General features: G+C 35.0%; 3 protein-coding genes across 15 annotated transcripts in view; 2 read left to right on the top strand and 1 right to left on the bottom strand.

The window, feature by feature from the left end:
- The first annotated feature begins 297 nt into the window (after window positions 1-297).
- Window positions 298-24,066, top strand: LOC143246567 (proteasomal ubiquitin receptor ADRM1-like). 2 transcript variants are annotated; one of them, XM_076493498.1, is made up of 9 exons: window positions 298-773; window positions 5,177-5,293; window positions 6,607-6,811; window positions 7,771-7,876; window positions 8,911-9,068; window positions 14,052-14,090; window positions 18,242-18,402; window positions 21,869-21,971; window positions 23,159-24,066. In XM_076493498.1, the coding sequence occupies exons 1-9, from the start codon at window positions 570-572 to the stop codon at window positions 23,293-23,295; spliced, it is 1,230 nt and encodes a 409-aa protein (XP_076349613.1). In that variant the 5' UTR covers window positions 298-569; the 3' UTR covers window positions 23,296-24,066. The 2 variants fall into 2 exon arrangements, with proteins under 2 accessions (XP_076349613.1, XP_076349614.1); XM_076493499.1 differs by lacking the exon at window positions 14,052-14,090 and having other exon boundaries at window positions 312-773.
- Window positions 24,067-27,332: 3,266 nt separating this feature from the next.
- Window positions 27,333-106,320, bottom strand: LOC143246566 (MFS-type transporter SLC18B1-like). Of its 8 annotated transcripts, none has more exons than XM_076493491.1 (14): window positions 106,171-106,320; window positions 77,578-77,828; window positions 67,127-67,222; window positions 66,787-66,860; window positions 64,986-65,133; window positions 61,487-61,555; window positions 60,112-60,199; window positions 58,681-58,820; window positions 46,159-46,257; window positions 45,237-45,328; window positions 43,648-43,743; window positions 36,972-37,046; window positions 30,660-30,753; window positions 27,333-28,145 (listed from the first exon to the last, which is right to left on the bottom strand). In XM_076493491.1, exons 2-14 carry the CDS (start codon window positions 77,740-77,742, stop codon window positions 27,984-27,986), a joined length of 1,398 nt encoding a protein of 465 aa, XP_076349606.1. In that variant the 5' UTR covers window positions 77,743-77,828; window positions 106,171-106,320; the 3' UTR covers window positions 27,333-27,983. The 8 variants fall into 8 exon arrangements, with proteins under 8 accessions (XP_076349606.1, XP_076349605.1, XP_076349607.1 ...); XM_076493490.1 differs by lacking the exon at window positions 106,171-106,320 and adding an exon at window positions 84,686-84,998; XM_076493492.1 differs by lacking the exons at window positions 43,648-43,743; window positions 106,171-106,320 and adding an exon at window positions 84,686-84,998.
- Window positions 106,321-129,206: 22,886 nt separating this feature from the next.
- Window positions 129,207-144,179, top strand: part of LOC143246565 (uncharacterized) — a 23,194-nt gene continuing 8,221 nt past the window's right edge. Inside the window, exons 1-2 of one of the 5 annotated variants that reach the window (XM_076493488.1) lie at window positions 129,207-129,256; window positions 132,768-132,891. The gene's annotated coding sequence lies outside the window, so the exon portion shown is untranslated. Of the gene's footprint in view, window positions 130,876-132,767; window positions 132,892-144,179 lie in introns of all 5 variants that reach the window. The other 4 variants (XM_076493487.1, XM_076493484.1, XM_076493486.1 and 1 more) reach the window with 4 other exon arrangements.

Genomic DNA, 144,179 nt, shown 5'->3' with positions numbered 1-144,179 from the left:
ACTAAAAATTATACGAAAAGCTTCAATGTGAATTTAAAATGCTGGTAAACCTATCTGAAATATTTGTTTATTAAGAAAAATAAATAATTTTCGAAATATATCAAGACTCTCTTGTAGTCATTAAGAATGCTAGGACTTATAAAATTTAAAAATATACTGAAATATTATTTTCAATCTTATGTTAAAACACTGTAACAAGAAGAATGAAAAAAATAAACGGACATCTCTCATTTATAGTTGTGAGATAAATTTCAATTATTAATAATTTTTAATGTGTTTATATACAATTCTTGTTCAGAGGGCGAAACGTTTAAGATTACTTCATGAATATTGTGGCTAAAGATAAATGTGGCGATGTCGAGATTTTTACCGAGGGGTGTGGTAAAATAGCCTAATTAAAGTAGTGTGTTTCTGTTCTAATTTCAATCAAATTTTATTATTACAATTTTGAATTAATAGTATTTCCCGTAAACACTAGCACAGTTTTGTTATTTAGTGGTTAACTGTTTTGTTTTCAATAGTATTAGTGTTGCTATAAATTTACAAGTTACATATAAAAAAAAAGTGTCATGGCTAGACCGTTGTTATTTGGAAACAGTGGAACCAGCCAGGGACAAAGCAAATATCTCGTAGAGTTTAAGGCTGGAAAGATGACATTGAAAGGCAACATGGTACATCCAGATAAGAGAAAAGGCCTGGTGTATGTGTACCAAGCAGACGATTCCCTGATGCATTTTTGTTGGAAAGACCGAAGTTCTGGGATAATTCACGATGTAACTAATATATTGGTTTTATTGAACCGTAACTTACGGCATGGCAAGGATATTATTTTGAGTTTTGTATTTTTTGGAGGGCTTGTTGAAGTGTTATTATGTTTTACTTGTTATAGAAATAATGTGTTAAAACTAAATCTGCATTATCTAGACTGTACTAATGGTACAGTTCGTGAATTCCTTCCAAGTTGCAGTTTTTAATAATGTGTTTGAAGAGACAGAATAAACGAAAAAACTCAGTTCTAGAGATCTATTATTTTTAAACAATTGAGTTGTGAATAGAAACCTAAAAACGTTATTCCCAGGAATTGGTATGATGTTAATAATAGCTAATAAGCTGAGGTAGATGGTAGTGATATGACTTTTATTTTGACTTTTAACAACTCCAGTTTATAAACTATTGATATAGAATATAAAAAATATATATCATCATAATATTTTCTGAATAAAAATTCTTTGCATTACAATACTGTATGTCCTTATACCAAAATCCTATGACACCTTATTATCAGGATAAAATAATTTTAGATCATTCACTCCATTTGTAAAAGACATGAAGTTAAAGTGCTACAAGTACTTATATATTGCTTTTAAATAAGGCATAACAGAGGTAGCAAATGGGAATGTGTAATAAACTGATCAAAATGGAGTTAATTAATGTCTGGTTATCTTTATAGAGAATTTATCATAACTTGCAAAATATATACAGATGTCATTAAAACTAACATGCAGAGTGTGTTAGCAATATTTTAATATTTAGATTTTGTGGTATTTGTAATTTATGTTTATATAATATGGTAACTGAAAGTCCAATAATTTGAATTGTGTGCAGTGAGTGGTGGTAAAACCATGATAAATAGACTGTGGCTAAAACATTGTAGATTTCTTGCAGAAAACAAGTTCAATTTTGCAAGAAGGTGCAGTAGGACTTTTATTAGGAACTTATAATGTTTGCACTTCAAAAGTCCATTAATGTTCAGCATAAGAACAATAAAACAAGAAAGAAGAGTACATAAATATTTATAATAGTAGCCAGTGTTTTTTCTTTTGGTTCATTAATGTCTTTGCAAAACTTTAAGCATGATGGACTGAATAACCTTTTGCATGTAAAGTTTCTTAAACTCTTATTTGATATGCACCAATATATTATTTCAACAAACATTTGAGTTAAGCATGCCTAAAATAAAATTCTGTTCTAACAACATCTCTAGGTCTAGGATGGCCATGTGGTTGGGGTGATCAACATGTAACCTGAGGGTCATGTGTTCAAATCCATTTTCCATCACACACCCTTGCTTTTTTAGCTGTGGGAGCATTATGTGGTGGTCAATCCCACTGTTCCTTGGTAAAAAGAGTTGTCAGAGTGTGGGTGGTGATGAGTAGGTTCCTTCCCTTGAGTTTTTCATTACTAAATTAGAAAAGGCTAAGGTAGATAACCCTTGTGTAGCTGTTTGCAAAATTCCAAACAAATAACACCTCTAAGATAAATGCAACTGTAATAGCAGCCTGTTTGGTTTAGAAATATTGTATTTAGAATAATGTTGAACTTAAAAACATTTTACTATTGGATTATTTGTATTGGCAATGCTTCACCAACAATACTGTTTTGATCTGCTGAATTGAATGTTAATAGGGCCTGGCATGGCCTAGCTCGTAAGGCGTGCAACTCGTAATCCGAGGGTCGTGGGTTCGCGCCCGCGTCTCGCCAAACATGCTCACCCTCCCAGCCGTGGGGGCGTTATAATGTGACAGTCAATCCCACTATTCTTTGGTAAAAGAGTAGCCCAAGAGTTGGTGATGGGTGGTGATGACTAACTGCCTTCCCTCTAGTCTTACACTGCTAAATTAGGGACAGCTTGCACAGATAGCCCTCAAGTAGCTTTGTGCGAAATTCCAAAACAAACAAAACAATGTTAATAATTGTCTTTTTATGTGGCATAGCATCTTATAGCTCCATCTCCTAATAAATTTGAAATCTAAATACAGTTTTGGACTTGGGAGGTCAAATTCTTTCAATAGATATTTTTGAACATGCCCAAGGTCTGTAGGTTAATTTATTCTAATTCTGCCTAAAATAATTTAAGTATGAGGTAGACTGGTAGAGATTCTGATGAGTAATAAAATTGATATGAGTATAACAGTGTCCCATTCTTGGTATTTCTGGCACACACAAATATAGCTAATAACAAGGGAAAAAAGAGGTATTATAGATGAATGTATTCTAATCCTACTTGAAATAATTTCAAGTGTTGCAGCTATTAAGGTTTTATCACGTTTAAACTTCAAAACTCATTAAACCTTATTAAATTATTTGAAAATGATTATTCTAAAAATACATAACATTATAAAATTTTAGAATTAAATATAATGTGATTAAGGAATATACCATTTGTTAAATATCTAATGGAAGACAGCATGCATCGGTAGAACCTAACAGTTGGGTTAACTTTGCACCGTATTTCCTAGTATAACACATTTGTTTCAGTTTTGTTTTTTAAATAAGATATGATAGTGTTGAATATCGTTATCTTGTGCTGGATATTATATTGAAGAACTGTGAGATATCACAAAATGCTAAGTTAATAAATGTTTTATATTTCAATATAACCATAACACGATAAAGCTTCTGAGCCAGATGTTTGTCCAAGAATTTCGAAGGAGGTTAAAGACTGGATATGCGAACTACTTGCTACTATATTTTTCAAGCTCTTAAATAAAGAGCAGTTGTCCCATGATTGAAAGTTGACTAATGTAATGACAATTTTCAAGCGAGGTGATAAAAACTTTGTTCCACTACTTGCATACATTAGTCCTGTGTCAGTGGTGGGAAAAATTTATGAAAATCTGATAAAAGACACTTTTCTATATCATTTAATAAAGTTTTAGTTTGTTGGAGAGTTAGCATGGTTGCACTAGGGGGGGGGGTCTTGCTTTCTTATCTGTTAACAATCTTTGAAGAGGTTACTGTTTATGTAAGTGAGAAATATGGGTGTGGGTTTAGTGTATTTGAATTTTCAGAAAGCATTTTATAAGGTGCTACATAGATTGATTTTAAAAGAAACAACTGTAGGGGTGGTGGGTTGGTTCACTGGATATAAAAATAGCTGGTAAGAAAGCAGAGGACTTTTGTAAATGCAGTTTCAAACTGGATGAATGTTACAAGGGATTATTGTTAGGACTTTTGCCCTGTTTTCAATTATGTTGGTGAAATAGATATTAGAATGGTCAATAAGTTATTTAAATGTATTGATATTAAGATTGTGGATGTTTCTGGCTGCGAGGAGGATGCCACTGCTTTACAAAAGGTTTTTGATTATTTGGTGAATTAAGCAAGTAAAATGGAAGATGGCTTTTAATTTAATGAATGTGAGGTAATACATGTGGAATAGTAAAATTTGATTTATTAGTATAATTTTGATATGAATAATTTTACCAGTGGTGTTATGAAAGAAAAAGATCTTTTGGTGTTGTGGTTAATCAGTCACTTAAGACATCCAAACAGCAGTACATAGAGACATATTAAGTAAATGCCTTAAATTAATATTTCATTATAAAGACATGGTCAGGTTACACTTGGAGTGCTGTGTTCAGTGATGGACCTTTAACTTAGAAAGGACATTTAATTGTTGGAAAGTTTCAGAGGAGAGCTACAGGGATGATATGTAGAATGGATAAGTTGTAACATGGGGGTTGGTTAAGATCTCTAAAATTGTTTTCTATTGAAAAAAGAAAATTTAGAGAACTTAATTGAAGAGGTTAAGCCTAATGGTGTTGATGCATCATTTGTTTATTGTATTTCATGATGAGAATGGAAGAACTAGGAAAATCTAAATTTTTGGTTGACTAAAAGTTACCTTCATCTAAGAAGGTTTTTTTAACAGGGTGCTTGACCTTCCAAATGGATTGTTTTCAGATTTCATTGAAGGAGTTTTAAGGGAAAGCTTGATAAATATTTGAGAAGGGCTGGCTTCGAGTGTTTTATTTTAAAGTTTGGTTTAGTGGATGGTGCAGCTGATACTGACTGACAGATCGCTCGTTAGCCATAAATTATCTAGCTTGTGTTAATTTAATTTGGAAATTGTATTAATAAATTACCAACTAATGATCAGGATTCTTCAAAATATTTTTTAAAGCTATAACATTAAACTGATAGAAATGATATTACTGATGTAAATACTTATCTTAAATGCTCAGATAATAAATTTAGAGCTTTTTCATTTGTTGAAATGTTTTAAAATTTCCAATGTGATTATTAATGATATCTTAGAATAAACAAGTTAAAAAATATCAACTCTTTCTTGAATCTTAAGCATTTCTGCAATAAAATTATAACAAAGTAATATCTATAACTTGAATCTAGATGTACAAAAGAATCTGAATTTTCATTATTATTTTTTCATCAGGATCTAATAATATTCCCAGATGATGTGGAATTTAAGAAAGTGCAACAGTGTAACACAGGAAGGGTGTTTGTTTTGAAATTTAAATCGTCTAGCCGAAAATATTTTTACTGGATGCAGGTATGCTGTTTTTATTGTTGTACTTCGTATATTTGGTTCGTAAGAGTTCTACATAATTTTGTTGAGCCATGGTTAAAGTTAAAAAATGAAAAAATTGATTACTTATAAAGATCTTTGTTCAATATTTTTTTAAAGAAAGGGGTTTAGGTTATTAAAACAAAATCAACTAGGGTCTGAAAGGTTTTTAAGTTATTATCTGTATCATAATATTGGATTATGTATAGTTTTTTCTGAAAAATTACTTAAACACTGAATTTGAATTTAACAGTTTACATTTTGAGCTGACAGCTCTGAGAGGCAAGGGTTATTCAAGTAACTATTGGAAACTTAATAATCATTCTCAAAATGGAGTTATTAGGCTTCTTATGTTTGTAGGTGAACAAGAGAAATTTTTGCTTGAGAAGGCTTAGACAAAGGGAAGTATACTTGTCGCTAGACAACACCTGTTTGGGAATTTTAGACCACATTATGATAAACATCTGCACTGAAAGAGCTTAAAATGTTGTTTAGAACATTTCAGGTGTAGTCCATAAACAACACCTTTCAAATATCGAAGGATTTTTTAGCTATTTTATTGTTTCAAGTATTAAGTTGTTGATACAGCATATTGTAATATTGTACTATTATATACTTGTATAAAAGATTAAGAATTAGTATACTTATGTATACTACACCTGTATTTTTTGTTCTTAAATATATAGTATAATGACAAGTCTACTGAAAATAATAATTTTCATTCGAAGCAGAAGGAATATTACACACAATGTTGATGTCTCTAAGCAAATTTCACTTCATTAATGTCAGTTTACAATTATGTAAAATTTCATTTATGTTCTCTGACAATGTAATGCATTTGTGTGTTTAGTAATTATAGTTAGGGACACTTTTAGTGAGGTACAATACCTGATTGTAAATAATTCTGAAAACTTTGATGAAAAGCAATGAAAAAATTCCAACTTGAATAAATATTAACCTGAGGATGACCTAGAAAGGTTGAAATGTTCTCTCCTTGTCATTAAAAGTGTCAATACCCATACCAGCTGTTCTGAGATAGAAATATTTACTGTTTTTATTTAACATTGTTCTTGCCTGATACATCAAGATGGGTTTAGTTTTTGTTGTTTTTTTGTGCCAGCTGGTGTGACAAATTATATTTGAGCAACTGGCAACACCATATCTGTTTTTGGCCTTTGCACCTTATCCTTTCATTAAGCTAGTGGAGAATGAATGTTTTGATGTAAACATTTGAGATGTTTTTTTACAGTTAAATTTTCATGCATTTTAAAAGTGTTGCTAATTTCTTATTACAACAGGAACCAAAGACTGACAAGGATGATGAATATTGTGACAAAGTCAATGAGTATCTCAACCACCCCCCTGCCCCTGGTACCTCACGCTCAGGGTTGAGTGGCTCAAGTTCTTTTCAAGGACTCCACTCAGAATTGAGTAATCTTGGAGATGGAGACCTACATAATCTTCTAAATAATATAAGTCAGCAACAGCTGCTGCAACTTCTTGGTGAGCATTTGAGATGTGTATGTTCTAGTTATGTGTAACAGCATATGGAACTTGTGGTTATGTGTGAAAACACTATGCTAGGATATATCTTCCAATTTTGTAACATTGCCACTTGTATAAAACCATAATCATCCCTTTATGGATAGCAAAGTTTTTTTCATACAATTATCATTTTAACAGCTTTATTTATAAATAAGAACCAAATTATGTTACAGAATTTGTACTGCAGTTAATAGCATTTGGAGAAGCTTTTCTTCAATTCATTTTATAGAAACATGTTTATTAAACTTTTCACTAATGGCTGCATTGCAGGACAAGCTTTGTTGTCACAGATTAATAAAGGTAGCCTAACCCTTGCATGGTGGGAATGTTGTAGGTAGCAACATCAGTTGATGATAGCTGTTGTGTAAGGGTTAACATAAATACAGTTATCCATAGAAGTTTAAGAATCTATCGTAATGAATTCAGATTTCTATCAACTGGAATTGGAAATTTAGTTAACTTTTACCAATCGTGCAAGTTGGGTTTTTAAATTGAAATACTAGTGTACAATTTATAATATCGTTAAATCCGTGTTAAGTACCAAGTAAATAGTTTTTACTGACTTAGTCTTGTTTGGTAACAATAGTATCGTCAGACCACACAAGCATCTGTGCTCAGTCACTGCACTGTTTCTTCACTTATAAAATAAAAAAAAAACGATTGTTGAAGGACTTAATGTATAATACCCACTTTATGTGGTATTTTTAATCACCCAATAATCAACTCAGCTTGTAAACAGCCATTTTCTGTTTTGTGAGTACTGAATTATAGAACTGTGAATGAAATTAGTTATTTGTTTATTATATGTTCTTATAAACATGAAGCCAGAACTAACATGTTTTTGTTTCTCATTTGAAGTGTTCTATATATTTATTTGAAAAAAAAAGACCAACAAATCTTTGTTATATGCATAACAGGAGGTGTAGGTGGTGTTTCTGGAGTGGCCAATTTAAGTAGTCTTTTGGGAGTCAACCGTCCGTCGAGTAATCAGTCTACCACATCCACCCTTCCAGCATCTTCCCAGTAGGTTGAAGCTAATATTTTTCGATCATAATTCCAGGACCAAGTTTAAAGGATAGGAGAGAGGTTATAGAACCATAATATATGTTACAGCTGTACAATCTGTATTTACTTGTTAACAGAGGTGAATACTAACAGTATGATTTATTGTGAAGCACTGTACTGAAATGCATCATTATAGACAGTCTTCCTTCTACATTAATTTTACTTGTATTTCTGTGAATTGAAATGACTAGATGTGTTAAATGCATAACTTTTAAAAAAAGGCTAGAAAGTAAAATACTGTTTGTGTAAACTCAAGTTCCTACAGTATAAAAATGTATTAATGACAAAATAATTGTTATATTATAAAGTGATGTCATAGGAATTTAATAATGCCATTTCTTAGCTTTCTCGCTAGCTTACAGTATTACTGACTTTGAAATCTTAAATTCTTCTGAAACAAATTCTAATAATAGTTGCATACAAAAAACTGTAGCAACTATGTAATCAGATTTTGTGTCATTAAGATGTGTTTTGAGGTTTGAAATTTCATTTCATTTCATTTCCTATCCGAGAAAGAGAGAGTCTACTCATGTTTAATATTTATTCTTTTTTCTTATTTTTAGTGGATTAATTAAATGAAATTTCAAACCTCAAAACACATCTTAATGACACAAAACCTGATTACATAGTTGTTAGTTTTAAGAGGTTTCATTCTTTTTTGATTAGAAGAAACTTTAAGAATGGATAGCTTTCATTTGTACTAAAATAGGGTAGTTAGGGTGTGTGACTTGTAATATGTGGTGTCATAGGATTGAACCATATTTCTGAAAATGCTCACTGTTTGAGCCATGAGAGCTTTATTATGTAATATTCAGTCCTGTTATTTGTTGGAGTAGTCTGCATTGGTGATAAGTCATGTTGATTAGCTATCTTCAATTCTAGGTAGTTTAACACTTTAACTTGGGGATCGTTAGCACAGAGAGCCCATGTGTGTCGATTTTACTACAATTTGATGTTCATGATTTCCTCCATTTTAACTTATTTTTTTTTAGTTCAACTCGAACTCCTGCCACAGAAAATACGACTGCTTCAACATCAACACGCACCACTCCTGCTGCCAATAGTAGTGTTACTTCAAGCGCAGAAACTCTGCAACAAGCATCTCAGATTCAGATCCATGATGTACAGAGTATTTTATCTGGTCTCAGTGGTAAGATCATGCAGTAGTTGTATCAGTCATTAAAGATCTTTCTTGTGGCAGATATTTCTGTGATCTTTCCATAGGGGAGGAATCTTAAAAGCACCACTAGAACTGGGCACTTAACCCAGTTACTCGATGTAATCTGTTACCTGTGATCATTGATTACATCAGTTAGTATTATTTATAATTTCTATTAATCTGATTTATGATTAATATAATCAGTTAATTGAAATTAGTGTTGCCAATTGTTCCAACCATTCAAGTAATCAAAATATTTTCATTGTGACTTCTTGCTATTATTTTTGGCTAATTCAAGTTTGTTCAACCTAATTCACAAAGAGAATCGACTAATCAAATGTATTGTTTCTAATGGTATTATTACTACTATTTAAATAATTGAAATATTGCTATTTTGATTTATTATTTTATGTTAATTTAGGTTTGTTAAACTTCAAAATAAAGTGGCCCAGTGATGAGGGTGATTTTCTCATGATTTGACAGAAAATGGTTTAAATTTATTTTATACCAACCATTCTTGTCCTCTGAACCATGAGAGCGTATTTGTTTGTGTTTTTAAGTTATGGCAAACCTGGTTAGGCTACTGTCCTTAATTTTCATCTGCTAATTAGAGTGATGGCAACAAGTTGACAGAATTCATTGCCGACTTTACAGTCAATCTTTATAAACAAATAAAGTTTTTCAACTATAATGCACTAGTAGCTTTGACATAATTCAAGCTTATTTAGGTATACGAGGTCTGTTCAGAAAATACGCGGACTGTTTGAATTGCGCGGTTCCAGTTGGTTCCAGGGGAATCCGCTTGGTGTCGCTAGGTTCGCACAGATCAGCTGATTACGACGCCATTTCCCGATTGCAGACATCTTCATTTGTGTATTAGCTACGCAGTTTTAAGTGAAGTGTGATTTTTTCATTTGGCGGATTTCAGAATGAATGACCTGAAGGAGCAACGACTTGCTGTGAAATTTTGTGTTAAACTTGGAAAATCTGCGACTGAAACTTTTGCTATGCTTAACACAGCTTACAGTGATGTTGCTATGAAGCGTACGGCATGTCTCAAGTGGCATGAACGTTTTAAGGATGGTCGACAGTCCATTGAAGATGATGAGTGTTCTGGACGTCCTTCCATGTCGACAAAATCAACACCCTGGTGTGTGCAAATCGATGTCTGACTGTCAGGGAGCTTGCTGAAGAGTGTGGTATATCAGTTGGATCTTGTTACGAGATTTTGACCGAAAATTTGAAGATGCACCGCATTGCTGTGAAATTTGTGCCTCAGAACTCGTGTGTTTTTGGCCAAACACTCAATCACTGTTCTTCCCCACCCCCCCTACTCACCTGACCTTGCTCCTTGCAATTTTGTCTTGTTCCCCAAACTCAAAAGACCCTTGAAAGGAAGAAGACTTGAGATGATTCCCGAGATTAAGGCAAATGCGTCGAAGGAGCTGGAGGACATTACAAAATAAGCGTACCAGGACTGTTTCAACAAGTGGAAACACCGTTGGGATAAGTGTGTGTGTTGGGGAGGAGAGTACTTTGAAGGGATCCCAGACCTGTAACTTCTAAATAAAGTACATTTTGTTTTATGACGTCAGTCCACGAATTTTTTGAACAGCCCTCGTACATAAACTCAACTTTTAGACAACATAACAGCTAGTATTACTTCTGTTGGTAGAAGTGAGTACAGTAATGTGTATGGTTATATAATTAGCCACTGTGATGTTTGTTATTTGTGTTAACCTTGTTTAGACTAAACAATAGTGTAGTATTATTTCATTGTAAGGCTTACTTATTGCAACCTACAAATGCAATATGTAATGTAGGATAAGGTCATTTTAATATTAAAATAAAACAATACAGAACATTACCATTAGTTCTCTGTATTTGGAAAAAGTTATTTTTACTGACTTATTTGCATGATTCCTAGGACCTACAAAGTAAATATCAAAAGTTTGTTTTAATTTTTTAAATGTTTGTATATATGTTTTTACCTTTATGATATTGTTGTCTGTAGCTGTCATCCTAAACTTGTACTATAGTCTGTAGTAATTGCAATGAAATGTGTAAAATTGAAATACAAGAAAAATGTTCGAATCCTTTAATATTTTGGAAAGTAATCTTAAATTCTCTTTTGTTTGTGTCTCTTTATATTTTCACATATAATTTATTTTATAATTTATCTTTTTTGTTCTTTGATATTGTTATTTATTGTAACACACATCAGTAGGCATCCATGAACAATGTTACCGTACAGCAAGTAAAGAAAACATAATCCTTACTAGATAGAATATGGTGGTGGTTTGCATATTATGCTATCCTATGAATACTGAGCAGACATTGGCTTTCAGATATATATGCACACATACATACCTATGTGTGTGTTTGTGAGCCGATACCTGCTTGATAATATATATTTTAAAATGTTATTAAACCATTCAAATATGCATCTTAAAACATAACTAATACATAAGTCATGTATAAAACTAAGCCCTAAATGCAATGCAACTGTAATGTATTTTTAGATGTGAAGTAACATTAAAGTGGTACAGACAAAGCAGTAACAATGCTAAGAGCAGTTTGACTAGTTATCTTTATAATTCTTTCTGCTAATTTTAAAATGATAGTCAAAATAATGTACTTAAAAAAAGCACTTTCTATTGGTTATGAACAACTAAGAGTGACTAAGAAATTGTAACTCTGTAGGTACAAAGTGGGTGTAACACCTGTCGATAGTTCAAAGACACGTATTTCCCTCTTTCTGAAAGTGCCCTCTGGAACGTGAAAGAAAAATATGTAAACAGAGCAATTAATCTAAATTCTTTCTATATGTATATATGGAAGGTTGGTGTGAATTTCAGAACTGTTCCAGCTATAAACACACAAATTTAACATTTTGTGAACTTGCAGATCATTAGAGAATAAAGCAAAACTAAGAAATCTTTTTTTAAGGTTTTTTTTTAAAAATTAAAACTTGAAATTAAAACTTTGTGCTATAATGTAAATTGTAATGCTGATATCATTGATAAATATTGATCATAAAAATAGCTTAATTAGATTTTATATCTAACTTAAGTAAAATCTTGTGACATAAGTGTAGAAATGGTCATTGTAAGAAAGGAGTTAACTATGTATGCCAGAAATTAATAGGCATGTACTAATAATAGTCTAACTGTATATAACACTATCAAGTCATTAACCTATTTATATGAACATGACTCCTGTTTAATTATAATGAGCTCTAGCTACATAGGAAGCAGTGAAAAGGTAAAATGGAAGTCAATCTCTCATCACGTTTCTTCAACACTGCCTTCTTACGATAGTAGTTTTTAAGTTGTTTCATTTATTGACATCTCAGCACATGTATTTCTACCATTTCTTTCTTCCTGTACTGTAAAATATAAATATATTAATAATTGTAATGTGCTCTTTCTAAACTGACATTTGTATAACCATCTTCTCAGTTAAACACTCAATATTTCTGTGCTTGTAAGGTTCTTTTTAACACTGATTAAGAAATTAGAAACAAATTCTGAAAGGTGTTACTTCAGTTTTTAAATGTTTCTTATAAAACGTTTTTTACCTTATTTATGAAACATTATAACTTCTGCAAGCAGGTTACCAAGTGTAATTGTAAGTTTTCATACCAAATTATATCTGTTGTACTGTGTTTTCGTAGGACTGGAATGAATGTGTCTTCACTGAATTATGTATTATCCATCCAAACTGACAAAAATCTTTACTTTATTGTATATGAATTCTAAGGACAATAATGAAAAATTTGTTTATTTAATTTTAGTAAAGCCAGTGGAAATGGTATTAGTTTTACTTTCAACTACAACAGTTTAGTACATGAAAAGCAGTTTGTTCCTAAATTGTTTCAGCTGAAAATGTTTATAACGTTAAATAAAACATAATACAAAAATGTCCTTAAAAAACTCGAAACAAGTCGAGCATTATAAGATTTAGTTTCATGTGAGAACAATCAATAAGTTAAATGTAATCAAGTGATGAGCTCCAAACTTAATGCATTAGCAAATTCTACTAATCACCAAATCTTGCTTACTCTTAATAGCAAAGAAGAGAGAACAAATATTTTGTAGGTTTTTCCACTTATTTCTGAATATATTATACAACTTTGTTTTTCTTCCTAACATCTGTGCCCCATATCAAAGGTTGTTTTGGTCAATTCTTAGGCAATGGATCATGTTATTAAAAACCAGTTTCACAAATATATTGTTAAAATATCTTTAGAGTAACAATGAATTAGTTTCTTGTCTTTTTAACTGACTTGAATAATTTTATCTTTCACATTTTCTTTAGTTTATAGAACTGACCAATTTTGCTTTAATTTTGGGTCATAATACCTAAGCCAAATGTTTTTGTAAAATGTAGAAATTATAACCTATCGGAAATAAAATCAAACTGTACCTTTAGGGTAAATGTAGTAACAATTTTCGTGACTCATAAACATTGACTAAATTTTCAGTACTTGATCATTCAGATTGACTTTTGTTTTTTTTTTTAACTAAGTAAAACTTGAATGTCATTTTATTCCATGCTGAATTCCTGTCCTCTCCAGTATTAAACTTTTTACAAACAACAAGTTGAAAGAAATGCTAATGTCCCCTTTTAGTTTTTCAATCAAAGAATATTGAATAAAATGTGTACAAAGACAACTCATTGTTTGCAAGTAATTAATTACATTTGACATCAGAACTTTTGATTTAAAAAGTACAGCTAAAAATTTATATCATATATTTTAGATTCATATGGTTACTGTTTTACTTAAGAGTAAAGTTAGATAATATAGTATATTTTTTGCATCCTGGAAGGATATTGATAAGAAGAGGATATAATTTGCTGATGCCATTTCTTATTTTTGGACAATATACATATAAATTGTAAATTTACAAACAGTTTAAAATAGATTATAAAGTGTATGCACACATGTTGATGTTTGCTGCTTATTTCTAGTACCAGCAACTGGGGTTGGTGACTCCTCTGAGTCTTCAGGTAGGATTTGATGAAACTTTTTCACTACTGTATTCATTGTACATGTATAAAAATAATGTGCCAGATATTCAAAAATTGAGACATCTGATAAAAAGTCATGATAATCCAATAATTATAGAGAGTTTGGTTATTGTTAGCTTAAGGACAACTTTAATGTTGTGAAAGTGCTATTTACTGAAATGAAATTTCATCTTCAGTTTGTGGGTCTTCATTTTAAATATATTGTTATTTGTTTTAAATCTAACCACAAACAACTAGGGTAAAGAAAAAAAGGGGAATTCTTTTGATAGGTGGACCTGTCGTGATCAGGAGCTGGTTGAAATAAAGCTGGTTGGTTTTGTTCTCTTTACACACGTGTGTGTGTCTCCATACACCAATACATACAAGGACACACAAAATATACTCTTCAAAAAAAGAAACGCAAAAGGAATATTTTTGTTATTTTAAAAAGAAATATATGTAATAATATTACAAGCTCAGAGTATGTGATGTTACACGTGTTAAGGCACTGATTGTCAGATCAAAATGACAATAAAAGTTGTGCACTTTGAAAACGGAGGAAAACATCAGATTTTTCGCCAAAACGCATTCGTGTCCAATAAATTTGTTTGAGAGATCTGCATGTTCTGCAAATGCAACATGTGCAAAATCTCAATAAAAGTGACGGGTTCTCGGTTTCCATAGCTCAGTGTTAAGCCACCGATACGCAATACAGTTACGCCAAGACTAACAGAAGCACAATGCAACAATGCCATTGGTCGTTTGGAAGCAGGCGAATCTCGATCAGATGTTGCCAGAGCTGTGAATGTCCACCCAAGCACCATCACAAGGCTATGAAATCGTCACCAACAACATGGATCAACTCGTGACTGTCCACGATCTGGCAGACCTCGTGTGACTACGCCCGCACAAGATCGCTACCTCCGGTTACATCACCTTCGGGATAGGACCACCACTGCGACGTCTACTGCCTCAACCATACCAGGGCTGCGTGGGATTTCGATCAGACTGTGCGCAACCGCTCTACGAGATTCTTAGGCCCCATGTTGTCATGGTTAACGTCAACGATGTTTTTCAACATGACAACGCCTGTCCTCACACAGCCCGACTCACCACTGTGTTCTTGAGACACCACAACGTTCTTCCCTGGCCCTCCAGATCACCAAATTTAAACCCCATTGAACATCTTTGGGACGAGTTGGACCGACGTCTGCGACAGCGACAACCTCAACCGCAGACTCTACCTCAGCTTGCAGCAGCTTTGCAGGCTGAGTGGACAGCCATTCCACAGGATGTGATTCATCATCTCATCGCTTCCATGGGCAGAAGATGCCAAGCAGTTATTGATGCTTACGGGGGGCATACTCGTTATTGACGTTGAGTGACGTTAAACTTCACCTAGTGAGCGTGGACTTCGCCTTTGCAGACTTTGGATGTTCAGCAGTGAATGTGACATTTCACACATGTCATACAGAACTACTCGGAATAAACTTGTTAACAATTTGTCTCATATTTTGCCTTTTGAACGCATTTGCCTTTATATGTGCCCCCTTATATAATGTGTTAGGGGATCCATATGTTGTATATAAACCTCCCTGAATGAATACAAAAATTATTTTGTGCTGTTGTCGAAAGTTTCGCTAAATTAATTTCACTTCAGATACTCGTTGTTCTTTGTCATCCTCCAAGAGTAACACCTTTCGTTTTCTCGTAGGAAAGAGAGTTTCAGTGACACACATTATAATTTAAGTTAAACAGGTATAGGCCCGGCATGGCCAGGTAGGTGAGTTAAGGCATTCGACTCGTCATCTGAGGGTTATTTTTTTAAGAGTATAGTTATATCCTGTGATAAATAAGGTGTTACTGTGTGTAGGATGCATCAGTTAACTACAGAAACGTAACATTAGGTAAAATAATTCATATTGAAGATACTTGTGATATATACAAATATAGAAGAGTGCTTTAAAATTAATTTTCTTTCATTACTTCAATTTCTTATATTTAAATAAAACTTGTTTTTCTTTTAAGAAGGTATATTTTTGTTTTTAATAGCTTTTCTAAATGACTCACTAGTACCGCTGCAAGTTGTTATTTACGTGCATTCGTTTAAGTAAGGTGAAAAATGTTTGTTTTGTTGGGCTTTACTCTGTAACCGACTCGGTGAAACAAATTATGAAAATTGACATCCTTTAACTGTTTGCACCGAGATATGATCCTTTTGCATATATGGTGCTGTCTGCTTCTGAGTTTTGCCATCTTTAGTACACTTTTGTTCATTAGTTGGATACATATTATATAAGGGGAAATAATCTAATATTTGCATCAACACTTGCATTAAGCATCATCTGTAAAAGGTTGTGATTGTGAATTATTCAGCTATAAGTGTCTTTTATGCCAAGACAGTCTCTTAAATTGTTGGACTGCAGATACAGAATTGTTTGAGAAATAGTGTCCATGTTCATTCAGGATTTTTTCTGATTGGTATAACTGGCAGTTAAGTGATCTATTGTTACATTTTTAAAACATTTTGAGATCAATAACTTGCCTATTATAGCAGTAATAGTTTGTGTAATGTTGTCTTTTCTTTTTTTGCACAAATTAATGTCATCATCCTCTCTTTGTTGCTTTTATGACCAGGCGAACAAATTTCCTTGCCAAACCATATAATGTTTGCTGGCAGAAGTTTCCAGAACGGACCAATTTCCTTCATGGCAGTTGTAAACCTGTTTGTTCCCAAACTAGTTAAAGCTTGTTTATTAAATCCTTAAATTTACTTGCATAAAAAAAAAACAACAGCAGCACTGACCATTTCACCAACTGAACTTTCACCCTTCATAGAAAGTCGATGGATTTCATGCCCATTCTGGAACCCGTGTGCCAACTTTGGCATCCTTTAAAACCTTTCAGTGTATCAAGGTTTGTGTATTTGTTCTATGAATAAACCTAACACTGACATCCCTCTTGAATGCTCCTGAAAATTGCAAAATCCAACACTTTTTTTTTTTACTATTATTGCAGGACTTTTCTTGGTTTCTTATATGTTTGTTTGGTTTTGTAAACTTTCCCACAAAAATGTTTCAACTCATCATTTGTTCCTTTTACTTCTAGTGGTTGTATCTCCAGTTTTAACTTCCAGAGCAATTTTTTTTTTTTAAAGCTTTTTTGGCAATTGCTAATTTATATACAAAAGTTAGAAACACTCGTATTCACTTTAGTGCTGCTATTTCTGTAAAATGTACTATCCAAGTTGACAAGATTGTGAGTGCAATTCATTTTCAAGTGAAAGTTGTCTTTTATTCTGTATATGAAAATGATGTATGTTCACATGTTTACACCTGAGTTTACAATACATACAACAGCAACAAAACTCTGTAGGGGTGGGTGTAGATAACACTGCACAACAATTTTTTTGAAAAGTGTTTGCTGATTGTGACAGGTACCTGGTGGGTGTGCACAAATATAGTTTTGGTTTTGCTTCATCAAGTAGGAACTCTGAGAAATAGACAGTTACCTGTTTACCGGCAATAGCGTATTTAATTGCATTGATGTTTCTAATATGCTATTAAGTTTAACATAATTAAAGGTGTTTTGCTCATTATTTTCATTTGTATTCAATGTCCGGTGCATCACGTTGCAGTGTCCAATAGTAGTCAACAAGCACTGGCAGATTTCAGTTGCCCTGATACTATTTTTCCATTGTAGCAATGTCCTGGTGAAACTGAAGATTTCAATGAAACAGTACGTGATGAGCAAATTTGGATGTGATTTTCATGATCAGTAGCCAAAAATCTATAAGGAACACCCAACAATGTTCAAGAAGCAAAAACTTTGTTGTGCAGAGTAATTGAAGTCTTGGATGAATGTGACATGGCCAAATGAAGTTCTACTGTAATAAATAATGAATTTGTTTTTAAGTCTAAATTAGAAATAGAAATATTTACCTTCTTTGTTTTTGAGGTCTATGCTACTGACAACAAAAAATAAAAAAAGTAATTTTATTTTTTCCTGTGTGAGATGACATTCAAAAGACAAAAATCTGTTATTTGTTACATATTCTTAGTTAATATCAGTACACTACTCTGTTTTTAAAGTTACCAGTTACAAACATTTATTTTAAAACAATTCTGTACTCTTTCTGTTTTATCTGTTAGATTTGTCGTCTGCTCTGAATGCTGAAACTTTACAGCCACTTCTGTCAAATGAAGAGTTTATGGACAGAGCGTGTGAACTTCTTCCAACTCCAGATGACTCTGGGTCCTCTTCCCTTAGAGATAATTTGAAAATGACAGCTCAGTCTCCCCAGTTTCAGCAGGTTGGAGACATTTGTTTAAATTATTTTCTTAAAAGTTGCACTAATACTTGGCATTCACTTTCCATTGGTATATTTACCAGATATTAATTGAACAATACAAGTGTGGTTAAAATAGCGGTAGGAAAGTGGTTTCCATCTGTTTGTTATTCTAAGTTGCTAGGAGTCACAAACGTTTCTCCAAATGAATAATAATTTAGAACAAAATAATTGATTGCATGTGGCAGCAGGAGGGTCATCAGTGTAATTGGATTAGTGTGTCATTAGCAAAAAGTATATGGAAACCTCTATCTTAGATTACCATGTCTAATAGTACTTAATGCCATTAATAGTTTGATGTATTTTAAATGCTTAACACTATATTTTGGCTAATAACCTGCAGCAGTTCTGGTTTAATGGTTCTGAGAAAATGTTAATAGGATTCCGAACCTGAGCAGGAATAGCAGCTGTTGTTTATCAATTACAACTATGGATTTCTATTTGTGCTTTTCAGTAGTGCAAAACAGGCTTTGTTATCTTCAATGCTTAATTTGTTTGGTATATTGTTAGTTAGATGGATCTTGAAGGTTTATTTTAATCCTTTCACCCAGGGCTCTGTATAATATACACAAGTTTGTCTTCACATTTGCACACAAAATATTTACACTAACTTTTGATACAGCATGTGTTTCTTTATAAAATGTGGTAGGCTTTTAGTAAAGATTACAAGTTGTTTGTACACAAAAGATCAGGTTTTTCTAATGAAATATTTTTATTGAAAATTGTTTATGAAAATAGAATATGTTTTGTTACTTGTCTGAGTGCAAAGTGGATTCATGTTATGATTAAGAAAGCTATTCTTCATCCCAGTAATCTCAAATGTTATTTATGTAATCTCTAAAACATCTTAAATACACTTCAAACATTTGTTTTGGGTAATACTTTTATACTTTGTGTTATTTTCTGTATTCTGTGTTGGTCTGTCACTTGACCAACCCTGCAACCATCATAAAATAATTAGGAAATAAACAGAAATTATGCTCTTTTCATGCTAGAATGACTATATATTATAAAACGAAAATACAAATGCTTGGTCCAAGTAGCTTACGTCTCATAACACTATATAGTTATACATATATTTTTTTTTATACTGACTTTCCAGTCATGCCTAGCTAACATTACATAGCTTGTATTGACACAGCACATGTGTACTCATGTTACATATCCAGTAATATAAAACTGACCTTTAGTTTTCGCTGTGTTGGCTGTGTTTTAGTGGACTAGTATTTTGTAATGTACAGTCATGTTTCAATTATTATACATTATACAGGTTGTTACTATTTAGAAATAAATTATTAAACATGTTTTTCTTAAAATATAGAACAATAAATGTAGAAGTAAAGCAAACAATTATCTCTTCTCATTATGACCTTTGAACATGTGGAGGAAATCAAACAAAAATTTTTTTAGATTCAATATATACAGTTGAAGTTACTATGCCATGGAATTCCACAATAATTTATTAAGCCTAGTAGCCAAGATGTATTTAGGTTTTAAAAAAATATGAAACTTTGAGCAGGCTAAAGACACAACGTACCTTGATTAAAATATCTCCGAAAAACTACTCTGGGGGCATTCTAACTGTTGATTGGTTATTCACATGCCAGATATTGAAGTAAGTGCATATAACGGGCTTTCAAAAAAGTAGAAAGAATCTAATGGAACCACAGTGTATGATTCAGTACATAAACCACATCTCAGCAAAATAAAAAGATACAAGGTTCTTACTTTATATTACAGCTCAATAATATCAGTAATTTGAGTTCCTAATTTGTACAAAACTACAAACCAGTATTATGACATCACAAACATTTTAAATAATGCTGCATTCAACACACAGTGTGATTTACTAAAATCTATATTTAAACGTGTTATTTTAATATATACTTTTGAATAAGGAAATTAACTTGTATATAATAGTAATGTTTTAATTATAATCTACAATTTTATTCCAAACTTATTAACATAAATTTATAAAACAGTAGTTCATTAAAATTTCGAATGTAAGTCAACAAATATGATGACATGGCCTTTGACCTGGGGTTATCTGTTTCTCGTATCTTTTCAATGCAATTTTTGTCATTTAATGTAGTTACTAAGTTGTCAATATATTTATAATCTTATGTCATTGACATTCAGGGATGTTAACTTTTAAAAATGATCTCATTTTGCATCGGTGTATTTATTGCCAAGTTCACATGAAGTGCAGTGCATTACATTTACATGTTCTAATGAATTTTAAGGGGTTTTCTTTCTCTCTCATTTGTATCAGTTGGGATCTTGGGGTGTTTAGGCTATATACTGTATGCTGGTATTCTCAATTTACTCTGAAATATCTGTCAGATAGGGATGGATTACAGTGTCGGTACAGAAATATCTGTCGGATAGGGATGGATTACAGTGTCGGTACAGAAATATCTGTCGGATAGGGATGGATTACAGTGTCGGTACAGAAATATCTGTCGGATAGGGATGGATTACAGTGTCGGTACAGAAATATCTGTCGGATAGGGATGGATTACAGTTTCGGTACAGAAATATCTGTCGGATAGGGATGGATTACAGTGTCGGTACAGAAATATCTGTCGGATAGGGATGGATTACGGTGTCGGTACAAGTTTTTTTAATATTTGTTCTAACTATACAGCATTAACTTGTGACAATAATTATTATTTCTTTGTGATTTCAAATCTCCATTCTTTATGTTGTTAGTTACATATAGTCTGGTTTCTTATCACTATCAGTTGATATTTTATACTCTCCCAACAATTTTGAATTGGATTGGCTACCGTTATTATCAGCTTTGTATAGAATATTTAGGTACAAGTTTTTCAGTAGTATAGAACCTATATATGACTACTTTTCCAGTCATTTTTCTGATGGCGTAAGCTTTTTTAAACTTGTTGACGGAGAGGAAGTGTTGGTGCAGTATTGGTTTAAACCAGTAGCAGTCACTTTGGAAACCATTAAAAAGTGCAAACAAAGTCTAAAGGTAGTGAAAAAAGGTAGATAAATTTTGGGAAAACATTTTATTTTATGTATAATTCATAACTTTATTGTAGAACTGACCCACATTAATTGTGTATTTAAGACTTTTTAAGCACTAAAAGTGTTGTGGGGCATTACTGTCCCTGTATTGTCCACTATTACTACTTTCAGTAATTGATTTGTTCACTTGAACAGTATTAATAATCTTTATTCAATTCTATTTTAATTGGTTAAAAGAAATAATGAATTTTTAAGTTAATATGCCATTATTTTTTATTTACTTTTTTTTTTTGTGTGTAACAGCAAATTACAAACTCAAGTTATTTTTTTTATGCAAATTGTAGCTGACTGATACTATGCTGGTATTTTGTAACAGAGAACACTTCACAATCCTTACTGAACATAATTGTTGTTTCCCTATAATCCCTCTTGTGTTTTTCAGGCACTTGAAATATTTAGTGCTGCTTTACAGTCTGGACAACTGTGCCCTCTGATGGAACAGTTTGGCATGAATTCAGATGTCATCAGTGCAGCCAGTTTGGGAAGTAAGACTGATATTGAATAATTTTAATCAAGTAAAGTAAAATTATTAGTTTGTAGAATGAAAACGAGTGTGGAAATTGTGTTTAGAATGAAATTGTGTTAAAATTTATGTGCAGCTAATGGCACAAGCTACACATTACCCTGTTCAGTGCCGTAGACGAGATAACTCATCCAAGCCGATTGGTAACACAGTGCCACGGACGAGTTAATTCGTTCTCGATAATACCTAACTTCAACGCTAGATGTCAGCACCGTATATGCATTTGACCTACTTACAAATTGTTTCACTTTTGATCCAAAATGGCGTCACAAAAAAAGTTACAAAATGAAGAAGCATTAGAGTTGTATTGTAGCAGCTGAAATACTTGGCAGTCAACAGATTAATAAAAGGAGAGTTTTTAGTAAGTTTCTTTATTTTAAGCTTTCTCTCTTTTAGTATTTTACTTTTATAACAGGTTTTTATTCTTGTAATATCAGTACAGCAAACTTGAATGCAGAGTTTATTGGTGAAGATAGTGCAAACTATTTTGTAACTGTTGTTCCACGTTTAATTCAAATTACAGAATTTAGTTAAGAATTAGATGCAGGAAACTTTATAACTTTTTAAAAAAACAGCAACAGAAAACGGTTTCAAGATGGCTATTCATTTAGGCATATTCATAACTTTCATAACAAGGATTAAAGGTAATGCAGTGTGGTTACTAGTTTTTTATTCAAACAAAAACCTGAGGCTAGTCGAAAGTTACCTTAATTGACCTTAAAAAATAGCCTTGTTCAGTGCAGAAAAATCGGTACAGCTGTATTTTTGTTGATTTAAAAAAAAAAAAAAAAAAAACCCAGTTAAGTTGTGTCCTTTTATTTTTTTTTAAATCCAAGACGTTTTTAGAACTTTGTCCAACCAAATAAAACTAACTATTATAATAATTTATAAAAGTACTTCTGGCATTCTCTTATATTTAAGTTACAAGTAGTGTTACTTAATTATTCATTTTATGTTGCTGGTGTTTAGTCGTAATATGATTTATATCAACACATGTAAATCTTTTTCTCTAATATCACAAGCTATTGTAACAAATTTATTTTACAATAAAGAAAGGTGAAAACTGTATCAGTACTGTTTAACTGATTAAATATTTTGTGTTTCATTATGTGATCATTTACCTTCTTATACCTCTGCTGTGTTTAACAGATATGGAAGCCTTTGTTCGGCTGTTGCACAACGATCGTGGTAAAGACAGTTCAGCAACTGAAGAAACCTTGAACAGAACAGCAAAAGGAGGCAAGAAGAAGGAAGAAGATTCTGATGAAGAAATGGGTTTAGATTAAAATAAAACTGTTAATCAAGTAGAAATGTAGTAATATGAAGTTATGGTTAATATCAAAGCATTTTGCAACGGTTTGTTGGTTTTTTTTCACTCATTCTCATAGTTGTTAATTAGTATTTCTCTAAAAATAAATGCATAATACTTCAGTGTTGTAATAATGTTCACTCTTAACTTATCTAGGGGAAATGTTCATCAAAATACAAGTAGCATAATTAACCTATTACACAATGTGCATTAAAACACAAGAGGTGGGTCTTAAGTTTTTGAATGACTTTGTTATTAAGATGTTTCAGCCAGACACTTTTTTTTGTGGTGTCTTATCACTTCTCAAATATCATAGTTTTCTGGGTGTAGTAAATAACCTACATTATAATAAGCCTGTATCTTGTGTGGTGTTAATTAATGTTATTATCAGTAAAAGACAAGATAAAATTTCAAACCAAATGTCTTTTAGTAATGTTTTTCATCACTATCAGTAAGATGATTAATTTACCAAGCACAGATATAAAAGTGAGGTTTAAGAAAATGTATAGTTATTTAATCACACGTAATGTGTATAACAATTATTATTCAACGTATCGACACTTTTGCTTACTTTAAATATACATGTTAAGCCTTATTACAGCATAATTTAATGTTGAATTGAAATGTTTTCAATGCAAAAGAAGGGTTTAAGACTTACTTTTTAGTGCAAATTCTGTTGCTGTTCTATAGCTTTATTAATGAAAGAATTGTATGTGTATCGTGTTCCTTTAATAAACAGTTCTTCATATGTGGGTTTGTTTTTTGAAGTAATATTTTTGGAACTGTACACTGAATATGATACAGAAAACAGTTGTTCTTTTACCATGAATGATAATTATATAAAAATAGTTTTGTTTGTTCCTCAAGTCAAATGGAAGGAATATAGATATAAAATCTTTTAAGTCACAGAATTAATATTCTGGGGCTTGAAAGACAACTTGGGGCAGTCAGAAACCTTGTTTTTCTTTACTGTGCACATTGATAGATTAAGTGCCAAATGAACTTGTAGGGAGTCATAAGGCTTGCATTTAGAGAGGAATACCGATGGACACATGGAGTTAAAGAAGACACCGACACAGAGGCAAGCCGTGAAGATACGGTTTGTTTCATAGTAGATGCGGAACACGATAATAGTGAAGATGCTGCAGCAGAAGCACCAGAGAGATGCAGATAGAGTGAATGTGATCGTGTGTTGAGAAATTGTATAGAATGAATTTTTTGAAGTTAATAAATTTTGGTAGTAAACTATGACTAGTCGGTCATAGTGGTTGGTCTCATGGACTTGTTTGATTAATTGTTCTTTTGAGAAGGGCTGGGAGAGAATATCCTATGCCCTGTAAAGTTTTGTTGCAGGGGCAAACTAGAGTGACTGGAGCAAATCTGCCTCCATGGATCAGGAGATTATTACAGCTTCAGGTTGATTCCTTCTTTGAAATCTGTTTTATAAACTTCCAACAAAGTCCACTGACTGCCTAAATCCACTTTGAGAAAAGTATTTATGTACGTTTTGCAAATAATATTCTTAGCATGAATTCAAAGAAGATTATGTTGAAAAAAAGGAAGTGCAAGAAACCAATAATTTTGACAGAAAGAATTGCTAGGAGATATCACAGATTTCTAAATGTAACTCGTGTTTACATAAAACAGTAAGGCTGTAAATATTTTATTATATTAAAATATGTATGTTAGTTCATATTGTTTTGGAATTATTTACATTTGCCTTGAAGGTAATGTAGGTTTAAGCTGGCTGTATTAAAGAAAAAGCATTGAGCTTTCAGAGAACATAGAATTCCATTTCAGCATCAAATGATTAATATTAATTTATGATGCATGGAAATATTATGGAGCCAACACTGAAGTTATCCCTTTCAACATTTATTGTAGTTTTTTCAGTAAAATGATTTAGTGTTTAAAAATAAAAAGTTGAACAGGTCAAGGTTATATGCTGTAACATTGTTGTACACGTTTGCTTAAGTACGTTACTTCTATACCCGTCTTTCTTTGTTTCGTTAGACTATTTATATTTTCAGAATTGTGGCTCTTCATTTTGTTTTTGTCGAGTTTAGTAGCTGAAAACAACTATTGTTTAGAAAGTTCATATTGTATTAAAATAATACCGGATTACCTAATTGAGTGACTTACAAGAGTATGTGAAATAATATTCCCGTGTGCTTGTGGATGCAGACGGAAAAGACGTAGTATCGTTTTTCCCCTATAGGTGGCAATGCAATCAACTTGTGTATTAATTGACAATCTCGGAGAGAGAGAGACTGCTAAGATAATCCTTCGTTTGGAAGTTGTTTTTCATCTAAACAGTTGTTTGAAAATAATGAAGTTTAAATTGTTGTTAAAAGTTTCTTATTGAAGACTTAAATTGTCTTAAGGAAGGGTGGTCAAGAAAATTTATTAGTGATTCTATTATGCAATAATACTTCGTGAGGGAAAACAGAGTGTAATAAGTTAGATATGGTGAATGCCAGGAGTTCAGCCACTTCTACTGAACTTACTATTTAAACTGATGAAAAGAGACAAGAACTCCAACCATCTCACCAACATCTCTAGTGTTTTCATGGAGGGAATTGTGGGTAAAGCAAAGAAACAGTTATATGTATGGGAAATATGGCCTTTTTTATGTGAGGAATCAGTAGATGATGGTGATACGTTTTGTGCAGAAAAAGCAAAGTGACTCGAGAACACCATTTCACGCTTTTTTTGAATTTTGCGCAAAGCTACACGAGGGCTATCTGCGCTAGCCATTAATTTAGCAGCGTAAGACTAAAGAGAAGTCAGCTAGTCATCATCACCCACCGTCAACTCTTGGGCTACTCTTTTACCAACGAATAGTGGGATTGACTGTACATTATAACGTCCCCACGGCTGAAAGGGCGAGTATGTTTGTGACAGGGATTCGAACTTGCGACCCTCGGATTACTACCATTCATGTCATGCATTATTTTACCCAGGAATGACTTCAATTACCTCCTGATAAAATCAAAAGTTTCTGTGGTGTAATCGCTAATGGAACTGGATTTCAGTATGGTGATAGTGTCGCTGTGCAGGTCCTGCCACAATAGATGTCGATTTTGTTGTTCCGAGTTATTGAGCACAAAACTTCACAAAGGGCTATCTGTGCTCGACTTGCTATGGATATCGACACAAGTCTGCAGACATACCATTATGCCAGTAGGGGGCGCCACGATGGATAAGTTGTTTATATGCCGAATTTTGCACAAAGCTACTCACTAGCTACCCGTTCTTAACCATCCCCAATTTTGAAGTGACATGTTCGAGGGAAGGTAGCTAATCGACACCACCTGCTACCAATTTTTTTGGCTACTCTATTAAAATAGTAGAATTTAATGTTCACTTTTATAATGCATCTATGACCCAAAGGTACAGAGGATTTTTTTTTTTTTTTTTGTTAGTAAAAATGGCACATTAATCACTGGGCTGCAATCCCCAATAAAGGACGAACTCGGTATGTAGATGTTCGAAAGGACGATATATTATAGTGAACATAAATGATACAGCGAACAAAATCTAGAAAAACAGTTCAAGCTAAACGTCGTTCTCCGTGATAATATTTTAAAAAGTATGCTGATGAAAAGAAAAAAAAAACGACCGACGAGGTAGCTCCTTGGGTGACTTCTCCAGTGGAAAGAATTATGATTCTATATGAGCCAAGATATTTAACTGACGACTGCGTGATTGTAATTGTTTTGTAAATAACAGTTTCGGGCAAGTGTAAATAATTACATCATTAATTATACAAGTTTAATTTATTAGTTTAGGTGTGTGTTAGGATATTTCAAGAAACTTCTTCACCAGAGAAGCGGTAGTGTTAATGCTATACTTTTAATTCATATTTTGTTTACTACAGGAAGGTTTTGGTATGGTTTTTTAATGATGTGCGACATCTAGAAATATACTGAATATCTGGATCTGACATGAAAACTCATAAATTTTGTAATATATAAAAGTAAGAGTTAATCAGTGAATCAGACAGTCAGTCAATTTATTAATGGATTAGTTGCTTAATTTATTCTTGTAACATTATTGAATTTCTTAGTTACGATATCAAGTTTAACAAGTGTCCATTTTGTTTTATCTTACAGTTAAGCCTACCACAAAACGTAATTAGAACTGGAACGTTGTAGTTCAAGTAGTAATACAACACCTTTGCTGTTATCAAATGGACAGGACTTTGCCTTGTTTTCATCAAATCATAAAAAAAAACTCTTCTAGCGAAATAAATCATTACGAAGATAATATTCCTGTACAACTAGATAACGAAAACTGTAATATTTTACTAAAATACATATGAAATCCAATCTATCGTTCTGTTCACCACTTTCTATATTTCAACTCAAACAAAATACCACATATTTCTGGTGTTTTAACTTGTGTACTCTTAAAGGCCTAGAAGAGATGAAGTCCAGAATATGTCATTATTAATACTTACCATTAAAATACTCGTGGTAAGCAGTACCGCCAACTTCATTCAATATTTCTGATAAAGGCCACATTCACATCGACGTAAATTAAACCTTGTAATTGATTAATGTAATTTCATAAACAGCCGTAAAAAAAACTTTAATCCAGTGTTCCTAATGATATATTAGGTACAGTTTTAAAAACAATATAAAATTTGTACGATCATACGTATTAAAAGCATGTATATAACTCCGGAGTTTGCGTGAAAGTGGTACATTTGGACCGACTTAGCAAAGGTGTGACTTCAGTAGAATTGGATGGCGATATGTCTGCAGAATTTTCTTTCAGAGGTTTCACTTTTCGCCATATCATGTAAAGCATAAGAAGAATCATCTGAAAAAGAAAACGTCTATATGATTTAAATGTTAAAATACTATATAAATATAATAAAAAGTTGATTATGTTACATTTGATTAGGCCCGGCATGGCCAAGTGTGTTAAGGCGTGCGATTCGTAATCTGAGGGTCGTGGGTTCGCATCCCCGTCGCGCCAAACATGCTCGCCCTTTCAGCCGTGGGGGCGTTATAATGTTACAGTCAATCCCACTATTCGTTGGTAAAAGAGTTGGCGGTGGGTGGTGATGACTAGCTGCCTCCCCTCTAGTCTTACACTGCTAAATTAGGGACGGCTAGCACAGATAGCCCTCGAGTAGCTTTGTGCGAAATTCAAAAACAAACAAAATACATTTGATTATCAATGTACAATAAGCACAAATATAGATTTTCGTTTATTTGGAAGTTTGCGTAAAGCTACACGAGGGCTATCTGCGCTAGCCTACCTTAATTTTACTAGTAATACTAGTGGGAAGGCACTAGTTGCCACCACCCACCGTATACTCTTGGGCTACAGTTTTCACAACTAATAGTGGGATTGATCGAACATTATAATGCTCCTACGGGTGAAAGGTCGAGCATGTTTGGTGGGAGGGTGATTCGAATCCACTACCATCAGACTGCGAGTCGAGCGCCCTAACCACCTGGTCATGTCTGCCCCATAAAGGGAGAACTGTCAGTTACTATGCACACGTGAACATTTTCATATAATTTAGAAACCAGAGCTTACAGAGTAATCAGAAATGCAACAACAAACCCCAGTAAGTTTAACTATATGGAAAATATATTTAGAACGTCCATTTTGATCAACTTAAACACGTGTAATACATAAAACAAATTAACGACAGAGAGAGAGAGAGAGATAAGGAATGTCGTGACTGAAAACGTAAAACATATGTTATGATAAGTATCATAAAAAACACAACCTGACTTGAAACAATTATATTACTGATAAACGTTTAGAGCCTTGTCAATCACAGGCAGAGTGGTACAATTACTTGTTATCACCGCATTGCATTGTTATTAAAAGTTACACAATTAATAATAATAATTCTGTTTAGTACGTTACGTTATGATAGTTCACCATATTTGTTATGAACTTTCTAAATAGAAACATATCATCAGAGGAGGGGGGGGTGTACAATTTTTGCTAGATTGAAGTCATAAGTAAGAAACTTCTGCTACTAGTTTCTCCCACTTGCCAGAAGGTGTTGCTGCATTTCGCTCTCATCAGGCCTGCAAATTCCTTCGTAGCCATTAGCTCCATCCCACTGGCTTAACAAATTTCCCACTGTTTTACACTTTACAGAGTTACTGATAATGGCCTAACATTTCAACTTTTAAACTTCGTCATTTAGTAACCTGAAAGTGAAGTGGATTTTTGTATGGTTTTCAATAAAAGATGGCATAATTTATTGAAAGAAATGAAGTAAAAGTAAAACTGATGAAGTGTAGCGATATCTATATAGTTCACTAGCACGACTGAGTGACGTTTCACTTCTACATAAAAAAAAAAAAACATTTTCTGAAAATTTTTTTGGAAGTTCTTCATGGTAAAAAAGTGCTCTAATTACGCTTACAAAAATTGTAATAATTTTATATATTAAAATGGTGAGCTTTAAAGAAAAACTGAGTTTGTTTTTTTCTCTCTAAGAAATCAGTTTCTCAGTCCAACATTTAAGAATTACATCAATAAGGATATAACCAAACTCTCACGCACAGTCATACTGACAGTTGTGTTCTTGTTGTGAATAGAGTATTTTTATTTAAAATCTTGTTATGTGATAAAGAAATGGTTGTTGTATACACCACAGTTACTTTTCTGTGTGAATCTTGAATTCCCAAAATGTGAAAAGATTTATGGATTTTTGTCTGTAATTCTAATCAACAGATTGCACCGCATTGGATTTATTATTTCGGTCATACACTTGTATACACATAAAGGGGTGGGTAGATAGTCATGTAAGTTACGTTCAAGTTTTCAGGGGGAATAGAAATTATTACTACTCACTTTAAATTCGACGTAGCTGTTTGGATTTATATTTCACGAAGCCCTTTCATTTTCTCCAACACCGAATGACTTAAACAGTATTAACGTTAACAAATTTCTGTTACAACAGTATGAACTACACTTTCGTTCCAGAAAAAAATATCTTCAGTCAACGGCTCAATGGCAAATTTGAGTGCTTATAACGATAAACTTGAATGTTCGATCCCTCCACACACAACCCATTGTACGGCTTTACGTTCGACAACAAATAAAGAGTTTTTACATCAAAATTTTGATTATACAAACAGTGATACTTATTAGCTAAGCTTGTACATGCAGTTAGCAATAATAACAAAAAATAGTGGTATTACAAAACTGCACAATATATTTTCTAAATCTTAAATGAGAAAAAAAACCTACAAAGCTCTCCTACTGTAGCATTACTAAATTGTCTATTTAATTTTCAAACTATTTCAAATGCAATTTATATTTGAGTTACGAAGTTTTTATGTTGTTATTCCTTACCAAAGAAATTTCCATAATCAAAAGGCTGAACGTGGACTCACGATAGCCTAAATGTTCCAAAAGGTAGCCACCAAGGGTTGGTCCAATGAAAGCTCTGCACGACAAATAAAGTTTTTACTTGGAAATAAGCAAATTTTTTCTTAAAGAAAGAAATATTACAAATTTTAAAACACATTTGTGTTTAGTTCCTTTATGTTTTATAGTTCTATGACTACTATAATCTACAACACTGGGATTCAAGTTCAAAATGATTACAAAATGTACGAAATGTGTGAAGAACAAACCGAGATGTTATGGTAATACCTTAATATATTGCTAATCCTGCAACACGTAGCACCAGCATATATTTGTTCATACGTTTTTACTGCTACAGCATGTAAAAACCAACATATGCACGTTCTGCGTCGTTGATACTGCACTCTGCATCACGTACACGTATATGTTTTATTACTCAAATATTTCAGCCGGCAACAGTGGCGCTACAGCCAATCATGATACAGTACAGGTGCTTAGAAAACTGCAGCTTCTAATACTGATCTACAACCGGTTTCATCGTTTAAATATTACGTAATGATACACTGGAATGTAAGTGGCAGCAAACATTAAACACTGTAGCTTGTGCTACTGGTGTACAGTGAGCAGCAAACATTAAACACTGTAGCTTGTACTACTGGTGTACAGTTAGCAGCAAACATTAAACACTGTAGCTTGTACTACTGGTGTACAGTTAGCAGCAAACATTAAACACTGTAGCTTGTGCTACTGGTGTACAGTTAGCAGCAAACATTAAACACTGTAGCTTGTACTACTGGTGTACAGTTAGCAGCAAACATTAAACACTGTAGCTTGTGCTACTGGTGTACAGTTAGCAGCAAACATTAAACACTGTAGCTTGTGCTACTGGTGTACAGTTAGCAGCAAACATTAAACACTGTAGCTTGTGCTACTGGTGTACAGTTAGCAGCAAACATTAAACACTGTAGCTTGTACTACTGGTGTACAGTTAGCAGCAAACATTAAACACTGTAGCTTGTGCTACTGGTGTACAGTTAGCAGCAAACATTAAACACTGTAGCTTGTACTACTGGTGTACAGTTAGCAGCAAACATTAAACACTGTAGCTTGTGCTACTGGTGTACAGTTAGCAGCAAACATTAAACACTGTAGCTTGTGCTACTGGTGTACAGTTAGCAGCAAACATTAAACACTGTAGCTTGTACTACTGGTGTACAGTTAGCAGCAAACATTAAACACTGTAGCTTGTACTACTGGTGTACAGTTAGCAGCAAACATTAAACACTGTAGCTTGTACTACTGGTGTACAGTTAGCAGCAAACATTAAACACTGTAGCTTGTACTACTGGTGTACAGTTAGCAGCAAACATTAAACACTGTAGCTTGTACTACTGGTGTACAGTTAGCAGCAAACATTAAACACTGTAGCTTGTACTACTGGTGTACAGTGAGCAGCAAACAAAGCTGCGTGTCTCAAGAATTTTAACCCTACAGCTAAGCGTCCCTTTGAATGGAGAATAGTGATTGGGTTATAAATATTATGGAGAGTCGCTGGTTCAGTTTTAAATTCAACGGTCACAGTTGACATAGCTGATAAAGTTACTAAGATAGTTGGTGTTCTCCCCAACTGAAATATGTTCTGCCACCTACACCAACATTTAAATACTATATCTTGCTTATAGACCTAACAATATACTGTAATGCAGAAATTATTAATTAAGCATTGACATTATTTCGAATATGCCATACATATGTATTTAATATATTGCTGTATATTACACTGATCTTACTAACTAAACGTAATGCATTTTTCCTCGTTCTCATGGTTAGCAACTTATACATTCAGCTCAATGTTAATCTTTAATTAATCATAATTATATACTAGTTGCCTATTCATTGGACTTCAAGGATGTCCCGAGTGTTTTTCGAGTGGTCCAATAGTGCTGTAAACCAGTTACAAAATCTTAAACCAGTTTTTTTAGGCTTTTCATTTTTAGTTCAAGGACTTCCCACCCGTCACGATATAAAACCTCTGCCTTCATCATCACCCCACACCTCTTTTATTTTACTTCCCAGGAGAAGCGATGCTTAAGTTACATTAAAGACATGTTTGTGGTAACTTAATATAATAAGTGATTACTCAAATCAATGTTACATTATGAAGATATTAAGGTGATTCTGAAGAAAAACTAAATTTTGCAAAACTTAATTCTGAAAGATATTTCTTCCATATTGACATTTAAAATATTTTAAAGAGAAGTTACATAGACTATACTCCCATGCAACACTGGACATTAATGCCAGAAATACATAAACTTGTCAATGAAGGCAGGAAACTTAGACGACTTTAGGTGAAGAACAGAGATCAAACACTTAAAAAATAAATAAAACACATGCCTTAATTAAACACCACATAAGTATTTCGAAAAAAAAGAAAATTGGACCAAATGCTGTAGCATATTATACAATAGCAGTAACAACCCAATAGAATTTTGGAAAAAAATTTAAGTCACTAATAGGAGAAAAGAACAATAAACTATTCCAACACATTAAGTACAATGATGTAACCGCTAAAACTGACGTCGACAAAGCGGACTTATTTGCCGACTACTTCACCACTTCATTTGCAGATATCAATTCACCAACATTCAACCAATCACTGAAACTTAATACAAACAACCATGCGTCAAGTAAACCTAACTCGTACACTCCACTGTTTCTGGCCAATATCTCTGATAACAACACGACTCTACCAATGGTGACACGTTCGGCAGATTAATAACAATGGGAGAACTAAAAACTAAAATTTCAAAACTTAAAAACTCTTCTCCTGGAGATGATGCTATCACAAACAACATCTTAAAAAAGGCATCCATTAACCTTCTACATCATCTTCTTAATATAATGAACCTAATTCTAATAACTGGATATTTCTCCGACACTTGGAAAAAGGCGAAAATAACTGTAATCCCAAAAACAAATACAGGAAACTCTAACCCCGACAACTACAGACCAATACGTTTATTAAGCTGCATTGGAAAACTTCTGGAAAGAATATTTTCAAGAAGACTGGTTTTGTTTTGCGAGAATAATAACCTAATTCCCGAAATTTAAAACTCCTCACGTAAAGGAAGAGAAAGTACCGATCACTTGACGAGACTCACAGAATCAATGTACAAGTTTTTCAATAATAACCACTCAACTATCGCTGTTTTTCTTGGTGTTAAGAAAGCCTTCGATTCAGTATGACACAACGCCATTAGATATCGACTTTATTCTATAAACACTAACCAGAAAATCATCAGATAGATCTCGAACTTCCTAACTAACCGCACTGCAGTGATTAAGATAAACAATACAGTATCCAAGACATTTAGTATCACTGCCGGTGTACCCCAAAACTGTTCTATCTCCCCTATTATACATAAGTTTTGTGAACAATATACCTTTTCCAGACTTGACTTATACATGTTTTTCACAATATGCTGACGACATAGCCGTCTGGAGTGTATCGCGAAACTCAATAATTGCTAACAACAGAATACAAGAAACATTTATTGCTGTAATTAACTGGTGTAATGATTGGAGAGTCCTGCTAAATTCACACAAAACCACTGCTAGTGCATTTAGACACAGCCTCAATAAAATTCATAAAAACTTGAAAAAATAATTCAAAAACTACGAAAGAATAAAACTAAATTAAGTTCATATATCAAATTCCTAGGAATAACCTTTGACACACGACGCTCCTGGACACATTTCAAAACGGTCAACAAATCTATTAGTAATAGAATATATCATTTAAAACTTATAACAGGAAACAACAAATGATGTACACCTAACACTATTATTAAAATTTACAAAGCCTACATTTGTCCTCTAGTTGAGTACGGAGCTCAAATTACATACAACATGCAAAAAACCACAGCCAGATCACTTCAACAGAACAGAGTACTAAGAATGGCACTTAGATTACCCAAATGCACTCCTATAAAATACATGCACATTTGCAATATACCTCTTCTTACAGATGGCCTTACGACACTAGCCTACAAATACTATAAAAACTGCCAAATTACATACCATGACAAGCGTCCCACACAACGCTTATCTGACCTTCAAGACCTCAAAAAGTAACACTAAACACAATATATAAATTGAATGGACTAGTCACAATTCGATGTTTTTTGTTTATTTCAGCACTGGGCACATGACAGGTAGAATATTCGCCGCCTGTCTTGTGAAAGTGGGTTTTCTCGGGGTACTCCTGTTTTCCCCCCACAGTAAACTCTGAGGCATTTAGATTTATAGATCCCAGCCACCTTGTGGCCCTGAACAGGGGGCGTTTAATGTATTGTTGACCTGCTGCTTTTGTTCGTTCTTCTTCTTCAAGTCAAACCTGGACTGCTTTCGCTCTGCTGCCTTGAATCTACCGGACCTTTTTGTTGATTTTCTCTGAGGCTGCCTTTACTGTGTCAACTTCATAAACATCCAATATGTTACAATACTAAGAGAAATTAAATACAAACTCTCATACCTTTAAAATCTATGGCGAGCGCGGCGAAGGGGGATACGAGGGCTGTTCAAAAAATACGCGGACTGACGTCATAAAACAAAATGTACTTTATTTAGAAGTTACAGGTCTGTGACCCCTTCAAAGTACTCTCCTTCCCAACGCACACACTTATCCCAACGGTGTTTCCACTTGTTGAAACAGTCCTGGTACGCTTCTTTTGTAATGTCCTCCAGCTCCTTCGTCGCATTTGCCTTAATCTCGGGAATCGTCTCAAATCTTCTTCCTTTCAAGGGTCTTTTGAGTTTGGGGAACAAGAAAAAAATCGCAAGGAGCAAGGTCAGGTGAGTAGGGGGGTGGGAAAGAACAGTGATCGAGTGTTTGGCCAAAAACTCACGAGTTCTGAGGCACAAATTTCGCAGCAACGCGGTGCATCTTCAATTTTTCGGTCAAAATCTCGTAACAAGATCCAACTGATATCCCACACTCTTCAGCAAGCTCTCTGACAGTCAGACGTCGATTTGCCCGCACCAGGGTGTTGATTTTGTCGACGTGTGGGTCGTCAGTTGACGTGGAAGGACGTCCAGGACGCTCATCATCTTCAATGGACTGTCGACCATCCTTAAAACGTTCATGCCACTTGAAACATGCCGTACGCTTCATAGCAACATCACCGTAAGCCGTGTTAATTATAGCAAAAGTTTCAGTCGCAGATTTTCCAAGTTTAACACAAAATTTCACAGCAAGTCGTTGCTCCTTCAGGTCATTCATTCTGAAATCCGCCAAACGAAAAAATCACACTTCACTTAAAACCGCGTAGCTAATACACAAATGAAGATATCTGCAATCGGGAAATGGCGTCGTAATCAGCTGATCGGTGCGAACCTAGCGATACCAAGCGGATTCTCCTGGAACCAACTGGAGCCGCGCAATTCAAACAGTCCGCGTATTTTTTGAACAGACCTCGTATAAATATCCCTGAACACTCCAGTCAGAAAGTTCATCTTCCTTTAAAACTAAATACCTGTCATGGAATTTTCTTTCTTGTGTACAGCATACTTTATAGAACCACCAAAAACATTTATGACAAAAAACAAACAGTTATTTACAGAAATGAAAACAACTAACTGTCATTATAAAAACTTTGAGCTTTGTAGAAAAAGAAACATTAGGCCTAGTCATTATTTGATTTACGAACTGAGATTAATATCGTGAATCTGCAAAACGAAAAATTAAACTAGACTTCTACAGAAGCAAACTTTACACATAAAAAAAGGCACTTAAACAGTGGATCGCCTCCTACGGAAGTAAACTTTGCACATAAAAAAAGAAGTTACACAATGGCTCGCAGTAATTCTTTACAATAAAGAAAAATTTCCAATAATCATGAAGCACTAAATTCGGTCTCTCATTATTTTCCCGATATTAAGACAAAGGCCGTCTCGAGAGGTCACCTGTTTTAACCATTGTCGTCACAGTACAATAGCGGGTTGTCTCTCAGTCAGTCAGTAGACATTAATATGACGTAGTATAAGGGAAGCACAACGTTGCAACTTATACTATCGTGACGTCATTAAAACCTGCGCATGCCATGATTCACGAGAAGAAATAAGTATTCAGTGGGCTACATCACAGTACGACACATGAATTTCAAAACGAAGAAACAAATATTTTGTTTACTCTTAATTATGGTTTCACTTAGTTTTGAAACAGAACACTTTCGGGGACCCTGCGGAAGTACATTTAGTTTATAAACTCTATGAAACAATGAGGTTTATACTCACCCTGTGGACATGCAAATAGTGCACAGCGCTGATACAAGACCATGCGTTGACATATCATCAGGAAAACCACGTTTTCTGCACGTAATAGACACGTGACGATATTAAAAACATTTATGTTAATATTCAGCAAAAAGTTTAAATATTTCAATATGATAATGAGACAGTTTCATCCACCTCTAAGGAGATTTGCTTGAAGTTATAGCTGTTCTAACGAACTTTAGATTTTTCTTTTAGATTTCGCTACTTTTACGTAATCATGTTTTAAGAATCTAATTCTTTAATATCTCCAATAAATCACCAAATTTGATCCGAGAGTTAATTAAATGTCCTAAGACACAACCTTTGAATGGATTATAGTATTTTGGGGACTTTATACGTCAGGGGTGGTCAAACGTTGCTGAACGTGAGAGCCACATACGATAAACTTCAGATGTTTGAGAGCCGCAAGATATGAACAAGTATTACACACGTTTTTAATGTTACATGAACATTGTGTTATATAAATAACAAGTTATACGTGTACGTAATAATATTTATTCATGTATGTAGTTTTTAAACTGTTAATTTGTATTAGTTTCAATAATCACAAAGTACACATACACCGCTGGCCAAAATCTTAAGCCCAATGAACATGAAGAAAAATATGCATTTTGCGTTGTTAGACTCAACCACTTATTTGAGTAGAGCTTCGAAAGATGAAAATAAGAAAAGGGAAAATAAAAATAAAAACATTTTTTTTAGCATTTAATAGGAAAAATGTGAACACTATGAAATTAGCCTAAATACTAGCTGGTCACAAGTTTAAGACCATACCAAAAAGAAGTCCTAAACAGAGTAGGAAATGCCCAACAAGAGGTCTCAGTAGTGAGTTGCACGGCCGTCATTGCGAATAACTGCAAACATTCGCTTTGGCATGGTCGATATAAGCGTTTGCGGAAGGCTGGTGGAATGTTATTCCAAGTGGTGAAGATGGCTTCACGAAGATCATGCACTGTTTGGAATTGACGTCCATTTCTATAGACTTCCCTTGCCATCCGTCCCCAAATATTTTCAATGGGGATCAGTTCGGGCAAACACGCTGGATGGTCCAAAATAATCACGTTATTCGCCATGAAAAAGTCCTTTGTCCTGCGGGCATTGTGAATTGCAGCGCTGTCCTGTTGAAAGATCCAGTCATTTCCACAGAAGCGAGGGCCTTCAGTCAATAAGGATGCTCTCGCCAACATGCCAATATAGCCAGCTGCTGTTTGACGCCCCTGGATAACTTGAAGCTCCATTGTTCCATGGAAGGAGAAAGCACCCCAGATCATGATGGAACCTCCTTCATTGTGTCGTGTAACAAATGTCTCCGGTGGGATATCCTTATTGTGCCAGTAATGTTGGAAGCCATCTGGACCATCCAGGTTAAATTTTTTTCATTAGAGAACAAAACCTTCGTCCACTTTTCTACGTCCCATGCTTGGTGCTTCTCAACAAAATTTAACCGAGCTGTTTCGTGGTGTGGAAGGAGGCGTGGCCTTTTTAAGATGTTTACGGTTTATAAAGCCTTTCTCTCGTAGATGCCATCTTATTGTTCTTGAGCTGCATTCTGCGTCCGTAAGGGCCTTAATCTGGTTCGACGATCGGCTTGTGTCTTGCCGGACAACCCGTCGAATCCTCTTGCTCAACGCCGGCGAAATTTTCTTTGACCGATCGCTTGAAATTCTCGTTCCGTATCCATCAGGGTCTTTTAAGAAATTTGCAACAGCAGTTTTACTACGCTCAATCTCACCAGCAATGGCATGTTGAGAGAGACTTTGTTTTTGCAGCTCGAAAATCCTGCCACGTTCAAACTCTGTCAACTTTTTAGCCTTTGCCATGTTTTTACCCAATGTAACACAGGAGATATCAGTGGGAGATGTTGACAACGCTAATGCTTGAACACAAATGACTAAATTTCGTTATGTGTTTACCGATTAACACTTCGTTTCAGTATGGTCTTAAACTTTTGACTAGATAGCATTTAGGCTAATTTCGTAGTGTTCACATTTTCCCTGTTAAATTCTAAAAAAGTTTTTTTTTTATTTGTATTTACCCTTTCCTTATTTCCATCTTTCGAAGCTCTACTCAAATAAGTAGTTGAGTCTAACAACGCAAAATACATATTTTTTCTTTATGTTCATATATAATTATATACAAGGGCTGTTCAAAAAAAATACGCGGACTGACGTCATAAAACAAAATGTACTTTATTTAGAAGTTACAGGTCTGGGACCCCTTCAAAGTACTCTCCTCCCCTAAGCACACACTTTTCCCAACGGTGTTTCCACTTGTTGAAACAGTCCTGGTACGCTTCTTTTGTAATGTCCTCCAGCTCCTTCGTCGCATTTGCCTTAATCTCGGGAATCGTCTCAAGTCGTCTTCCTTTCAAGAGTCTTTTGAGTTTGGGGAACAAGAAAAAATCGCAAGGAGCAAGGTCAGGTGAGTAGGGGGGTGGGGAAGAACAGTGATCGAGTGTTTGGCCAAAAACTCACGAGTTCTGAGGCACAAATTTCGCAGCAACGCGGTGCATTTTTAATTTTTCGGTCAAAATCTCGTAACAAGATCCAACTGATATCCCACACTCTTCAGCAAGCTCCCTGACAGTCAGACGTCGATTTGCCCGCACCAGGGTGTTGATTTTGTCGACGTGTGGGTCGTCAGTTGACGTGGAAGGACGTCTAGGACGCTCATCATCTTCAATGGACTGTCGACCATCCTTAAAACGTTCATGCCACGTAGCTAATACACAAATAAAGATATCTGCAATCGGGAAATGGCGTCGTAATCAGCTTATCTGTGCAAACCTAGCGACACCAAGCGGATTCCCCTGGAACCAACTGGAGCCGCGCAATTCAAACAGTCCGCGTATTTTTTGAACAGACCTCGTATACACACACACACACACTACTGGCCAAAATCTTAAGCCCAATGAACATAAAGAAAAAAGTACGCATTTTGCGTTGTTAGAATAAACCACTTATTTGAGTAGAGCTTATATATATACCAAATGTTCTCAAAATCCTGGCTGATTATTGTTTAACTATGTTGAGCGTATTTAATACAGTAATGAACAACGGAAACATCAAAGGAAAATATGCAATTTTCTATTTAATTGACATTAAATGAGACTTCCAAAAATAACAATAAAAGGAGGAAAAACATATTTTTTAACTATATCTGTCTTAGTAAATATCTGGTGAAAGCAAGGAGGAAAATATTTTAATCAGATACCACCTTACAAAATTTTAGTCTTGTCATAATATTTTTCTGACACAAACAGACACTGATACAATTATCAGGCTATTTACTGCTAGTAGAAGTCTCGTGAGTTTCCACCTTGATTGTGACTCGTTGAAATTCCGACTGATATGTTGTCAAGGCCGTACGAATTAGCTCCATCAGGTGTCCATTTGTGAGGATTGCACGATTCTTCGACTTCACAAACATCATTACAGAGTACAGGGATTTACAGCAGTATATTGTGCTGAAAACTGAAATGAGTCACACACTGGTTTTCTTCAGTTTAGGATATTTTATTTCTGGAACTTGCTCCCAGAGCTCAGTTGTAGAATGGAATTTATTGATCATCTTTAGATCCCGGTCCTCCTGTAGTTTTATCAGTTCCATTTCCACAGCAGATGATTCTGTAACCAGAGGTTCGAGAATTGGACAATTGTCGTTGATCACATCAACCATGAATGGATTTACAAGAAAGGCCAAGCAAGCTTCTGCAAGTCCTCAAACCTGTTTAGGAAATTACCAAGTAGTCCTTGTAATTTATCTTTGTATTCTTCCAGTTTGTGATCTTTTATTTCAATATTAGGGAATGTATTTACTATGCTTTTGAGATTGGGAAAGTAACTGAAATTTCTTGACAAATGTCTCATTGAAAAAGTCTTCTTTTATTCTCAAAACTGAAAATTCTCTGAGTAAGATCAGAAATAATCTTATCCTTCCCCTGGAGCGCCAAGTTGAGAGATTGTAGATGATTCATTGTATCAGTAAGGAACATTAGATCTTGCATCCATTCATCATTTCCCAGTTGAAGATAGAATATTTTCTTTTCTTCAAGAAAAGCAATAATAGGCTCCAACAGATCCACAAACCTATTTAAGACATTGATGGTTGACAGCCACCTCGCAATGCAGTAGAAAAAGACATCAATAGGTTTATCTTCAAGCTCGAACTCTTTAATAAAATGTTTTAACTGTCGGTGGGTCTTCCCATTTAAGCGTATGAAATCGACAATTTCAAGAACAAATTTCATAACATCTTCATACTTGAAGTATCTGGCTGCCAGGTGTTCACGATGAATAATGCAATGAACAGGGAGAAACTCTGGAAAACTGGGATCAATTTTCATAAGTGCAATTATTCATGCATTTTTCCACACCATTGCAGGTGCTCCATCTGTTGCAACACTGACGAGTTTATCCAGTGGAATATCAGCATTTGTTTAAGCTCTGTCAAGCGCATTTGTAATGTCAACATCGAGTTGTTTGTTTTAGTGCCACTAAGTCCAACATCTCTTCTTTCACAGTTACATCAGAGCAAACATAACGAGCAAATACCGCCAGTTGTGGGTTGTCTTGTATGTCTGTAGATTCGTCAAGGGTTAAGCTGAATGCAAGGGAATTCTTTAAATCATTTTGCTTGCAACATCAGCACTGATCTGGTAGATACGTTTCTCTGTAGTGTGACGTGAAGCTGTTGTTTGTGTTATTAGCCGCTGAAGTTTTGTGTTATTTGGATCTAACACTGCAACAACTTCAGCTATATTCTTCTTAACAAATTAACCATCAGAATATGGGCGTTTAGCACGAGCAATATTCCATGATATAACAAAACTAGCTTCAGCTGTTGTATCAACTTCCTGACTGGACGTTGTCAACAATGCCTGCTTGTTAACTTGTTATTCCATAATTATGATTTAGGTGGAAGATCAGACGAAAAGTTTTTGTGATTTGTTTCATAGTGGCGTTTCAACTTACTGGGTTTTAAATGACTGTGTAACACATTGCAGATAAGACACAAAGGTTTACCTCCTTTAATGGTGAATGCAAAATCTTCCTCCTACTCTGGCTTAAAATTTCTGTTTTCATCTTCATACTTTCGCTTCTTATAATTTGATGACGCCATCTTCCTTCACTTTAATTTTCACAGAAACTTAAAGTGAAAAGAAACAATAAGCTCCAACACGCGCAACGCGACCAAACTCTACAATACCCAGTATCACACTAACACTCCGTTAATTTCTCTGCCCGCAACACAGCCATACACGCCACAATCACGCCCACTAAAACTAACATTGTCAGCACAATTCCTCTGTAATCCTTGCTGATCCGAAATTTCTTTAATCCCGACTCAAATCTTGAATTAAAATTAGGATTTAAATATATTTACTCACCATGAACATTAAACTTACGTTTTAATCCAGTGTACTCTCAGTTTTTACCCGGTAAATAATTATAAAGCTTGAACATTTTTTTATTTACCTTTTATAATAATTGTGATGCAAAAAGGAGTTCAGCCAACATACTTCCGCGAGCCGCACGTTATATTTCAAAGAGCCGCACGTGGCTCGCGAGTCGCGGTTTGGCCACCCTTGTTATATGTTGTTATTGTTGTTGTTTGTTATTAACCACAAAGCTACACAAAGGGCTATCTGTGCGCTACCTACCACGGGTATCGAACTCCGGTTTCTAGCAGTATAAGCCAGCAGACATACCACTGTTCCACTGGAGTTAGAGAGGGATATGTTAATAACATAGTTAAAACCTGCGTTTTAATTTAAATCAAGTTTTAGTTTACGAATACTCAACGCTTCTTTTAGTTTTATTCTATTAATATTGTTCTTTTGACGCAATATTCCAAAGTTGCTAACACTGATTGGTTTGGTTTGACTTTTGCGCAAAGCTACATGAGGGCCATCTGCGCTAGCTGTCCCAAATTTAGCAGTAAGACTAGAAGGAAGGCAGCTAGTCATCACCACTCACCACCAACTCTTGGGCTACTATTTTACCAACAAATAGTGGGATCGATCGTAACATAATAACAAAAGGGGTAAAACATATTTTTAATGATATCTGTTTGAACGCTGAAAGGGACAGCATGTTTGGTGTGACGGGGATTCGAACCCGCGACCCTCGGATTACGAGTCGAGTGCCCTAACCACCTGGCTATGCCGAGCCAACACTAACTCGATGTTGATTTGTTGTGCTGCGTTCGTGAATGTGTTATAGTGAGGTTGTTATATTCTTTTGTCTTAATGTTTGTGACGTCATGTTTCACCTGTTACCATATCGACACTTGTCGATTAAGTATTCTTAATAAACCTTCGTTAAATAATCTTTGATCTTAATATTCGATTTTGTTCAAAGTAAGATCACCGTTTATACTGTTTAGCAGCTGGTCAACAGCATCAGCTGGCAACTGTGTTTTTCTTCTCTGACCAAGTGGCCGAAGAGGGGATAACTGACCATCACCCCCATACCGTATCAAAGGTAAGGAACGTGATTTGATTTATTTATTATTTTTGGATAACAATATTATAGCTACCATATCAACATTACGGTACTTCCAGTTATCATTATATTATTCTAATTGTCTTTATAATTAAACAATAAATTAGTAAAAAGAAAATGGCATGACTTACAACGCATCCTTCAAAGCGGAAATAAAAGCACACACAAACTTTGCTGCTAGTCCAATTCCGCACAGAACTAAACTTATGTTCACCAACCAAAGTTCCCTGTAAAGTGAAAAGTAAATATTCCGATCTTTATTTTACAGTGAGTTTTCGTTTAGAAGTTTCTGTAGCCTAAAATCCAAACACAACAACTGAACAAATCACACAGAATTAATGTTACGTTAATAAGTAAAAGCTGCTCATGAACAAACAATGGCCCAGCATGGCCAGGTGGGTTAATGCGTTCGACTCGTAATCTTAGGGTCGTGGGTTCGAATCCCCGTCGCACCAAACATGCTCTCCCTTTCAGCCGTGGGAGCGTTATAATGTTATGGTCAATCCCACTATTCGTTGGTAAAAAGAGTAGCCCAACAGTTGGCGTTGGACGGTGATGAGTAGCTGCCTTCCCTCTGGTCTTACACTGCTAAACAGATTGAATAAACAGATACAATGGCGAATCCATATAGTATCTATCTGTCACAGAAGTTATTCTATTCAAAAAAGGTTTCCGATTTCATATAGCACTAATCTCACGTTCACAAATCATGATTGTTTCTCAGACGAAACAATCTCGGTTCCACTCCGCAAAAAGGGAATCTTACGTTTTATACCCTGAAGGCGAATAAAAACATGCTCATATCATAATCAGTGTAATTTATGAACGTACATTCGATAAACGCGCGCGACCCACGGCGAAAAGTATATTAAAGTTAAAAAATCATTTGTATGATACATTCATCAGTTTTTTTTTTTTTTAGAGATGGGTTATGTTTCGTTTTATCGAAGAGCAATACGTTCGTTTGTTTTGAGTTTCGCGCAAAGCTACACGATGGTACACGAGCCGTTCTTAATATAGCAGTGTAAGATTAGAGGGAAGACAGCCAGCCATCACCACCCAACTCTTGGGCTACTCTTTTACTAACGAATAGTGGGATTGACCGTAATATTATAACCCCCACGGCTGAAAGGGAGAACATGTTTTGTGTGAGGGGGATTCGAACCCGCGACCCTCAGGTTACGACTCGAGTGTCTTAACCACCTGCGATAAGTAACGCGTGCGTAAAAACATTTAAAATCAATATAAACATGCGTATTTTGAAAGCACGTATAAACAATTTGTGAGAAATTATAAATGGGATTTGGAAACGAAATGCAACTGTGGAATTAATGTTTTACCAGTTATAAATATAGACGGTATTTATGTTTCTTTCTCCTTAGTATTATAATAATAATTGAAACTACATAGAATGGATGTATACCCGTATGATGAAAGATCAACTGTAGATATCCCATCACTACCACTACTACTGACCACCCCTAAGGACTTGTTTATATTTAACCACCACTGGAGCTAAGAAATATATGCATACAAAAAAAACAAAAAAAAACACTTTCTTCTTGACACATTATGAATCATTTGTAGTTGATTAAACCATATTTGAGAAGTTGAAATGCATCAGCCTGGGACGAGTTAGAGGGCAAACATACAAACTACTTTAAAAGTATAGTAGGATTTTTAATTTAGGACCACATATTTCATAAATCCCACAACTTACGCTGTAAAGGGTAGGAACGGAGCTGGACCAAGGAAAATAAGGCTAACAATACACATGACTCCGCCGATGACCGCTAGTAGTTTGGGGTCAAGCTAAAAGTATAGCAAAAAAAAGTATGACAAAATTATAAACAGACAATATACGTTAAATATAACGATGAAACAGCTGCTGGAAAATAATACGAGTTTACAAACGGTTTCGAAGTTCATTTCGTAAACCGATTTATCATAAGAACAAAATTAATGTCATCCCGTTTCGGTTGTTTGTTCTCCATTATGATGGTTTTTCTTACAAATAGCTAATCATATCTCAAGAATTTAATAATGGATTCAGACTTCTGCCTTTGCTCACTGAATCAGTTTACATTTTATACATAGATGTACTATAGAGTTGGTTCTAAACTTTTATTCAGTATATTAATTTCTTAACCGTTAAATTTTCATGAAAACGAACAATAAACAAACATCATTTCACGTGGTTATTGTTATTTTACTGCTGGATCTATATAAATCCAGGTGCTCTAGTTGTACAAGGTGTTCGGAAAGTCACTGTGAACTTATATATTTATTAACAGACATGTTTCAATATAGAATACAGGAGGTAAATATGAATGACAATTATAAACAGTGTTGAAAGTGACCCCCATTGGCATCAATACAGGCCTGGATCCTTCTTATTTTGTTTCTAAACACCGCTACCAGTTGCTGGCTTGAAATAGACTGAATGCAATACGTTCACAAAACTGCATAGTGACTTTCCGAACACCCTGTACAAACGATTGAACAAGGTTGAAAAGAAGTCAAATCATAAGATATACGTTTTAATAAAAGCCTTAAGCGGCAATATCTCTTAATTTTAATACAATTCGCTTTTAAAATTATTCAGTCATTTTTATTATGTCAGACACCCTGAATTTACTTACACCTTTATCACATAGCCATCCCCACATTGGCGTGGTGATAACGTAGATAGTCGCGGTTATCATAAAAATAGTGCCCAGCAGAACCGGTTGCAAGTCAAACTATATAAGAAAAATAAAACAAAAACGTGTTTACGCAGGCGTAAAGATACACGCCCAGTTTCATTATCTCATTCATTATCTCAAGTTAGTTGAATTGTTTAAAAACAAAACAAATAAAACGTATCGTATAGCATAATTAACCAAAAAACTTCGAATTAAAACGCCCTCAAGCGAACATATTGGAAAACTGTATTATGTGGTAGCTTTCTTAAATGTTTAACTAGCATGTAAGCGGCGAAAAATAACAGGGCAAGTAGTACCACCTTACTCCATACTAAAGCCTAACCTCACATTTCTTAGTTAACTGAAAAAAAAAAAAAAAAAAACTTGTGAAATCAAGCTTGACCAACAAGAAGACAGAAAAGTAGAGTCGAGGCAGTCAAATATCGACAACTTCCTTCAAGAACCAATCAAAATTAAGATCATTCATGAAATGAATTCGTGACGTATTCATGGAATAATTACAAGTAAAAATCAGCTAGATTGACAAGTTCTAATATATATAACAGCCAGTGCGTTTAGGTAACACTGTGTTCCAACAATGGCTTTTATGTCATGTCGCTTAGCAACAAAAGTATTATCTAATATTGTTGTTAGTCTATGTACTGAAATGTATAGACAACAAAACTAGAAAAAAGTATTTGTTGAATACTCAACTTACAGTCTTCGTTAGTTAAAGAGGTTCGTTCGTTTTATTAAAACGTGAGTGATATAGCAGAAAATAGTTTGGTTCAGAAAAGAATTAGCTATTAAAGCTAATCGAATCGATATTTTTACTTTCATGGTATATTTTTTTGCACTAGGCTCGGTGATCCAACACAACGTCTTTGCCGCTTATTGCACCAACATCCAAATGCAACCCATTCCAAAGGCCAACCTCCTGTTAGAAAAATAAATTTGTATTAGCTGAAGATGACTCCTACCTTTCCAGAATCTATATTCGTGTTCCCAGTTCTACAATTCTCAATGTTAAATATGAAAAATGTTTATACATCAATGTTGTCAATTCCTTTTATAACCTTAATCACTTCAATCGGATCCTCTCTAAATTTTCTTTTTCAAGAGAAAACAATTTTAAGGTTCTAAATCTCTCTTCATATGACAATCCCTCCATCCCAGGTACCATTCTAGTAACCCTCCTCTGAACCCTTTCCAACAATTTAACGTCTTTCTTAAGGTAAGGATCCCAAGACTTAATTAACACAATACTCCAAATGTGGCCTAATCACCGGCCTACACAATGAAATTATAACCTCTGTAGGCTTGTATTTAATATTTCTGTAGATACAAGCTAAAAATCCTAATTACCATACCACTAGCATCAGCACACTGTTTGGATGGTTTAAAAGACTGATCAAATAATTACATAAAAATTCTTTTCTGTCATAACACTGTTGCACCTAGTGGCACAATAATATGTCTGCAGACTCGCATCGTTAGAAACTGGATTTCGATACTACTGGTGGGCAGAGCACAAATAGCCCATTGTGTAACTTTGTGCTTAATTCAAAACCAAACAAAAAACATAATACTGTTGAGGTAATTCTCAACCACTTTACACTTATAATTCAAATTATGATAACCCACATGTAATACCTTGCATTTATCATAATTAAAATCAATCTGCCACTGAATGATCCAAATTCTTATGTAAAGTAACAGCATACTCTTCACAGCCAGCAAAACACTCAAGACATTAATATCATTAGTAAATTTATGTAATTCATTAACCATCCCCTTCTCTATGTCACTGATGTAAATTAAAAAGAGCAACGGTTTCAAGACTGAGCCCTGAGGTACTCCTCTTGTAACATTAATCTAGTTTGGATGATCTCCGTTTATGGCAACCTTCTACTTTCTTCCATCAAGCCACTCTTGTATCCAGTTAGTTAACTTATCCCCCACACATAAAAGAGATAAGTTTATTTACAAGCATTTTGTGTAGCACTTTGTCAGACGCTTTCTGAAAATCCTGATGTACCAAATATTCGCCCACATCCTCATATGCATACGCAGTAACATTTTCAATGTCAAAACATTTGTAAGTCAATATTTTCCCTTAGTGAAACCATGTTCACCATCTGATAAAATTCTAAACATTGTTAAATAACTTTTTAAAGTATTTTTATCAGACTTTTTCAAAACTTTTCCAACAACTGATGCAAGACATAGGCCTATAATTACTGTGACAACTTCTGTTACCTCTCTTGATGATAGAAATGACATTATATAATTTCCAATTTGTTTGTACTTGTCCATTGTTCAAGAACTCTCATGAAATTCTGGCAAGTGGATCACATATTCAATCCTTAGCCTCCTTTAAAACCCTCAGGGAAATATTACTGGCACATTCTTTAAACTTCAATTTTTTTTTTTAGCAAGCTCAGAATTTATGCAGTTATCTTATTCAGTCTTGTATTCATCAACCAGTTGTTCAAGATAAGGTATACTGCTTAAGTATTCATTAGTAAAAACTGAAGAAAAAGTAGAATTTAATAACCTAGCCATTTCTTAATCATCAATTATAAAACTTATTTTATCATTCCTTGAGGTTCCTATTCCCATTCTAACACTTTAAAAATCACTAATGCTAGTTTTTATGTTTTCAGCAAAATATTTTCACACATCATTTTTGGTGTAATAACTTCATTTGTGACCAACTTTCTTTACATTCTACAGTCTTCTAAATCTTTTTCCTGAAAGAGCTCTTGACTCACAATCTGAAAGTTTGAAACCTCCTCCGATTATACATGTTCCTTCAGCCATTGTGACGTTATAATGTAACAGCCAATCCCACTATTCTTATGTAAAATAATAGCCAACGAGTTGGCGGTGGGCGGTGAGGAATAGCTGCCTTCCATCTAGCTTTTCACTGCTAAATTAGGGATAGCTGACGCAGATATCTCTCCTGCAACTTTTCATAAAATTCAAATGAAACCTGCACAAACATTCACTACACTTATAAGGTTGTATGGCACCCTTCTCTCACGGCCCCATTGCACCGTCACTAAAATCGTAATGGGCAAACAGACAAATTATTATTTCTGGATAAATGCATTTTGGCTTTTATGATTCCTCCTATTTAGAAGATATCAAGCATCACGTAACACGCACATTAGCTTTTATATAGGTTAAATTTTTTTACCTTTACGTTTGGTTGATTTCAGTTGTTTATATTTTAATTGCATCTGTTCGTATATTGCTTGCTTTCAGATATAAATATATGTGTGTGTGTGTGTGTGTGTGTGTGTGTGTTTAATTTTACAAGTTATAAATGTGTATCTCAGAACGACGGCTGATGTGGATATTAATACTTTTACTAATAAAGCAAATAACAATGTTTCGAGTTTCTTAGGTCATCTTCGGGACGAGAGTATAAACGAGTACAGGATTGTAGGGGGCGCTGTAGTTAGAAGTTAGGTTATTAAAATTAGTATAGGTATAAAGGTGTTCCTTTATAGTGGTTTAATTTTGGTTTTAGTTGCTGTATAAGTAGAACTTCTTTAATTTTACGTTTGCTTATATTTGTTTCCTTACTTAGTATCTGGGTGTTTTCTATGGTTATCTTGTGTTTATTTGAGTTGCAGTGTTCAAAAACGTGTGAAGGTGTTTTTTTCGTGTTCTTTGAATCTAGTTTCCATTTTTGTGCTTGTTTCTCCAAGTGGCAGTTGTTGAATTGTATAAATAGTGTAGTTTTTACATAGTGTGGACTTCAGTTTTGTATCTGGTTTTTGAATTAATTTAGTGTTTACTGGAATGTTGTGTTTTAAGTTTTTCCAAATATTGGTTATTTTTTCTGATGATTTCGGGAACATATGGTATGCAACAGGGTAAGGTTTTATAGTTTGTTGTATCTTGGAATTTATTATTGTTTGTTTGTTGTTTATTGTGTTGTTGATCTACAGGGTGGCCCGTAAGTCCCTACCCATCCATATGTTATTATGTTATATTCGATTACGCATGTATTACAAAATGTGTTTCTTTTTTTTTCAGAGAAATATGGTCGATGTGAGTCCATTTACACTTGTAGAGCGTATTGTGACAAGTACGTGGGTACATGAGGGCAGCGAGAATGAGGGACAGCAACAGATACACTGGATACACAAGATATATGGATGGGTAGGGACTTACGGGCCACCCTGTAAGTGTGTGCGTATAATTGTTTCAACGATTTTTGGAGGAAATTTGTTGACGTTGATGAAATGTTGTTTCATTTTGTCAATTTCATCGTTAATTTTTAGTTGAACATAGTTTTGTGGCTGTGTTTATTTGGTTTCTTAATATGTTGAGTTTTTGTTTTATGTGCTGAGTCTCAGGGAATGTATAGTTCAGTGTGGGTGATTTTTTTGTTGATTTTTGTTTTCAGTTGTGTATCGGTTCTTGTTATCTTGAGGTTGGGAAATGCTGCTTGGTTAGTTTTTTCCTGTTCACAAGTTAACTTAATGTTGGGGTGTATGGAGTTGACGTGGTTGAAAAAACTAAGTGTGTGTTCTGTAGATGTGAATCCAACAACTGTATCGTCAACATATCTGTACCAGTATAGTGGTGAGTGTAAGAGTGAATTGATAGCTTGAGATTCAATCTATGTCATAAAAATGTTGGCTAGAACTAATGACACGGGACTCCCCATACTTAGGCCATTTGTAGGTAGTTTTGGTGGTAGTGAATTCTATAAGTGTTGCTAGGGGTGTGTATCAATGGGTTGGGGTCTTGGATATAAAGTTCTAAAGCTATCTTGCAGGCGTCAGTCGTTGGGACTTCTGTGAAGAGGGAGATTATATTACATCAAAACTGTCCATTAAGGATTTATGATTTAGTTATTTAAGAATAGATTTAAAGTTAGAAGAGTCTGTGAAAAAGGATCCGGCTGATGTTACATACTTAGAAAATGCCCATGCTATATATTTACCGAGGTTGTAGTTAAACGATTCCTAGGTCGACATTATGGGTCCAGTGAACAATTGGGGTTGTGAGGTTTGGGGTGCCGTATAGTTGTGGTATGCATGAGTCTGTCCTTCGTAGGTAAGAATAAAGGTTTTCTGAGATTTTCATTAGTAGTTGTATTTTGTTTAATTGGTTTTAATATGTTTTTGTAGGATTTGTACGTATTAGTTTAAATTTGTTTGTATCTTATAAGATGTTGTTCATTTCTTGAATGTATTCATTATAACAACTATCACATTGCCTTTATCTTGTTTTAGAATTTTAATGTTTTGTTTTAGGTTGCTTATAGAATTTTATTATCTTTTCGTGTGACATTATTTTTTTTAGTTTTCTTTTTTGTGAAATTATGTTGATGGTTTTGTGTGAAAATTCTTTGAAAACGTTGTTCACAATACTGTTTTGAGATGTTCCGGAGAAATAGATGTTTTCAGTTTTACCTGGAAAGAAAAGTTGTTGGTTGTCGAAGTTGTCTTCTTTTTATGACAGATTGAATCTCAAGCGATCAATTCAGCCACAGCCATACTGGTATAGGTATGTTGATGATACAGTTGTTGCATTTATATGTACAGAACACACATTTAATATTTTTCAACCCCAACATTGAGTTCACTTACGAACAGGAAGCAACTAACCAAGTCGTATTTCTTAACTTCAAGATTACTGGAACCGATACGCAATTCAAAATAGAAATTCACAGAAAAATCACCCATACAAGAGTATACATTCCCTGAGACTCAGCACATGAAACAAAACAAAAACTCAACATATTAAGAAACCAAATAAACACAGCTATAAAACTATGTTTATCCGATAACGTTAACGATGAAATTGACAAAATGAAACATTTCATCAACGTCAAATTTCCTCCAAAAATCGTTGTAAACATTATACGCACACACCTAGACCAACAACAAACAAACAATAATAAATTACAAGAAATAACAAACTGTAAAAGCTTACCCTGTTGAATACCATATGTTCCCGAAATCATCAGCAAAAATAACCAATATTTGGAAAACCTACAACACAACATTCCAGTAAACACTAAATTAATTAAAAACCAGGTACAAAACTGAAATCCACACTATGTAAAAACTACACTGACAAACACAACACCAACATTATTTATAAAATACAATGTAACAACTTTTACGACTTCTGTATTGGAGACACAAGCAGAAAAATGGAAACCAGATTCAAGGAACATAAAACACCACTTTCACACGTTTTTGAACCCACTGCAAATCAAATAAGCACAACATAACCATAGAAAACACACGGAACTAAGTGGGGAAACACATATAAACAAACGCAAAATCAAAGCAGCCCTACTTATACAGCAACTAAGTCCAAAATTAAACCAATATAAAGGAACACCTTCATACCTATACAAATTAATAACCTAACATCTAACTACAACGCCTCCTACAATCCTGTATCCATTTATACTCTCGTCCCTAAGACATGCACCCAGCAACAGTCAGTTGTAAACTCTGTCTTTATTAACCTGAAGATGAACTAAAAAAGTCGAAACGTTGTTCTGTATTTTATTTTATTTAAAGTTTCGATACCCATACCAGCCGTTCTGAGACACATTTTTACTTCAAGTGGGTTTCTCGTCATCACGAAGTGTTAAATGTGTTACGTCTTTTATTTCACAGTACTATTTACTACTAGGTTATTCATACGAGGTTCTTGGGTGCAGCGGATTTATACTGACCTTAGGAATTTACTTACTAAAAACGTCATAATAACAAAGTATCACAAAAGCTACTACACATCATAAGTAATGTTCTAACTGTAAAATAAGTTAGAAACGAGGGAGTAGGTTTATAGAGCAGATAAAAGTGAGTAATGTTAGAAACAAGGAATGAGGGTAACAGAAAGTAAACAGCGAACGTTTAGACCAGAAGAAACCGACTAATGTTTGGAACAAAGAGCGAGCGAGAGAAACAGAAAACAAGCATTGTCTGTCCATACCAGCTGAAACCGACTGCTGTTAAAGTTTTGGTTTTTGTTTCTTCAATTTCGCGAAAAGCTACACGAGGGCTATCTACGCTAGCCGTCCCTAATTTAACAGTGTAAGACTAGAGGGAAGGCAGCTAGTCATCACCACCCACCGCCAACTCTTGGGCTATTCTTTTACCAACGAATAGTGGAATTGACCGTCACATTATAACGCCCCCACGGCTGAAAGGGCGAGCATGTTTGGTGCAACGGGGGCTCGAACCCGCAACCCTCGGAATACGAGTCGAACGCCTTAACCCACCTGGCCATGCCGGGCCTATTACTGTTAAGAACCACGAGGTGTAATTCCGGGTTATGCTGAAAACGTCAAAAAAATGAAACATGCATGTTGTCACATTACAGATCTCAGATTAAACTTCTACATGTTATGATAAGTAAAATAATCTTTTTTTTATTACTTCCATGTAATTTTTAGTGTTATTTTGAATATCTAATGGCGATATAACTAAACAGTTTCTTTTGACCAATGCAGTAGCTATGTAATTTGAATTAAAAGTTGCTCCACTCACTGGCTAAACTTCCAATTAGTACAAAAGGAAGGTCACTGTATTGGTAAGAAAGAAGTCCCGATTCATCACGGGTCAATAAGAAGATAAATATATAACTAATGATTTACGTATTTAAGCATGGATAGAGGTTGGTTATACACTATCTTGTTTGTTATTACTATTTTACAAATGCAAAATACAGTACCACTAACTACAATATACCGAATATTTTACTGTTAAATTAAATTACAGCTTTAAAACCCAAGGAGGGGAAATGTTCATGTGTATATTAATTAGTCGTGTTCGTGTTTGTTGATGTCACTTAATGTCCAGCGAGGATTCAAGCTTTCACAGCTAAGTAGTCCAGATATTAATTTTTGCTCCATTAAGGTTTGCAGAACATTACTTCTTTCTTACATTGAACAAATTCTTATCACACATGCTGGTCCCCTGATGGTACAGCGGTAAGTCTACGGATTTACAACGCTAAAATCAGGGGGTTCGACTCCCCTCGATGGACTCAGCAGATAGCCCAATGTGGCTTTCCTAAAGAAAACACACACACACGCTATAACCATTCGAACTAGAATCCTGATATGCCAGTGACATTTTGAACAAAATATAGAATTACATTATTAGGTATCACACGTTCTTTCTTCGTGTATATGTATATTTGATATCGTAGACTGTGAAGGATTTTGTCAGTTGTTGTTGGTTTTTGTTTTTTTAATGGGATAGGTGTACCCCTATTCAGTACTACATAGTTTTGTGATTGGTTGACTATAGAATGAATGGAGGTTGGATGCTAATTCAGCCTTGAGTGTTTTTTTATTGTCCTTGACTTATTCTATACATAATTTTGTCTTGCTTTTCTCACGAGATGATTGTACATTCCACAGTTTGATGTTTTCAAATAAACTCGTTACCTTTTCATGATGTTTAAGAAAATCATACCCGTTCTGTTTCTCTATCAAAATTAACGCTTAACAACAACCAAACGGATTAACAACAACCAAACGGATTAACAACAACCAAACAGATTAACAACGAAACATTAATTTTCTTTACATTTAGTGGCACATCGGAATGTCTGTGAACATACGACACTAGAAATCGGGTTTCAATACTCGTGGTGGACAGAGCACAGACAGCGCAGCCCATCGTGTATCTTTGTACTTAATTAAAAAACAGACAAACACATCTTCGTGAGTGATTGACATGACAAAAAGGACGCTCTGAATCTTTTGTCATTAAACATTCTATCTACCTCAAAATGTAATCTGAGGGTCGCGGGTTCGAATCCCAGCCACACCAAACATGCTCGTCCTTTCAGCCGTGGGGGTGTATATAATGTGACGTTCAATCCCACTATTCGCTGGTAAAAGAGTAGCCCAAGAGTTGGCGGTGGGTGGTGATGACTAGCCGTCTTCCCTCTAGTCTCACACTGCTAAATTAGGGACGGCTAGCGCAGATAGCCCTCGTGTAGCTTTGCGTGAAATTCAAAACAAACCAAACCAATCTACCTCAAAACTTTTTAATGTTTATGCCCAACAAAAGCGAATTTCAGGAAATTATATCTTAAAACTGAGCTTCTCGAGAGGCATACACACACACACACACACACACACACAGTATTACACCGAGAAAGAGAAATAGTGTAATGGGGGTTACAGTAATTAACCATTCAATTCCTGATTTGCGCGACACGATTCGACTTTCATACACAGTATAAATTCTGAGACAGATAATTACCCACCTAACGCATTCACAAGTTAAACCGTTTTTTTTCTTTCTTGAAATTAAATCAAGCGTCTAAAAATACTATTATTATTATTTCCAAAATATTGAGACTGTTAGAAGACTTTTAATGTACAAAAACTGATCTCTTATTTTACTGAACCTTCATTATTAACACCTTGCTTTTACATTTAAAGTTGATTTTGGTTCATTCTTTGGTTCATTAAATGGACCCGGCGTGGCCAGGTGGTTAAAACGTTCGACTCGTAATATGAGAGTCGCGGGTTCCGAATCTCCGTCACATCAAAATTAGTCGCCCTTTCAGGCGTGGGGGCTTTATAATGTTACAGTCAATCCCACTATTCGCTGGTAAAAGAATATCTCAAGTGTTGGCGTTGGGTGGTGATGACTAGCTGCCTTCCCTCTAGTTTCACACTGCTAAATTAAGGACGGATAGCACAGATAGCCCTGGTGTAGCTTTGCGCGAAATAAAAAAAAAAAAACAATTAAGAGGCAAACTGATGCCATGTATTGTAATAACTAACTTGCTACTTTACCCATGATTCAGTTCGTCGATCATCGCTACTTGTATTTTCGTTTATAATAAAGGAAATACAAACAGTTATTATTTAAATGGAACGCGACTTTTGCGCAACCTTGCGCGTATTATAATTCGAAGGTAAGATGACGAAACTGTTACCACTATTATAAAAAGTTTATCTTCGTGCAAGGCTAGTGAATGCATACTATAATATACTATGTGACTTGAATTATTTTTGTTTCGTGGTATCAGTTTAGTTTTTTTAATGCTTACATTCTATAGATTAGAATGCTTTCTTGTATACGATATAAGAACCGGTTTATTTAAATGAGAATAATCTAGTCTGGAACGTAATATTTTACCGACGGTCCAGGTCAATGAAGTGCAAATATGTTAATACAAGACACTTCACCTGACGGGAATGCTAGCTAGCCCTGTTCCTGTTTGACCTAACACGGTTCACAGGCTTACTTTCACAGATAAAGATAAATATCTAACGTTCTAGTAGAAATATTAAGTCCAAAGTTAATTCTCTGAAGTTGAACGGTTTGTAATGTTCAAAATCTATAAATCTGATCAAATTGTGTAGTTTTTCGATTAATAAGCGTTAATCATAATTACAGCTTCCAAGGTTACAGTATACTGACTGTAGCTGATAAAATATTCTTTTACTCTCTCTCGGCTAGCTCTTATACCAGTCACGCTAAATTCTCGAATGTTCAACAATATTCGAAAACACGATAGTGTTTTCGTAAACCATATATTGTTCATTCTTGCTCTCGAGAATCTTTCACAAATTTAGAAAACAGGCATGATTTGCGCAATAAACATCAAACAATATATGCCACATGCATTAAACTCAAACAAATGTATGTATTAAATTAAATGCATAACAGTAAATCCGTTGCAAAAGTTACTTTGTAAAGCATTTGCTTATCGCAGTGGCGACGTTCCATTTCATTTTCATTTATAAAAATAAAAAAAAAATGCATTTTAATACCCGCATTGTGCAGCTTCGTGATTTATAACAAACAAATAAAACAAATAATAGATTTAAACAACTACTGTAATTTTATTCTACAGTAAAATATCGCTAGTGCACTAGGATGAGGGCGAAAAAATACGTTGAACCTGTGGAAAACCTGTTTGTTCTTAGAATTTCATGCAAAGCCCCCACGGCTGAAAGTTTGAGCATGTTTGGTTTGACAGTGATTACGAGTCGAGCATCCTAACCACCTGGTCATGCCAGGACTGGAAATAAACCTTCCTTTAGTGATTTGTTTATAATTACACGAAAAGCTATTCCTGTGCTATTTGAGGAGCAGTCTTAATCATTATTGAATTCTGGACAGGATTCAGTAAATGTGGGTCCCCATAATGGTAAGAAAACTCAGATGTAGATATAAAGCCATATGATGAGAGGCTTCGGGCAACTGCCCAGTTCGCCCAGTTGGTAGGACTCCCGATAGCTAGACGTCCCTAATATAGTAATGATAAATTAAACGGAAGGTAGCTAACTCTTAAACTAGTCTTTTACCGTCATACTGTAACGCCACAACGGCTGAAAGGGCGAGAATGTTCGGTAACAGGGATTTAAATCCTTGGCTCGCAGATTGCGAGTCGAACGTTCTAATCTTGAGACCATGCCAGGCTCACCGTTGGCCTACGAACTCAAGTTTTCAGTGGATTAGCGCAACAAAAACACATCACTTCTATGTAATATAAAGGAAATCATAATCTTACATCTTATAATGTTATCATTTAATAACTGTAATTTGTTTTTCTGCAGTGCAATGTTATTGGAATACAGCAAACGAAGTCTAACGTTATAACAAATACAAATGGTCCGATCTCTGTTTTATCTAAATGTCCGAGTTTATAAAACTACGTTTATTTAGAGTATGAGGCTGTAATATAAAAGCTAAGTTGAACTATAATTTGCTGTACGGTGTAGTGTATTAAGATAAACACTTTCCGAAACAGTATCTGAGTATTCTATTGTTTTGTCGGTAAGATCTCGTCTCTTCAACACGACGCAGTCATGCCGTCTCACAGAATGGTTCCGAGTTTTGTTTTCCAAGTATTTTACCTTATGGCTCTGTCATCCGTCGACCGATTTGAGATCTGATTGCAGTTTCGGACTCAGCAAATCAAACCCTTTTGATTGATGTATTTAATCATACCCAAGGTCTCATAGATTAATTTACTCTAGCCCAGCCCAGCAGATTTTCACTTTGTGGATAGAGGCTGGTATAAATGTTCTAATGAGTGATAACATCGAAACGGGTGTACGTGAGCTCCACCCTTGGTAGTACTGGTCCGTAAGATACAGCCAATAGAAAGAGAGAGAGAGAAGAAAAAAAAAAGTGTCATACATTATTTTATTCTATTTCTGCTAAATAATTTCACGTGCCGCGGCTAATAAGGATTTTCTATTGTTTTAGTTATTTCTTGGAGCAATTTTTCGTCCCCCCCCAAAAAAAAACAAAAAACATTCACGCATGTGAGAAACTCGACTCGCACATTTTAAATACGTTTCCTAGTTAAACCTCGTGTATTATCGGGATGTATACGGAAAATCTACGCACTATCAGAATTTTACTGTACTATTCTTAATATATCGCACATAATAAATGGAATGTAAACAAACTTTACATTTTTGCTAAGTATAGAAACTATTGTCACCTGGCGAAGATGAGGCTCTAACGTCGCTGAGTTAAAACCCAAAAACATCAGGGTTGTTACGATTAACAACCCATCGAGCAGTACTCCGGCGTCAGCTAAAAACTTTAACATGTTGCCCGATTTTGGTTTTTCACTGCGATCTGTAAGAAAGGAAAAAGCATATTGCTAGAACGATTAATCCTTCCAAATACGTTAAAATATTTTCTTTAGAACTAACGGTTTATTTTATTTATGTTTTGAGAAATTTTTACGTTTTCGATGTCATGTCTGCAAACGCGAATTTTTGCGAACTGTACATTGTACATTGCACAATTGTATTTAACAGTCGGAGGCGGACCTTATCAGACACGACAAATCAGCAATCAATCGGTCTTTTTTTTTTTTTTTGAAGTGTTTGTTTGTTTGTTTGTTTTTAATTTCGCACAAAGCTACTCGAAGGCTATATGTGCTTGCCGTCCCTAATTTAGTAGTGTAAGACTAGAGGGAAGGCAGCTAGTCATCACTACTCACCGCCAACTCTTGGGCTACTCTTTCACCAACGAATAGTGGGATTGACCGTGATATTATAACGCCCCCACGGCTGAAAGGGCGATCATGTTTGGTGCGATCGGGATTCGAACCAGCGACCCTCAGATTACGAGTCAAACGCCTTAACCCACCTGGCCATGCCATGCTTTTTGAAGTAAGTGAACACGCTAATATGGGGACCGTCTTTTGATATCAGTTTCGTGTAGTTTACTTGAAGGTATACTCGAAGGATTCGAGTCACGAACTGAAGCTTTTTTTTAGTGTCTTTCAAGAAAAGACGTTTCATTCGATATTTTAAGTAGGTGTAAACGAAACTGTTTGTTTTTATCATAGAGTTTGCTGAAATATAAGTTTTTATATGACACCCGGATTGCTTCTGATTCTTATATGTTAACTGTAAGTTTTTCTCAACTAATGCGCGTGGTTCCATCTTAAATCAAATGTCATTCAAACAGTTTGTTTGTTTTGAATTTCACGCAAAGCTACACGAGAGCTACCTGCGCCAGCCGTCCCTAATTTAGCAATGCAAGACTAGAGGGAAAGGAGCCAATCATCACCACAAAATCTTGGGCTACTCTTTTATCAACGAATAGTGGGATTGATCGTAACAGTATAACGCTCACACGAACCCGCGACCCTCGGATTACGACTCGAACGCCTCAACAGCCTGGCCATGCCGGGGGCCATTCAAACAGAAGCTCGATCAATCATTTTTTTTTTTGCATAGTGATACAAAACAAAAATCATAAACAACAAAACCGGTGAAACTGATATATGTTGAACCAAACAGCAAAGCTATAGATTAACATTTTTTTTTTTAAATCAGCAGTTTATAGTTGTAAGATTTTAAATAATGGATTAAGTAATACATTATTGAACATAGGTGAAGTATGAGATTCTTACCAGGCGGTGGCAGAATAAAAATAGAACAAACTTCCACAAAAAGTTGGGCCACCCCAAGTATAACAAATGGAAGTGAATACCCTCCTGCCTAAAAACGAAAAAAAACAAAACATTATGAATTAAAGACACATAAAATGGTAAAAGAATCCATGTTTTAGTCGAAAAAAGTGGAGAACATTTTGACTGATACCCGACCACTACTTTATAAATATTATTTACCCATAATAATTATTTATATGAAGTGAATTTTTTATTTGTTTTGTTAACCACAAAGTTAAACAACGTGCTATCAGTGCTGGGCCAACCGCAGGGATTATATCTCGAATTTTAACGTTTCATGTCCTGAAACACGTCACTGAATAATCGAATATCACACAGTAAAGAAGAAAAGAAAAGGCAAATGCATGATATACTTTGTTTTTTTATTTTTATCGGCTTTGGCATGTGAATTAATTAAGATTTGTCTTAGAATGTACTTCAGAATTGAGCGAATAAAAACAAACAATCTTGGGATGTAGCGAATTTGTCTTAGAGTGTACTTCAGAATTGAGCGAATAAAAACAAACAATCTTGGGATGTAGCGAATTTGTCTTAGAATGTACTTCAGAATTGAGCGAATAAAAACAAACAATCTTGGGATGTAGCGAATTTGTCTTAGAATGTACTTCAGAATTGGGCGAATAAAAACAAACAATCTTGGGATGTAGCGAATTTGTCTTAGAATGTACTTCAGAATTGAGCGAATAAAAACAAACAATCTTGGGATGTAGCGAATTTGTCTTAGAATGTACTTCAGAATTGAGCGAATAAAAACAAACAATCTTGGGATGTAGCGATTTTTCTCTTCGTTATGAGGATGCATTATTGTGAGAGTTGAGCATTAATAAGAATGTGTTATGAGAGTACAAGCACTTGCGGCAATAGAATATACAGTCAATGGTAAATAGAGGTCAAAGTTTTTGTTTTTTTTAGGCTAAAGCCACATTGAGCTATCTGCGGTGTTCACTGTAGGGAATTCAACCCTGGATTTTAGTGTTGTAAGTCTGTAGATTTACCGCTGTCCCACCAAGAGACAGAGGTCAGAGCGTGTACGTGTTTTATAATATGGCGTATAAAGACGTCTGGCAGAAACTAGAAAATGAATACGAATATTACAGCCAATGAAAATTATAGCCATCTAATATCAGTCACGTAACTAAGATAAAACTATTTTATAAAATAATGCGTAGAATCATACAACTTTAATAATGTAGTTAGTTCAAGTATTTATTAATTAGATTACAATTTTGAAATTGAATAAGCACACAATAATTAATTAGCGTTTTAAAACGGAAATTAAGATTTCTTTTGCTTATTAGTTACATTGTAAACTTACCTGATATAAAGCCCCACCTATCAGAGGCCCAAGCAGCAGTCCCAACCCAAAAAATGTTTCGATTGTTGCCTAAAAAAAATAAAATAAAAAAGAATTGATTAAACATTTTCCTAAATATGAATGACATTTCCGAAGCATTCTGACTGGGATGAATTAGTACTGTTAGTTAAATATTACGTATTTAAATATTGACGAAAATATAACAAAATGAACAAAGAATCTACGCAATGAAAACTGGAAAACCTGTGAGAAGACACATATAAATAAATATATAAGGATGTATATATCATATATGTAACCCATTTTTTAAAGGTTAATATTGAATATAGGTAGATTTAAAGAAGTAATGTTTTACACTTTGGCTTTATTATTATTATTATTCAGTATTTGTTTAAAAGTAAATCACTGTCAAGTACGGCCAATAAAGGGTCGTAATTTGGATTAAATTGAAGAAGGAAAATATTTATAGTTCAATTATATAGTTTAGAAAGGCACACGTGTAACTTACGCCACATATTTCTGTTTTATGAAGATGTATGTTTAATTATTTATAGGTGCAATTTGCTTTCCCTCGTCGAACTGTTTGAAATTTTAATCCAAAATTTCGTTCGTTTTTAGCCGCGGCATAACGGCTCATAAAATGGTTCTGACTTTTCCAAGTACAAACTTTTAGTTCATAGTTTCGACATCTTTTGACCAATTTGAGATCTAATTATAGTACTGGATTTGGGAGTTTAAACCTCTAGGTTGATGTATTTGACCACGCCTAAGGTATCGTATATTAATCTATTTTAATGCTGCCTAAAATAATCTCAATTGGAGGGTAGACTAGTAGAAATTCTGTAGACTAATAAAATCAAATCGGGTATACACGCACCCTACGTTTAGTATTTTTGAGGCACAAAAATATATGGCAAAAAAAGAATAATAATAAAAAAAGATCTCACATTAATTTACTCCTAATTAAAATAACTCAAAGTGTCGCAGCTCTTGAGGATTCCCTCTCTCTTGCTATTTGATCAAGGAAAAGAAAAAACATGCTTACCATTAATGCCTGATACACAACACTCGGTAGCCATTATTCATAATTTTAAACTAACACAGCGTTTATGCTGATTAATGTTTCTCTGTATTATAGAAATTCTCTCTCTGCATTACAACTTCTAGTACTGCTACCGGCCCGGTATGGCCAGGTGGTTAAAGCGCTCGACACGTAATATGAGGGTCGTGGGTTCGAATCCCTGTTGCACTAAACATGCTCGCCCTTTCAGACGTGGGGGCGTTATAATGTAACGGTCAATCCCACTACTCGTTGGCAAAAGAGTAGCCTAAGAGTTGGCGGTGGGTGGTGATGACTAGCTGTCTTCCGTCTAGTCTCACACTGCTAAATTAGGGACGGCTAGCGCAGATAGCCCTAGTGTAGCTTTGTGTGAAATTCAAAAACAAACAAAACTAGTACTACTACAGCAAACAAGTTAAAGGATATAAACCAGCCGACTGCTAGCGCCGCCTCCAATTTGATAACTGAGTGTAGATCAAGAAGGGCCTGTGCGATCAAACAGTTTTCTTAAAATTGATGTAAATAAATATATAGAAGTTCTGTCTATCTTTTGATATCTTGACGTAAGTAGGTGTTGCGAAGTACTGGTTGATTCAGTTTCGATTAGTTTGGTCGACATACCGGTTGATTCAGTTCTGATAAAATTAAATAATAGCTTGAACAATCGCCAGGTTTTTATATTATTTTGATTAAAGGAAAGATGACCTTTTGAACTAGAATTCTTCGATAGATCTTATACATTACAATAAAGGCGCATGAGCAGAATTTAAAGAACTTGCGTGCATATTTTCCATGTTGACACGAATATTTTAATCAAAATTACGTCTAGTATATAAAAAATGCAAATCAAGAAAATATGAAACAGGTATCAATTAAAATTTAATAAAAAATGGAAAAACCAGAAACCTACAGGAAACAAAAGCGTTCATTTAAAACAGATGGTTTTTAGGTTCCCAGATCCAAGATTAATCTTCTTTCTAGTCTTTTCTCCGGTGTGAATGTTTGTAGAAACACTAATAAGTCCAAAAATCGAAACGTCTTCAACTGCATAGTTGTTGACGGTAAAATTTTTTCCTTTAGGTGTATTCTGGTTCTGAAGTTCCATACGGTTTAGATGTTCTCGCGCTCGATTACTGAGGCAGCGGACTAAAGTTTGTAAGCTATTTTAATCTTTAAAAGTAGAGACCAAACGAAAGTAACATTCAGTGCTAAGCCTAACATGGCTACCTGCACTGATCGCTTGTAATTCAGTAAAGGACATATTCAGTGATACACGTAAAGGATTTTTTTATGTCTGAAGTTGTGTTCTTTCCTCATACTTGTGTAGTGCTGTTTGTATGTGGCCAGCTAACAATATGTTTCGTTTATATGTGCGAATTCCTGGAATATCATTTTGTTTTTATTTAAAGTTACTGTGAACCAGGATTTCTTTCAGGATTTGTCGTGTCTGTGAGAAGTGGGTCCTTGAAAAGAGATTTAATGATAGGGTCTTCAGTAAGTATTGTTTAATATAAGTACAATATCTTTTATTTTTTGTCGGTCTGATGGTGTATTAGCACAAGTGGAATATGATAGGTGTTTTCTTTCTTAGTACGGTTGAGTGTTTGCTTCCGGCTTTAGGAGCTAATGTTGGCGGCTGCGTCTTGGACGAAACGAGAATCAGAGTGTAGTTTCTTTTAGGTAAAAAGTTTACACGTCTTTGGATCTAAATTTAAAATCATTATCATTACTACATAGTTTGCGTAGTCGTTGAAATTGTAAGGTATTGACTTTGTGTTCATGTATGGGTGGAAAAATTCAAAATGTTGATACGTATGCGAGTCGGAATTTCGATCACCCGCGCCCGCCTCAAACCTCCGGGACAGTACGCGACGTGGTGGGTGACGGTTTGGTGCAAATCGATGCGGAGAATGCCGTCGAAGCTGACGGACGTACCGTAGGACGTCAACCTCTCTTCGATGTAATGATGCGCATGCACCATCCTCAAAAGTGTGTTTGTGTGTTTTCTTATAGCAAAGCCACATTGGGCTATCTGCTGAGCCCACCGAGGGAAATCGAACCCCTGATTTTAGCGTTGTAAATCCGCAGACATATCGCTGTACCAGCGGGGGGCACCTCAAAAAGCCAATAAAGTAAATTATATTTGATAGCACAAGACAAACTAATATGATTGTCATTACATTAACTCCTTCTTTCCCGAACATATTATTTCTAAAACACGCTTGTATGTTCTTAGACCCAGGCTAGAACAGCTAAATTATCAAGAGATAATTTTACTAAATTTGCAATCAATATGCAATCCCTCTAGCGGTTATCACCCAAACTCGCAATACATCATTAGGATGCGTATCAATAACCAGTAACATCACAGAGTAACTTGGAAAATACACTACTATTTTACATGTTACATAATAAAGTACGTAATAATCGTGTACTCACGAACGCTGAAGCAACCCTGCCTGGAAATTCAGAAGCAGCGTATGTGTAACTTGCTGTGATAAATGCTGCAGCCCCAAATCCTTCCACTAAACGCACTAAAATGGCTAAAACAATAAATGGTGCCCCAGGTGGCGAATGATCTAGGAAACTGAAATGATAAGACATTTAAAAAAATTTTATAACATGTTAATATATTCTAATATATTAAAATCAAAGTAGAAAAAAACAACTTAAAAAGAACTAAAAAAAACAGAAACAAAAATACAAGCCGTTATATTTGAACCCATTAAAACAAAATTTATGATTTTTGAAAGAACTGTCGTTTCACACTCACTTCATATCCCGCACATACCGATGTTTTGCAGGTGTGACCTATATACCCAAAGTTATTTATGACTGTTACGACTTACTCAGTGGTATCTATTTGTTATCTGGTGCCATTTGTCATATTTCATAAAAACTTGTGAAGGACATTAATTCTATTTTCCTTCGTGATATCATGAATCTTATACTTAAATCTGTTTTAAAATTAACTTACTGCAAGACAGTTTTATATTTGATGGTTTACTTTAAATTGTGTTTGGGATTACAACGTACACTACAACTACACTAAAGCTTGGTTACACGCATGTGTGCTCACTACGGTTATCGAAACTCGAACCGTAGCGTTATGAGCCCACAGACTTACCGCTGAGCCATCAGGAACAATGCTCACAAACTGTACAGCACAACAGTAACATTATGCCAGAGCTCTAGAGGTGTGGAATTACATTTCTATAATGTAATTATAGCTACACCAGGGCTATGTGCGCTATCCGTCCTTAATTTAGTAGTGTAAGACTAGAGGGAAGGCAGCTAGTCATCACCATCCACCGCCAACTCTTGGGCTACTCTTTTACCAACGAATAGTGGGATTGATCGTAACATTATAACACCCCCACGGCTGGGAGGGCGAGCATGTTTGGCGCGACGCGGGCGCGAACCCGTGACCCTCGGATTACGAGTCGCACGCCTTACGCACTTGGCCATGCCGGGCCAGTATATAACAATAATATAATATAATATAATCTTTAGATAGATACGGATTCTACCGGGTACTAAATCACGGAAAGGGAACGGAAATCCAGTTCTAAGCACCTTCATATATTAGAAACTAGCACCTTGGATTGCAGCGTCTTCGTGAAAACCAAAGTTTGTTTTTCAAAAAAACAATTCTTTTTTTTTTTGGGGGAGAGGGAGGAATGGGATATGGTGAGAAACACTTTCTTGTGGTGTGACCTGCACGATTGCTGCCCCAACACCAAACCGAGATTCCCACTGTCCCTATCTACTATCTAGCGAAACCACAGCCAATGGAATGGGCTTGGAGAAATCAATATATGTTATATATAACACATATATCTCTTTTACGATTTTATTGTTTTAGAGCAAAGACACGTTTTGCTATCTGCTGTATTCACCACTGGGAATCGAACCTCGGACGTTAGCGTTATAAATCCGTAAACTTATTAGTGACACACCGAGATACCCTCTCTGATCTACCACTTGTAAAAACAAAACAAAAAAAAAACAAGTTTCGTATTGAAATCCTCACATTTATCGTAAAGATATTTATTTTAAACATTCAGTCGACCTACGAAAAGTTTGTCTTTTAGAGTCAAAATGTCTCTTTCAGTTACCCGATTTTTTTAGCATGAACAACAAAAGTCAAAATATTGACCTGGTTTAGTCCTTAAATTGCACATAAAGGACTTATTCTATTTTTCAACGTGTGGCCCAAACCATTTCAAATACTACTCACCCAAACAATATGGTTGTTGATCCTGCGACGAATAAACCTGCATTGACCATGAATTTGGGCGTGATCCAAGAAATCTGGAATTAAACACGCTAGTGCTGGTGTAAAACAAATCATACCGGCGTAACCACTATACGCAAATCTCACATTAGGCTTGCATGAATTAACATATGATTACATGTTAATAATTATATAAATAACACATTGACTATATTATATAAGCTTTGAAATAAATAAATTTAGATACCATGATATAAAGCCATTGTTTAAATATAACTTATATATAAATATATATATTTGAGTTAAAATATAAATAATAAAATGTTAGTTGATGAAAACTTACAATTTTTCCGTAGACAGGAGACGATATAAAGACACCAAGCTCGTAAACTCCAAATACAAAACCATATATGGTAGGAGATGCACCTTTCTCTTCTGCCTATACCCATGATAAACAACAACATACGTTTCGGTACATATAAACATTTACCACAACTCGACAATAAAAATATCAGTTAAATTTGAACATATAGTAGAAAAAAATCTAACGAAAAATGTGTGTGTTTCATAATAAAGCCACATCGGGCCATCTGATTTTAGCATTTTCAATCCGTAGGCTTACCGCCGTCCCACCGAGAGACAAAAACTAAAAGAACCATCTTAGAGTCATTCTGTTGTAACCACCATTTCTGAACCTTAACTCCGGTGCGGTTGGTAGATGAGGTTCTTAAGAATTGTATTTTGGATAGTTTTGTGTGATTTGAATTTCGCGCAGAGCTACACGAGGGCTGTCTATGTTAGCCGACCTTAATTTAGTAGTGTAAGACTAGGGGGAAGGCATCTAGTCATCAACACCCACCGCCAACTCTTGGGCTATTCTTTAACCAACGAATAGTGAGATTGACTGTCACATTATAACGCCTCCATGGCTGAAAGAGCGAGCACGTTTAATGCAACTAGGATTCGAACCCGTGACCCTCATATTACGAGCCGATCTTCCTTTCATCAACATTCTCATATTCAACGGGTCTACCTTTTTCTGAGAATAAAATTAAACAATATTTCAAACCTGTGATGGACAAAAACACAGGGGTCAGCCGTAGCCTAATGGTTATTGTGTCCGAAGTGGAAATCCGATGGTTTAGTTTATGACCCGTGGTACAAAAACGCGCTCCGCACTTTGGGTGTACTAAACGAGTGATGGTTTCTCAGACAAGAACAGCTCGAGAGTTGGAAGCGAGTTCTGCTAACTAGCTGTCTTCAAAATTAGAGTTGGCTGTTGGCAAATAGCTCCTTTGTTGCTTTACAAAGAAATTCTAAAAGCAAAACCATGTCAAGTTGAGCCCAAAGTTCATAAAATAGTTACCTTTCTTCAAACGCGAAATATACGAATGAAAAGCAGTTTTACAAAAAATATACATACCTTAAATTTACAGTAGTGAAAATATCAACGACTGATTGGTTGAATTGGAAACAAAATACGCAGGTGTTACAAGTAATAGCAACTACATAGTGATATTATTAGCGATAGAAAATATTACGATCTTAAATATTAAAATATAAAGAGTTTTGTCTGGTAGCCCTTTGTTTTATACAGGTAGTGGCTTTCTAGCGCAATGAGGTATAAAGTTTTCAGTGGACCCAGATTTACGATTAGCGACCACAGGTGTACAAACCATTGGAAATAAGTTACAGAAAACTACGACCAGTAAATAGAGCAAACTCTAAGACTTGATGTTAAAGAAACTTAGTTTTGAAACATTCATACGTGCTCTTCGGATGTTGATGTCAAGATGTCCTACAGAATTGTTGATTCACTTTGTATTTCTTCTTTGAAGAACTTTGTGATGGAAGATATGGTTGTTTTATTCATCAGATGAAGTGTCGAAGTTACTGCAGTCAACATTTCGTAGTGAGAATCTATGAACCACCTGAACGAACAGTAAAGACTAGCACCAACTAGTTTTCATAATGAGCAAGATTTGTAATACAAAAGATGCTGAAAAAAATGTAAAAAAAATAACACGACAAAGAAGATAAAGTGGAAGATTTTGTTTATTTGTTAAGCACTAAGCTACAAAGTAAGCTGGAATCTGTGCTGTGCTGTATATAAACCTTCAGACTTGAGCCATTGGCGCAAACCAAAAAGAAAATTATGGGTCTACAGTCTTATTCCCCCCATGCCAGAAGTCATTCTGAAAACATAAAGGTTACGTGTAATACAACATAATGTCAGAATAATATTCAGAACTGAAACCCAGTATAGTCGAAATTAGTATAAACCTTGAAGAGCAAATGTCGCTATTTACAATATCCACTATGAACCTGAACTCAAATCGTCAGATCAGTCGATGTCAAGGTTTGGAAGTTGGTGCACCGCTTTTTAAATGTAGTACACACCCCCACGATTATCATATTGAAAATAAATATAAAATCAAGTATTAGGTAAATGTTCCATAGAAGTTGATTGATTGTTTGTTTTGGAATTTAGCGCAAAGCTACACGAGGGCTATCTGCGCTAGCCGTCCCTAATTTAGCAGTGTAAGACTAGAGGGAAGGCAGCTAGTCATCACCGGCCCACCGCCAACTCTTGGGCTACTCTTTCACCAACGAATAGTGGGATTGACCGTAACATTATACCGTCTACACGGATGAAGGGACGAACACGTTTGGTGCGATGGGGATTCGAACCTCCGACCCTCAGATTACGAGTCGACGTTCTTGACCACCTGGTCATGGCGGGCTTGAGAAGTTGATTGAACAAAAAATATACGTATAAACTGAAGTCCAGAGAAAACAAATTATTTATCAAATAGAAATGGGTTGTTAAGCATTTTGTAAAAACAAGTTGTTTTTTTTAATATAATATTTTCAATATATTAATTTTAAAAAGCCACCTATATGGTGCAACTTTTTTTTTTGCACATAGAATTTTTAGTGAACAGAATTTTCTTGAAAAACCATAAAAGCAGTTTATGAATGAATTTGTCAGTCGCATTGTTGTTTGGTTTAATTTAAAAAAACATTCTTATCTACGAAAAAGTATAATTTAAAATAACTTATGAAATGTATGTAACGCCTGACACCCTTTTTTATCAAATTTAACAGACTAAATCATGCGAGAAGGACTTTTTTGCGGCATTTCATTCAATGCAACGTTCACGCACATGAATTCCGTTGTTTTTATGTTTCTGTTTTTTTTACTGCGACATTGTATATTGTGAAGTACATACGGCAGGAAGTATCATATTGCGACGATTGTCATATAAAACGTCCTGATTATGGGTTACAAAAATAATAATATATACCTATTAAATGGTCACTGCTCACGTTCGTGTGAAAATCTTTATGACGTCTTCCAGTAGAAGAAACGATACAATATCGCCTATCAGTTTCGGGTGGACAGGATCATAAAACAGCACACAACTATACTGATGAACAAATTTCAGATTTATTTCTCGATCACGCAAAAGAACAAAATTAGCGATACTTCCGTCGGTTAATCATTGGATACTGTATAATAGGGTGTAATTCAACTTTTCTCAGGTTTTTTTTTTTCCCATAAGCGATCGCGTTATCATCGTGTGATTGCTGTTTGTGTTCATGATTCAATTATTTCCTTCTATAGATATGTATTTGCCCCCCCCCGTCCGGCATGGCCAGCTGGGTTAAAGCGATCGACTCATAATCTGAGGGTCGAGGGTTCGAATCCGGGCCGCACCAAACATGCTCGCCCTTTCAGCCGTGAGGACGTTATAATGTGACGGTCAATCCCACTATTCGTTGGATTAGCCCAAGAGTTGGCGGTGATGACTAGCTGCCTTCCCTCTAGTCTTACATTGTTAAATTAGGGACGGCTAGCACAGATAGCCCTCGAGTAGCTTTGTGCGAAATTCAAAAAACAAAGAAACGTATATTACCACCAGTGGCACAGCGGTATGTCTGCGGACTTCAGTGCTCAAGTCCGGGTTTCGATATCCGTGGTGGGCAGAGCACATATAGCCAATTCTGCTCAACTTCAAGAAAATATGTAATTAAAAGATTTACTGTTTTTCGATGTGTTATTTATTTTCCTTCGTTGTTAGAGTTAACTATTCCATTCCAAATTTTTCCGGCGATTTATCGCCGTTTTCCTTTCTAATACTCAGTATGTATTCATTTTCGGATATTTCCCAAAAACTACGCAAAAACTATCTGCACTAGCCGTCCCTTGAAACTAGGAAGATAGCAGCTAGTCAACAGCAACCCCCCGCCAACTTTTGGATTACTTTCGTCTGAGCGAATAGTGCGACTTGACTGTTACTCTTGTAACACATCCAAAACCAAAAAAATCCGGATTACATTTGTTTTTCGGTAACGAGACGCGAGCACCGAGTCCGCAGGTCCATACATAGTCCGCCTTGCTAACTACTGAGCCACGCTCGGCCGTTGACAATGAAAAACTACAGTTTGGTTTCTGTTGCTTGGATAGTTTGTGTGTGTGTGTGTGTGTGTGTGTGTCGCTCTTTCCTCTCCTCCCAGTGGCACAACGACTCGTCTGCGGACTCGCACCGACATGCTAGAAACCGGATTTCTCGTGGTGGTCAAAACACAGATAGCCCATTGTGTAGCTTTGCACTTGACTGCAAACAAAACAACAACTAACCCTCAGCACTATTGCTTCATCTTTCACTGAGAGTTGCCCATTTTTATATATTTCTTGTATGTTTCTCACACAATAATAAACATTCTTGGTCTAAACATTCTTGGTCTAAACAGAAGAAATGTTACCAGTTTTTCAAAATGGTTTTATCTTCTTTCTCTCAGCCCAAACATGTTCCTCATTCTGGTCTCACTGGTGGATTTTTTTATGATTTTTTTTTAGCTGCGTGACCTCTCGAGAAATGCTATCAGAATTTCCACCACTCGTTCACTCCACTTAAAAACTTTTCCAGGAATTAGTCAAGGAAAAAAACATCGGTTATCCATAACCTGCATATTATAATTTTTAGATTTTCAACCGATAAAAAAAAATAATTAAAAACGAAAGAACACACGTTCTAGGCTACGAAGCAAAGCATTGGTCGATCCATCCACATACGAAACTCAAGTGAAAAACAGGTCTTAATGCCAAGAAATAGAGAGATATTTTAAAATGTGTATGTGTGTGTTTTTTTTCTTGAAGCAAAGCCCGACACAAACCAACACGAGTCGAGCGCCTTAATTACTTGACCACGCCGGGATACATACATCTTCCTTTCATCGTGGTCCGACATGTCCAGGTGGTTAAAGGCACTCGACTCGTAATACGAGGTTCGCGTGTTCGAATTCGGCAGTTCCGAGCTCAGATACTTAGGAAGTTACTTCTTCTGGTCACAGTCTATTAAATATCTTTCAATGAGATCATGGAAAGATCAAATAGAAAAACAAATAAAAGGAATTTATATATCCCTTTAACAATTTTCAGTATCGAGTGCTCGATCAATATTTTTGGACTGTTTTCGAGGTAATCCTTAGTACATTAAAGAAACCGACCAATAGACATAATATTTAACTCGAGTACACTTATGTGTTTTACCACAAAATGGCATCTTTGGACTGGCGTGTTTAGTAGAACTAAGCTAACATAATGAATTTTAAGGGATAAATTATTAATTACGCTTTAGAAGCTACATACTTGTAAGTATTTGCATTCTCAGCTCCGACAAAAACGTATGGACCAGACGGCCAGAACAGAGCCCGTGAGCGTTAAGGTACAACAGGTCATAATTTTGAAATGCATATAAAAAGGAAGGCGACCATTTAACAACATTCACTGACAAATGTGCTTTATTCGGCTTTGAACTGAATAACTTCGTTTACTGTTACTCTTATAATGCACCAACAGCTGAAAAAGCAGAGTGTATTTAGTGGAATTGTGGCTCGAACCTTAGACCATCGGATCATGATATATTAGGCTACTAATAAGCGAGAGAAAAAATAACTTTTAATTTTGTTAATATTACTAATCAAATTCGATTTAATCAGTGATATAAAAGTGGGTGTAATACAAGTAAGATATATTAAATTCTGTAAAACTGCGGGTGTAATACAAGTAAGATATGTTACATTCTGTGAAACTTACACTCATAAATCAAAGTTTTCGATAAATGAGAGTGAAAGTGACAACAAACGTATTTTACTGAAAGTAAACTTTAAGGCTTAATAAAAAATGATTTATAGTCTCTTAAGTCTTCAGTCTGTATTTACATCTATCTTCAATCACAGATCCCTTTTATGCTCGGATTCCTACTTCTAACTACGTTTAGTTCCTGTCCTCCGCTGAAACAGTGGTAAATTTACGGATTTACAACGCTAAGATCAGGGGTTCGATTTCCCCTCGGTGGACTCAGCAGGTAGCTCGATGTGGCTTTGCAATAGAAAAATATACGAACGCTTAATTCCAGTCTCTACAGGTTGTACCGACATACAAAAAATGCACATTACAGTATTTTTAAACATTCCTAATCAATTTGTAGTTTTGATATTGGCCCGGCATGGCCAGATGGGTTAAGGCATTCGACTCGTAATCTGAGAATCGCGGGTTCGAATCCTTGTCACACCAAACATGCCCCTTCGGCCGTGAGAAAGTTATAATGTGCAGTGAGTTCCACTATTCGTTGGTAAAAGAGTAGCTCAAGAGTTGGCGCTAGGCGGTGACGACTAGTTGCCTTCCCTCTAGCCTTACACTGCTAAATTAGGATCGGCTAGCGCAGAAAGCTCTCGTGTAGCTTTGTGCGAAAATCAAAAACAAAACAAACATGTTTTCAAAATGGCAGCAATATGGTGCGTCTTCAATCTCACCCCACCCCCATAAAAATACTATATACATAGAAAAGAAAAAAATTGATTACAAAAATGCAAGTTGGAAAGAATACCAAAAGCAATTAGACCATCGACTGTCAAACAAAATTATAACAGCTAAAAATAAAATATAGCTACTGTCAAATAATTACGGAATGCCTACAAACCGCAGCAAATCAGCCAATACCAAAACAACACCAACATGAAACTATAAATAAAACATGGAAACCACATAAACAACGGTTAACAATAATCAAGCACAGACGACAATTAAGAAGACAACAGATGGAGACAAGAGACAGAGAATTGAAAACACAAGCAAGTAAAATAAGAAACCAAATCAGAGCAGAAGTTAGATTATTAAAACAAAAAAAAAAAAAAAATGGGACGATTTGTGCACCAAATTTAATGAAAAAACAGATTAGAAACAATTTTGGACACACCTGAAAAGACTAAAAAATGGAAATACAATAAGAAAATACCCGCCACTAGAACACAATAACACCAGAGCATATACATATAAAAAGCCGAAATATTCAAACAACGACTCCAAAACTCGTTTAAAACACACAACGACCCAGACATGAACACGTAACTTCTATAACAAAGCAAATAACTTTATAATGAATAACAGTGAACTATTCAAACCACTCTTTCCAGTAGATTTAAATAACTATCAAATCAACAACACAAACGACGACACAAACACAATGCTTACAAACACAATTTCAGCACTGGAACTCATACAAACAATAACAAACACCAGAAATGGTATACGAGCCATTCTTCTTAAAAAAGACACTCCGAAATTACTTGAACATCTCACAGCAGTTTTTATTTTATCATTATACTCTGGTTATATCCAGGTTTCTTGGAAGCATGCAAATGTATTAATGTTCAATAAAGAAGGAAAGCTAGCCAATAACCCAAATCAGTAAAAGACTCTCCACATTCCTGGAGACAACATCAAAATTACCAGAAGAACAAAATGGTTTCGGGAAATTCAGACAAACAACAGACCACTTTGTCAGATTAACAGAAACAATAGTAGATAGTTTTAATAAACGAGAATGCACTGTCGCTTGCTTTCTCGATATTGAGAAGACATTCGACACTGTATGGCATAACGGTCTCCAGATCCGAATGCACGAAATGGGACGACCGCGGGGAACTATTCGCTGGCTATATAACTTTCTGGAAAACAGACCATGCAGAATAAATGCTGAAGGGACCTTCTCTGAAAGTTTCTCTCCAGAATCTGAAGCCCTCAAGGAGGGGTAGTTAGCCCTATCCTATTCATCATGTATGTGAATAATATGTCTCTAAAAGATCCACATAATGGATACTCCTCACGGTTTGCTGACGATGTGGCAGTCTGAACAAGTGCAGCAACACCAGCAATATCAGCCACAAACATACAACCACAACTAAATAGAATAAGTGAATATTGTCAAAAATACAGAATCAAAATAAACACAACTAGCAGTATTCATAAAGTTAACTAAACATAAAAAGCACAACCTCAGATCTATATGAATGGAGCACTACTTCAGACTGGTACATCTGCAAAATTTCTAGGACTTACGTTCGACTCAAAACTAACGTGGGTAAACCACATAAATAGTATTAGAACAAAAATTTGACGAAGTACAAACTATGCTAGGAGTCTAACTGGCAAAAACAGTGAAGCTACGGCAGACAACATTATGAAAATATATAAAACATACAATAGACCCATCATTGACTATGCAGCCCCTGCATGGATAAATGTAAGCAAAACACAACTTCAAACAAAACTAGAGACAATACAAAATACACTACTTACAACAGCTTATAAAGTACCAAGAACAACATCATCAGAATCCATGCATAAATACGCACACATAAAACAATAGACTCCTATATAGTACAATAAACCATTTTGACAAAAAATTGGAGAAAAATGAACTAGTAAGCGAACGAGACAGGTATTGTTTACACGATGATGATAGACCTAAGCACCTTTCTCCAGTGAATATATATTTTATAAATAAATGAAAGGCCACCTATTAACTAGACTCCACATTAGTTTAGGGGTTAGTTACTAAACATTGAAAGAGTTATTTTTTTATGTAAATAATTTATAGTTAATACCTAACAAATAAAAGTGCAAATAATTATGTAACTATAAGAGAAATGTTTTATTTGCACCAAGTGTATATGTAGACAGAGCATGGACATTACCCTGAAAAGGGCCTGAGTAAGTGTGGGTTACTCTGACCCTTGTGTACCGTATATAAATACACTTAACAGTTGCAAAACCACAAGTTGAAGGAATGAGAAAGAGGTTAACAAAACCTGACCCTCTTGGGTAGATAAACATCAATACCCAAATACCCATACAAGAGTGAGAGAGATAAAATGGCAGCCCTGTTACTTTTGTAATATTAGGTAACAATATTTTTAGAAAAATACTCCGAGTCGAAATAATACAAGAAATATGCCTTCTTTTCAGCAAGTTGTAAGCCAGTTTATTTACGTACGTTATTTAAACACTTAAATAGATAAAAAGTTTAAGACAACATGATATTTTGCCGTCGCCTTCCCTATTCACTAAACCTAACTGAACTCACGAGATGTCACTTTCACGGAAGTAAAGATTTTGGAAGAAACTATAATAAAATTTCCAAACCTCTGTTTTTTTGGGTTTTTTAATTTCGCACAAAGCTACTCGAGGGCTATCTGTGGTAGCCGTCCCTAATTTAGCAGTGTAAGACTAGAGGGAAGGCAGTTAGTCATCACCACCCACCGCCAACTCTTGGGCTACTCTTTTACCAACGAATAGTGGGATTGACCATTATATTATAACGCCCCCACGGCTGAAAGGGCGAGCATGTTTGGCGCGACGGGGATACGAACCCGCGACCCTCGGATTACGAGTCGCACGCCTTAACGCGCTTGGCCATCCTCTGTTTTGATCCCAGGTCTTAAAAATTACTCACTCAATGTCTTTGATCAATGTTCCGACGACTAGACATTCTCCCAATAAACGATAAATAACTGTTCAAAACGCTTCATGCATTCTGCTGTGATGTGAAGTCAAATTCCTTCTATATTCCAATGATATTTAACCCTTCTTTATGGGTATTCCATATTATGATCACACAGTTGATGTTCATCACAACAGAATTAATCAACATTTTAAAGTATGCATTATTTTCATTTCACACCTAATCAACACTTATTTGATGCTGATAACTCCTATGTTTTCAAAATGTAATTAATTAATCGCATTTGACTTTAAAAAAAATATTAAACTTAATCTTTTTTAGCTAAATTATGTTTGTTTGTTTTTTAATTTCGCGCAAAGCTACTCGAGGGCTATCTGTGCTAGCCGTCCCTAATGTAGCAGTGTAAGACTAGAAGGAAAGCAGCTAGTCATCACCACCCACCGCCAGCTCTTGGGTTACTCTTTTACCAACGTCACATGATAACGCCCCCACGGCTGAAAGGGCGAGCATGTTTGGTGCGACTGGGATTCGAACGCGCAACCCTCGGATTACGAGTCGAATGCCTTAACACACTTGGCCATGCCGGGCCCGCTAAATTATGTAATATATATATTATTGAACGCTTCCTTCCATACATGTAAGAAACTTTCTTCATTGCCGTCGTATCGACTGTGGTTTCTATACTTTGGTTTGAATTTTACGCAAAGCTACACGAGGGCCATCTGCGCTGGCAGACTCTAATTTAGCAGTGTAAGACGAGAAGGAATGCAGTTAGTCATCACCACCCACCTAACAGTCAGATTGACAATAACATTATAACGACCCCACGGCTGAGAGGGCGAGCATGTTTGGTGTGATAGGGATTCGAACCCGCGACCCGCAGATCACGAATCAAGTGTCTTTATCACTTGGCCATGCCAGGCCTTGGTTTGTTGAGATCTTCGATAAACGCACGTTATTGAAGTTGTTTGGACACACTTACCTCTCTTGGAAAGAATGGAGCTTGTAACGATATACAAGCTGCAATCACAAGGTTGCTCACTGATAGAAGCAGAATAATTTGCCATTGACGAAATGTTATTTTTTTCGTCGCTTCCCTGAGATTCTTGCCTTTGTAAGATGCCCCAGACGAATTTTCTAAAGACATCGTTGTAGCGCAGTTTTTAAGAGATCTTCTAGCTTTAACAGCAGACTAATTTTCTTCGTGTGTTACTACTGTATTTCCTTCTGCACCTGGAAAAAAAAATCAAAACAACAGTTGTTTTTTTCAAAACTTGAGAAGGGTATGTATGATATTATGATTAATAATACGTAAATCGATAGCGGTTCTTCTACTGAACCAATTTTATATTGAAGGATTTCTACAGATGTGCAATGCAATACCAATATAGAAAATGTATAAAAAATACTGACTTCCCGCCACACACGCAAAACTCGCGTACTTATAAAGTTCATAAGAAAGCATTGTAAACGATTTATGTTTGTGTGACTCATTTGTCCCTTTGGGGATTACAGTAATAATTTAACCGAAAAAAATATATTAAAAAAGACAGGTGGTATTAAATACCAGCAGAGGGCGCTGCATACATCTCTTATTTGATTATTAAATTTCTGTGGCATATATCATCCTTCGCTAGAAAACTGTCAACAGCATACACATTACCATACAATCTTGTCAGCGGTTACTAGAAAAAGCTGGGAAGTGTACATATATATATATTTGATCTTACAATCCGGTTAATCGCTGCTCTAGAAAGTTGGCAACAAAAAGCGTAACTCTGGAATCTGGTGAAGTTCATAAATGGGGTAACACCCTCAAAAGAATAAACATGCAATCATCGAGTCTGAGCACACCACTCCTTTTGCAACTTCAGTTTCATGATTTGTTTTTGTATTTCGCGCAAAGCTACACGAGAGCTATCTGCGCTAACCGCCCCTAATTTAGCAGTGTAAGACTAGAGGGAAGGCAGCTAGCCATCACCACCCACTGCCAACCCTTGGGCTACTCTTTTACCAACGAATAGTGGGATTGACCGCCACGTTATAACACCCCACGGCTGAAAGGGCATGTTTGATATGACGGGGATTTGAACCCGGGATCCTCAGATTACGAGTCGAGTGCCTCAACCACCTGGCCATGCCAGGCCCACCAACTAACTGAAGTATCTTTCGTTTATCTGCCTCCCTTCTCTCCAGCCTCACACTGCTGAATTAGGAAGGGCTAGCGCAGATAGCGCTCGTGTTGCTTTGCGTGAAATTCAAGAACAAAAAAACCAATGAACTTACTCGCTATAAATCTTTGTTTAATTTGATGTTGAAATTACTTAATGTATTTGCAGCAATACAAGGAAGGTAAAAAACAATTTTCAACCATTTTTATTCGCGTTAAACATTTTTTCACCAACGCACATTCAAATTTTAAAATGCTTTTCTCGATTACGCAAAAGATTATTTTGATCCAAAAATGACTACGAAAGGGACTGCCGGCGAGTTTTTGATACGAGGTCGTCATAATTTAAATGACCGTGTAGATATTCTGATTGGTCTTATCTATATCACGAAATCTGCAGTTTTTCAAGACATAATAAAACATCGAACAAGTTTAAATGATTACGAACGGTGATTTTCAAGTTGGTTTCCTCCAAATTATTTTTTTTAAGTTAACGAACCTGTTTTGTTTGTGTGTGTGTGTGTGTGTGTGTGTGTGTTAAAACAAATTTGCTTTATTTATAGTTCCACTTAAAAACATAATCATCTCCCGTATATTTTCAAAGAATATGTCGTTTGACAACGTATAGAGATCGTCGGTTTAGTTTTAGAAAAACATATATTTAACATATTTTATTAAATATACTTGAAAGAATTTGAACAACTGAACTACGTATACAATTAGTTAAGATTGTTTTGTATTAAGCGCAAAGCTACACGAGGGCTATCTGCGCTAGCCGTCCCTAATTTAGCAATGTAAGACTAAAGGGAAGGCAGCTAGTAATCATCACCCATTGCCAACTCTTGGGCTACTCTTTTATCGACGAATAGTGGGGTTGATCGTGACTTTATAACGCCCCACAACTGAAAGGGCGAGCATGTTTGGCGTGACAGGGACTCAGGTTGCGAGCCGAGCGCCCTAACCACCTGGCCATGCCGGACACATACAGAGTTAGACGATTGTTAAATTTCACGTCAGGCGGGCTCGGCATTGTCAGGGCAGTAGACTCGTAATCCGAGAGTAGCTTGCGCGGAAATAAACAAACAAACAAACAAAAAAAAACACACAACAACAACAAGCGAATAATGGATACTTTTATGAAAAACGTAGGTGTTGTTTTGAAACATCCTGCTGTGCCGTTAGGGGGAAGCTCATAATAGTAATGCGAGTGCGAATAGATCCAGATAACACAGTACAACTGCGTTTAGTATTTCGAAATAAACACTTATCGTCTCTAACAATAAAAAAACTTCGCAAAATGAGAGAGTGATAAAAGTTATCGCGGGTTTCTCTACAACGGGATAAAATTGAAAATGACTTCTTTATTAATTTAAATGCAGAGGCGTATGTACTTCGGAAAAATATTTAACATATAATTTATTTTTCAGCAAACTTGTTTCCTTCAATGTGTGTCCACTATCTGACATGTTAAATAACAGCCGTTTCACGACTTATAGTTTGCAAGGTCATTTTAAATTATAAAATTATAACAAAAACAAAACAACGTGATAAATAAGCCAGTCACGTGTACCATTATCAACGAAAACCACCACAAGAAATGCCCCAAGAAAAGAGTTGTGCAGTATCCTGTAAGTAAATATGCAGAGTGATAAACAACAAGTTGGTTTTTGTTCTTTTTTTTATAGACAACCTGAAATACCAGTTCTAACCAATTCCATCCTATCACATCCAACCATCTTCGCTTATCATTCCAAATTAAGCAAGATATCCCTCAAGAACTGAGGCCTGGTAGTTAGGGCGCTGGACTCGCAATCTGAGAGTTGCTGATTCGAACTCCCTCATCGAATGTGACCGCTCTTTCAGTCGTGGAGTCGTAATAAAGTTATGGTCAATCCCACTATCTGTTTGTAAAAGAGTAGCCCAAGAGTTGGCGTTGGGCGGTGATGACTAGCTGTCTTCCCTTTAGTCAATCGCTGTTAAATTACGGACGGCTAGCGAAGATAGCCCTCGTGTAGCCTTGCGTGCAACTGAACACAAATTAAACTCTCAAAAACCAACTTTAGGAACATAATAATAAACTAAGCCAACTAAAGTAACATATGGAAGATAAGGAATGGTCCGTACATTTACCCTGTCTAAAGTGCTACAGAAACACTTTTTGACATATCAGGATAAAGAACTGTGCTATTAGTTGAATTAGAACAGAAATAAAACTTCGAGAGAAGCTGTTTGTTATGCACGTGAATAAGTTCATCAAATGAACCAGCTGAAAGCACTGAAATTATATAATACAATGAAATAACTGATAGATTAATTCTTGTACAACTCTGAGAATATATCTGTATATACAATATATTTAGGTAACGTTTCCTAAGTTTCGGAGAGGTTAAAAAGATACTTAAAGCTCGCATGCACATATAAATAATTTTGCTTGGATAAAGACTACATATGTCAACACCTGTCGCATGAAGCTTCTACCAAGTTGACCCTTTATGTTTGACCAGTGCACTTAGTTAATAATATTCTGATAAACGTTTTCCTTAGATAAGCGCTACATGTGACATTGGTCTAACCAGAAGCTTGTACTAGTTTAATCGTGTGTCTGTGTCCACTCTCCGGTAGGGGAGAGGGTACCATATGAGGGAATCATAGAGATATTTTGTATATGCTTTTTTTGAATATGCGTCCACGTAAGTACTCTAAGAGATTGTAAGATACGTTACTTGGATCCTTGGTTTGACTTCAACTTTCAGTAAAGCGCTATTATTGGGCTTTAAGGGCATGCTACACTTGATTGTTACTTCCATATCAACAGTGGGAACCAACAGTCAGGAGAAGTATTAATGAAAAGAAGAAGCGAGCCAGTTTGTTAAATTTGTTTGTAGTTAAACACAAAGCTAAACATAAAGTATCTGTGCTATGCCCATCGCGAGTATCGAAACCATATTTCTAGTATTGTAAGTCCGCAGACATACCGCTGTGCTACTAGCAAGTTTGTTAAAACATCGTTGTAAGAAAATATTGTTTTAACTGTTTACTTGTTTTTCCTTTGTTCTTCGTGTTCAGTTCATTCTCTACATATCACATTGTGAGTTTTATTTACATAGAAACACTTCGTTACCATTGGTTATAAAAATATGAAACACATCTGTCTACAAATGTTAAAGTCATTACGATATCACGAATATACCAGAAGAGTGCTCGAGGAACATTTCTCAAAAAGGTAAATTTTCCGACAGATTTGGACAAAGAATATTTTATCAGGACTGAAAAGTAGCAGCGCTGATGTAGAAAATATCCGACTTTCTCTGCGGACATGATTGCAGATTAACCAACAAAGACATTACTGTCGTTATAAACATTAAGAAACAGGCGACTTGTGTGTTACTAACGAAGTCTAAAACTCATTCTAGACAGAACAATGGATAGACTGATTCTAAACTGAAACAGTTAAAGAAAAGACTTTGGAAGATTAACAATGTTAGAGTAAAAAGAACTAAGACCTCAGAAACATTTCAATGGTGGGAGCGCGTGGCACTTAACCTACTGCTAAGTTTAGGCAGTAGTTTCCTGAATACCACGGACTGAGATGAATTACTAACAACAGAATTCTTATTTCAGTGATTTACAGAAAGAAACATTGGTATATATGACCCAGAAATATTTTAATGATGCTCGGCGAGTCAGCGGAAACTTAACGGACTTATAGTGCATAAAGCCCATTGTGTAGCCTTGGGGGCCCGGCATGGCCAAGCGCGTTAAGGCATGCGACTCGTAATCTGAGGGTCGCGGGTTCGCATCCCCCTCACGCCAAACATGCTCGCCCTTTCAGTCGTGGGGGCGTTATAATGTGACGATCAATCCCACTATTCGTTGGTAAAAGAGTAGCCCAAGAGTTGGCGATGGGTGGTGATGACTAGCTGCCTTCCCTCTAGTCTTACACTGCTAAATTAGGGACGGCTAGCACAGATAGCCCTCGAGTAGCTTTGTGCGAAATTCAAAAACAAACAAACAAACGTAGACTTGGGTTAACCAAGATGTAGATCACTCAATTCCCTTTGAGGCATTAAGAGATAGTACAAATACTGCATCATGTATGTGCTGCCCAGGAAAGAAGCTGGTCCTGCCAGTAAATGTTTTAACACAAAATTTTAGGTTCACCATTATACAGAATAACCTAGAATGTAAATGGGTAAAATATTCGACATACTTACTTCTGAGTGTTAAAAGAATGAAACTAATATCCATGTATGTTGTACGAACTACGCAATGGGCTATGTGTTCACTGTCCACCACGAATATCGAATTTTTAGTGTTAGAATCATTACGTAAACAAACATTATACGAATGTCGAACAGCAATTCTTAGAAGGAAATACACCACTTTTATTTAGATTTAGCATGTTAACAGGTTATTGCTAGGTAACATGTTTCCTTCATATATGCCCTACAGTCCCAAGTGCGCGGTAAATAGGGCTACTGAGGGTGTAGGAGAAACTTATTCTTATGTATGGAGATGATGCGCATGCGTAGTTTCCCTTTTATGCCAGAGTTTCTATTTTGTTCAATAAGTATCATCACCACGCTACAGAAATTGCTCGACGTCTTTATTGAACCCTATTAATTATTGGCTACCTTCTGTGCCAGTGGTTCTCAAACATTTTCGTTTGTTGTTTTTTTTAATTTCGCGCAAAGCTACTCGAGGGCTGTCTGCGATAGCCGTCCCTAATTTAGCAGTAGAAGACGAGAGGGAAGGCAGCTAGTCATCACCACCCACCGCCAACTCTTGAGCTACTTTTTTTTACCAACGAATAGTAGGATTGATCGTTACATTATAATGCCCCCACAGCTGAAAGGGCGAGTGTGTTTAATGTAACGGGGATTCGAACCCGTGACCCTCAAATTACGAGTCGAGCGCCCTAACCACCTGGCCATGCCGGGCCAAAAATATTTTCGTGCGCAGATAACTTCTGCGAGCCAAAAGACCCCCCGCGGAATACCTGCTTCTCCTACCACACTTTCTTTCGCTTACAACTGCAGAAATAATCATTAGAATAATTGCAAAAGAGTGGCGCTGGTTTTGATGTAGCTTACAATTTAGGCCTCTCTGTAGAGCACTACGAAGGCCAACAGTGGGTCTCAAACCCCATTTTGAGAACTACTGTTCAATACTAGATAAGAGCCTTATTATACATTGCAACCGTATTTCATGTTTTTTTCGAAGCTGTAATTGAAAACCACCAATTTAGACAAGTTATTTATATAGAAGATGTGTTGTTGTTCTTTGTTATTAAGCGCAAAGCTACACGAAGGGCTATCTGCGCTCTGCTCACTACGGGTATCAAAACCCGGTTTCTAGGAATATAAGAGTGCAGACATGCCACTGGGGGTGCCCACACGATATGTTGCTTAAAAAAAACGATAACAGTATTGAACTTGGTTTTTAAGTCTGAGAACCAAATGCGAATTATTGAAACTAGTCCTTGGTAATTTATTTCGTCATGAAGTGAATTTAATTTTTGTTTTACTTGAATATATACTAACTTGTGACGTATAAACTAAATAACAATTGTAAGCCCCCTTGGTTTAGCGGGTGATGGTTTAATAATAACTATACTCGAAAAGTTAAAACTGTATCGCACAAAACGAAGTTTCCTCTAAGACAATCAATACGTCAGTAGAACTATTGAAGGTAAGAACTAATTTGTTTAGAAATAATTTTAAAACGACACCTATGTAAAAACATCTATCTATAATTAAAAAAAGAATACAACGTTAAAATCATTACACGATAAATAAGTGGTGTCAGAGAATATAGGTTTCGGTGTTTTATGACACCGTCTATTTATTGCATTGTATCTTTAATAAAAATAATTATGATCTTAAAAACAGAGCTATATCACATTTTACCTACAGCTTACCTTATATACAGGGATATCCATATCTTATAATATGTATGTCGCTCGCTTCACCACTTCAATGAAATAAAATGATTAGAGGAAAGAACCCGAAAGAGCGCGTGCATCTTTATAGAAACAGTATATGATAAACACTGGTGAAAAATACTATTGGTATGTTCAACAGTTGAGTAGAAAACTAATCAACAAGTAATCCTACCATTGTTACTACGAAACGTCTCGTATTCTACAGGTTGAGAGGTTTACCTGAGAGTGAGGTACCAAAACCAATGTTATATGTAGAGCGCGCGTTGTTATCCGCTCTGTAAGATGCGATTGGTTAAGGTTTGGCACGAGGCGTTAAATTAAACTTCTTTTTTTTAATTTTAGACAAGCCTAGTTACATGAACATGTTACTAACCAATGGCGAACGTTTTAATATGAAGGTATTTCATAAGAGTGGTCTAGCTGCATTCACTGCAAATATTATTAATAATTCATATTTTTAATGTTGTAAAACACAAAATAAAATATTACTTCTATTATTAACAATCACTTCAGTAAAGTGCATACGTTCTGTTTTATTTTCATAGTGTTCTGTGTCCGTAATAAAATTTATTCTTAAACAGTATTAACGAAGGTCGAAGGGTTTGTTGTTTTTTTTTCTATGAAGTGAATTTGAGTCAAGGAAGATCTGGGTTTCACTGAGACACTTTTCGCAATATAATAGAGAATAACTACTAATCCCAAGCAAGCAAATGAAACATGAAAAGAATACCGAAAATATAAATGATACTTCTGCTGGTTTCACTCAATATCTGGCCCTCTGGTTGAAATTTTCGCTTTTTCAGGCATCGTTCAAAATCCTATAGCCCAGGTATTTCTTTGTGTGATAATACTACTCAAAAGGAAATTATTTGTTTATATTCATTGATATATATGGTGAAAAAATCATTTGCTTACATTTATGGTTACTGATACAGCACTACAACATGCTAACCATGTTTTTGAGATCACCTGGACACTGAGACACGGGGCCCGTGCCCCGAATCCCCAGTTAGTGTTCTTGAAAAATCAGAATAGAAAACCACAATAGAGATAATACCGGAACATCCAAAACTCCCACGCATATGGATCCAAGCCCCGAATATTTTAAGCACCGAGTGGTAACTACCATAAATCCTCGAATTCAAAGTCCGGGAACGCAAAACAGAAAGCCAGCATTTGGCCCAATACTAATAATGTAAAATAATGATCAGATATTGTAATTATAGCGTTATATATAATTCAAAACTGATTTTTGTATAAATAAAGATTGTTGTCTAAAGTGAACGTGTTTTTTTCTTTTTGCAAAAGTGTCATTCCTTTTTTCATAATTATAATTAACATGCATTACTAGTCCTTATTACAGTTTGTTTGTTGTTGTTGTTTTTAATTTCATGCAAAGCTTCACGAGGACTATCTGCGCTAGCCGTCCCTAATTTAGTAGTGTAAGAAGGCAGCTAGTAATCACCATCTACAGCCAGCGTTTGGTCTACTCTTTTACCAACGAATAGTGGGATTGACCGTAATTTTATAACGCCCCCACGGCTGAAAGGGCGAGCATGTTTGGTGCGACGGGGATTCGAACCCGCGACTCTTAAATTACGAGTCGACCGCCCTAACCACCTGGCCATGTCGAGCTCCCTTATCTTGGTAAATATCAGCGAGCTGCTTTAGAGCAGGAAAGATCCATTTTCATTTAAATATCTGATACAATGGGACTTGGCAGGGTGGTCCCACTTTCTCTTCACGGCCATGCACACACCCAAACACTCAACATTATATTTGTTTTGTTTTCATTTCGGGCGTTCGTGCAAAGGTACGAAAAGGTTGTCTGTCCAACCTGTCCCCAGTTTTACTTTGATACACTAGATGGAAGGCAGTTAGTCAGCGCCACCAACCGGCAAACCCTCCTCCCTCAGTGTTTCAATGGTACATCTGTGAGCTTATGGCGATAAGAGTCGGGTTTCGAAACCCGCAGTTAGAAGAGCATATATAGCACATTATAGAGCTTTGCGCTTAAACAACAAACAAACGAGCTAATCAAACAGTGGGATTTGATCGTCTCTCCTATAACGCACTCACGGCCCCGGAAAACAGAGTGTGATTTTATTTATGATGTAAACGGGGAAAGGAGACGAAACACTGACCCGTGATCAGCCCCTGATGGGTGAACGTAAAGTTTTTCTACACAACTATCTTCAGGTGATATTAGGTGGTTAATCCCATACGTGATTTTCTCTATCTTAATAGAGTTTGCCTCATAAGATCTTCCTACAGGACATATTTTAGCCACACATGGCCTGAGCATTCACCCTCTAGGGAACAGTATACAAGTAAAACTTACCCCTGCTACTGTAAGTTATACAAGTAAAACTTACCCCTGCTACTGTAAGTTATACAAGTAAAACTTACCCCTGCTACTTATCTGATGGTGACAGGACACAACGGTAAACAAGTTTACCTTTGTAACATTAAATTAAATATTCTTCGTATATCTAAAAACGACTTGTTTGGGTTGAGAAAAATTTTATGTAAAGGAGCGAACAACATTTCGGCCTTTTTTGGTCATCGTCAGGTTCACAAAGAAAGAAACTGACCGATATCTGACCACATGTTTGAAGTGGGCCGTGTATCTAAGTGTAGGAATGTAGAGGGCGTGCTCAGATGTTTGATTGTATTAATTAATTTAGATATTAATGTGTTCCTTTGTATTGGTTTATTTTAGTCTACGAGAAAATAATATTTACTAATTTTTCAGAATCCATGACTTAAAGAAAACAATAACGTTCTCATAAAATCTTTGAACAGGGGGTGGTTTCAAAGTTCACATTTATTTAACCAACGTTGAAAGTGACAGAACAGTTCCCTTCAGTTGATTTTTAATAATTAAAAAGTAGCTTTATTCTGTGTTTAGAATAAGAACAGGACTACGTATGTAACGTTTTACTTAAAAATTACTGGTCAAGATAAATAGGGTTTTTCGAAGATACTTGTTGTTTTTTTTTAACAATTTCTTTATCATTCTTAGAATATGAATAGAGCGAACAATCTTCTGCAGCATAATTGACCCATCCCTCCTCATGCACGAGTTTCCTTGAAGCCAGACCTGTCACAGTTGGCCTTTTCGCATCCAATCACGTCGTCCCACATACAAACCTAGGAATAAAGCGTCATTCTAGGTTTAGACGTAAGGACCATCCCACAGTGAATTTTTTGTGCCTCGCGTGCAAAGAATGTTGTCGGTGTTTGGGTAATAAAAGTTCATAACCTGGAGGGTCAGGTTCTCTATGACCTCTTCCTCCTCGCGTGCAAAATGACAACTATATTCTTTGTTTGAATTTCGCGCAAAGCTACGTGAGATCTATCTTCATTAAGTGTCACTAATTTTGCAGTGTAAGACCAGAGGGAAGGTAGCTGGCAATCACCACCCCCCACCAACTCTTGGGCTACTCTTTTACCAACGAATGGTGGGATTGACCATTACATTATAATGCTCCTAAGCATGTTTCTTCTGACGTAGGCTCAAACCCACGAACCTCACAGATTGTGAATGGAGCGCCCTCATCAACTACCCATTGCGGACCCTCTATTTATAGAAAGCACAAAAATATGTGCATTTGCCTGTTATGTAACTACTTCTAGGGCGTTGGCCCAATCCCAAACAAACTTTTTATCATGATAGTTTGGAAGAATGGGCATGTTAATGGGGTGGGGACTAATCACACCCTCCACTCCAATTAATGCTGCTATTAAACGTTTATTATCTTCGACGTAAGTTAAAATTTAACTATATTCAAAGGTAGTGTCACGTACTTCCACAAAGATAAATTTGTTCAATTTTCTATAACACAACATACACAAAGTGTGGGTAAGGCAGAGAGACATTTTTAAATAGCTCGGAGAGTACATTACCACTCTATACGTAGAAATAAAATGAAAAAAAAAAAATGACGCCACTATAGCAATAATGCAATATGTATCTGAAGTTTCCACCATAACAACCATCGCAAAGCTGATACGAGAGCCGTTTCTTCCGTTATACCTACTTCCCACTTTGACTCGTGACGACTTTGACTATCGTCAATCTGAGTATTCAAGTGAAACAGTGGGAAACGTCATTAAGAGCTGGGTTTAAAAAGTGGGTAACAAAAACACCAAACAGTGGGAAACGTTATTAAGAGCTGGGTCTAAAAAGTGGGTAACAAAAACACCCTGTCCATACCGCTTCGACCGTCACCTCTTAATACAAAGTCAACCTGCCCATTGCACAGTGTATACCATGTTTTAAATATATACATACCGAGTTCTTAACCCTGGTCAAAACTTTTCGCTAGGCTATAATGAATATTGTAATAACGTGTTATAAATAAAAAACGTGAAAGTTATGATTTTTGTATTATTTATCATAGCATTCAACCCTACATTTTTAGAGTTTATAATTCGGCTTGTATAATACGAGATAATACAGAAATGGTGTGATAAGTTTAACACAGTCCGGAGACACGTTTTATATCCTTGTTTGTATGTTCCGGGTACTCGATTGGTCTATGAAATATTCATAACTGTTAAAATAACTACACTAGACAAAAAAAAAAAGTTATCCGTCGTTAAAATAGGTTCACAAGACAAAATCACGTTATTCACCGTTAAAGTAAGTTCACAAAATCACGTTATTCACCGTTAAAGTAAGTTCACAAAATCACGTTATTCACCGTTAAAGTAAGTTCACAAGACAAAATCACGTTATTCACCGTTAAAGTAAGTTCACAAGACAAAATCACGTTATTCACCGTTAAAGTAAGTTCACAAAATCACGTTATTCACCGTTAAAATAAGTTCACAAGACAAAATCACGTTATTCACCGTTAAAGTAATTACGATAGACAAAAAAAAATGTTACCCGTTACCCACTGTTAAGATAACTACACTAAAAGGGTGCCGAAAATTCTGTAAAGTTTATATATATATTAGTGGTAGAATACTTCAAAATAATTTAATATTTCTCCCTGCACTATCTTAACCAATATCTGTGGAATTATGACTTACACTACAGAGTTGATGGCATATGAGAATGGTTAGCGGTTCAAAAATTCTAACAAACAAAGACTGGGTGAAACTTTATAAGCCCGTAAGGAAAGGATTCTATCTTATGGTTGTGAAAAAAAAACATCTCGGCCGCCGAAAAACTAATGTGACATCTCTAGATTCTCTTGCTCAAGAACAAAGGTGACACTACTGTGTACCTATCCTTATATAATTAACGTATTTTCGTTTGTTTGTTTAGAGTTTCGCGCAAAGCTACTCGAGGGCTATCTGCGGTAGCCGTCCCTAATTTAGCAGGGTAAGACTAGAGGGAAGGCAGCTAGTCATCCCCACCCACCGCCAACTCTTGGGCTACTCTTTTACCAACGAATAGTGGGATTGACCGTCACATTATAACGGATGGGAGGGCGAGCATGATTTGAATCCGCGACCCTCGGATTACGAGTCGAACGCCTTAACACGCTTGGCCATGCCGGGCCTCACAAAATTATGGGAAAAAGTTAAATATACTGAAATTAGGAATATTTGTATGCTTCATTGTACAGGAATAAATACTTACAAATAGGGATTGTGAAAAAATGAGAAAACAATGGTAGAGATACCTTACCTACTCCAATTAGAAACTTCTCTTTGGGCTCCACCGAAAGTAATTCTAGGTAACAGAATGGAGCTAGAATAGAGGTTTGTAGTTGGAGTAAACAATGCCTACCAGCCTTATTTCTTCAGTTTTGCTCTTTTTTTTTTTTATGAGCCCTACTTGCAGGTTTTTAAATTCCTAATGTTTTATTTGCCTTCTTTGTTGGCTTTGCTTACACTCAACTATGGGCAAATGATTGCTTAATATGTTAGCTAACTTTATAGACTGCAATGACAATAAATCTAGCTAGAAACTAGCTGATACTGTTCATGATGATTTATTATAGCTATTGACTATTTGATCACATTAGTTTGAGATTGTCATGGAGATTTGTTTGAGAATATAGCGAGCATTTATAATTTCCGTGTAATTAAGTTATATATATATATATATAGCAATGGGAAAATATATGCCTATACTAAGACAAAACCATCACTATGTGTGTATAAAATATGACTACTGAAAAAGCAGCTTTTTCAAATGAAACATATAACCTAAAACATTGTTTTAAATATTCCTTTATGTATTTTAAAGTAATTATTCTACGAATGTGTAATAAAATATAATATTGCATATCGATTATTTTTTTATTCATTCACTTCACACATAATATAAGGATTGGCTCCCTAAAACCACTGATTGTATAGTGTACAAATCATTGAATACTTGTTTTTTTGTTGTTTTTGAATTAAGCACAAAGCTACACAATGAGCTATCTCTGCTCTGCCCATCAAGGGTATCGAAACCCGGTTTTTAGCGGTGTAAGTCCGCAGACATACCGCTGAGCCACTGGGGTGGCTATTGAATACTTACATATTACATTCGTGTAATGTTCATCTGTTATTTGTTGGTTATTCCTGTTTCACCCTCTTTTTTAAAGGATCACCAGATATTTGTAATAAAGCTAACTTCGTCTACAATTGAGTGATGTTGTTTTCCACCTTATGTGTAAAGTATGGGTAAAATATGGAAGAAACTAATAGACTTTTCAACACCCCTTCGACTTTCGCGGGATCTTATTTAGTATTCTAAAAGATTTGGTCGCGATATGCCAAGTCGTTTTGTAGGGTACCAAGAAAAATATCTTTTCCTTGCAAGTTTAACATCTTTGTTTTTTTTTTTTTTTGTATTACTTTTGTGTGTGTACAGCTTAAGAGTCGATAGTAAAAGTTTTAAAATGTTGTTTGAACTGAACCTTTACTATTTAAGACGCTTTTTGCCCGAACGTTCTATTAGAATGTTATTCAATTTCTTGTGAGCTTTATTATGAACCACTACGATGGTTCATGTGAAGCACCTAACTCCACTTTCATACGGGCTAACGACAGACTTATGGTCGTATTGTTAAATACTAAATAAAGGTTTCACTAAACTTTCTCAAGAGCTGAACTGACACTTTGAAATAAACACATGCTTCGACTAAGATGTCTTATAAGCTAAGCTATAGACTTACGGACGTGCTGCAAAATGTTAATTGCGAAATGCTAATAAAAAGGCCAACGTCAAACAAACCTGCTAAAAACAACTCATACTGTATTAAACATCGTCGGCATATCACTGAGAAGGGAGAGAATTAAGGTGATTCTAACTAGACGGTTGTGCAGGTCTAAACAAATGTGTTCACAATGTGAAAATAACAAAATGTCGTTTGGTCAGAAAGATGTTTGTAAAAAACAGACTAAATAAGATGAAAAACTGTATACACACTCCACTCAACCTCTTGTGTAATTTGATGTACAATTATGGGTCACTGGGCATCAATTACTAAAAAGAGACGAGTCCAGTCTAATTGCTGGACCAATCACCTCAAAGTCCACTCCTATTAACTTAAATGGATTATGCTGTAACACCATACAAAAATTGAAGTTTCTTAACTATAAGTACTGGTTACCCTCGACATCAGAGTGTCTTAGTTTCGAAGTTGCTCCAGTCGTTTCATCTAAGTTCTCGAGATATACAAATGTTAATTTATCTATACATGTAATATTTACATCACAATAAATCCGTGTAAGTTTTAAATTATTACGTTCCTTTCATTAATAATATTGTCAGGTATATGATGTATAATGCAGAAGTCGTTAAAGATATATAATTAATGTTGATTAGAAACAATGTGAAACTAATACAAGTTATTAAAGCTATAAATTTTTATGTAATCAATGTTATTGTTTTTTCATTCGTTATAAGCCTTCATATGTTAGTGAAGTGTAAATCGATTAATGTAGAATTGGACTTATTTATTTCTTGCTTTGCTTGTAAATTCCCTCGAGTTGGTTGACATGTGTTCCCACTCGCGACTGTATACTCCAGGTCACGGGTGGCCAAACTCGCGGAAATATGTTTGCTGAGCTTCTTTTTACATCACAACTAATATAAAAAGGTAAATAAAAATGTTAAGCTTTTAAATTATTTACCGGGTATAAACCGAGTCCACTGGATTAAAACGTAAGTTTAATGTCCACGGAGAGTAAATATATTTAAAATTTTAAACCCTAATTTTAATACCAGATTTGAGTCGCTGATTAAAGCCAGTGCTGGCAATGTTAGCTTTAGTGGGCGTGGCTTGCGATCGCGTGATTGTGGCGTGTGTGGTTGTATTGCGGGCAGTGAAATTAACGGAGTGTTAGTGTGATACTGGGCATTGTAGAGTTTAAGTTGCTGTGAAATTATAAAATGAAGGAAGATGGCGTCATCAAATTGTAAGAAGCGAAAGTATGAAGATGAAGACAGAAACTTTAAGCCAGAGTGAGATTTTGCATTAACTGTTAAAGGAAGCAAACCTTACTGTCTTATCTGTAATGTGTTACTCCATCATTACAAAGCCAGTAATTTGAAACGCCACTATGAAATAAATCGCAAAAACGTTTCGTCTGATTATCCTCCTAAATAAGAATTATGGAAAAACAAGTTAACTGTGTTAAAATCATCACTAAATAGTCAGCAAACACTGTTGACAACGTTCGGTGAGGGAGTTGATACAATGACTGAAGCTATTTTGTTATATCATGGAATATTGCTCGTGGTAAACGCCCATATTCTGACGGTGAATTTGTTAAGAAGAATATAGCTGAAGTTGTTCCAAATAACAAAAACACCGGCATTACGCCACACTACTGATAAACGTATTTACCAGACCAGTGCTGATGTTGCTAGCAAAATGCAAAATGATTTAAAGAATTCCCTTGCATTCAGCTTAACCCTTGACGAATCTACAGACATACAAGACAACCCACAACTGGAGGTATTTATTCGTTATGTTTCCTCTGATGTAACTGTAAAGAAGAGATGTTGGACTTAGCGGCACTAAAACAAACAACTCGATGATGACATTACAAATGCGCTTGACAGAGCTTAAACAAATGCTGATATTCCACTGGATAAACTCATCAGTGTTGCAACAGGTGGAGCACCTGCAATAGTGGGGAAAAATGCATGATTAAATGCACTTATGAAAAGTGATCCCAGTTTTCCAAAGTTTCTCCCTATTGATTGCATTATTCATCGTGAACACCTGGCAGCCAGATACTTCAAGTATGAAGATGTTATGAAATTTGTTCTTGAAATTGTCGATTTCATACGCTTAAACGGGAAGACCCACCGACAGTTCTAAAAGTTTATTGAAGAACTGGAGCTTGAAGATAAACTCAGTGATGTCTTTTTCTACTGCATTGTGAGGTGGCTGTCAACCATCAATGTCTTAAATAGGTTTGTGGATCTGTTGGAGCCTGTTATTGCTTTTCTTGAAGAAAGGAAAATATTCTATCTTCAACTGGGAAATGATGAATGGATGCAAGATCTAATGTTCCTTACTGATACAATGAATCATCTACAATCTCTCAACTTGGCACTCCAGGGGAAGGATAAGATTATTTCTGATCTTACTCAGACAATTTTCAGCTTTGAGAATAAAAGAAGACTTTTTCAATGAGACATTTGTCAAGAAATTTCAGTTACTTTCCCAATCTCAAAAGCATAGTAAATACATTCCTAATATTGAAATAAAAGACCACAAACTGGAAGAATACAAAGATAAATTACAAGGACTACTTGGTAATTTTCTGAACAGGTTCGAGGACTTGCCGAAGCCTACTTCACCTTTCTTGTAAATCCATTCATGTGATCAATTATTTGTTGTCCAATTCTCGAACCTCTGGTTACAGAATCATCTGCTGTGGAAATGGAACTGATAAAACTACAGGAGGACCGGGATCTAAAGATGATCAATAAATTCCATTCTACAACTGAGTTCTGGGAGCAAGTTCCAGAAATAAAATATCCTAAACTGAAGAAAACCAGTGTGCGACTCCTCTCAATTTTCAGCACAACATACTGCTATGAATCATATATATATATATGTGTGTGTGTGTGTGTGTGTGTGTGTGTGTGTGTACTTTACTTTGTATTAGTTTCAATAATCACAGTTTAAAAACTACATATATGAATAAATATTATCACGTACACATATAACTTAATATTTATGTAAAATGTATGTAACACAATTTGCACGTGACAATAAAATGTATGTGTAATATTTCTTCATGTCTTGTAGCTTTCAAACATCTGAAGTTTATCGTATGTAGCTCTTACGTTAAACAAATTTGGCGACCCCTGATATAGATCTTAAGTCTATTGTTGGTGTTTTAACGCCCCCATACGACGTTCTCTCGTTCTTACGATAGAGCATCCTGTTACATCTGATAGTTTATAACAATTGTAAAAAAACTTTGGATTCAGAAATATAAGTATAGTTATGGGAGAAGAGTATGACAAGGATCCCAAATACATAACTGAAACTGTTGTGTATACAACATCTGTAAAACAGTCAGTTATCCTCTCAGATGTGTAAAGATCGGTGCTTCAAAAGGTATCTTGAAATACAAGAGATATCTCGCACTACATCACTTATAGATGCAGATAGTTTCAAATTAGCAGAGGTTTGGTTTGTTTTAGCAGTAGCAGACTACAGGAAAAGCGGCTAATCATCACCACCAATTCTTGAACTATTCATTTACCAATGAATTGTGGGATTCGCCGTACCGTTATAATGCTCCTACGGTTGAAAGGGAAAGCATGCTCTTTGTGACGGGGGATTCTAACCCACAGATTACGAGACCAGCGCCCTAACCACCAGGCCCCATCATGACAATGAAAGCTGAGAAGTTCATCATTCTTTTTTTTTTAAATGGTCACAGTGGATTTGACTCCCTAGATGCAAAGAAATCGGACCTCAGGGCATTACACTAAGGAAGGATACCCATGTGCAGCAGATGTTGTACAAACAAGTTTACTTCACTTAGCCTCTGGTTCTTCCAACAAAAGCATTTGCACGTACCATAATAAATGGAAAACGCGTTTATAGAATTATCTCAGCCAGCAAAATCAAAATCTTGTAAATGGTGTGGGGTGGGGGTCCTAAGGGAGAGAAAGCAGAGTAGCAGAACTCTATCGGATATGACTCGTCTTCAGAGTTGCAAAGTATGATATTTCTCTGAGCTTAATACCAGTAAGGAAAAGCCTGAGTGAATGTAGTTTAAAAAAATCATTTGATTTATTATGTTATTAATTTACAGGAGAGAATGTAACATCCACAGGACCTACATTCTGGGCTGACTCTTAAAAATGGCCAGGTCCGTGAGAGTAGCAGTAATCAATTTAAGCACATATATTCTGAAGCCTACAAAATGTGTTACCATGACAAATTCATCTATATACAAGGCAGATAACACTGCATAAGGCACGTGTCATCGTTATTTTAAATAATTCTCACACTTTGGAACGGTAATGGTTTAACACCAGCAAAGTTAAGAAGACACAGACAGGACTAAAGTAGCAACATGAAATTATGTACTGTGTGGTACTGTTGAAGGTTTTATTTTTGTTGCAATGCTTGTGTGTGTGTAATAATTGACAGTGTAGAAATTTCGTTAAAATTGAGATATTAGTAGAACTTGGAAGCCTCAGATACGCAAAAAAAACAAAAAAACGATATAAAAATGCGAGACAAATTAAGCTACATTTGATTTACAAGTTTACTGTCAACTCGCGAGTTAGAATGTGAGAGTGAATTTATCTGCGATTCAGTTAGCCTGTTTGATAAAGATTGGTTAGTTACGGCATATCTATGAAAACTAAGTTTGTAAAGTTAGGCCTACCAGTGAACGTAACTTGTGGTAAACGTTCATTACAGAAAAAGTTAGTCGCTATCGTTACGTGAATTGTACTTGACATTGTTTATAAACAAGTAATAAACAATAATCCACTCGACGGTAAAATGATATAAAATTATTAATTACCTTAAACTCTGTGTAAAAACTTTTCGTTTTCAATATTTACCCACAATTAATACCGTTCATAACCAATTCCAGGAACAGCATGTTTGCCTAATATACTTCCAAGACTTACTTCTTGTGTAGTACAGAACACGACTGGTTACCTAACAAGCATATTCATTTGATATTTAGGTGATAGTCTCCAGTTTAATATTGTTCATGATTGAAAGCCAACTTGGTGTGTTGGTGATACCGTCACTAGTATAATATTATTTGTAACTGATCATGTTAATAAATTTTACTTCTTAGGTTTACTTTCAGCCTGTTCATTTATTGTAGACAATGAAATTAATTATTTAATAAATCAAACCACCATATAGAGGTTCAGAACCTTCTGTATAAATTTTAGTATGCAGTCGGAAAAATGTTTCTTCCTTTGTTCTAGAAAAAGATAGTCTGGTTATACTGACCATAAAATAGTTTACGCTTAAGAGTTTTTACTTCAACGTCAGCGTTGAATTTAGGGAGTGTACCCGCGTTGAATTCAAGGAATGTATCCCCTCTCCCGAAATATTTTAACTATTGCCCGTTTTATTTACAGACTTTTCTTTTTTCACAGAGAAACGTTAACAACCGAACGAAAGGCGTGACCTAGAAGTAAGACTTTATTTCATCCAATAACCTGTTGTCAGTTTGTGACGTCGACGATAGCACATTCTACACTTAGTGTGCCCCATTTAATTAAAGAAAATTCTATGTTATATCACGAAAACTGTCACACATATCAAAACCGAGGTTTCTGATGTGCGGCCGATAAGATAAAATCAAACCTTCAAAAATATTCCTTACGTTACGATTAAACAAATGGAACGCCGAATGATGTGAAGAGATGATGTAACTTCTGTGATGAAATGGACGTTGTATAGAGACAAGGAGACCAAGATAATGTTGTGGATCACTGGTGAAAAGCAACATTGGTTACGACAATCTTAAAAAAAAAAACAATAAATTTAACTCGTGGTAGTGTCGATTTTGACTGCCGGAGTTGAGCTTATTTTCAGTTACATGAACCAGATATTAAATAAGCTGAGAAAACGGATGGGGGAAAAACACTTTATAGGTCTAAGGAGATAAGTATCTATGGGCTTAACATACCAGACAGTTACATTTATTGTCAAGGGTCATCGGATTGTTTTTTTCTTTTTCCAAATTCGAAAAAACAAAACATTTGAATATTATTACCAATAATAATAAAACAAAATACATTACTGCAACTTTGTAAAGTCCAGTATTTAAATTAAAATACAGTATTTTCCATTTTGCCAAATTAATTCACCCTTAATTTCATATTCTCTATTTTTCCCAGATGAAAAAGCTTAGGTCCAGCACTGTTTACCATACTACTGAAACTTTTATAGATGACCCATAACTTGCTCCCAATAAGTTTTACGTTATTTACTGTTTGATCCAGAAAACAGAGTATTTAATGAATGGCTTACAATTCGCCTTTCTTTCATTAATTAACCTTCTGTATGTTTATCTTGTAAACAGAGTACAGAGTTTCCACTAGAAGTAGGATGAAACGAAAGAACATCCTCTTCTTGCATGCTTTGTTATCTTCCCTACGTTAAACTACCATCTTATCTATGTGGCCCGACCCTCTTCCAGCTAACTCGCCAAGTCCTTAGATTAACCGACTAATCTTGGTCAATTTCTTCTTTTTTTTTTCACACATAACGCCCCCTGGTTGACACGAGAAAAGTACTAGAGCTCATGTTAACACTTTAGAAACGTATCAATTAAGTTTCAAACTTTATGATATCTTACATTTAACTTTTGTGAAAAATGAAATATAACACGTTTCTCGCAGCGCGAAGCAAGTCCGTGTAATGACACCTTCTAAATAGGTTTTGGTTTTGTTTTTCATATTCCATCGCGGGATAATTTAGAACATAAAAAGGTTCTTATCGGCTCTTATTTCTGAAGAAGTCATTAAATTACGTTTACTCACTCAGTTCACTTATTTCTTTTCACTACACGTACCTTAGTATTGTATATATTCTTATATTTCTGTTGTTTTTTTTCATATTTGTTCATATTTCTGCTTGTTTAGCTTTCTACTTTATCTTGAAATCAGCGAAACTCTTAAGATCCATAGGCTTTGCATCTGTATGTATTGACTCGAATAATATATTGGTTTAGCATGCCAAACTTGAGTATACAAACAGCTAGGTTTGAACTGATTTTTACACTTGTATCTGGTATTTAGAGTAAAGTTACTAAGGCATTCTACTGCCGTCCCTTGTACTAAACTACTTACCAAGGGGAAAACATCTATCCATCATCTACGCTAAAGGATAAAGTGTTACGTTTATAGCGCACCCACAAGGGGAATATTTTGTGATGTCGAACAGATTCCAACATGGCTCTCCAGCTCCGAAAATCAAAAATGTGCGAGAGGACCAATCTAATAGTGCCATTTAATTGGTCATTGTACAACATAAACTTAAGAGATAGAGAAAAGAATTTGTTTTCATTGATTACCGTTAAAAATACTCATACATTTTTTAAGACTACTGCTATGGCATAAAGATTTCAAAACTGTAAATCGACTTCAGGAATATTTTATTCTACCCCATTTTGGATGTGTGTGTGTGTGTGTGTGTGCAAGAAATAAGTTTTAATATCGTAAAATTCTTTAGTTTGTTTGTTTGTTTTGGAATTTCGCACAAAGCTACTCGAGGGCTATCTGTGCTAGCCGTCCCTAATTTAGCAGTGTAAGACTAGAGGGAAGGCAGCTAGTCATCACCACCCACCGCCAACTCTTGGGCTACTCTTTTACTAACGAAAAGTGGGATTGACTGTCACATTATAACGCCCCCACGGCTGAGAGGGCGAGCATGTTTGGCGCGACTCGGGCGCGAACCCGCGACCATCAGATTACGAAGCGCACGCCTTAACGCGCTAAGCCATGCCAGGCCAATTCTTTAGTAATGTTTTATTTTTGTCTTTCATGAAGGAACCTACAAGGTGATTGGAGAAATGTGGTTCTTCACTCACCTACAAAGTTGTTTGTTATTAAGCACAAAGGGCTATCTGTGCTTTGCCCACCACGGGTATCGAAAACCGGTTTCAAGCGATGTAAGTCCGAAGACATATCACTGTGCCACTTGGAGGGGATCACCTAGAAAGAATAGATACAAATGACTTTTCACATCAAAACGGGCTGACAGAGCTGTGTCGTAAGGCAATCTTCACTCATAAAAATAATTACATGGCGTCAAGTAAACCATAGCAATATAGTCAAAAAATAAGCCCTAAACAGGTAATTTTAGGAGACATTTCGAAAGGTTCTGAACTTTGAATTTATGAGAGGAAAACCACAAGAAATTAGGTACAGGTAGCACAGGAAGCCTTTTGGTAGGTTTTGGCGAGTTTCACAAACAATAACCTTATGTGACCTGTATGCGATTTTTTTTTCAGTCATTTTAACGACGTAACTAGATTAAAATCTCAAATTGTGGCGATACTTTTTCCTATAATCAGAACCGGTGTACAAATTATTCACTTTTTACTGTTATTTGTTGAATATTTTATATTTGGTTCCAAGGAGTCTAAGATCATTACAAAAACTAATTGACTTTGATACATCTTCCAAACTAGTTGGGACTGATCGTGGCCCAACGGTATCGATTCTAAACTAAAATTCCCTATTTTTGCACTTCAGGGCTGCGTTTGTTTGTTTATTCGAAGGTAGGAGCAAAGCTACACAAAGGGTTATCTGTACTCTACCCACCACCGGTTTATAGCGTTGCAGGTCCGTAGACATAGAGTTGTGCCACTGAAAGGTTTAGGGCTGTTGGTGCGTTATAGGAATGACTGTGAAACCCCACTATTCGATCTTACACGAGTAGCTGAAGATCTGGTAGTAAGTGACTTGACTAGCTGTCTTCTCTATAGTCTATCACTCACTGTTCTACATTTGTTTTATACACATTAAAGGATATAACATAGGACAAATAAATGCAATCAACTTTTGGTCAGAAAATGGAAAATGTTTGTTAAAGGATGAGCAGAAATTTCAATTAACTCCCACGATAAAATCGTTACTTGTGTTCAAACACAGGGAAGTCCTAATCAATAGGTATCATTCTAGAATAAGTTAGAGAATTTTCGGATGTAACATACTCCAGATTCATCAAAACTAGACTCGGTTAAGTCGCGAATATGTAAACATGTTTACACCACCACCACATTGATTTAACTGATTCATTTCATTCTTTTATCAGAATTCTTAAGTTATTTCTAATGATAAGTATTATCATGCATTACCTTAATAAGTAACATACAGGTCATCCATATGCGATGTAATAAGCGTGTGAAAGTGTTCGAACACTCATACGTTTGTTCAAGCATCATTGGTTTGATATCAGTGGCGCATCTTAGTGCGTACTATGCGTAAGCAGGGTGGTCTTAGGCATTCTGGACCCTCAGGCAGAATTCAGAAAGTGGCGCCCAGTAATGATAAGAAAGCTCAGAAGTAGATTAAAAGGCATAGCATTGGGGGGCACTTCCATATATGGTAACTAGTGTCGTTTGTTTTATATAAAACGTACAAACGACTTTGGATTGTAACGAATGTTAAGTAAGGAAACATTTTTCACAATTTCTGCAACCACAGAGTAAACTTCCTTTTATCAGTGCCAACTTGGACACAATTCAATTGGCTGGCTTCAGTTTGACCCAAAGACAAAATGAGAACGCCCAGTGCTGAATCGAATAAGCAGAAAACCTCGCACCTGGTACAAACTTTATACATGTGTGAGAAACGCTCTCAACATGGGATAGTTTCGCTATGGTGGCAAAAAAAAACAACACAAAAAACAAACAATAACGCGGGTATTCAAAGACTTGTTTGATTTGTTTCTTTATTTGAAGTTAAGTACAAAATTGCACAATGGGCTATCTGTGCTTTGCCCATCAGGGGTATCGAAACCTGATTTCTAGCGACTGTCTGAACCTTCCAGTTGTGGAACTGTGTGAAAGGGACGCAGTAAATAAATCGGTCTGACAAAGAAACAAGATCCAATGGCTTAGTAACATGGACAAAAAAAATCTAATTATCCTAGGAAGTTATTTGGCTTCAAAGCCTTTAGCAGTCCAAGATTTGTATATGCGCGTATTTCATATGTACAATACACAGGTTTCTTTGCATGTCTACTTTCCTTCAAGTTATTCAACATTAACTGTTTGTCAGTTACACTAAGAAATCGTTCCGTTGGTTTGGAAACAAGCACAAAACTACACAATGGACTATCCAGGTTCTACTCACCACGAGTATCGAAACCTGGTTTTTAACGATGCGAATCCGAAGACATGCCGCTGTGCCACTGGAAGACATTTAATAATCTTCTGTGATTTACTTAAGCCAGTACAAACAACAAAATTTATATTACGGTTTGTTTGTTTTTAATTTCGCGCAAAGCTACACAATGGCTATCTGCGCTAGCCATCCCTAAATTAGCAGAATAAGACTAGACGGAAGGCAGCTAGTCATCAATACGTACCACCAACTCTTGGGCTACTCTTTTACCAACGAATTGAGGGATCATCACATTATAACGCCCCCACTGCTGAAAGGGTGAGCATGTTTGGTGCGACGGGGATTCGAACCCGCGACCCTCAGATTACGAGTAGAACGCCTTAACCCACTTGGCCATGTCAAGCCTCTTTTGAAAATAAAATAGTTTTACTATGTACGACCAATAGCAACTTCTGTGAAGTTACTCATTTGGTGCAATGTGAGTAACTATGATAAATCTATGTTGTAACAATGTACTTTCACTTGCTGGAATTTTTTGTTATTGGCTATTTCTCGGTAGGACATCGGTAAGTTTACAGGCTTGCAATGCAAAATTCTGAGATTAGCATCCTCGCATTGGATACAGCAATGTGGCTTCGCTCTTAAAAAAAGAAATTATAGTTCTGGTCACATTGTGAGAATTTAATGCATTATCTGTTATAATAACACTCAGTTTTATATCCGTTCCGTAATGCGAGGACACCTTACTGTCTAAATGCACATGCATGCACACTTTTCCATTAAATGTAAACGTAGTGGATGTAAATACATTAAATACTAATAATAATACGATAACGCACTGAAATCTTAAAGGCTTTTTTTTTAATAAAAAAAAAGGTCTAACATTCGATCGTATTATCACCTATCTTGACCTGGCACGGTCAGATGGTTAAGGCGCTCGACTCGTAATCCGAGGATCGTGAGTTCGAATCTTCGTCACACCAAACACGCTCGCCTTAGGGGCAATAGCCAGCCTAGTTGTTTCGCGCCATAAAACACTAAACCAACCAACCACAGAATAACATTACTAGTTTACTTTAGTGGTGGTACTAAGTATGTTAAAAATTATTCCTAACTAACCTAACGATAAAAATGTGTACATATTTGAGTGTTGATTTATTTCTTTACAGGATACAGGTCGAACTCAAACCAGGTTAGATAAGTTAGATTAGGTAAAATAGTAAAACGATAAACAAGGTGAGCAGCTTGCATGTTACGTAACTCAATAGAGTAACATAAGCTGCACGTTCGGTGAGCGATTTATAATGTGTATGGCGGAATTATCAATTAGACACGTTTAAAAGTGGAATAAAAAACAGTTAAGTATAAACAGATGTTTACTGTTATGAGTTATAATAAGGAAACTTTGATGGTAACGAACTCGATCATAGCGACCAAACCCATATCGAAAGGGTTCATTCCCTTCATCTGTGTCCTACTTTATCTCACTCCTATCACGCTCTTACACAACATTTTAAGAAGAAAAAATCTCTCTCCCCTATCACTCGCCTTCATTCATTTTTTGACATTTATTGAGCCCTTTTCTTCCGAGTAACTTACAGTTTACAAAAAGTATGCTTCTAACCCCTCATAAAAAAAAAGCGAAATGGCATCCCACCTGACTCTTGTTAAAAGAGAACTAGTCATGAACATTTGACGTCTGGTAATAAAAAACACCGACAATTATAAGTTGTTGAAAAATATGTGCCCACGATATTCAACAATCCACAGACGGATTCATGTTCATATACAGAAGATAAATTTTTTGTTGTTTTTTTCTTCATCTTGCGATTTTGTTTTATGGCAAGTAATGATAACATTCTAGCCTTTTAATTACTTTTAAAGTTGTGGATTCGTCAGAGTTAATTTAGCAAAAACTCAAATTTTTGAAACAGAATTATTATCTGTACGAAATTCTCTTACAGCTAGAGTTAAACATGTTTAAAATATCTTACATAATTATTTTATTTGTACATGCAAAATTAATTTTTGAATACCTTCTCCGACGAAATGTAAACATCATTTTTATTTCTGTTGGCCCTATTGATCTGAACTGGAAGTGAAGAAAGGGCTGATAACAGTTGTGCACGCAATAATTCAAATTTGATAAACGAAGCGACCTACCGTGTTTCTCCGATAATAAGACCTACCCATAAAATAAGACCTAGTGTGATTTTTGGAGATAGTTTTAATATAAGCCCTACCCTTAAAATAAGCCCTAGTTAAGAGTGGCAGGAAGAGGAAAGAAATAAAAAAATTAATTTATTAATTAGTTTAATAGTTAGTTAATTAGTTTGTTTAAGTATTAATCAGTTAGTTTAATAATAGTTTATTTTAAATGGTTAGTTTAATAGTTTGACTTTGTAACTTCATTTTTTTAATATATCAAAATAAGACATCCCCCGAAAATAAGCCCTAGTGTCATATTTTGGAGTGAAAATTAATATAAGCCCTGTCTTATTTTCGGAGAAACACGGTATATTGTAACGGCTTATAACTTCTCATTTCACCCTTTTTCAGATGCAATCACCTTTTTCGATTCTAAATTAATTGCACATTTTCTGTTTCACACAACAATGTTATCGCATCTGCGAACTCACCAAAATAATCGAATTTGTCATCCATCGTAATGGCGAGAGTGTTTGCTTAAGCCTGCCACAAAAATATCTTAAATTCTCAACTGTATTAACGAGAATAATTCCCGCTCTTTTACGCCTAGCACATCTAAAGTATTTATAAGAAAGCCGTCGAAAAGTTAAAAGAACCGTTGTAGTGCACATAGAATGTTTCAATAATATACTACTTGGCCATGAGGAACTGTCTAAAAAGAATTATAAGAACGTAAAATATTTTAAATCGGTCTAATCCCACACAAAAAGAAGAAAAACGGCCACAACCTTTCAAAACTTAAGTACCTCTCTCCTTTTAATCTATTTTAAGAATACGAATTTCATAAGCCCACCGATTACTAAAAATTAAAACCCATGCAACTTTTAACGTTCATATTTTAGCGCCTAAGAATAAAGTCTGACATTTACTATCAACTGAAGAACTAAAAATACATGGACATTCGCCCTGAAAGTGTTTGTACAAGTGCTGCTTTCTCTGATCTGCATGTAGATTCACCACCATTATAGTACAGCAGATAAAATAACAACACAGACAGGAGGAAGAGGTCAAAGTGAACCTGACCGTCCCTGGTCAATAAGACCAAAATCCGTGAAGAAGAAAGCAATACAACAAGACCCCACTGGTACAGCGGTAACTCTACGAATTTACAATACTAAATTCACAGGTTCGAGTCCTCGGTAAACTTATGTGGCTTTGCTATAAGAAAAACAATCACACGTGCGCAACACAACAAAAGTAGTGTTATAGGTATGTGTGTGCGTATGTTTACTTTCTTACTCATTACTATGGTTTTGACATACACATTACTAAATTTCTCGTTACAATTTCAATGAATAAAATATATCGTACATAATATGATACTTCCTAACGTATAACCTATTTTGTGCATATACCCTCCTGTGGGTCAGCGACAAGTTTACAGACTTATACCGCAAAAATACGTCGTTAAATTCCTCGCAGTGAACAGACAATGAGTTTGCTTGTTTTGAATTTCGCGCAAAGCTACACGAGGGCTATCTGCGCTCGCCGTCCTTAATTTAATAGCGTAAGACTAGAGGAAAGGCAGCTAGTGATCACCACCTACTGCCAACTCTTGGGCTACTCTTTTACCAACAAATATTGGGATTGACCGTCACATTATAACGCCCCTATTGTTGAAAGGGCGAGCATGTTTGGTTCGACGGGGATTCGAACTCGCGACCCTCGGATTACGAATCGAGTGCCTTAACCATCTGGCCATGCCGGGTCCATACGATGGACTGGAAGAAACTACAAAAGCACGCGTAGCAAATCCTGACGTCACTGTTAAGTTTCGTAATAAGCAGACTTAAATCAAAATCAATGTGTTAAACAAGATGTCTAATAATTGTCCCTCATTACAAAAAAATATCAAACTTTGAGTATCTCGAAAATTTAGATTTTGACACATTTTAGTTCAACTAACAATTACAAAATTTTAATTTTGACTGCATTTATTTTAGCTTTCTACCAGCTATCTATTCTATTATCGATGGCTACATACCTGTGTCAGTAGGGGCCTCTTTGTCACTCATATACGTTTTTCATGTCGTATTGTCACTAAATTTCACGAAAGATTTATAAATAGAAGCATCCTTCAATTGATATCACGATATTGCTTCAGCTTGCTGATATGTGAGCATAACTTCAATTATAATATTTCAACTAGGTAAATCATCAACGAACATACCAAAACAATGTAATCACGTGATCTGCGAGCAAGAACACCTTCCCACGCCTCTTTTATTCCTTAGAAGTGAGCGATTGTATTTGATGGTTGTGCGGAGAAGACTGTGGAACTTTACTTTCCAGGGGTGGGTTAGGTGAGGTGTGAATTACAAGAGAGGCCCTTCTAGTGCTAACAATGTATCGCATGTCGACAAAAAATATTGCTTCTTAAATCTGAGGAAAACGAGATGAGGCCTTATGAATTAAGCCCTAAAAGTTGTTGTGCCAGCAAATATACAAAGTTGAATAATGTACAAACCCAGTAGAGTGTAATGGATACAACTACACTGTTATCGCTACTATTAACTCATAAGTCCGAAAGCATGCCATGGTTTAACATTTGTCTGAGCAGGATTTTGCTATTCGTTAATTACTAACTTACTTTTAACTACCGTGTTGTAATAAATCCTAAGAAGCGTGGCTTATTATGTGTAATACATGCACAAGTGAAACAATATGATAATTAATAGATTATTTTATGAAAAATATTTTAATTAATAAATTTAAAACCACATTAAATGTTACATAGTTTCGCGTACAGAGGGAGTTTAAAACATATATAAAACTTTAAGGTAAAAAACGCGGGAAGTTTTGTATTGTTATGTAGGCCTTGTTCGAAGAAGTTTGACTACATCTGCAAAAATTTTAGGGTTAACATATGATTCGAAACGTACATGGATAAAACATGTAAATAACATAAAAACTAAAATTTGGCGAAGAATAAACTATGCTAGGAGTCTAACTGGTATAAACTACGGAACAACACCAGAAAACATCATTAAAATATACAAGACATACATTAGACCTGTAATAGACTATGCAGCTCCTGCATGGATCAATGTAAGTGAAAAACATTTACAAACCAAACTCCAAACATTACAGAATACACTAATTACATCAGCATACAGAGTACCTAAAACCACTTCAAAGTTCATGCACAATTACTCAAACACACAAACAATACCAGATAGACTTCTACATAGTACGATAAAATATTTTGATAAAAATTGGCGAAAAAATGAGTTGTTATGCGAACTAGCCAGATATTGCATATATGATGAAGAGAGACCTAAACACCTCTTCCCGTTAAACTTGTACATCAGATCTTTAAGATAAAATCAAATTTAAAATAATAATAATAAAATAGTGCTAAAATAAAACAGGCCACCTACGTTTTAGACTTATTAAAAAAATGAACATAAATGGACATTGGCCTGAAAAGGACCAGTTTAAAGTTGATATTATTACATATTAATCAGTCCATTCCAACAATGTAATGGAAGGAGGAAGAGGTTTGGTGTACGTGACCCTCCTGGGTATGCAAAATATATATATACCCAAACACCAGAGAGAGAGAGAGAGAAGTTTTGAGCTATCCTCCTAAAACACGGCACTCAGAGATTATATGAGCACCTAACAACCTTATTTAACCTATCATTATCAGCCGTTTATATCCCTGTTTTTGGAAGGAAGCAGTAATATTAATGTTCCAGAAAGAAGGAAAGCCAGCGAATAAACTTCTAAACTACCACTCTATTAGCCTAACCAGTTGTATCGGCAAAATCTTAGAAAGAATAATTAGTAATTGACGAAGCTTTGTAGTGAGTGAAGAGTCAGTTGGACGATACGAAACAGGTATTTTATGGGTTTTTTTATTTATGGTTTTATTTATTTCTTTTAAATCAAGGGTTATAATTAAAGAGATTTTAAAAATATTTAAGACCTTTTTATTATACTTTTCCTTCAGCAAAATATATTTGTTTCATTGTATATACATATGCTTGTTTCGTCATTGAGAACTTTATTTCAATGTAACTATGGTTTGGTTTGAATTTCGCGCAAAGTCATCCCTAATTTAGCAGTGTAAGACCAGAGAGAAGGCATCTAGTCATCACCACCCACCGCCAACTTTTGGGCTACTCTTTTATCAACGAATAGTTGGATTGACCGTCACATTATAATGCCCCCACGACTGAAAGGACGAGCATGTTTGGTGTGACGGGAATTCGAACCTGCGACCCTCAAATTACTACTGAAGTGACTTAACCACCTAGCCATGCTGGGCCAGTACTTATGGTTAATTGAAATATTATTCTAAGAATAGGAAATAAAGTTCCAAAAATATTTTAAAAGAAGTTAATTTGATTTTGTTTGTGGCCAGTATGGGTATCAAAACCCGATTTTTATGGTATAACTCACTTAGATTTACCGATTAGCCACAAAAGGGATGCGAATTCACTTGAAGTATATTGTTTTTTACAGAAGATAGAATGTAAATATTATTTAAAAGCAACTGTCATTCATGAACACCATCTTTTTCAGTCTAAAATATTTGCAAAAGGAAACTTTGTTTTCCTTCCAGTGTTTGTGGTGTTAAAATAAGTTCTCAAAGACAATTACTTTATTGACCAGAATATCGTCTTAACATAGTTTTTCTATATCCAAAATACCCGAAGACAAAGCAGCTAAATCATAAAATAACAAAGCCCAGGATTGAATGACACTCAGCTGAGTAATCATTTAGAAAATGAATTAATACCGAGATAGAAAGATGGGGAGCAAGCACTCGGATTTTGAATGGAAATTACAAGTCGAGTTTTGAATCATTGAGGCTTGGCATGACTAGATGGTCAAAGCACTCGATTCGTAATCTGAGGGTCGTAGGTTCGAATCCCTGTCACACCAAATATGTTCGCTTTTTCAGCCATGGGGGCGTTATAATGTGATGGTCCATCCCACTATTCGTTGGTAAAAAAAGTAGCCCAAGAGTTGGCGGTAGGTGTTGATGTCTAGCTGTCTTCCCTCTAGTCGTGCGTTCAAAGCCCGATCGCACCAAACATGCTCGCCCTTTCAGCCGTGGAGGCGTTATAATGTGACGGTCAATCCCACTATTCGTTGGTAAAACAGTAGCCCAAGAGTTGGCGGAGGGTGGTGATGACTAACAGCCTTCCCTCTTGTCTTACACTGCTAAATTAGGGATGGCTAGCGCAGATAGCCCTTGAGTAGCTTTGCGCGAAACTCAAAATAACAAGTCACGAACTTTGATCACATTAACTGTACTTGTCTTTCAAGCAAACTGGCGGTTTTCTTTAACAGTGGTGTGTCTGCTTATTTATACACTAACTTAAACTTGCCATAAAGTCCTCACTAAGATGCAAATTCAATAGAACAATTTCTTATGGTGAATATAACTTAAACCCACTAACGTCACACTGGGTATAAACACCTCTGACTCATTTTGTTCCTAAACACGGTGTAACTACAAATAACATAATACAAGATGTTGGAGTTTGGACTGCACATTATGATATTTTTGCACTGCTTGGGTGAATCATAATGGTACTACGGTTTGTACTTTGGCTAAATACTGGAACTAGTGAGTAGTCATGTAAACTATTAATGTTATGTGGAGATAACTTCACAAATAACTCATCTCTTATAATCTCTTTAAGATCATAAGAATGAAAGCGTTGTATTTTTCTTTTTATGCTTTTCCAAAAGACCCAATTAAAACATTCATTCGTAATTTACATATGTTTTTAGAATATTTGTATAATGTTCTTTCTGTATCTTCAAAATATTCGATTTTTGAAACGTCTTAGAATCTAACCTTCAGTTGTCAAACAGCTGGAGAAGAAAGGACATAACATATTAATAAAGTCCCAGAGTAAATGCAAAATAAAGAGGGATATATAACATATTAATAAGTCCCCAGAGTAGCAGCCAAATAGGAGAAAAGTCAGGATATATAACATATTAATAAGGCTCCAGAGTAGCAGCCAAATAGGAGAGAAGGACAGGATATATAGCATAATAATTAGGCCCCAGAGTAGTATCCAAATAGAAGCGAAGGACAGGATATATAACATATTAATAAGGCCCCAGAGTAGCAGCCAAATAGGAGAGAAAGACAGGATATATAACACATTAATAAGGCCCCAGAGTAGCAGCCAAATAGGAGAGAAGGACAGGATATATAACATATTAATAAGGCCCCAGAGTAGCAGCCAAATAGGAGAGAAAGACAGGATATATAACACATTAATAAGGCCCCAGAGTAGCAGCCAAATAGGAGAGAAAGACAGTGTGTATAACACATTAATAAGGCCCCAGAGTAGCAGGCAAACAGGAGAGAAGGACAGGGTATATAACGTATTAATAAGGCCCCAGAGTAGCAGCCAAACTAGTGGTATATTAAGTAATAGAAGTGGACGTATTTAAATATAGTAAAGGAACTAGTGCTAATGTATTAGTTCCACAAGTTATTTCAAATAAAATATTATAGTACCATCAACCAAATAACTGAATAAATTGTATCCAGTTTAAATTCAAAATGACAGCAATACGGGATCGTATGGATATAAAAGGTGAATTACGTAATAATCACAGCAAGAAATGTAGTATATAGAATTCTACAAAACATTAAATAAATGTGGTATGAAGAATAACAAATGGTGTGAAAAATAAATGTTAAATAGCAACATTAACACAAAACATGACACAAAGTTTTCCAACCGTTACTCGTGTCAACGTCCAATGAGACAGGTAGATTTCGACATCTGTCAAAGTCATTCTCAGATGGTTTCGTTTGTTTTGAATTTCACACAAAGTTACGCGAGGGCTATGTGCGCTAGCCGTCCGTAATTTAGCAATGTAAGACTAGAGGGAAGGCAGCTAGTCATCACCATCCATCGTCAACTCTTGGGCTACTCTATTACCAACGAATAGTGGGATTGATCGTCACATTATAATGTCTCCACGGCTGAAAAGGCGAGCATGTTCGGTGCGACGGGGACTCGAACCCGCAACCCTCGGATTACGAGTCGAGTGCCCTGACCACCTGGCCATGCCGGGCCACCATCCTCATATGAAGTGATAGTTCGTTGGTAAATGAAAACCAGTGCTCCTTCACGTTCATATTTATTACAGGTGTAAATTTCACAATTTATAAAGTCTTCGTGTAACTTGCACAAGTCAAGACCTTAAAATTATCCATATCTGACGAATCCCTTCTTCTGTTTTCATAAACAAATTTCATTGGCCAAATATAAAACCGGTTTCACATTACAGGTATTCAAAAACATTACATCTGTTTCGTTGTTCTTGAAGTTTTTGTTGTTGTTTTTTATAAACAGATACTAATATTAAATTTATAGTTGAAAAACAACAAGAGACTCGCGTACTTTTCTCGAATTTCAGTATGAAAAAAACAATGAAATAACAATCTCTGTTTCCCCCTATCATAAACCACTATTTAATGTCCGGTTTTTCCGGTCTAACAGTTTATACTATTTGGCTACAAACTCTGGTAAATGGCTTTGTGAACTTCCAAAGGAAATTGATAATAAGAAGTTAGGGTTAACAAAGAAATATTTTCCTATTCATCTCATTAGTTAATTTTAGTTTTACCTAAAATTAGATGTAATATTTTAAATGGCGAAGGTATTGAGGTAAAAACAAAGTCAAATCAACTGGTAGATTCTGTAGTTGTGCCTTTTCCAACCACATTCGTTTTGTGTAAAATTTGGAAGTTTTGTAATATGTTGATTGATGGAAGAATCAGTTTGAAGATTTTTTTAACATAAAAAAATAATTTTAATAGTGGCATCCTGTCATCTAAAACTTGCATTTTATCCAAAAATCAAAAACTGATAACGAATTTTTCATTCCCGTGGGCCTATTAAGCAAGAAAATGCTTCAACCAGTTCTACTGCAACGCCTCAAATATCAAACCGGTTTTCACTTCGTTGTGTATTACGGATGGCAGGTCTCTTTATGTCAGTTAACTTGTAAAGCTGGGAGTTCGTTTATCTCCTTTTGATATAGTTGTTTTTTATGATATAAATATCGATAATAGGAGTTGTTAAATTAGGAAAATTACTGATCATGGCAGGGAGAGTTGTGAAGCTAGAATATCTCAGAACAAGTGAAAACTAAGACCAGGTGTTCTACGATAAATGTGGTTTCTTCTTACACGTAAGGACTAGCCCCAAAGCTACAGGGTTAATTCAGCTTTCTAGATTTTCACAGGGTGATCCACTCTTATGTTTTGTGAAGTTACGAGTTTTTTTTTTTTTTTTTTACAATGACGTGATAATTAAGACTGCGCAATTTTCGAACCCACAAGTCTGGTACCAGAGCAACTGACGCTATACGAGTTTCAGTTTTAACTTTATTTCAGCCTTTAAGAATCTATTGAGGTAAGGATAAAGAGTATTTTATATACACTTTATCTTATCATTTTGAAATCCGTGAAGTAACTTAAAGTCTCAGTTTTCACTTTATGCCTGCATTTGATGTGATATGAAGTAAGGTTAAGAGTGCCAGTTTTCCGGTTACTTCACTCTAAATGTGTGTGTGTTTTCTTATTGCAAAGCCACATCAGACTATCTGCTGAGTCTACCGATGGGAATAGAGCCCCTGGTTTTAGCGTTGTAAATCCATGGACTTACCGCTGTACTAGTGGGGGACACTAACAGTCTATAAAGCAAAAGTAACATTGTAGTTTGAGACACAGGATTCAATTAAGTCTGGGTTTTTACAGATTCATAAATAAATTTTCATTTAAGCTGTTAGTTTGCCTATATATATATAATAAATTCTTCTGTTTTATTTCCTGTTAACTTCCTAGTTTTCAACAGTAATTCTTGCTTTTACTGCACTTGGAAGCTAAGAGTTTGCGGAATTAATAAGCTCCAGGTGTTAGCTGTTGCCTTTGATGTACGACCAGAGAATACACTCATTCTGAGTAATTTAAAAACCAGGCAAGTTTTCCCTGAAGAAACACTGTTAGACACGTCCTATAACCTTCAAATTAGGCACAACAGAAACGTGTGATGTCACAATCTATGAAAGTACACCATCAGTCGTATGCACAATTAATTCGGGAGGGGTAAAGAAATACATATCGTAACCAGTTTTAACACGATGACTTTACTTATAAGTGCCAAAAACGTGTTCTTTTTGAACATCCTCATATCTTAAATTCAAAACTGCAAGTTTTCTGCACCGTTAACGAGCCAGACAATTTATTTTAATTAATACCTTCATTTGTGATAATTAGACTCATAACCAGATAATTAGTAAAGATTTTTGATTTAGAAACAAATCCAAGTTATGAAAGAATGTAATATCAACAAGTGTGACAAATTTCGTGTTGATATTTGCTTTAATAGTGAAGTTATATTAATAACCTGGTGACCTCAGTGAAAACAAGCAATGAAGCCAATATCAGCAAGAAGTAAAAATAGAGTTTGTTTTCACTTTATGCCAGACTTCAAAAATGTAAACCGTAACAACAAGGGTAAATAAAATCAAAAGGAAGGGTAACAAATAGTTTTATTTCTTGTTTGGAAGTTCATATGTTATGCTGTGTTATAGCCTACAAAGTGCCTAAGTCTTCTCGTGATTCATGGCATGCGCACGTTTTAATGACGTCGTGAAAGTACAAATTGCAACATTGAGTGTCCCTTACGTGGCGTCATTTTAGTGACTGACGACACATTGGTGTATGTGGTGCGAGTGATTAAAACAAGCGACCCTTCCAGGTGGCCTTCGAACACCTTTCGGGAAATTAAGAGATATCCAACTTTTGTTGTAGTGGAAGGATGAGGATTGAAAGTAATTAAATAAGCTTCAACCCTAAATAACAATTGCTGTGTTTGTCATAATCCCCCTATATTTTAGTGAAAATAAACTTCGATTTTGACATAAAAAATTATAAGTCTTTGTTTAATTATTATATGTTTATCATCGTACATGTTCAAGCAAAAAGAAAGTGTAATAAGTGACAATATTAACACATTAAAGTCTGATAACTTATGACAATGATTGTTTTGTGCGAAAATTTGGACATTTATGTTTGTAGTATTTTCATATCAAACTAATTTCCTCACGAGCTCTTTTCTGCCATTAAGTAACTATAAGTTCGGCCTAGTGGTTCTTAAGTGAACTTCCTGAGAAAGAGTGTTCGACTAAGTTTTATGTATTTGTGTGAAAATAGTGAAGTCTGAACATTTTGTGAGAAATTAACAAAATTTTTATTTATTACAGTACAAAAGCACTAATAACTGAGCATGTGTATCTAGCACCGCACGTGGAAAATCTGCTAAATAGAGTTTAGTCTTGCAGCTCTCTTTTACTGCAGGTCCAGAGTTGCCGAGCAAAGAAGGTTCCAACACGAGCCGGTTTAATCCGGATACCAGACCTAATACTGGAACACTACTGCGAGACAAGTGCGTGTGTGTCTCTCTCTCCTATAAGAACAGACTCGAGAAGTAACGACGAACTTTTCCAAAATCACGTGTAGTCGCCATGACAGTGCAGAAAATATATAAACGTGGAAAAAATATTTCAATAATTTGTTTTATATTCAGACAGCCATTTTAAAAACGTAACTTCTATATTCACTCTAAATATCTCATTATTTTCCCTGAAAAGTTAATTGCAATACGCAAAAGAGCCTTCAAGTATAAGTATTGAAAATGACACTTAAGGAAAAATCATTCCTACATTTCTACGAGTATTGAAACCCGGTTTTTAGTGTTATAAGCCTTCAGATTTACTGCTGTGTCTTTAGAGTTCAGAGGGTGGCTCGACATGGCCAGATGGTTAAGGCACTCGACTCAGAATTTAAGGGTCACGGGTTCGTATCTCCGTCACATAAAACATGCTCGCCCTTTCAGCTGTGGGGGCGTTATAAAGTTACGGTCAATCCCACTATTCGTTGGTAAAAGAGTAGCCCAAGAGTTGGCGGTGGGTGGTGATGACTAGCTGCCTTCCCTGTAGTCTTACACTGCAAAATTAGGGACGGCTAGCACAGATAGCCCTCGAGTAGCTTTGTGCGAAATTCAAAACAAACAAACAATCGAACAGCAAGCAATTTTACCTAACACATGTAGAATGATGTGTTATTCGGTATTTCAACTATCGCAAGAAAACCTCACAAAAACGTAAATAATGACAAAATATGATATGAATTTTTTATATAGATAGCGTTTTTAACCTTATATCAGTTCGTATTAAACATTAAGTACATGGTTGGTCTTCCTCCACTTTAACAATCTCTGCAAGGCGGCGTGACATGCTGTCGATGAATTAATTTACTGTGATTTAATCCCAGTTTGTCACTAGACGGCGCTGCGACTTATCTACAGTAGCTGGTTTAGAGGCGTGTTTAAAATTTTTCTGGCACAGTTTTGCTCAGTAGGATTACAATCTGGAAACTCTCCTGGCATGGTAATCTTGTAACGCCCTCCTGGTCCAAATAATACTGTACAGTAGCCACACTGTAGACAGTGACATTGTCATTCTGGAATATTATCTTCATGTGATGCCTGTAGGAAGCACCATTTAAGTTTCCATGGGGGTGGGGATAAAGAGCAGTTTATCTGTTTTTTTATCATAATGAATAGCTACTCCAACATGTATCGCGCCATCTCCTGTGTGTTTCCTGTAGGAAAGACAGTGATCTGTTCCCCAGATAAACGATGAACACAAATCTTATCATGAGCTTTAAGAAACCGTAAACAGAATTCATCTGAAAAGATGACATGTTGCCAGTGTCCTGACTGTAAGTTAGCATGATTTCTTACCTAAGTTAGAAGGTGATGACATTGAATTCCGGTTAGTATCGGTTTGCAGAAATACCCTCTGGCAAAATAATCTTGTCCTTCTGGATACCCTTTCGACCTTGACGTGTTAACCTGACCAAACCACAGTCATTTCTGGCAGTAGTTTTTCGGAGTCTACTAGTTTGCTTGTTTCTTTATATATATAGATATATATTTACTGAAACAAGTTTGTTTGTTTTTTTGAATTTCGCACAAAGCTACTCGAGGGCTATCTGTGCTAGCCGTCCCTAATTTAGCAGTGTAAGACCAGAGGGAAGGCAGCTAGTCATCACCACCCACCGCCAACTCTTGGGCTACTCTTTTACCAACGAATAGTGGGATTGACCGTCACATTATAACGCCCCCACGGCTGGGAGGGCGAGCATGTTTGGCGCGACGCGGGCACGAACCCGCGACCCTCGGATTACGAGTCGCACGCCTTACGCGCTAGGCCATGCCGGGCCTTACTGAAACAAAGTTTTCTGTAGTGCGGGGACGTTTTGGGATTCCAGATACAGTACACTTCGCCCTATAACTTCTGGCACGTGACGAGAGATGATTCTACAGCAAGTACAGAGAAACTGTCTCAACAAAGCGTTGATTTCTTTCAAAAATTATACGAAATCATACACTTTTATACAAAACAGGTGGCTGTTGTGTTCTCATGAACAAATGCTCAAAACGTCTTTTACAGACCAGAATAACAACTCGTACACGTTTGTCCGATAATACAATACCTTCTCTCTCACTTCTCGGGTATTTACGTAATAAGCATTCCGTGTATGTAGTTAATAACATCAATATAGAACAGTATGTAAACTTTAGGGCTAAGACTGTATTGTAAATTTATCCCAGATTTCTCTCCACCAATATATATATATATATTTATAATTTCTTCGCGTTTTCTCTTCACGTCCTCTACACAGTTGCAAAATACATTTCGACTTTTTTAATAATTTATGTCCAAGAAGCTAGGAAATAAAGTTTCATTTCAGAGGATATCAGCATGTCAAATCTTCCGCCTGCATTTTAATGCTAAGTCTCAAACACCAATCCTCCACCTGCGACATTTTGATCATAACATTTTAATGCTAGGCCTCAAACACCAATCCTCCACCTGCGACATTTTGATCATAACATTTTAATGCTAGGCCTCAAACACCAATCCTCCACCTGCGACATTTTGATCATAACATTTTAATGCTAGGCCTCAAACACCAATCCTCCACCTGCGACATTTTGATCATAACATTTTAATGCTAGGCCTCAAACACCAATCTTCCGCCTGCGACATTTTGATCATAGCATTTTAATGCTAGGCCTCAAACACCAATCCTCCACCTGCGACATTTTGATCATAACATTTTAATGCTAGGCCTCAAACACCAATCCTCCACCTGCGACATTTTGATCATAACATTTTAATGCTAGGCCTCAAACACCAATCCTCCACCTGCGACATTTTGATCATAACATTTTAATGCTAGGCCTCAAACACCAATCTTCCGCCTGCGACATTTTGATCATAGCATTTTAATGCTAGGCCTCAAACACCAATCCTCCACCTGCGACATTTTGATCATAACATTTTAATGCTAGGCCTCAAACACCAATCCTCCACCTGCGACATTTTGATCATAACATTTTAATGCTAGGCCTCAAACACCAATCTTCCGCCTGCAACATTTTGATCATATATTAAAGTGATGTTAGTGATATTTAAAAACGAATGTCTGAAACCTTACAACCGAGCATTTTCGAATAATGGACCTTTCTTCAGAATGACTAAGTGAAGTGTGAAAAAAGGTTCAGTTCTTATTAAGCACAAAGCTACACTGAGGGTGGTGTTCTGCCCCTACGGGTATCCACACCCGGTTTATAGCTCTGTAAATACTCAAATATGTCGCTGTGCTGCTGGGGAAAATACTAAAGAGCCAAACATGATTTCTCGCTTATAGCCTTAAACTCAGAAACTTTTCATGTATCTTGAAAAACAAAACGAAAACATTATCACTTATTATGAAAACTCATCACCTGGGAAACTTTGCCCCTCAATAGAAGAACTATTTAAAAAATCCGTATTCACAGAAAAGTGATTTAAACCTCATCTATATATAAGCTCGTGGTCCAATCTATACGTTCATAAAAATACTAATTCTGTTATCCATCAAATATTATCATAAATAGTTTGAAACTACTAATGCAATTAATTGCACGACGTCTCATACATATATACAGCTCACGTAAACGGGACCCGGAATGGCCAGGTGGATAAAGGCGTTCGACTCGTAATCTGAGGGTCGCGAGTTCGAATCCCCGTCGCCCCAAACATGCTCGCCCTTTCAGTCGTGAGGGCGTTATAATGTGAAGGTTAATCCAACTATTCGTTGGTAAAAGAGTAGCCCAAGAGTTGGCGGTGGGTGGTGATGACTAGCTGCCTTCCCTCTAGTCTTACACTGCTAAATTAGGGACGGCTAGCGCAGATAGCTCTCGGGTAGCTTTGGGCGAAATTAAAAAACAACAACAAGCAACTCATACAGTGTGAAAAACGCAATTACCAATATGTTGGACAAATGCAAATGGCCCTTAGAGGGCGTTTAAGTAACCATAAATATTCTGTTAACGCCAAAACATACCTGACTGTTGCGAACCGCCTCAAACAACTTTGTTATAATATTAATGGTGTCACTGACATGAGCAATGAAACCTTTCTCAAACCCAAAGCTGATGAAGAAATTTATTGGATTGGCACTTTAAATGCGATTCACTTTTGTAGAGTGAATCTGTTGTTCCTAGAATCTTCGATCGTTGATTAGATCGCTATAACAGAATTAAATAATATTTCAAACTTTTCATTTGTGGTTCAATATCTATTTTATTTTACACCTAATTATTATTATTTATTTGTGATAATTTTCCACGTTTTATATGTATATATATATATATTTAGTTCTATCTGTTTAACATACACTCGTTGATCGATTTTCTTATCACATTTTTATTTTACTTTATTGATACCTAATAAATTTATCTCTCAGTTGTTGTTTTAAACAAGAATGATGACCAGGTGAGTTAAAGCGTTCGACTCGTAATCCGAGGGTCGCGGGTTCGAATCCCCGCCGCTCTAAATATGCTCGCCCTTCCAGCCATGGGGGAGTTGTGATGTTACGGTAAATTCCACTATCCGTTGGTAAAAGAGTTGGTGGTGGGTGGTGATGACTAGCCTGCACTGCTAAATTAGGGATAGCTGCCTTCCCTTTAGACTTATACAGCTAAATTAGGGACGGCTAGCGCAGATAGTCCTCGTGTAGCTTTGCGCGAAATTAAAAACAAACAATAAAACCTCTTTATCTAACATTTTAGCCTCCTGTCCCGTGTGACAGTGGAAATCAGTCACACCCGTAGCAATTCTTTGGACGCTAATCAAAACAATTCCGAGTTACCGTGGTAGTGCTCGGTGACGTCACTCCGCCTCAGATTTTTATTGCGCTTCACTTGGAGCTCATTCCTAGTTTGCCCCAGTGAAAAATGGTCAACTTCTCGAAAGCGCTTGGGTTGTAAGGTTTCATATTTTGATCGTATCATTTTCATCCAATCTCCTGCAAATACCAACAATTACCAAGATATACCTTATGAAATTTAGTCAACAAATTACTCCTGACCGCGTTTATAAAAGTCTTAGTATCTTCTATAACACATCCTGCTGAAAACGGTCTGTACTTTCAGTATGGAGGAATGCGAGACGTTATAATTGTGACAGTCAATATTATCGTTCCGTTAAATGTAGAACCTTGGTGGCGGATATTGCTGACTGGTTGTTCTCCCTATGGTCAGTAGCTTTAATTAGAGGTGGATAAGCCTCAACTTTAAAGGTCTTTGACCTGGATTGTTTAAACCATGATCACATGAAGTGAAACTTAGGTTGAAAATAACTTTTATTCAACTAATTTTTAGGGCGATGGGAGCTGACATGACCTGGTGGTTAGAACTCTGGATCGCCGAACATGCTTGCTATTTCAGCCGTAGAGGCGTAATAAGGTGTCAGTCAATCCCACTATTCGATGGTAAAAGAGTTGCCCAAGAGTTGGTGGTTATAACTAGCTGCTTTCCCTTTAGTATTTCACTGCTAAATTAGGGACGGCTGGCGCAGATAACCCTTGCGTAGCTTTGCACGAAATTTAAAATAAACTGCCCATTACCAGGAATTGAACCGCGAGTTTTAGTGTTGTAAGTCTCTAAACTTACCGTTGACTAGCTGAAGAACTAGTTGTAACATCTCTGCGTGTAAAGATACTGATGACTGATACACCATAAAATGAAACTGGATTACTTCTTAAAATACCACTAATTTGTTTTTTTTAGGTAATTTCTCAATAAAATAGATAGTTGTACAAATAGCCTTGACTAACCACTCGTACAACCTAATACGTACACACAAGGTTACAGCACACGTTTTGAAAAAAAGAGCAAAAATGGGGCATGTTGTAATTCCAATAATTTACATTACACTTAGTTCTCGTAATTAAAAAAAGTCTACACTACAAAGAAATATTGTATTATGCTAACACTTTTACGCTGAGAGACGGTGAAATTATAGCTTTTATAAACAAAATAAAAGAACGATTTTATGGGGTAAATGAAGAATACCGACATAGAGGTCACACGCTAGTACAGCGGTAAGTCTACGGATTTATAACGCTAGAATCAGCGGTTCGATTCCCATCGGCGGGCTCAGCAGATAGCCCTACGTGACTTTGCTACAAGAAAAACACACAAGTACAAGTAAAACTCATAACACTCTTTTATTTTTACTTGCTGCCATCTAGTGACAGAGTTGAAAATTACATTACAAATACTATTTTATTTAAATAAATGCTTTCCAATCACACTGCAGTCTTACGATACTAAAAATAGTGCTTCGATATCCATGGAGGGAGGAGCACACATAGCTATGTGTTTATCAACAGCGAAATCAGTTTATGTAAATGTTTATCACTGTCATTTGATAACTTTTTATCATCGTTAATAATAATAATAATACACATTTATAATGTTCTTGTTTCCAAGTGCAAGGCCATGAGTAATTAAAGATATTATTATGGTTCGAACTCTGTATCTTCAAAGATTCATTTTCTTCTGTATCTTATTTATAATAATTTTAAGTCAGAAGTAGAGTTTTTGATGTAATCTTTTAGTTTGAAAGCCACTTTTCAGAAATGAGTAGAAATTTCAAGTTCTTATCACCCACCAAAATGTACGCCAAAACAAACCAAACATTATGAACATGTGAAGTCAGAGAAACGTTAGGACGTTGATTTATATGAGTGGGCAAACTCAACAATCTAAGAAGAGATAATATTAAAACGAAATGAACTCACAAAATCAGTATAGATATAAAGGTGTTCCTTTATATTGGTTTTAGTTCCTGTATAAGTAAGGCTTCTTTGATTTTGTGTATATTTGTTTCCTTAATTAGTATCTGGTAGTTTTTTATGTTTATTTGATTTGCAGTGTTGAAACACATGTGAAGGTGTGTTTGTGTGTGTGTTCTTTGAATCTAGTTTCCATTTATCTGCTTGTTTCTTCAATGCAGAAGTCGTGGCAGTTGATGCATTGTATTTTATAAATTATGTTTGTCAGTGTAGTTTTTACATATTCTGGACTTTAATTTTGTAACTGGTTTTTGAATAAATTGGTGTTTAATGGAATGTTGTGATTTGTTATAAGTTTTATTCCAATTGTTGGTTATTATTTCGCTGATGTCGGGAACACATGGTATGCAGCAGTATAAGGTTTTGTAGTTTGTTGTATCTTGGGATTTACTATTGTTTGTCTGTTGTTGGTCTAGGTGTGTGCGTATAATTTTTTCCACGGTTTTTTAACGAAATTTGTTGATGTTAATGAAGTGGTGTTTCATTTTGTTAATATTATCTGGTGAACATAGTTTTGTGTCTGTGTTTATTTGGTTTCTTAATATGTTGAGTTTTTGTTTCGTTTCATGTGGTGAGTCCCAGGGAATAATCCAGTATGGGTGATTTTTCTGTGGATTTCGGTTTTGAATTGTGTATCAGCTCTAGTGATCTTGATGTTAAGAAACGTTATTTGGTTAATTTTTTCATGTTCATAGGTGAACTTAAGGTTGGGGTGTTCTTTATATTTCGAGCTTAACATGGCTTTCAGTAGTATTTTTTCTGTAAATTATGGATAATGTTTGTACACTGAGTAAAATTCTTCGACACCCTCAAATCTCACAAACCTGATTGTCCACTACGACCCATAATGTCGACCTACGAATCGTTTAACTACAACCTCGGTAAATATATAGCATGGGCATTTTCTAAGTATGTAACATCAGTCGGATCCTTTTTCGAAGACTCTTCTAACTTTAAATCTATTCTTAATCAACTAAATCATAAATCCTTAATGGACAGTTTTGATGTAATATAATCTCCCTCTTCACAGAAGTCCCAACGACTGAAGCCTGCAAGATAGCTTTAGAACTTTATATCCAAGACCCCAACCCATTGATACACATCCCCAGCAACACTTATAGAATTCACTACCACCAAAACTACCTACAAATGGCCTAAGTATGGGGAGTCCCGTGTCATTAGTTCTAGCCAACATTTTTATGACATAGATTGAATCTCAAGCTATCAATTCAGCCTAACACTCACCATTATACTGGTACAGGTATGTTGATGATACAGTTGTTGGATTCACATCTACAGAACACACACTTAGTTTTTTCAATCATGTTAGCTCGATACACCCCAACATTAAGTTTACCTGTGAACAAGAAACAACTAATCAAATAGTATTTTTAACCTCAAGATCACTAGAACTGATACATAATTCAAAACCGTAATCCACAGAAAAATCACCCATACTGGATTATACATTCCATGGGCCTCACAACATGAAACGAAACAGAAACTCAACATATTAAGAAACCAAATAAACACAGACACAAAACTATGTTCACCCGATAACATTAACGATGAAATTGACAGAATGAAACACCACTTCATTAACATCAACAAATTTCGTTAAAAAACCGTGGAAAAAAATATACACACACACATAGACCAACAACAGACAAACAACAATAAATCCCAAGATACAACAAACTACAAAACCTTATACTGCTACATACCATATGTTCCTGACATCAGCAAAAAAATAACCAACATTTGGAAAAAACTTATAACAAAACACAACATTCCAGTAAACACCAAATTTATTCAAAAACCAGGTACAAAACTAAAGTCAATACAATGTAAAAACTACACTGACAAACATAATTTATAAAATACAATGTAACAACTGCCACGACTTCTGTATTGAAGAAACAAGCAGAAAAATGGAAACTAGATTAAAAAAACACACAAAAAAAACACCTTCACACGTTTATGAACACTGCAAATCAAATAAACATAACATAACCCTAAAAAACACCCGGATGTTAAGTAAGGAAACAAATATAAACAAACGCAAAATCACAGACCCCCTACTTATACAACAACGAAAACCAAAATTAAACCAATATAAAGGAACACATTTATACCTATACTAATTAATAACCTAACATTCACCTGCAACGCCCCCTACAATCCGGTGCCCGTTTATAATCCCGTCCCTAAGACATGTGTCCGTCAATGGTCACATTTAAACACTCTCTCTTTCTTAACCTAAGGGTGACCTAGGAAGGTCGAAACGTTGTTCTCTCCTTATCAGTAAAAGTATTAATACTCATACCTGCCGTTCAGATATATATAATCCCACTACTCGTTGGTAAAAAAGTAGATCAAGAGTTGGCGGTGGGTGGTGATGACCAACGGCATTCCCTATTATCTTACACTGTAAATTATAGACGACTAGCACAGATATCCTTCGTTTAGCTTTGCGTGAAATTCAAAACAAATCAGACCAAATATTATTGCATCATCTTTATAAGCTATAACATCATGCTCTTTTTACAAGCAGTTTAAGTATTGATAAAATAAAATAACAGAAAGGAAAATAAGGAAACACGCTTCAGTGAAGGGCACGTTAAAACAATAAATAAAACATAATTATTTATTTTTCTTAAATTTCAGACTAGTTTTAATGAAAGTCTTTAAACTTTAATACTTTAATTCACAAGCAACGAAAATAAAATTCAAAATCGGAGAGAAAGGAAATAACACCGGTTTTGGACAAATAGCGGATGCAGTGCCTTTGCTTATAGTAGTAATGTATACGATGCTCGAAACTAATATTAAAGATTCAATTAATGCTGGAAAGAGAGCCTGAAGAATATCTTGAGAAAACTTTTGAAATGAAAACGAAGATATAAAAACAAAGTTACCAGCAGATCTAAGGAATTTCTCATTAAGAGCAGTAAACCAAACCTTATTAGATTTCTCATGACTGACTGGAGCGCAAATAATTTCAAAAGAAAAAGAACGTCACAGTCATTTAACCCTTGGTGACAGTAAAACTGGACGTATCGAGCAACCAGAACTGTCCCATGACCACTCGAAGCAGACAGTCGAATGTTGGTTCATTATTCTTACGTGACTCATACTTGTGTGTTGGTTGTTTGCTTGTGAATTTCGCGCAAAGCTACTCGAGGACTATCTGCGCTAGCTGTTCCTAATTCAGCAGTGAAAGGCAACTGGTCATCACCACCCACCGCCAACTCTTGGGCTACTCTTTCACCAACGAATAGTGGGATTGGCCGTCACTTTATAACGCTCTCACGGCTGAAAGGGCGAGCATGTTTGGTGCAAGCGGGATTCAAACCCGCGACCCTCGGATTACGAGTCGAACGCGCTTTACCATGCCGGGTCTTTTTTTTTGGTAAGTGCAATGCTACATAATTGGCTGTCTGTTGTATGTAAAGTAACCACAAAGAGTAACGAAATCCGGTTTTTAGCTGTGTGAATCTTCAGACTTGCTCCTGATACACTGCGTTGCTGATACTTACAGACAGCAGTGCAGAGTAACTGTTACGAACTGTCCAGACATCAATATATCAAGTTTGTATATGTTTGTAATACAATAAATACAATTACAAAGATCTTTCTTTTGGGGTAAGAAGCAAAGATTTGCTATTATGCATGATAATTCAATTTGTACGGACATCTATACCGTGACGTCCACGGGGCTCAAGCCCCTGCTCTTATGTCCCTCAAAATGCTCATTTCTCTGTTATAAAAAATGACAACAGCTAACTAAATATATGCTCGATTTCATAGTTTCTTTACTGCGAATTATTAGATAGCAATACAAAGATGTTAGCTTTAAAATTAATGGCCTGAGGGTCGCGAGTTCGAATCCTCGTCACACCAAACATGCTCGCCCTTTCAGCCGTGGAAGCGTTACAATGTTACGGTCAATCCCACTATTCGCTGGTAAAAAAGTAGCCCGAGAGTTGACGGTGGATGGTGATGACTAGCTGCCTTCCATCTAGTCTTACACTGCTAAATTAGGGACGGATAGCGCAGATAGCCCTGGTGTAGCTTTGCGCGAACTTCAAAACAAACAAACCTCAGCTTCAATAGCAAGTTACGCTTTCTTATAAAGTTTTCGATCCGCTATACGTTATAAAATAAAGATTTACTTGAAAACCTTCACTTATTTAATATACTTAGTATTTGTATTCCACAAATTCCTAATACTAAACTGCTAGTTAATTTCTTGATTTGGTTCATTAATATTGTATTTTAAAATTTGAGTCTAGTTATATTTTAAAATTAGGAAAGTGATGATCGTAATGATATGAAATACTATCGTACTTTGCTCTTTCGTAACTGGTATAAAATACATCTTTAGTCAGATATAAAGTAACTCTTCTGAATTTTCATATAGGCATTTTGCATGTATTTAAAATCATCCAAGTGGAATGTTTGTATTAAGTCCTAAACTTGCATTAATCTTCTTGAATAGCAAAATTTAAATATCACAGTGCTTATTTCACAAACGTATATTTAGCTATCTCTACTTTTGTGTCATATCCTTCTGGCGTGGTCCAAAGGATGGTACAGAGACTTGCGCAAGTTAGTATGAAGTGAGAGTTTGTTTCTCTTAAAAATGTTTATTTGAGCCTTGATTTACTGTGATAATCTTAAAATTATGAGATGACACATTGTTCAGAAACTAGAATAATTTGGGATCAAAGTTTTTTGATGTTTGAGTTGTCGACACATCCCTAATTAGCGCTGGTAGAGTTGCATTGACCGAACTAACGTCATCTGACCATTGTGTAAGTGTGGGTAGATGATAACCAAGATAGATGACCAAGTTTGGGCCAACATTACCAGCTACATTAACCCAAGGTTGCCAAAAATCGTTGGTCTGATGTAAGCAATTATTTTTTAAAATGTTACTCCAACGTAAGCAAACAATGCTGGTCGAACAGAAAATTTCACATCAACTCTTCATTAGGCCTAAACGTTGGCCCAACGTAAATATCAGCTTTATCTGTTGGCCCAATGCTACGACAATATTCTGATGATGTCAATCCAAGAATTAAAGAATGCTTGATTCAAATATTAAGTAAGCATTTACGTGTAAAAAGTGTAGGTCTATGGTTTGTTTTGTAGTCTTAGCACTAAGCTGCAACATAAGCTATCTGTTCTCTACTCATCACGAGTATCAAAACCCTTTTTCTAGCGTTGTAAGTAGGTCCATGGATGTAAAAAAAGTTTTATTAAAATGTAATTTCCTCTTCTATATTATTATTAAAATATTTTTGTCTTATTAAATGAATTAACTAAGAAGCATGAATGTTTAAAGAGTGAGAAGGAATAAGGTGAGTAACTTAAACTTTCTGACTGTTCCGTAATATTATCCATAAAGCAATTACACGGCATTTCTCAGATCCAGTATGTTGTAAGGGTTATAGTTTTACACGACTCCAACAGCTTTGTCAATGTATGAACATGTACCAAATCTTAAAATAATCAACCTGTACCACTACAGACTGATAATGTATGTTTAAGTTTTGTTTCACTAAACTAACAGATGGTGTAGAAGTCAGAGGTCGTTATAGTAGCAACTAACGAAGGAGTTTATAATAATTATGTTTTGACATCTTACATTCACAGGAGGCAGGAGCTGGCCCGTGTTATGAGGCACAAATTGACCTTCTATTAGAGGTATGGATTTCAGAACTGGAAGCAAAGTTCAAATCTGTGGAATACCACAAAATATTCCCCATCCATTAAGGGGTGAGTGCATTATCAGACTAATGGTCAGTCCTTTAACATGGATGATTGAGTGCTGTTAAATAGCTGTTTTCTCTCTGGCCAGTAGCTCAAACTTATACATTGGCATAGTAGATTTGCCATAAATACAACATGCAAATATTATACAATGTTTCAAGTGATACCGAATCATTTTCTAACGTTGAGAACTTTCATGGGAATGCTAATACCATTTTTAGAAAACAGGTTTTGGTTTTGTTATTTATAGTATCCCAGAAACATAATCTCTCACTACAACTATAAAAAAATGTTAAGATGAGATTTGCCTAAAGTTCTTGAATTACAAAGAGAACGTTTTCCAAGAAATAAGTATAAAGGAGTTCTTTGAATATTAATTAAATAAGAATTACCAGAAGTTTAAATTGTCACCTGGCTTAGACTGGAAATCTTAGCTGTTGGCATACAATTGTATGCAAGTCAATCAACTAAGAAAAACCTTACTTACCCCCTATATTTTGTAAATATTGTGAGACATCTGTTTTAGGAGAGGATCATACATTAGATCTACAGGCAGCAGGATTTTCCATCCCAACATGATCATGTTCAGTTAATAATCTGTTGTTATTTGCTAAGTTGCTCTGTGCACTAGCATGAGGAAGTGCTCTTCTCAACTGGTTTGATCATGATTAACCAGCTTATGAAGTACATGCTTAACAGTCTATATTATGAGTTTTACAAAACCATCAGATTAAAGAAGGGTGCATCTTCGCTACACCTTACACAATTCAGAGAACAGTTGGCTGTTGAAATTAGCTCCATGATTGGTGTCTAACAATATAGTTCAGTATTTTTGTAGATATTCCAGTACTGAGATTTTCACCAAAGCATGCTCCACTTCATCTGATGTGAATTTTATTTCAATGAGAAATGATAACTTTATTACAATTTTAGAGAAATTGGCCACATATATTTGATAGTACAACAGAAACCAAGAAAACTAGGGACTTTTGCTTTGTTGTAGGTTGAATTAAACCAGTGTTTCACCACTGCTATTATAACAGGATTTTAGGTTACTTTATACCTACCAATAATATATGGACACGTGAATACACATGGTTTCAGTTTCATACCTTCCTTATCTGCAGGAATACCAGTTTCAAGTTCTCGGCCAGATACTCGAGATTGCAAAACCTAACATTAAAATGTCATAAACATACACCAGGGATTTTTCATCTTGCAGTTTTTTCAATGTAAGATCCATTAGTCTCTCAGAAATGACAAATACTTTACACAGGCTAAGATCTGCGTTCTGCCATCCAAATCGACTTGCCAGTATTTGGACACTAAATCTAAAGAGCTGAACTGAAGAAAATCTTCCAACAATTCAGACATTTATCTGCTCACGGGAACAGAAAGTTATTGGCACACATTATCTTGTTCAACAATCTAAAATCAACCCAGAACCTGGGCGTATTTTATTCTTTTTTACAATCACTACTATGATCCTTTCCTATACTTTCACTATTTTCTTTTATATAAAACAAATATCCTTAGTTAATTAGGCTCAAATCTGGAAGTTTTATTTTTCTGTTGGGCAGTTCATTGATAAATACGTTGTTGATTTTACAATAGCTCATTTGGTTTGGTTATGTTAGAAAAAGCCGTTTTGGGCCATCGTCTGAGTCCACCTCTGAGAATTGAACGCAAAATTTTAGCGTTATAAGTTCCTATATTTATCGCTTCATCCATCGGATGTCATATACTAGGTGAATTTCATGCCTCATAGATTAATATTGTTATGGATACTTTCGTGATTCACTTATATTAATTTCTATTCACCTCATTTCATGCATTTCATTTTATGATGCCATGTAAATCTAGCGAAACGTTGGGATAAAATCAACGAAAGTTTTATGTCGACTACTGATAGAATATTGTCCGAAACTTACACACTATTTTTGAACAAAATCATCAGTCGCTTACGCGCAAGCTAACTCCTAATGTGACGTCACAGGGTAAGAGAGTAAAGCGCCATTAATGTTGTTTGTGAGAAAAATCGGTATGTTTCTGGTCGAGGAAAAGACGTTGAAGTTGTTAGGCTGTATAACGTAGCATTAGTGAGGAAAATACTGCAAACATGTATTAACCATTACGTGTGATATATGTGATGTTGTTCAGGAGAAAATGCTAATGTAATATATTCATAAAATAAGTGATCATATCATAAGTATAACTTGTTTAGCATCGCGTTAGGCCTGTTGAGCAGCTAGCCTAGGAGTGACTATTATTTGGAAATAGCATTAGTTATTAGGCTTAACTGGTTAAATATAGGCCTAGGCTTACGAAAGTTGTGTTTTTAGTCGAACTAAAAATTAATATTAAAAATATTGTGACGTTACACGTAAGTTACAGTTACTTGATATATGGTAATCATTATTAATACTACGTGGCTTAGTCAGTTAAGACTGTTAAAGAGAACAAAATAATGTTATTGTCGGTGTTACCGAGACTGGTGGCAGACAGTGATTCACGTTTTTCTTACATAGTTTTTATTCTTTATAGAATGTTACAAAGTTATTATCAGAGTCATAGCATAAATAATTTAGTACTAAATTTAAAATGTTAATATCAATTCTAGTAGAAAGTTTTCCAACTTTTGTTTTGCAAGTTAAAATTGCACAAGTGAACTTTAAAATCAAAACATAATTGTAACAAAAAGTTAATATATGTTTATTCCAAATACTTAGAATGGTATTTCTATATTATACAGATTAAGCTTATTAATTTAAAGTGTTAAAATATTAAAAGGTATAGTAATTCAATACTAATCACTTGACATTTTTTATAATGTTAATTATCACAGCATGTAGTGACAGTTTATATTATTGAGTAGTATCCACTTGATAAAATTAATATCATTCATTTAATAGTCCATTTATTTATATGCATTTAATGAATAGTTAGAGGTTGTGTTACCAACTAGACCATAAAAATAAAGATATATAATCTCTTCGCAATGCTCTTCAATGAGGTTGATTTCTTTCATGTAATATACAAAGTTTCTCATAAATTTGAGTTGACATGGTATAGTACTAATAATACACTAACAATAAAGTATTTTGCACACAGATTTGTGCCTGTTTTAATTCATTTAATTTTTAATGTTAAAATGATAGATACAAATACAAGTACTTTTACATAACTCTTTGTTTATACAAATATTTTGCTTGTTGAAAAGTAGAGGTCATACTTTACATTATTCATTTTAATCTGTTGTTTAACTAAACAGTTTTACATTCATTTCATACTGTATTATTGAGGATTCAACAGAGTTAGTTATGAATTGTTTTGACATTTTGGAACTGTCTTCCTGAAATTATGTTTGATTAGTTTTTGGAAATAAGTGGAAATAGTTTTATAACTCAGAAGGTATACTAACTTACAAGAAAGATTGTTTTAAGTTAAAAGTAAATATCTGGTTTGATGTTTAAAGTTATGAAAAACTGCCTTGATGTTCTTGTAGCTGATAGATGTATGTATGTATATATGTATGTGTATACATAGATATAGATTTGTTTCCTCAGTACAATCAAAAAATGCAGTAGTTGTTGGTTTTTTATTTCCTTTTAATATTTATGAACCAAATGAAGAATATAAGAGTGGTGTAAAGTTGTTGAAGTAAGTGCCAGTAAAAATGTAATCTTTGCTAGTTATTGCTATAGGAAGTAAAAATGTAATCTTTGCTAGTCATTGCTATAGGAAGTAAAAATGTAATCTTTGCTAGTCATTGCTATAGGAAGTAAAAATGTAATCTTTGTTAGTCATTGCTATAGGAAGTAAAAATGTAATCTTTGCTAGTCATTGCTATAGGAAGTAAAAATGTAATCTTTGCTAGTCATTGCTATAGGAAGTAGTTTTTCATATGAAATATAAGGTTCCAAAAAACTTTTTAAGTTAGACAAGAGTAAATTGTGTTTATTTTTAAGCTAAAGTATTAAAACGAAAAAGACTGTAAGGTGATAGTACCATTCAAATCATTAAGGTGACATCTCCACCAAGCAGAGCATCAAAACTATAATAGATATAGTCAGCTATGTCTGTGTTTATCGTGAACAAATATTTAAACTAATTAAAATTTACAGCATGCAACATATCATTAGGCAAACTGTTCCACTAGTTTCTATATGGATTTCAGTTTCTAAGTCTTATAACTTATTACCAATATTCAAGTTTTCATTTCCAGCTTTATCATTTCACTATTAAGACATCCCTTAGTCAGACAATTGAAGCCTTTGCTAATATTAAAAACATGAATGGAATAATTTGTTCCAATATACATAGGTCACTTTTCATAGATCTAATTTTTTAAGCCATGAAACATTCTAATTTATAACCTTTGGATATTTTCTAGTACGTCAGTGCCCTTCTTTTAATAAGAAAAAAAGTGTATACTTTAATCTGAGAGTTAACATCAGTGTTCCTATGATACGAAAATGTAATTTTATATTCATCCACACTGAAATGACTTTTCTATGATCTAACATAGTTACTACATTAATAAGATGATCTTAGTTCTGAGTTAATAGTTTCATAGAATCAACCTTTCTTAATATGTTAGTGTCACAGCAAGATTTCTATCCAAGTAGCTGTCTATATTTTTGACATAATTGGTAAATATGAAAACTTCCATAATAAAATCATAAGAACCTTGCTAGGCATATTACCTCACTCAGAAAATACCCAGTTATCACCATCTGCCACCAAATGTTTTCTCCATCTTTTAACTTTCCCATGAATCACATAATTCTTTAGTGTACAAAGTTAACTCATTAATTACCTTTACAAAGGCTTTTTAAAAGTCAAGGCATACAACATACAATGGAAAGTCCTTAAAAAAGGTAGAAAGTTTGGTTAAAAATCACATTTAAACATAACTTTTAAACAGTATTTAAAATGAAGTCAGTATTGTACCAGGTTTCAAATTATTTTTATGTTGTCTTTCACAACATTCTTAATATCAGTTTTAAGTCAACTAATAAACTTGTAGTTTATGAGTGTTGTGCCGATTCATTATGTGGAAGAAAAAAAATCATGCCAGTCGTAGAGAACAACGTTTTGACCTTCTTAGGTCTTCTTCATGTTAACAAACAAAAACTGGAAGATGACCTAAGAAGGTCAAAATGCTGCTCTCTGCTTTATTATTAAAGTGTTAATACCCATACCACCTGTCCTGAGATACATTTTTACTTCCAAGTGGGTTTCCCGTCATCACAAATCATGCTAGTTATCTTCTAAGCATCAGAAAGTTGCTTTGTATCTAACTCTATTTTGCTTCAAAAAATTCATTTCCCATCACTTTCTTATTAGGCTTTTCAGAGCATTAAAGTAAATATTATTACAGGCATGAATTTTTCCCAGATTTTCAAAATAATCGCTTATAGAACAACAGAATTTAAATAAAACGTTTCCTTGTGTTTACAAATTATAAAAAGATTTTTATTGTCATTTTGTCATAATTCCAATATTTTTATGTTTGATTTCTCAGTGATTAAGCATCTTTCTTTTTACAGCTAACCAAATCCAACAACAACATACTAGTTTTCCCAGCACATGAGGTAGTACTCACAGTGTGATTCTGTTTTCAGCCAGTAGGTGTGTAGTCACCTGGAAACATTTGTTTTGGATAAACTAGAGGTAAGTAGGCATCACACACAGCTCTTGTTATGTCTTGAGCTTACCTATCAACTGAACCGATAAAAATAAAGCCTTAGACATAGAACACCTGATTCTTATTAAAAGACTAAATAAATAAATGATATAAATAACAATTCAGGCTGCTAGCTACAACATTCCCACTGTTTAAGTGTTGAAAAATGATGGTTGCCATTTAAGGGTTAAAGGATAGTGGGAAAGTTAATCATTAATATAATGTTTATGTTTACATGTTTTTGTTCTTTTATTATTAGAAAACTGTTGTGACAGTAACTGCTTCAGTTTACTCTCTGTTGCCTATATACAGTAAAATAAGCCAGATAAAATATACTACTTTTGAGGTAACTTTAGTAGAAGTTGTTGCTTCCAGTGTTCATTTATTGGTACATTATCAAACTGCCATTGATCTTTCTGTGTTAGAAGTTATGCAACAAAAATGAACAGCTGGAAAGTCCAACTGTCTTAGAGCTTACGTGATTAATACAGTCTAATAAATTCACTTACATTTGTTTTTAATTAGCTTGTTTAACTAATCTGACAATTGTTTTGGCTAAAAAAATATGAGAAAATTAAATTCATTTTATATACATGAGAACCTCATTCATGCTACGAAGGTGTATCTTGTCTTGAACTCTCTATTTTATGTCCAAAAATGTTTCTAGTTGATTTAATAATTAACATTATATATATTAAAAATATCTGCAGTTAGTTTGTGGATAATTTTAAAATACTTAGTTTGTGAACATAGTGATAAATTTTACTTTAGTTCTGCTAGATATGCTTAAACTCAGAACTAAATTACATGTATGTGGAACTTTATTTTCATTAAAGATTTTCTGTTATGGCATATCAACATATTGCTGTACACTGTAATGCAATGACAACTGATTCAGTAATATCATTTTAACTCTTATATTTAGTCTAAGTGATTTATGAATGTCTTTAGTAACTTTTACTGTAGTGTTTAACTTAACCAAACAGTAAATAGCATCTATAATATTGCTAAGTTGCAGATTTAAATTTAAGAAACTTGTAAGTTTTCTTACCAGTTTTGTATTTTATCGTGCATCCAGCTGTGGAATACATAATGTAAACAGTTGGCATTAGACACAGTTTTAAACATTTTGGATTTTACAATGAAAAGTCACTTGAAATTTATAGATACAGATTATCAGTATTTGGAATAAGGTGTGTTTCTAAAAGGGTAGAAAAGCTATCGAGGAAAAAACAAAGTAGTTCTGAAAACTCTGGAATGATAAGATTATTTCATGGACTAGCAAACCATGATTACAGATTCATCCAAAACTTTGTATACATTGTTGAACTCTTACAATGGTTTAAAAACTAACACTACGTGTATCAGTTCACATTGAAAGATGTGAGTTTAAAACTAAAACAATTTTATTACACTGTAATAAAGACCAAACATTTATTTGAGGCAGTAGCTGGTAGTAATGTTATTTTACAAGTAAGAAACACATGGCTAAACTTTCAATGAACTGAAATGTACATACATCTCATGACATCTCACTTCTGCAGAGTCCATTTTACTAATTTCTTGTTCATCCATCTGTAGCTTACCCAACAGAGCTTTCTTATTGGTATGACAACAGTTCATTCTAACATTATTGGTTGTTTCTTTTTTTTTTAACACTGTTTCCTTTCAGAGAAAAATGAAGTCCTAATTGAAAATTTAATAGCAGTTAATTAACATTTTATTACAGTATCATAGGTTATTACTGTTAAATTTAAGTACAGAAAAATGTGTTTGGTTAAGTGTTTGGATTAGGAATATGGACATCGGAATTTCCACATGAGACGCAACTTTCCTTGAAGAGTCACTGCTGATTATGAGATGGACCATGAAATTGAATGAGTAATATTTAATGTTATCTCGTTTCAGACTATGAGTACATCAATACAAGAATTACTGACAAAATCTGAGTTACCTAGAAGTGTCTATTGATGTGTATAAATCAGCCTCTCCCAGTGTTTGTTGTTGTATGTTTTTCAAATCAGATAGTGACAAAAGTAGTTGCTTCAGAAACATTGTAGGAACGTTAACAGCACAACTGTCAACAAAAATATCCAAATTATAGTAAGAAAGCAGACCATATGTGATATCTCTCAAAGCTTGTAAAATACAGGCAAGTGAGAGATGGGAAAGTGTAGAATTATGGATTAGTGATGTATGCTCTCCATTGTGTAAAGGACCTTTGGAAATTTTCAGTTACATTTTGTTTACACACAAACTAAACAAAGTTTCAGTGTTTCAGAGCTAAGTACCAGTTTGAAGTTCATATAAAATGTGAAAACTGGTTAATATTCTCAATACCATGTTAGAGACTGTGGCATCCACATCTGCAAGTATCTTAATACCAGCATTGAACAAAATATTTTAGTGTTTGTATCCTTGAAGTAGACAAGCCAGATAATTGATCAGAACTTGAGTAAGGGATTTTGAAATTCCACCTAAAACCCTGGTTACTGTTCATTGATTGAAAGATTTTGAAAATGTTGGTTAAATTACAAGGCAACTTTACATATAACAAGTGGGAAGCCTTTAGCAGGTTTGATGTATAATCATTCTTTTCTGACTAAGATTATACTGTCTGAACAGCAAATTACTGATGTTGACTATGGTATGCCAATGAGACTGCTGAGGAAAAAACAAAATGGTTTTCTGTAAAATTAGACAACTGGTGAACAAGTTCTTATGCATTTTAGAAATATGGCTGCCAAAACAATGTTTATATCAAAATCCTTTTACAATCACAAAGATAAAAGAATCGGTGATAATAACAACTTTCAGGGCAAGAAACTGATATATTGCATTTCAAACACTAGCTATAGTACAATGAAAAAAAAAAAAAAAAGAAGGAAAACTGTGATTTGGAGAACTTATATGATATAAAGAATTATCAGCAAATATCTTTGAAAGTAATGAATCTCAGAATAATTGTTCCTTTAACATGACACCTGAAGAGAATGTACAACCAGCCAATATCATTTGCTTTTGACAGACAAGGGGTAACAGCTGAGGTACTTTTTTCTTTTCTGTGACCTAGAAGTAAGTATTCAATGTTAAGAACAGTAATTTTGTTGCTCAACTTTTTTTGTGAGGTGGGTATGATAGGTGTTTTGCATGTATGTGTACATACTTAAAAATACTTTTTTCTGTAAGTTGCAGAACAACAGTGTCTAAACAACAACAAATATTTGCAGATACAATGGTAGGACTGTAATGTTCACAGTGTTCAAAACTGTGAAGTCTGTTTTGTTCATAAAGCTTGTGTATAACACACAAGCACATTGAATGTCAGTCCTCATTGATGGACTTCTTGTAAGAGAGCCATAGAAATGGAAACAGGGAGTAGGGAATGCACCATCACTGTAATTGTTATAAAAAAATATTGTTTTATATTATTGAAATAATGAAGTTATTTATAACATTTGTAGTAATAAAAGTAGTACATTCCCACAAAATAAAACCTTAGACAAGTTAATTCAGCTTAAGTGTCTGGAAGATTTATATTTGCTGAAATTACTGTTATTGTTTTTTATGTGAGAATAGATTTTAGGCGAAAAAATATGCAAAAGGTTTTCTCAGTTATTGACAAATTTAGGTTGGATTATTGGATTGTCCATTTTTTTATAACTAATATATGTATAAAAATCCCAAGGTTAACAAACTGGATATGTTCGCTCACAAAAACGACTTTAAAGAGTTTTAGGTATTTACAGAAGCATGTTTTCAGACATATCAATAAATATTAAGAATAACATTGTTTGCCAGCAAGACACCAGTGGATTGAAAATGAGAAGGTAAAAAGTCATAAAGCTTGTTTATTAACTCTTATATTCACAACTCACATTTAAATACTTACAAGTAATATGATGGAGAATGTTTTGGTGGAAACTTAATGCCTTATGTAATTGGTTAAAATGCAGGGGTGAAACCAGCTTAGTGTGCAAAATGTTTTGGTTTAAGTCTGGTTAAAACCAAATGTATTCAGGTTTGGACAGTATACATTTGTTTCTCAAATTGTAGTTTTATGATTAAAACCAAATGTATTCAGGTTTGGACAGTGTACATTTGTTTCTCAAATTGTAGTTTTATGATTAAAACCAAATGTATTCAGGTTTGGACAGTGTACATTTGTTTCTCAAATTGTAGTTTTATGATTAAAACCGAATGTATTCAGGTTTGGACAGTGTACATTTGTTTCTCAAATTGTAGTTTTATGATTAAACCCGAATGTATTCAGGTTTGGTCAGTGTACATTTGTTTCTCAAATTGTAGTTTTATGATTAAAACCAAATGTATTCAGGTTTGGACAGTGTACATTTGTTTCTCAAATTGTAGTTTTATGATTAAAACCAAATGTATTCAGGTTTGGACAGTGTACATTTGTTTCTCAAATTGTAGTTTTATGATTAAAACCAAATGTATTCAGGTTTGGAAAGTGTACATTTGTTTCTCAAATTGTAGTTTTATGATTAAAACCAAATGTATTCAGGTTTGGACAGTGTACATTTGTTTCTCAAATTGTAGTTTTATGATTAAAACCTCAAATTGTAGTTTTAATGTATTCAGGTTTGGTCAGTGTACATTTGTTTCTCAAATTGTAGTTTTATGATTAAAACCAAATGTATTCAGGTTTGGACAGTGTACATTTGTTTCTCAAATTGTAGTTTTATGATTAAAACCAAATGTATTCAGGTTTGGACAGTGTACATTTGTTTCTCAAATTGTAGTTTTATGATTAAAACCAAATGTATTCAGGTTTGGACAGTGTACATTTGTTTCTCAAATTGTAGTTTTATGATTAAAACCAAATGTATTCAGGTTTGGACAGTGTACATTTGTTTCTCAAATTGTAGTTTTATGATTAAAACCAAATGTATTCAGGTTTGGTCAGTGTACATTTGTTTCTCAAATTGTAGTTTTATGATTAAAACCAAATGTATTCAGGTTTGGACAGTGTACATTTGTTTCTCAAATTGTAGTTTTATGATTAAAACCAAATGTATTCAGGTTTGGACAGTGTACATTTGTTTCTCAAATTGTAGTTTTATGATTAAAACCAAATGTATTCAGGTTTGGACAGTGTACATTTGTTTCTCAAATTGTAGTTTTATGATTAAAACCAAATGTATTCAGGTTTGGACAGTGTACATTTGTTTCTCAAATTGTAGTTTTATGATTAAAACCAAATGTATTCAGGTTTGGACAGTGTACATTTGTTTCTCAAATTGTAGTTTTATGATTAAAACCAAATGTATTCAGGTTTGGACAGTGTACATTTGTTTCTCAAATTGTAGTTTTATGATTAAAACCAAATGTATTCAGGTTTGGACAGTGTACATTTGTTTCTCAAATTGTAGTTTTATGATTAAAACCAAATGTATTCAGGTTTGGACAGTGTACATTTGTTTCTCAAATTGTAGTTTTATGATTAAACCCGAATGTATTCAGGTTTGGTTAGTGTACATTTGTTTCTCAAATTGTAGTTTTATGATTAAAACCAAATGTATTCAGGTTTGGACAGTGTACATTTGTTTCTCAAATTGTAGTTTTATGATTAAAACCAAATGTATTCAGGTTTGGACAGTGTACATTTGTTTCTCAAATTGTAGTTTTATGATTAAAACCAAATGTATTCAGGTTTGGACAGTGTACATTTGTTTCTCAAATTGTAGTTTTATGATTAAAACCAAATGTATTCAGGTTTGGACAGTGTACATTTGTTTCTCAAATTGTAGTTTTATGATTAAAACCAAATGTATTCAGGTTTGGACAGTGTACATTTGTTTCTCAAATTGTAGTTTTATGATTAAAACCAAATGTATTCAGGTTTGGACAGTGTACATTTGTTTCTCAAATTGTAGTTTTATGATTAAAACCAAATGTATTCAGGTTTGGACAGTGTACATTTGTTTCTCAAATTGTAGTTTTATGATTAAAACCAAATGTATTCAGGTTTGGACAGTGTACATTTGTTTCTCAAATTGTAGTTTTATGATTAAAACCAAATGTATTCAGGTTTGGACAGTGTACATTTGTTTCTCAAATTGTAGTTTTATGATTAAAACCGAATGTATTCAGGTTTGGACAGTGTACATTTGTTTCTCAAATTGTAGTTTTATGATTAAAACCAAATGTATTCAGGTTTGGACAGTGTACATTTGTTTCTCAAATTGTAGTTTTATGATTAAAACCAAATGTATTCAGGTTTGGACAGTGTACATTTGTTTCTCAAATTGTAGTTTTATGATTAAAACCAAATGTATTCAGGTTTGGACAGTGTACATTTGTTTCTCAAATTGTAGTTTTATGATTAAAACCAAATGTATTCAGGTTTGGACAGTGTACATTTGTTTCTCAAATTGTAGTTTTATGATTAAAACCAAATGTATTCAGGTTTGGACAGTGTACATTTGTTTCTCAAATTGTAGTTTTATGATTAAAACCAAATGTATTCAGGTTTGGACAGTGTACATTTGTTTCTCAAATTGTAGTTTTATGATTAAAACCAAATGTATTCAGGTTTGGACAGTGTACATTTGTTTCTCAAATTGTAGTTTTATGATTAAAACCAAATGTATTCAGGTTTGGACAGTGTACATTTGTTTCTCAAATTGTAGTTTTATGATTAAAACCAAATGTATTCAGGTTTGGACAGTGTACATTTGTTTCTCAAATTGTAGTTTTATGATTAAAACCAAATGTATTCAGGTTTGGACAGTGTACATTTGTTTCTCAAATTGTAGTTTTATGATTAAAACCAAATGTATTCAGGTTTGGACAGTGTACATTTGTTTCTCAAATTGTAGTTTTATGATTAAAACCAAATGTATTCAGGTTTGGACAGTGTACATTTGTTTCTCAAATTGTAGTTTTATGATTAAAACCAAATGTATTCAGGTTTGGACAGTGTACATTTGTTTCTCAAATTGTAGTTTTATGATTAAAACCAAATGTATTCAGGTTTGGACAGTGTACATTTGTTTCTCAAATTGTAGTTTTATGATTAAAACCAAATGTATTCAGGTTTGGACAGTGTACATTTGTTTCTCAAATTGTAGTTTTATGATTAAAACCAAATGTATTCAGGTTTGGACAGTGTACATTTGTTTCTCAAATTGTAGTTTTATGATTAAAACCAAATGTATTCAGGTTTGGACAGTGTACATTTGTTTCTCAAATTGTAGTTTTATGATTAAAACCAAATGTATTCAGGTTTGGACAGTGTACATTTGTTTCTCAAATTGTAGTTTTATGATTAAAACCAAATGTAATGTATTCAGGTTTGGACAGTGTACATTTGTTTCTCAAATTGTAGTTTTATGATTAAAACCAAATGTATTCAGGTTTGGACAGTGTACATTTGTTTCTCAAATTGTAGTTTTATGATTAAAACCAAATGTATTCAGGTTTGGACAGTGTACATTTGTTTCTCAAATTGTAGTTTTATGATTAAAACCAAATGTATTCAGGTTTGGACAGTGTACATTTGTTTCTCAAATTGTAGTTTTATGATTAAAACCAAATGTATTCAGGTTTGGACAGTGTACATTTGTTTCTCAAATTGTAGTTTTATGATTAAAACCAAATGTATTCAGGTTTGGACAGTGTACATTTGTTTCTCAAATTGTAGTTTTATGATTAAAACCAAATGTATTCAGGTTTGGACAGTGTACATTTGTTTCTCAAATTGTAGTTTTATGATTAAAACCAAATGTATTCAGGTTTGGACAGTGTACATTTGTTTCTCAAATTGTAGTTTTATGATTAAAACCAAATGTATTCAGGTTTGGACAGTGTACATTTGTTTCTCAAATTGTAGTTTTATGATTAAAACCAAATGTATTCAGGTTTGGACAGTGTACATTTGTTTCTCAAATTGTAGTTTTATGATTAAAACCAAATGTATTCAGGTTTGGACAGTGTACATTTGTTTCTCAAATTGTAGTTTTATGATTAAAACCAAATGTATTCAGGTTTGGACAGTGTACATTTGTTTCTCAAATTGTAGTTTTATGATTAAAACCAAATGTATTCAGGTTTGGACAGTGTACATTTGTTTCTCAAATTGTAGTTTTATGATTAAAACCAAATGTATTCAGGTTTGGACAGTGTACATTTGTTTCTCAAATTGTAGTTTTATGATTAAAACCAAATGTATTCAGGTTTGGACAGTGTACATTTGTTTCTCAAATTGTAGTTTTATGATTAAAACCAAATGTATTCAGGTTTGGACAGTGTACATTTGTTTCTCAAATTGTAGTTTTATGATTAAAACCAAATGTATTCAGGTTTGGACAGTGTACATTTGTTTCTCAAATTGTAGTTTTATGATTAAAACCAAATGTATTCAGGTTTGGACAGTGTACATTTGTTTCTCAAATTGTAGTTTTATGATTAAAACCAAATGTATTCAGGTTTGGACAGTGTACATTTGTTTCTCAAATTGTAGTTTTATGATTAAAACCAAATGTATTCAGGTTTGGACAGTGTACATTTGTTTCTCAAATTGTAGTTTTATGATTAAAACCAAATGTATTCAGGTTTGGACAGTGTACATTTGTTTCTCAAATTGTAGTTTTATGATTAAAACCAAATGTAATGTATTCAGTAGTTTTATGATTAAAACAGTATTCAGGTTTACAGTTTTTGTTTCTCAAATTGTAGTTTTATGATTAAAACAAAATGTATTCAGGTTTGGACAGTGTACATTTGTTTCTCAATTTGTAGTTTTATGATTAAAACCGAATGTATTCAGGTTTGGACAGTGTACATTTGTTTCTCAAATTGTAGTTTTATGATTGAAACTGAATGTATTCAGGTTTGGACAATGTACATTTGTTTCTCAAATTGTAGTTTTATGATTGAAACTGAATGTATTCAGGTTTGGACAGTGTACATTTGTTTCTCAAATTGTAGTTTTATGATTGAAACTGAATGTATTGAGGTTTGGACAGTGTACATTTGTTTCTCAAATTGTAGTTTTATGATTAAAACCGAATGTATTCAGGTTTGGACAGTGTACATTTGTTTCTCAAATTGTAGTTTTATGATTAAAACCGAATGTATTCAGGTTTGGACAGTGTACATTTGTTTCTCAAATTGTAGTTTTATTTTTTGTTTTTTATGATAAAAGTAAATTCTTGAAATTTTGGCAGTAAGTTAATCTTTAATATGCATTAGTTGACTGATATGGTAGTGTTAACTTAGACTTTATCACATTATCTGTTGTTGACATAATGACTACTAGAATCCATGATTAAACAGATGTAAAACTTGTCCAGAAATGATTTATCAAATAAACATACAAGAAAAGTAGGAAAAAGAGAGCCAGAACTTAGTGTCATAAAAGTGAGCTCTGATCTTTTTATGAAGAGTGATGTATTCATTTCTTAAGTACTCTTTAGTTTTAATACTTTCAATGTGTTAACCGTAGTATGCCACTGGACGTACAATGCTAGAAACCATGTTTAGATACCTGTGGCAGGCAGAGCATAGATAGCCAATTGTGCATCTTTGTGCTTAACTTGAAACAAACAAACAAAAGCTGTAATATTAATTTCTTTATCCCTGTTTGACTAATTTTACATAGAACTTTTTATATTTTGCCTTACTGCACTTAAAATAACCTGATACAAATAGCTTTTTGATGCTACAGAAACTACCTTTGATTTTTTTACATTTCTGTCATTAAGACTTAAGAATATGGACGAAAACCTAATGTACAGTAAAAATAATAATGTGAGTTATATTACTGTGTAACAATTATAAAAACTTAAAAGATGTTTCAGGAAATGCCAGACTGAAAATAACTTTGTAAAACCTTGAACTTGAAAAGTACATTGGAAGAAATGAACTATTTTCAAAGTTTACTATTCAAGGAAACAAATAGTAAAGGTGTATGAAAGGTCCTGTTTGGTTTCAATTAGTAGGTACCATTGTCACATGTATGGCTTTAAACAGTTTAGAAAAATCTGGGTTAAGACAAATATCTTTACCTTTACTAAAAATATGTATAAAGAAAACAATAGGTACACATTTTAAGTATTTAAATGATAGATAAAATAGTCATCTGTGTCAGGAACTTATTTTTTAGTAGTATATGTTAAATATATGGGTGTGTTCAGCTAAGAATCTTCTACATTAGGTATCTGTGATTTGTTGGTGATAAATTGGACAATAAACGAAAAGCGTGCATTCCACTTATTTTTAAAATATACATATTAGAAATAAGTTAAATGTATATATGGAATTTTTTACACCGTGGAGATTATAATTGTATCTTTAACACTATACAGTTTTCGTCTGCTTTAAAAAGTCCACATAGGCCTATTCAGTTGAAAAGCTGAACTATTTTCCATCTTAATAGTATTCATGTATAATTCACATATGCTGCAGTTGTATCCTGTACTTCCAATAATTGTGTACTTTTTCTTGCTTCCAAATAATCATTTCTCTGTTTTTGACAAAGTCTACACTTGTTGGTTTAGTTAGCTTAGAACACCCTTTGACAAGACAAATTATTTTCCTTCTATTTTTCAAACTATTAATCTCACTCTTAAAATTTCAACCATTAGGCCTTTCATTTCTATGACAGTTAACTTTGAATTTTCTAACTTTTCTCTCACTGAACGTCTCTTTCTTGTGAGTTTACTTTTTACTGTCTTTCTCTGTTTTTGCTTGTGTGGTTGCCTTTATTTATGTGTCTGTCACTTACGCCTTTGAGAAGTCTCCATAACTTCATTATCAGTGAATTACAAATAAAAAATTGATTTATTAATAATACTACCTACACTAAACAGTTTTTATGCCTGACAATCTGTTGTTTCATGAGGTATGCTGATTATTATATTATTTTCATTAGGAATTTATATTGTTTATATGATTTTTTGATATTTTCTAAAATATCTTATTGTGTTGACTTTAGATCTGGTGTAAAATGGTAGAGATCCACTAAATGTGGACATCGATTAGTTTCTAATCCAGTGGTTCCCAACCAGGGGTGCAAGATAACATTTGTTTTGGTCACCTTCACCTTTATTCTTAAATAAATAATTACTGTAAGGGGTGCGAGAACATATTAATTTTTTTTTATTTACATTTGTTGGAAACTTAGTATAAATAATGCCTAAAATCATTTAGCAGAAGTAATTTCACAATTTCTCACAAAAGTACAGCACAACTACATTGATGAAGAATCATAAGTGTTATGCCTGTATGAAAGTCTTAAATGATTTTGATG

The sequence above is a fragment of the Tachypleus tridentatus genome, chromosome 3 (genome assembly GCF_004210375.1).
Source record: "Tachypleus tridentatus isolate NWPU-2018 chromosome 3, ASM421037v1, whole genome shotgun sequence".
Classification (NCBI taxonomy): Eukaryota; Metazoa; Arthropoda; class Merostomata; order Xiphosura; family Limulidae; genus Tachypleus; species Tachypleus tridentatus.
This window is presented reverse-complemented; position numbering and strand designations above follow the sequence as displayed.

Coding starts and splice junctions, on each gene's coding strand:
- LOC143246567 (XM_076493498.1), top strand. CDS start 570: ATGGCTAGACCGTTGTTATTTGGAAACAGTGGAACCAGCCAGGGACAA. Junction 7,877..8,910: donor ACCCTTCCAGCATCTTCCCA/GTAGGTTGAAGC, acceptor ATTTTTTTTTAG/TTCAACTCGAACTCCTGCCA. Junction 18,403..21,868: donor AGTCTCCCCAGTTTCAGCAG/GTTGGAGACATT, acceptor TGTGTTTTTCAG/GCACTTGAAATATTTAGTGC.
- LOC143246566 (XM_076493491.1), bottom strand. CDS start 77,742: ATGTCTTTAGAAAATTCGTCTGGGGCATCTTACAAAGGCAAGAATCTC. Junction 67,223..77,577: donor CTCCATTCTTTCCAAGAGAG/GTAAGTGTGTCC, acceptor TCATGGGTATAG/GCAGAAGAGAAAGGTGCATC. Junction 43,744..45,236: donor CCGTTCCTACCCTTTACAGC/GTAAGTTGTGGG, acceptor TTCACTTTACAG/GGAACTTTGGTTGGTGAACA.